Source organism: Falco punctatus, assembly GCF_963210335.1.
Source record: "Falco punctatus genome assembly, chromosome: 3".
In the NCBI taxonomy this organism is placed as follows: domain Eukaryota; kingdom Metazoa; phylum Chordata; class Aves; order Falconiformes; family Falconidae; genus Falco; species Falco punctatus.
Window position 1 is genome coordinate 3,547,882 of NC_137582.1, and position 144,179 is coordinate 3,692,060.

A 144,179-nucleotide genomic window follows, 5' to 3' on the forward strand; every position below is an offset into this window, starting at 1 on the left:
TACTTTCCAGAATAAGTGTAACTCCTCTGCCCTTTTTTGAAATATGGTGCATTTATGGGAAAGTCACTGTCAATGTTTGTCACCTACTTGATTCTAGGAAAGAGCAGATTCAAAACCTGGAAGGGTCTGAATCAGTGTTTTTCTTCTTGAGAACTAGAATTTCTAATTGCATAAAATTCAGAGTGACAAAATCCTGGGAATAAAAATGTAAAAAATAATAATTAAAAAAATATCTTAATATTTTGACTAGATTTGTCTCTCTGAAAATTTAGTTACTCGGACGGTCCCATAAAACCTGATGGAAAAACATTCTCTTAGTAAAGAGCTACCAATGGCTGTTAGGAAATGTCAGTCCTTGCGGGTTTATAAAAAGCTACATTAGTTTTAAAGGATTTAGCACATTTTCCTGTTGTACTGGTTTTGGCTGGGCTAGCATTAATTTTCTTCACAGTAGCTAGTATGTGCTATTTTTTGGATTTGTGCTGGAAATAATGTTGATAACACAGGGATGTTTTTGTTATCGCTGAGCAGCACTGACAGAGAGCCCAGGGCTTTGCTGCTCCTCACCCCACCCGTGAGCAGGCGGGGGGGGGGGGGGGGGGGGGGCGCGTGGCACGAGGAGTTGGGAGGGGACACAGCTGGGACAGCTGACCTCAGCTGACCCCAGGGGTATCCCAGACTATATGACATCGTGCTCAGCATGGAAAGCTGGGAGGAGAAGAAGAATGTGGGGGACGTTTGGAGTGATGGTGTTTGTCTTCCCGAGTACCCGTTATGCGTGACGGAGCCCTGCTGTCCGGGGGATGGCTGAGCACCTGCCTGCCCATGGGGAGTGGTGATGAATTCCTTGCATTGCTTCGCTTTGCTTTGACTGTTAAACTGTCTTTATCTCAGCCCACGTGTTTTCTCACTTTTACCCTTCTGATTCTCTCCCCCATCCCGCTGTGGGGTGAGTGAGTGAGTGGCTGCGTGGGGCTTGGTTGCTGGCTGGCTTAAACCATGACACCTGTTCATCCTGTTTATTTTATTCTGAAATATTTTCTGATTTTACTTTCCTTTGCCATTTTGTTTACCTCTAAGCTGTACCATGTTGGAAGCTGACATGTGGAAGCTGCTGATTAGCACCAATTTTCTATAAATACCTTCATCATCTTCTGAAATAAATGTGCTTTGGTAATAAATAGCACTTTGGTATGTACACTGGAATTCCATTCCTTTTTCTTTTCCTTTTAATATCTCCTGCTAAATTTGGGGCAGTATGATAGTCCATGCCCCACCCCCACAAAAATAAATAATAAAAAAAAAACAAAACAAAACACCCCCAAGCCTTTACTTTCAAGATCTTTTACAAATCTTTATAAACCTTTACTTCATAAAGCTTACTGTTGTCTTCAAGAACCTGCTTCATAGTCACAGAAAATTCACTGATGTGTTAACAGCACTGCTTTCTTTTCTTTCAGACCTTTCCAAACATCACTCCAGCTGCAGTGCCAAGAAGCTGTTACCTACCTACAAAGTACTGACCCCCCCAAGCCTTAGACTTGACTCTTAGATTGCGTCTTACTATTTGTCATGCCGATTATTATTGTATTGCTGCTTCTATCACAGTAGGATAAATTGTCATTTTCTGGGCTTGATTACTACAGGAAAATATTTTGCTTTGTAACAATGCTGAAAAATAGCTTGATGGGCCTTTCAGAGGCCAATGCTTATTAACATAAGAACTGGTATCAAGTTACTATTTGTGACTGATCACAACCATTTAATCAGCCTGCTTAGAGGCTAAAATAAAGACAGATGACCAGCCATCTTCTTGAGGACCTAGAGCCCTCGCAGTCCGTTACGGTATCCAGTTTCACGTCCTTAGTCTCTTAGATTACACCTGAACCTTTAAATTGGTGTATTTTCTAACATCCTACCACTATATTTTCCCATCTGAGCATCTGCCAGACTTTATGAAACACCATTTCTCCTACCTTTAACTAAGTGAGTGGTTTTTTTCCTGTAGAAACTAGGGAGCAGGAAGGGATGATGCACATTCAGCATTTGCATCTGCTGGCTGGGTAGAAGAACCTGGGAGCATCCTGGTGACCAGTCACACAGACGTATACCCACTGAGATCATTTATAGCCTTATACATCTCATCTCAACTCTTTTTTGATCTTGCTTTTGTTTCTTTCACCATTTGCATGATAATTTATAGGCACAAGGATTAAAACTATCACCAAGCGCAATATAACTTTAGTTTTAGTAGAAGCCAGTAGATCTTCAAAGTGAAAAATTCTGCAAGAACTCTGGCACACGCTGGAAGCTAACAAAACATATGCTAGATTCCAGTTTGTATTCATTAACCAACAATGTTTTATAGAATTAACACAAACTACTCCAGGTTTATTTAAAAATAATATGGTAATGGAGTATTTGGTGAAGGAAAAATGTGCAAGAATAGTGATGAGGCAATTAAAAAAAAAGATTTGTTAAAACATCTTGAACACTGCCACCCTGCATTTTTTTAACATACAAAATAACTTGTCCAAAAAACCACAAGACATTTATTATTTCTGACTGCATAAACTTTAGGGAAGGAGCAGGGCTAGAAATTAATTGCTTCATTTACAGAGTATGCAGCATGATAACAAAAATTTACCTGTCTCCTTGTAAGCTAAGATTGTTGGACCATTTATGTTTGACAAGTATTTAAAGTGTAGAAGAATAAATTAAAAAAAAAAAAAAAAAAAAAACAAAATTTCAGAAATAGAAAAATTCCTAATCCTATTAGTATGTTAATTTCTGTCAGGACACAAAATAATCAAAAAGCCAACATCAACTGCCAATCTGGAAGAAAATATAATAAATAGCCACTAATAAAATTCAGGGTCTTTTGCCTATGCAACAGGCTTATTATGTAATAAAGTAATTAAAATAATAAACAGAAAGGGCTAGCATAATCTGAAAACTGTCAGGAATCTGAGATTCTAAGATAGTCCTGATGGAAATATATCAGTGGTATTAAGGGAAGCTTTTAAATTGTTGACATATTCTTTAAATGTCAGGATGGTGAGTGCATGACAGTTTTATCTTAACAGCCTAGTCTCCACTCTTTTTATTATTCATATGTGGTTTACAATTCAGCAGAGTATTTTCTGAATTTCTAGAAACTCAGACACCGATTAATGACCCGATAGTATATTCCTAATGCACTCTTTCAAGCCAATTAGTTCTCATATTTATTACAATTCTATATTATAATGTGAAAAGTTGATTTTGTTGGAATTAGGAGATCCAGAGATTAAGTATGTCAACTGTAAAATATATACTAGCAGTAAGAAAGTTGATTGCTTCGGTAAATAAAAGTGAAGCCACAGAAAATAGATTTTATTGCAACTTTGCTCAGCCTCAAAACTTCAAGCTTCATTTTACTGTTTTTCCATGTCTGTGTGGCAAAACCAAAGGAGAATGAAATACCATATGACAATAATGGAAAGAAATTGAAAGTTCATAAAATTATCCTTATCTTCAGAAGTATTCCTAAACAATGGCACCTGACAATAACATTATTTGCAAAGACAAAATAAAACTGCTATTATTACAATTACACATTGCACATTGTTGCATAATAGACTCTAAATCTGCAAAGAACTCAGCATGAGGTTTAGTTTACAAACCAGGGAGCCTTTATCTTTCTCATAGTTATAGTAACACAAAAGGAGCCTGAAATTAGCAGGAGTAGCTCTGAGCATTGTTGCAAGTAGAAATGCAAATGTCAAGTTAATTTTGGGGTCAAAGAACAGGGTCCAGGGCTAACCAACCTCCCAGAAAGGGCTGCCATTGAGTTTTAAACACCCAGAATTTCCTAAAACCTATTGTAGAGTCTGCAATTATTTTTTCAGTTCCAATTTCTGGGCTCTGTTGGCACTTTTGAAAGCAAAAGTATTCCATGAGAAGATCTTTGATCAAAAGGCACTGTATTGCCATTGTACAGAAGAATTCCTCTGATTTCCCTAAGCCATTTTTTAAATTGAGGTATTGAAGTATACACAACTTTTGTTTGCAGATGAGGACTCCGACACCTCCTACCAGGCACTAGACGTTGACTCATGTGGAGTATACTCTTGTGTTAGTATCTCTTCACAATCAGCACAGAAGAACAGGCATCTCCAGAGACAGCTTTTCCACTACAAAGTGATTTTATCTCTGCAGTTTCTGGCTTTTTCCATTGATAAAATTGATCATAGTCCCAAAATAGGCATTCAGGTCAATCCTTACAGTAAGGTGTGATGAATTTGGTCCTTTATGTGTAAAACGAAACTTAAATCTTTATAGAATCTGAGGTCTTATAACTACGTACTGTTTAGAGCCTGAGTATCAACCATTTAATGTGACAGCACCAATACCATTTTTATGTTCCTACCAGGAGCAGAAGGCATGGAGTTTCAAAGAGTAGAAGACTAAATGATCAATCTACAAACAATTTTTTTTTCTCTGATTTAATATTTTTAAATTACTCTTCATCAAAATGGGTCCTTTCACCAGCTTGAAAGACTTCAATAAAAAGTAAGAGATCTAGGTTGCTTCATCTATGATCGGAATTTCTTAAGAATGGAGTTGAGGGAGAAGGATTTTAAAACAGATTTGTATCTGCAGACAGACATAATTACAAGACAAATCCTTCTCTTATCAATGCACTTACGGAAGAGATAGTACAACTGTTCTCCCTTGGTTTCAAAATAAGAGACTCTGAGCCTCCAGTTCGGAAAAACTTGGTTCAGTGATAGCATCAACAAACCCTTCCAGGCCTGCCCCAAACCACCACCTGAATCCGAAATCCTGACTCCTAAACCTACCCCCAGGTGGTTAGTTCAGGTATTACATCATTCTCATACAAGTTTCCTCACACACAAAAAAGAACAAAAGTCTTTTTATCTACATCTGCTTGGAAAGAAAAAAAAAAGTCCCTGTTTTCTACATCTGCTCGGAAGGAATTCTGTATTTTCCTTGAAAACTCATATCACAGTCTTTACTTGTTTTAATATTAAAAGGATTCTTAATTTGCCACATACCAAGATTTCCTTACCATAATTATTGTCAGTTTAGGAAGATATTCATGTGGACAAAGCTGATTACATGCTTTTATTTAGAAAAAGGATACAACAAGATGCTGAAATACTCATAAAGCCATGTTGTTTAGAAGCCAAATAAATATCTGTAGTTTCAGTGAAAGTGAAGAAATAAAATAAGAGAATTCAAGTAGCTGGAATATAATTACCTGAATTGGAATTTAGCCAGGACAGCAAGGCTAACACCCCTACTGATTCCATATTTCTGCAATCAGTTACTTTAACAACCTTGTATTTGCATATTTCTCAAATGAAATCTGAGGCAGAACAGTTAGAGGTGAGTGTTGATGCTGCCAGTATAATGCAGTGAACCAATATTATTTTTGCTGCTTGTGTACGCTCTTGATTGCTCTGCAGTCTTACAATGGAGTATGGAAATTAATTTCTCAGACATAGGAACAGTGGTTGGTATTTATCAAGATTAGATTTATATCTTCTAGTCAACCCAGGTAGAAAATTGGGTGAATTGCAAGACTTCATTGAGCAACCAGATGTTGCATCTCTGCTGAGCTGTCCTAGGTCAATAAATTACACAAAAAAAACCCCCTATTTTGTTAGCAACAGCAAATGGCATAATCTTTTAGCAAATCACAAAGCAAGCAATGACTATTTTTTTTTCTTTAATAAGAATAGGAATAATTTGGGGCCTGCATATTTTCACATTTTATTCTAGCCAGAAAAGAATAACAAACTTTGAAATACAGTCCATTGCTCTACTTCAATTGTAAAGCAGAAATAAGTTTTCTTCCTAAATTGTTGCCTTCCTAAGTCGTGTCTTCTGTTGGTCAGCATTAGCCAAGATGAAGGTTACATTGATCCTATGTAACCTGTAAACCATTCTGTCAGGTTGAAACAGGAGCTCAAAAAGAAATATGTATCTATGTGTCTATATATAGATCTATCTCCTGTGGATGTAAAGTTATTTCTCTACCTTACCCAATGCTTGTATTTTTTTAGTATTTATATTCAAACAATGCTAGAGGCCAGGACTAACCCTGCGTTTTATGGTGCTCCATGCATAGGCATTGTCAGAGGTTGTCACTTATCTGAAGAGATTGTAGTGTAAAAAAAGAGAACAGAGAGTGGGGTGGAACTACCATGTGTTCTGCTTGACACAACAGCTTGGTGGTCACAGCTGGATTGACCACTCCAACAGTTCACGGGAATTTATGTGAAGCTCCTAGCCCAATATTGATTTAACCATCTTCACATATAAGATCAACAGCCCATTCAAAGGGAAAAACTTAACTCTTTCAGTCGTCATTCCTTATACCTACTTTATTCAAGTAGTTTCTGTTTCCAGTTGTTTGTTTGAGGAGGTTTAGCATTACTCTGTTTATATGGCTACATTGCTAAAGTATTAATGCAACTAAAAGTGAAAGTTCAGCTCAGGTGCCAAAGAGGGATTGCTCTGCAGATTTGCACATGGAAATGTGAAATTTAGGTTTGCATTCTTCTAAATACCAAGCCCTCTCTGCTGGTTTGGTGTGATACATGCCAAACAAGAAGTACACCTAAGGGAAAGTTTTTGGTTTTAAACATTAATAAAAGAAAGCGATTTTTTTCGTCCCCGAGAAATTTTATGTAAAAGAAGGACATTCTGTGAGATTTGTGTGTAGATCCAGAGCCTCAGAACTGACCAGCCATTATCCAGGGTTCATTATAAATAGTGGGGCTTTTTGCAAAAATATCTCCCAGCAGGACTACTTCAAGAGATGGCAAAAAAGCAACTTGGCTCCCAGAGGAAGACATTTTCAGAGACCTCAATGGCCCGCAGCGTCCCTCAAAAAAAGGGAGAGCGGCATGAGTATGTGACACTACAAACTGATCCATCACATTCCCAACCATTCTCAACCAGCATCGTTACAGAGCTTGTAGGAGGCGTGAGGAAAGGGGTGGTGATGGCTTTCCCAGTTTTGAAAACTGAGCAGAGGCAATAGCAAGTTATGCTTTCTGGGAATTTGAAGTTCACCTTTTCTGCTTAATTTTTTTAAATTGCTATTATTATTATACTTTTTTTTTTAATGGCTAGTAGGGAAAGATGAAAGTATGGCAGCCACAAGCACACAGATGAGCCAATAAGTAAACTTTCAGAGAGAATATCTTGGGGTTTATTTTCTACACCAACCCCATGCTATTATAGTAAAATGCAATCTTCTCATAGACATGTAGAAAACATAAGATTTCAGGTTTCTTACAGAAGAAATAAAGAGTGAAACACTTTCAGTGGTTTGAAACAATCTGAGATAATTCTATTGGAAAGTTGGGTTTTTTCAGTTTGTAGTGGGATTATCCCCAAGCTTCTCTTCATTAAAGTGTGTATCTGCATACAAAATCAAGCATAAATTAAAAGAAAAGTTAAATTAAACTTTAAATGGTACGTTTTAAGTAGCACTGATTCTCCTGGGTGCAGGGGAATAGCCTATTCCCTTGCAACTGACTACATTAATAGTCAATATCTCTTTCAGACTTATTTTCCTTATTTTTTTTTTGTCACATCAAATTTCCTTTTATTGTTGTTTATTTTTCATCCCTTTCTGATCAAAAGCAAATGTCAAATATCATGACTTTTTGAATAAAATTATGTTTCAGATTTTTTACCACTTCCATGAACATCATCTCAGGTAATGAATTTCAGTTTGTTCCAAGTTAATTATCATTGTCACTAATAGCCTGTACTAAAATGAATAGTTCAGGAATATATTAGCAACTTGAAGCAAATAAGTAATATTTATTTAAAGAATATGACCATAATGTTGGATCTTTATCACAATGATAGTTACAGAAGTGATATCTAAAATATATTCTTGAAAATGTAAAATAAAAATATTTGGGGAATAAAAAGAAGGAAGTTTATTAGGTAAGAACTTACAGTTTTATTCTCCGTGATTTTGAAATAAAATGCAACTATCCAGAGATCAGAGGCTTCATTGCACAGCCTAGCTGCCTGATTTGTGCATCGTTAAAAATCAAACTGTATCTTTACAATTGCATAAATCTATTATTATTACTAATAAGGCTCATCAATTAAAATATAATTGCCTCACTAGAACCTGATTGCAGTAGTATAAAATAAGCCAAAATTATAGCTCAAGTGGCTCTTTAAATCCCAGGTCCAGAACAAAGCTGGATGCTTTTAAGCCTGAATAGTGATTACCAATAAGAATATATTGCTAGCAAGATCTCTGTCACAAGAGAACACTGTGATAGCTGTGTGAGCAGAAGGGCCGAGGACTGACCAGGCATGGATATTTTAAAATTTCTACCCTGTGAGGTTCAGACAGCTGTAATTTATGAAAATAGGGAGTTGATGGCACCGAAACGCAGTAACACAGAATAGTACTGTTATCTGAAAACAGCAAAATGCTGTTTACATTTCCAAAGGAGGGGGATTCCCTAACACAGATCTGTTATCCTTATTGAATAACAGTTTATCCTACAGGCATTTTAACTCACATGATTGTATATATAGCACAAAGTGAAAACAAAAGTGTGGAAGTGCATGAGCATCTCAACACAAGGAATCCTAGCAAATGATATTTATGGGGACCATTTCCTCCAGAACAATTCAAGTAAACGCATGGCTGCCAACCTGAGTAAGCACTGCATGATCTAACCCTCACATTGGGAAGAATTAATATTAAATCTTCCATAGTTAAGCCACTAAGTAACCCAATTAAATGTCCACTTCACTAAATCTGCTTTTAATCTTTGTCATTGCCCTAGTGATTAATTTTTCAATGGCTGGTATGTTTATATCTTCGTTCAATGTTTATCTTCTTGCATTTAAATTGAGGAAGGCATTACACAAGTGCACCATGCTGGTGTTTGAAAATTACATGGCTATCCATCAGGAATCGGTGGAGATTTCCTCATGCTGGAGGACCAGGGAATGCATGTTAAACCTGCAGCAAGTCTGCCTGGAGAGCAGAGCAGACATATACCTTTGCCATTCTCCATGCCTACATCTCAAGTGTGCAGATCAAGCCTCATGGTCGATTCATGGACACTTGGGCAACCTTCCCAACACACCCATGTATACACATGTGACAGAGAGCAAGTTAGTCCCTCTTAGCTCAGTTTTAGCCTCTATACCTCATGTACCACCAAACAAGGAAGATGGTGCAAAACAAGAATGTCACTGTGTAACTTCCCTTCCAGTCCCATCTCCTGCATGACAGAAGAGGTTTTGTAGGATGAGGGAGGCCTTGCATGGCTGAAGGAGTTGGCGTTGGTGATCCTGGCTGTAAAAATAGACTGGCAGTCTTACCAGTCAGCACATACTTGGGGCAGCTGTTAATCAGGTAAGTTCTAGTTATATGAAAGTTTAAATGCATTTAACTCTTTATGAGATAGACTCATCTGAGTGAGAAGACACTCACTGTCTCAACCGTGATGCCAAAAGACCTCTTCTGTGTATAAATCCATAATCTGATTTCTATTAAGATAATGTATCCAAGTGTTAACTGCTGTACGTAATGAGGAAGATTATATAATGTACATATTTTATTAAAGCGAAAATCCTTTCTTGTTGCCCACAATATGGTGACATTAACTATTCACCCTGTTCAGTTCATCCTTATTCAACCACTCACCTTCCTTCAAACGGTATCTAAGACCAGCTTTACCATGAGTGGCCACACTTTTACTTTTTAATTCACTATGAGTTATGGTGTATAACATTGCCATTAGGCAATATCTACAAAGTTATTAATTTAATACCAGCTAACTATCTTTTAAGGGCTCTCAACCACCATTCAATCATTTGTGGAAATTATGGAGAAAACCTGGGTATGAATGGATATCTTTGAAGTTCTCAATTCCAGTATGAATTTCCCAAAAAACGCACTTCCATTCCTCATCATGGTCAGGGATGATATACTCAACTGATTTCAACACCAATATTGTCATCAGTCATTTAAAACCAGGGAGCCAACAACAACTGAATGCTGAGAAAGTAATTTTAGAAGCCCTTTACAGAGACTGGTAAACTGGGGCTTGAGTAAATTGCTTAAATGATCTATTCTAGCTTTAGACCAGCATAAATCTATGCTGGTCTTCCAAGGATCTAATCCCAGATACCCACACCAGGCTTGTTAATGAGAGGCAGGAGCTACAGTAGGTGTATGTTTTCCTAGCCAACAAATGGGTACCATGTGTGATAAGCCAGGTTACCATGAGGGGTACAACGTAACAGTCAATTAACTGTGTCCCGGGTTAATGCAGCCAATGAAGGCTGGGGAACAATTCACAATATTCTGAAATACTTGCTAACAGGTGGTCAAAATAATTTCAGTCTAAACTCAATTTGCTTTAATGAGTGATTTGACAGTTCAGTAGTGGAAGTTATACTGCAAGTAGTTGAAATCAGATGACATGAAACCTGTTTTATGGGTAGTAATACAGAAATCTGCCCCCATGGTTGTCAGCTGGAACAAGGAAATCAGTTTAAACCAGAAAAGAACTCTTTTAAGTCTTTTCTCAATTAAGGATATTCAGTCAGGTTTTATTTTTTATTTTCAAGTAGAAAGTGATGTGTAAAACCAAAGCTCATACTTTCCTCAGAAGTAGGAAAGAAGACTGCAGAAATACAGTTTTAAGTTACTGGCCTTTCATAATACTTTGAGATTAAACCTGATTAAATCTTAAACTTGCAGTCTGGTAAAAGCCTGTATAATTTTAGGTTTGTGTATAAATATGTTTATCTGCATGGACATTTATACACACATCTTTTCTACCTATAAAAAAATATTTTTTATTTTCTTAAAATATTTCTATTTGTCTTATGTTTTTGTTCTTCCAGTCAAACCTTGTTCAGTAAGCCAAGCTGAAATTTGTTTCAAGCTACACGATTTTAGTAAAATTTGCATTTGTTGTCTATAAAACGTGTTCATTTTATCCAAAACCTGTCTAGTAGCAACACCTACAAAGTCTTTTTTGTCATATTTAGTACACTTGAATAAATGATTGTAAATCTGCATTCTTCTTCTACAGATAAACCTTTTTTTTTTCTTTCCTCTGAAAAGTTTTGATAATACACTCTTAGGTCTCCATTGTTGAAGCAATTTGTTGCAACCTAAATCATTTAGGTTCTTAGGAGCTATTTGGACCAGTGTTTTTTGTTTCACCGGTTTTTGTTTTTTCTTCTAAATCTCTGAACAGTGTAAGTAGCTATAAATTCTAAACCAATGGTAAGTATCTGAAATCTATTTGTTTTTCTCTCGAGTGATATCTGAGCAAGAATCAATAGATCCCAAGGAAAATTCACAACACAAAAAAGTGGTTTTCACTCTGATCAAATAAATTCATAACTGGCATATCTTTTTAAATATATATATCTCATTGAGAAAGGTGATTACGATTTCCTTGGAGTCAAGTTTTAGATTAAATTGGACTATATCGTATAAGAATCAAGGAGACTGCAATCAAAAAAGAAAATAGAAATGACATGATCTGTCCTTATAAGGCAGTCTAAAAGCTACTTAATTAAACATGGAGCATGATGTCCTGGCAGCAGACTTTCTACCTAATTTGCTACACTATTTGTACATTGAGTACAATGAGGGGAATACTATATATAACAGATTCCTGTAGTTTGACATCAGAAACATCTCAAACAGTTCTAGCCACCGACACGCATGGATCTAGATGACTGGCATGGGTGAGACCCAGAACGACAGTAGCCACATATTCATCAGGAAAAACAGTAGGTGCACTCAACTTTAGTGTAAGTTTCACTTTATCAAATGTTTCTACAAGTTAGTTATGTAGGCTGCCATAGGTGATGGAAGAAAATAAATCCTTCTAGGGCCTGATACGGCTCGGCCTAAACGGGCTGGCTGTACAGCCCCTGTCATTCCTCTCCACTGACTGTAAAGAACAGTGTACTGCTTCTGGCTGGAATATAGTTAATTTTCTTCATTGTAGCTCATATGATGCTGGGTTCTGGATGTGTTACCAAGGCACTGTTAATAACACAGGAATGTTTTAGTTACTGCTGAGCAGTGCTGACACAGAGCCAAGGCCTTCTCTGCTTCTCACCCCAACCCACCAGTGAGCAGGCTGGGGGTGCAAAAGTTGAGAGGGGACACAGCTGGGACAGCTGGCCTCCCAGACCATATGATGTGCTCAGCTTATAAAGCTGAGGAGAAGGAGGAAGTGAAGGGGAACAATTTGGAGTTATGGTGTTTTTCTTCCCAAGTCACCATTACACGCGATGGAGCCCTGCTCTCCCGGGGATGGCTGAGCACCTGCCTGCCCATGGGGAGTGGGGAATGAATTCCTTGTCTTGCTTTGCTGGTGTACACAACTTTTGCTCTACCTGTTAGAATGTCTTTACCTCAGCCCATGAGTTTTCTCACTTTTACCCTTCCGATTCTCTCCCCCATCGCACTGAGGGGAGTGAGCGAGCAGCTGTGTGGGGTTTGGTTGCCTGCTGGGGTCAGCCCACAACAGATGATCAGTTCACATACAAGTATCTATACACTAGGCCTTGGAAATTGATCCATTTGCCCACACGTAGGCATCTAGTGATGCACAGAACACATTAGCATATCAGAGATTAACTATTTTCAACATGGAGCCTGTTCATGACGTGCTGTAGCTTATCTCCAGAAGTGCCAGGGTCTGTCCTTAGGCAGCTAAGTCATTTCCCAGACTCCAGAACTGTACTGAACAACTATCCGTTGGTGTTTGCTTAGGTGTAGGTTATAATACTACTAACAGCTCTAGTTAGACGTGTCTCAGGACAGCTGACAAACATGAGGACAATCACAAGGAAACAAGAAATGTGACAGTTTTAAGCTGAGCAGCTACTCTCTGGTATATCACTGCTCATGAGGGGCTAAGCTCAATGTCAAATAAAGGCATCAAGAACCATCTGGCATGTCCTAGGACAGCTGAACTGGTACATATGAACTGGTATGTACAAAACACATAAATATCAAGTTCGACTTACAGAAGAATCATGTACTACCAGAGCAAAAGTGGTATGTATACCCTAGGACATGTCAAATGTCAGCAGACATAAGGTAGGGAAATGCAGTCGTTAATGCTAAAAGAAAACTTCTAAACAAATGAGGTCACAACATCTCAATTTTAGTAGCTTATTGATGCCCTCTTCCTACCCATCATTGGGCTGTCATTCTCAGATAAACAACATATTCCAGTTATGGGTATTTTTCTGTGTTTATCAGTTATGTTGAGTTTATTTCTTTACACTTTAGCAAAAGGGATACTGATGACACTATAACAGATGTCGTAGGTTGCCTCAGATAATTAATGTTGTTATTATTAGTTCAAGAAGTGTAAAAGTGAGGTGCTTTTTTTTTTTTTTTTTTTTTTAATAGAGCAACATACACTTTGGTTAATTCCTACCATTAAATTTGAAAGGGATAGAACTTCTCTGTTATGCACAAGGTATACGGTCACTACCACTGGATTGGTAGGAGAATGGCAATAATAACACACACACACACACACAAGCACCCTTTATAGTTATGTGTGGTTTTAAATTTTAAAACTGAATTAGAAGGTGCTACTTGTGTGTCTATGGCTGTAGCAGCTCCTTTTTTATGTTATCTTGTAGGATTCAAGGAAACATGAGTGATCCTAGAACTGAATCTTGAAATAAATTCCTTAAGAAACAATGCTACTGGACAGTGGAACAGCCAGAACTCTGTAACAGATATTTTTCTTATAGTGATAAAATCAACTAACACATAGCTGAAGAGTCACTGCCATGAAAAAACTCAAGATCCTAAGGGCAGAGAAGAGAGGACTACAGAGTGCCTTGCTCAGCTTGCACAATAGATAGCTGTTGGTGATGAGAACATGTTTGCCTCTTCACTCAGCCCACTCTGCAAGTTGGGATGGGATTCAACATCCAGCATAGATATCAAGCCTTAGCTACTCACAGAGACCTTCTGCAACTTGTGAAGAGAGACAGGCACTGGAAGAGGGCAATTTATCCAACCTGCCTATGACAAGTTCCCTGATGGAGTAGATCTGTCTTTGCAAATGTTTCTTTTCCCGCAGCTTACCTGAGGCACGCACAAGTCTAGTTTTAGAATGAAATCATTTCCATGCAAAATTATTATTGCAAAATGCATTGGTTATATATCTTTTTCTTTATATGAGTGGCATAGCAAATCTCCAAATATGCAAGAGGAGTACTAGAATACACCAGATCCATGTTAGCTAGGAATTTTGCCTTGTCTTGCAGTCTTTAAAGAAAATAACATGCTGAGATTTTCAGCACTCAGATGAAAAAGACATTCAAGGACCAAAGGGTGATTATGCCTAAGATAATGATGTGGAGGACGAGGGCATTAGCTAAATTCACATTCATGCTTTAATAATTGCTTAGATTATCCAGTTCACAAGTGACTTGGAGTTAATAACAGCCAGGTCAGCTGATTAATAGCAGTGCTTTTAATTTTACCAATGTTGTTCTTCACCAACCCATTTTTATTCAAAGCAGCATCACCCAAGTGACATTGCTTTTCTAGTCTTTACAGTAATTTCTGAAATTTTATACAGATTAGTAAATATTACAAAGGAAAGTAGTTACAAAGGCATTAACAAGAAAAACAGTTTCTTTCTCCAAGAAATTAAAAAGTGAAAAGTAAGGATTTCTATACAGAAAGGGGATAGGTCTTGAAAAATCTATGGCAGTTTTGTCGTTTGGGTTTGAGGTTTTTTGGGGGTGGGTATGTGTGGCTTTTTTCCTGAAGCTACATGTTTGCAATTTGCAATTTCCCCAATGCAGTATGTATTTTTATGCATTCTATTCCATCTCTTTTCCCTGCGGTGCACAAATTCCTGACAAGCTGAGTAGAAAGGCAATAGGTTTTTCAGCAGCATCTACCTTTCAACTGATCTCTTAAAGAAATGGAGTGTCCATGGCAAAAAAAAATAAAAAAATAAAAAAAAATAAAAGAGCCTATGATCCCACATGCATCACCAGTTGCATGTCCTGTAGCTCATGTGGGTGGAATTGAATACCAGATTATACAGGATAGGGTGTTACACCAGTTCCCCAGGCTCTACCAGTAGAGCTTTAGGACTGCCTGAACGACTGCAGTTTTCCATTCCAGGTGGAAAATGGGCCATTGGATCATGTCCTGCATAATAAAAACCAAAGAATATTAACACAAATGAACAAAAATAGACCTTTATTTAATGCTTGTTTTAGGGAAAAGTGGAAAAGGAAGAGAAGGGTAGGGACTTCTGTCTTGGAAACACCTGATGACACTGTTTAATTAACTTCTAGAAAAGACCCCAGTACTATAGTGATGATATGGTGTGAAGAACAGAATATAGTTAGAACAAGAATAAAGACTTTTGCTGGCCCTGGCAGCTGAAGTAAATTGTGTTTCCTCTGTCTATGGAGTAGACAGCATAATAACAAAAACATATTTTATACATTAGAAAGGTGGATAAAATAGAGTAAAATGTATGAAATAATTTATATAACTTTTTACTACTCCTGACATTCTGATTATAGAGGTTTTTTAATAGAATAATTTATTTTGAAACAGTTATTCAAACACTACAAATTGATGTATAAATTGACTTTTGTCAGGAGAGTATAATTACATGGCAGCAAATCTTGTGTAATTATATTATTCAATCTGGTTCAGCACATAGTTTTACAAGAGACGTAATGTGAGCACAATCAGAATTACATCTTCTATTCTCTTCTAAACTAATTATAACATTTTTTTAGTTCTTAATAACAGCATAATGTGGTAATGCTGCTAGACAACAATTCATACAAGCAAAAGACTAATACAGTAGGACAGTAAGAATTATGGGAAAAGACAAGTCTGTGAATGAATAAAACTTTACATGAAACTGAAAATAACAGAACAAATGGTAGCTGCTTCTGGATTCTTATAACTGCGTGCTGGATTTTTCATGAGGAATAACAAGGCTGTCACTGCCTCAAGTGACTGGACACAGTATGAGTGTGTGTGTGTGTGATAAACTTTACATCTGTGCCTTCTGTTGGCAGGGAGTGTGCTGTCCAGCACTGTTTCTTGACTGGAGCAAAGACTCGTTTCTGTGTTCCTCCTATGCAATGTGATTCCAAATTAAAAAACGTAACACTGATTTGCGGATATGTATAGCAATGGACCAAGTGAAGAGTGATGGGAGCAGGAGTAGGAGAAAAAAAGGAAAAAAAAAAAAAAAGTTGGAGAAAAGTAAAACCTTTTTATCCTCTCTGATGTGTCCCATGCTTTCCTCCCTTCCCCTTCCCTTTCCCCTCCCCCTCCCCCTCCTCTTCCCCTTCTCTTTCCCCCTCCTCTTCCCCTTCTCTCTCCCCCTCCTCTTCCCCTTCCTCCATGAGTACCACCTGCCGCTACATGCAACACGGCAAAGAATCTGGGCCCGTTACAGCTCTCTGCCACCACCGTCACAGTGCCCACATTCTGTACTTTCTCCATCTACTCGTGACTACTGAAGAAGTGGAGGTGTGACACTCCCCTAGTACAAGGCTTGTTGGACTCACCCTTAATCAGGAATGGAGACGTTTCCACATCTCTGGTAGGGATCTTACCTGGTGGGATGTGGAAGGTGGCTGGGTGGTGCAACTGGGTGTTTCCTGAGCAGTTAGGAACACACAAAATGCTATAAACAGTAAAATTAAAGATTTGTGTACTACAGTCAGAGCTTAATGGAAGGCATAACGAGGTATTTTGTATGCAATCCTTCAGACTTCTATTCAGAATTGAATATACTTACAATTCGACCTTCAAACTGTTATGGGTCATTTATTTAATATGCAAATAAATGCCTTTTTTTCTGTTGTTTTTTTTTTTTTTTTTTTTTTTTTTTTCAGGTGTCTAATTTTTCTGAGTATTTAATAATAAAATTTACCAAGCAAAAGGTATTTTCCTCAAAGTTATGGCCAATATTGAAAGTGGTAAAAGTCCAAGACACCAACAACTGAATTTCTTCATCATCCTTTCCTACTTCCTCAGTTCTTCTGAAGAGACAGTGCCTTTACTGTGCAAACCCTCATTTGAAATTAATTGCTTGTATGGGATCTGTTTTTTACCAATAACAGAAAAGTCACACAAAAGCATGGACACAAATACCTAATATTATATCTTTCTGTATAAGATGAAACTGTAGTATATTGTAAACAGAGAGTCTAAAGAGTGACCTCCCCCCATTCAGCTTTGCCCACAACTCCACTGCTTTTTCCTTCCTGGTAATCCTTTAAGATGGATATGACTGATTCACAGTCTTTAATTGGATGAGCAATTAGAAGTTTGGGCATTCATTGTTATTTATCTGAACTCTGCAAAACTGGCCTGGGATTTGCTGGAGAACTGGATATCTTGGGAAATTTCCTGCCATCACTTGGGCATGCATGTTACCAATGCATGGGTGTCTCCTGAGGGGTTTTATTTGAGAGTCTGGTGCTTGGATTTATTCATATTTGGAAAAGGAATCATTTTATAGTTAAACTAGAATTCTTGGGAATTAGAAATGAAATTAGAAAGGAGGATAATAGGGCAGCATGAGGCTTTAATTAATCTTTGTCTTACCCTGGGACTTGAAAAATGTCAATTTGCACTAGTTCCATGAAGGATTAAGACCAGTAATATGTACAGCCCATTTAGCTTTGCAATAAAGCATAAAGAAAATAAAAATGAGAACTTTTGATTCAATGTGACACTGAAGGGGAAGAGAATTAAACAGCTATTAAATGGAGCTGGCTCAATTACCACCATTGGAGGTGACCCTAACAAAATACAGCTGCTTTTACCAGACACCATTTATATTCCCAAGCCACATTCATAGCAATGTTTGCCAAAGCGAGATTTCAAACAAATGTTTGGAAATCTTCTGTGGACTGCTGTGCCATCCAGAACATCCCATTTGTTCCACTGAAACATCAAAAAGTATTGGGGATGAAGCCAAATGAGTTAACTGAGGAGATTCTGGCTTTGTGTCATCCATACGTCACACATTGTACCACTCGGTGTAGACCCAGCTGTAAACAGGATGAGGAGCAAATTGGGACTGGATGTGCAAGAACTATAGAGTATGAGGACCTAGCAGTAGTTTGGTTTCAGAGAGTGGACAGGCAGCTCCCACGGGAGGTGAGTCTCATGCCCCAGGCCCATAAAGATATTTATCTTAGCCAAATGTTCCCTATTCCCTCAGTTTATTCATTACAGAAATTTTATCATCTCTAAAGGATTAATAAAATTGTTGAAGGGATTAAGACGTTAGGCAGAAACTTTATTACTATTAATAATAAAACCCTCTAACATATAGGGAAAAGTGAGGCAGGATTTAAGTCATCAGCACATGTGGATTTGGTCTATCCATGTTCCTTCAGTCTTAAGACCAAGCCTTCTTTTTGAATCCTCTATGATTCTAAGTATTGCAACCATTCACTTTTTCAGTAAGTTACTTCAATTCCTGTCTTCAGGAATTTAAGTTTTAAATGTTTCCCTCCCTTCATGAAACAGGAAACTGAGGGAAAACTCTTTCTAAGAATAAGTGCCAGCTTTTTCCTCCACCTCTGAACTACTAACCTTCCAAACAAATGATGTAGACCTACTCTCAAGCACTTTGTACCCTCCCACCCAATTCAGATCTAAACTGCCAGCGGACTCATCCTTACACCCAAAAGACATTAGACTAAATGACAATGCAGAAAAAAACATTTTCAAATGAAATTGCAGAAGCTTTTAGAGGATGTTTGGTGGCATCATGAAATATCCTGCTTTGGAAGAATCAAATCTGAAAAGTTCCCTCCTCCCTCCCTCCCTTCTGTTTGAACAGTACTTTCTGCCCTGCCAAGATTACCCACAGGCATCTTCTTAATTTTAAAGCAAATTTCTAGCTACAGAAATGACAGTGACAAAAGATTTACAGGGCTCAATAGAATCAATCTCACAAATGTAGTTTTGCTATTAATTTCTTTAGATATGTTAGTATCCTTTTCTTCTGGGTTTTGTTTTTTTTTTTCCCCCTAGATGAAGAAAGTGAAATCCACTCTTTAGGGGTTATCCAAATGGTCAAAAAGTCTTGGGCCACTTTTGTATACATTTTCCCTTTAACATCTCCAGTAATGAAAATATTTTTTTTTCTAAATATCGTCTTCATTCACTAATTAAGTAATTAGAAGTGCCTAGTCACAAAGAGGGTAAAAGGAGAAACTGAAGGAATCAAAATGTGTTATACCATATAAATGATTAGAAATATGAAAAATATCAGAAGAAAATGGATTGGGGAGTGTGAAAAGAATTAATCTCTTGACAATTTTGTAAGTAGTAGAGAAACTGAGCAATGGAATGTGACGATGACTAGATAAGGATGACAAGGGCTGTTCACAGGGATGTGCAGAGGGCAGCAGATCATCTCACACCTGATAGGCCTGCTTTAGGGAAACTGGAATAATTGGAGCTAACAGGACTAAAAATGCGTTCTTACTGATTTCTTGCAGAACCTGAAAGAAGCTGTTTGACTGCAGACTACAAGCAAGAAATCCATTAGAACAACGAAGCAGCATGATATCAACTCTTACTGAGGAAGTTCCTCAGCAGCAAACCACTGCAGGCCAGGAGAGCGCTCAAAGAAAGGATCATATAGGATGGATTGTCTTTCTGTATTCAAGCTACTGCTACTATGTTATGTCTCTTTGGTACAACTTACCTACACACAGACTCACACATACACACCCCCAGAGATGGGCAATGAGGCTGGTGAAGGGTCTGGAGCACAAGTCTTGTGACGAGCAGCTGAGGGACCTGGGGTTGTTTAGCCTGGAGAAAAGGAGGCTCAGGGGGGACCTTATCATTCTCTACCACTACCTGAAAGGAGGCTGTAGACAGGTGAGGGTATGTCTCTTCTCCCAGATAAACAACAGGACAAGAGGAAGTAGCTTCAAGTTGCACCAGAGGAGGTTTAGACTGGATATTAAGAAAAATTTCTTCACCAAAAGGGTTGTCAAGCACTGGAACAGGCTGCCCAGGGAGGTGTTTTTTTCAAATACCGCCATCCCTGGAGGTATTTGAAAGATGTGTAGCTGTGGCACTGATGAACATGGGTTAGTGGTGGACTTGGCAGTGCTGGGTTAGTGGTTGGACTCAACGATCTAAAAGGTCTTTTCCAACCTAACAGACTCTGTGATTTATTTTGGCACTGGAATGATTACCATAGTGTCACACCTAGAGCAAAACAAGTGAACTTCTTACAGATTAGTAACAGGCCTGTTCTCTTTTATATAACTTGTTGTATATACTATAATTTTTTTTTATTATACATTTGATGAATTTTCATGGTATTTCAATAAAAAATTAATCTGATTTTTTTATGCTGTTCCTTCAGCTCTCATTTGCAAATTTCTGTGCATTCATGAATTATATAATCATGTATAATTTTCTTTTCTTCCCAGTCTACCCATCAATTCAAGAAATCTTGCCTCTGCATCCATTTAGCTCACTGGGCTGTGCATTTGAGCATCCACTTTAACAGAAACATTGCAAATTTGTAATAGACTCTTGTAAACCATGACGGCACTTGAGAAGATGGAACATTGAAGACATTTAAGGTGAAGAAAACCTCTGTCGGTTCTTCCTCTTTCTTAATAAATGTGTCCATACTAGAAATTATTTCTAAAAAAGCTTCTACTTTTTTGTCCTAAAAGGTCTTTGAATCATAATAATTTGAACACTATTTTAAAATGTGCATACTTAGGTTATAACATGATACCTGCAGGAAGTCAGGTGGTATTTTAACCTCAATGTAAGGCTGCTGACATCAGTAGAGACATTTAAATAGTTACTACTCAGCATGAGCAAGAACAATCTGGTACAAAGAAGTTATTTATATAATGGAAAACAAGGTGCCTTATTTGAAATTGGAGATGTACAGGTGGGCAGGAATTTGGGAAGCAGTTTTATTGTTCTTAGTGAGGCTTTAGGGCGGAAATTTCCATCTTGCTTCTGCTTCTGACTCCAATTTCAGTAAAACAAAAAGACATCCTCATTTATTTCAAGCTTGGGAGCCATTTAGATCGTGGCCCAACATATAATCTCTTCTCTAATGCATTAACATTAGTAGCTTGATCCTGTACTACAGTTTGACTCCACATGAAAGCTACTCCACAAACCCAGCACTGAATCTTCAAATCAAATTTTCACATTGCACTGGAAAGCTTAACTGAAGATTTTTAAACACTTGTCCTTGTCCTGCTGTTGTGTAAGGAGCCGACCAACTATACCTTCCCACTCTTGCAGCCATTTTTTTTTTTTAAAAGTGCTTTCATGCTTTCATTATATATCTCTATATAAATATATATTTTTATTTTTAAATCACATTGCCAAGTATTATAACAGATCTCTGCAGTTGAAACATGTTTCTATTCTATGTCATGTCAGGACAACTTCACTCTTTGTGAGTAAGGTTGATTGAGTTAATATATGCCAAACATCTAATTGACATCAGTGTTCCCTAAATGTTGATTACATGTAATGACTAAGGTAAAATAACTAGAAGTAAAGCAGCCTTTTTTGCTTAAGCTGCCCAAACTGAAGCAATCTACCATCCTGTATCTGTATGTTGAACTCTACATTTAGATTTTTTCTAAATCCAAGCTTTGAAAACTGCCCAGGATGTACACCTCTATTGCTCATACAAAAAAAAATCATTTCTTATTCAAAAATACAACTGTTATGACCCTTAAGAATTAATGTTAGACACTGTATTAAATAAAAAGCAAAAGATAATTTTAAATCTGAAATCAGTATCTGCTCCTTTATTCCATGTTCAAGGGCTACCTCAATTTGATGCACAATCTCTCTCTATAAAAATTTTATTTTAAAACTAGTTGCTAAAAAAGTGCATAATGACATCTAACCCACAAATAAAAATAATTCATGGCAAAATAGTCTCATCTTTACATGAAAAACTGCCAAGTACATATCTATTCTACCACAAGACCAACTTCTTGTATTTTAAAATTCTGTACAGATTATATTTGGTTTCTTAGCAGAAACAGGGTACAATTTCCTAATAATCAGTTGCTTTTTAATCTAGAAAATATTTACCCTGTTGTCTTCCTTGTTATCTCCTCATTTTGAAGGAATATCGATATGGCTGTTTTGGAAGGAACCTCTTCCATCATGGGAGGCAGTACTTGCCTTTGTTGGTCTGTCAGCTTCTCTGCTTCATTTCTCATTATTCAGTCTGCCTTCACCTTCTTTGCTTCCTTGTGAGTGGCTTACACAGTTCTCTGCTCTCATTTATGGGTTCAACATCACCTACTTTGCACTCCCTGAGGTCCACCCTTCCCAGAAGCTTGACCAAACCTTTGCTGAATTCAGAGGCAGTGTGTACCTTTCATTAGGAGGTAGTTAAGTGGAGCTGGGAAAGCATTAGCAGAATAGAGAGAGTTTCATAGATGCCTGAGGGATTCAGGCACTATCTTGTCTTGAATCATAACATATCCATGCCTCTAACACTATGTCTGTGCCTCAGTGGAGGGCAAAGCTTGGCATACCCGGGTCTATAAGGTATCCACGTCCTAACCGCATGTTCGCATATAATCGGGGTGGATAGACCCAGATGTGTTTCACAACATCTTCAGCAACCAGTTAAGTCACTAATCATTGCCTTCCGTGTTTATTGTAAAGTGATCCTGGATTGTGCCAGGCATCAGTCTTAGGGCCACATTTTTTACCTGGAATTGAGTCTTGCCTTCTGAGCAAACTTGCAGATGTAGGCATATCCTAAATATGAAATATGTTTAGTCAGCTGTAAGGAAAACCTGCGTGAAATACTTTTGTTATATGCTTTGTATTTACCTGAGAAAAGAGGTCATTAATGAGTACTGGATGCTAGTTATGAAAGGAAAAATTTGGATTCAAAAACACAAGTCAGAAATGTGATTCTAAAAATGACATTTGCATGCAGTAAAAGTAGGAAAAACAGTTTTGCTACATAAGTTATTTTTGTTATTTATCTGTGTTACCATATGAGAAGAGGCTGAAAGAGCTGCAACTGTTTATCCTGGAGAAGAGAAGGCTCAGGTGGATCTTATCCCTGTGTAAAAATACCTGATGAAAAAAGGAACCAGACCCTTCCCAGTAGTGTCCGCTGATAGAATAAGAGGTGAAGGGCACAAATTAAAACACATTGGGTTCTATTTGAACACAAAACCTCCACTTTTGGACTGTGAGATTGTTCAAATGCTGGAAGAGGTTGTGATGAGAATCTGTGCAGTTTCTCCTTGGAGATTTTAAAAATGTGAGTTGACGCAGTTCTGGACAGCCTGTTCTAGACGAACTAGACCAGAAGATCTCAAAATGTCCCTTCAAAACTGTTGTGGTTTAAGTCTGGACAGGTGCTAAGCACTACACAGCTGCCTGCTCACCACCACTCCCACCCACCCGGCAGTGGGAAGGGGGAGAGAATCAGAAGGGTAAAAGTATGAAAATTCACGGCTGGAAATAAAATAGTTGAGTAGGTAAAGCAAAAGCTGTGTGCACAAGCAAAGCAAAACAAGGAATTAATTCACTATTATTGGCAGGCAGGTGTTTAACCATTTCCAGGAAAGCAGGGCTCCATCATTTGTAACAATTACTGGAGAAGGCAAATACGGTAACTCCAGATGTCCCTCCCTTCTCTCAGTTTTTCTTGCTGAGCACAATGTCCCTTGATACGGAGTATCCCTGTGGTCAGCTGGGGTCAGCCATCCAGCTGTGCCCCTACTCAGCCTATTGCACCCCTCCAGTCTATTCACTGGGGAGGCCGGGTGAGAAACAGAGAATCTCCCGATGCTGTGCAAACACTGTTCAGCAAAAGCTGGGACATTACTGCGTTTTCTGTTTTGTTTTGGTCACAAAACCAAAATCGAGCACCGTATGAGCTGCTATAAAGAGTATTAACTCTATCCCAGCCAAAACCAGTACACGAGCTGAATGATTCTTTGAGAACCATATTGTATACCACCCCCCCTCTACTTATAACAAGGTTTTCTTTGTAGTAGACATTATAAAAACATCTAATAAGGTCTTTACTGGAAGGCTTCTTATGCTATAGATTGACACCAGCAAGAGGCTGAGGTCAGTTAAGCTAGGCAGTTAAACACGCGACTAACAACAAACCTCAGATCAATTTTTCAAAGCAAAATCACATTTTTAAAATCAAGATAAATTTCTAGGCTAAAAATAATCAATATGAATGAGAGTAAATGCATTCAATACTTCTAAACTTCTGTGACTGCAGAGCTTGGTTTTCACATAGGTATGTCTAAATTTGCACACATATTCAACCACCCTGCATAATCTGAAAGAGGAGATTTCACTGCAGAGGAGTCAGAATAGGAGATGGATAACCCAGTTACATATCTTTTTCTCCATAGTTTCTCTAATGATTTATATTCCCTTACTAAAGGAGATACACTCACCAAAAGCTACCACATTGAACAATGCATGGACTCTTTATAACAACTGAAGAGGGGGAACAGGTCAGTCATTAAAGTGAGTAAGACCCTCATTGATTTTAATTGAATCCTATTGATTTGTATAGAAGATAATTAGTTTAAATTGACTTTTATTGATTTGTGTCTAATTGGACTCAATTAAAACCTGGTGATTTGCATTGAACAAACCAAATTGCACTGACTAATTGGACTGAACTGAAAGTCATTGAAGTGAAGAGTGTTCAGTGAAATGAGCAAAAAGCTCGCTATTGCTTGTAATAAGACTTTTATGCTGCTGATGAGTGCCTGCTGAAATCTGAGAGAAACCAGAAAAATATCATTATTAAAGACCATCTCTGAAAAAGAGAGTGTTGCTTGCACATGACTTGTGATTATCTTCAGCTGTCGGTTTTTTGTTTGGTTTTTTTTTTCTCTCCTAAGGGTGTTGTCTTAGTGCCAAAAAGCAGAAATTCAATTTTATGACTTTGAAGAGTGTTGTAACAGAGCCAGAGGACAGTAAGACACAGCCTCTGATAAATCCATCTTGCAGGTGTAGCCCACTGCACAGGTGTCCTTAGGAATAAGTCTAACCAAAGAGGGGTATTATTAAATAATCCAGACAGGACATGTATATCCCTGTCTTGCTTCCTCCTTTTTGCAGATGGCTCGCTATAGTCATACAAATAGTGCCCTCAGTGCCCTGCAGCACAGAGCAGGGCAGCTTAATGGAGCTTTGGTACCCCGTCCAGATGATAGGTTATCAGATGCAGCTGAAGCATAATGAAACCTAAAAGCAATTTGATGGATTTGTTAAATTCATTGACTACATCTTCAATTAGGATCACCAACACAGAGGGACGGTAGCAGCCTCCACCAGAAATCAGTGATTTCTTTGCTTATTGATACTTTAGAATATATAATGTCAGTCAAGGCTATGGAGGCTGTGGTTGCAGTGCTGGATTCAGCTTGAAAAATGGTCCTCTTCAGCTTTTGCGTGATTCTGAACCCACCCTCTTTTGCTCAGTACAGGAACACAGGAGCCACTGCTGTACTAGACATCACCATGGTTGCTTCAGCAAGCTGCCTCAAAACAGAGTTATTCCAGCTGTGAAGAACCCTGTGGGCCTGTGTTTTAGGCTGGAAATAACAAGCTACAATAGTGGTGGTAGTCTTCATATACTCCTCAGTCTAGTAGGAGAACAGACAATCCAACAGGTAAAAGACTGTCTATCTCTTAACATTTTGGAAGAGAAACGGTGCCTATTTGAAAGGAAGAGACTTCCTGGGCTAAGTTCAGTGCTTTGCTGTTGAAGGCATACATCTTATGATCCCTCTCATAAATCTAATCACTTCAGCATAAAACTCTAGCTTTTTAACCCATATTGTTCTCACCCAAATATTTTTTTAAGTCTCATTTCTTCCATGGGAATCAGCTTCTAGATTTCAGTATCTGTCTATCCATAGCCACTTTACAGTAGCTATGTAAACGCATTGTCCTTTATCAGCACTTGTCTCTCACGAATGTTTACTCCCCTGTCATATTTATAGATCACAATTATATTTCTTGACAGTCTTTGTTTTATTATGCTAAATAAGCCAAGCTCTTTCAGTATCTCTCATGAGGTTTATTTTTTCAGTCCCTGTGTACAATCGTTTCTCTCAATACCTATTCTAGCTTGATTTGATTTATTATTTTTTTTACTTACACATGAATGATCAGAACTGTGTTACACAAATATACAGACTGAAGAAAGAAAGAAAGAAAGAAAGAAAGAAAGAAAGAAAGAAAGAAAGAAAGAAAGAAAGAAAGAAAGAAAGAAAGAAAGAAAGAGAGAGAGAAGGGAGGGAGGGAGAGAAGGGAGGGAGGGAGGAAGGGAGGGAGGGAGGGAGGGAGGAAGGAAGGAAGGAAGGATGTTGGGATTCTGGCAGTTGATAAAGCCCTGATAATTTAATTCTCCCAAATAGAATGGTCAGTTGCTGTCTGATGGTGCTGAGAATCTGTGTTGCAAGGGTGCTTGCATCAGTATCTTCACCTGAATTAAGAAAGATGTCCCAAACCACTGCTTCACTCAATTCGTACAATCCAGGTGGCCAGACTCTGAAATGACCACCTCAGTATATACATAACTCTTGACCTTAAATACATACAAACCATGTCTTGAATGTCTTAACTGCATACAAAAGTCCAAACAACCAGTTCTGCAATAAAACATTTTTATTGTCTACTTACAACTGTATTATCTCTGCATGACACTCCTGCAGCAGGAATGACATACATAAATGTTTGGGATAGTTCACCTGGGAGTTTACTCAGCCCACCTAGGCATCCAAATTGGACCTGATGCAGCAGGGATTGACTCAGGTGGAATTTATAGAACTGTTTGAAATTCCCCTCTGAACAGCTTCTGTAACAATTAGCTCAATACTTAATTGTGAAGGCTGGGTCAGTCACCTTGTTTTGACTTTTCACATTGTCTCAAGGCAGTCCATTATCTCATCTATGCAGGTGCCTGTCCAGGAATCTTTTGAACCCTGGCATTAAGACTGTAAGCGTACTGGGTGTGCACACAGGCACAGCTCTGACACACAGCTATGTCGCTGTTATAACTAAAGAATAAACTTGATTTTCATAATTCCAACTTGTAACTAGAGTCCCATAATTCCTGCCACAACTGCACAGATTATTTCAATAGAGGTTTTACTGGAAAATGGCATAAAGACTTTGGTATTTCTACAGGAATTTTATCCTCTGATAAAAAGAAGGTCATTTTTTTCCACAATTACTTCACATTGACCTGTCTGTATTCATCCTTTGATGAGCAGCATTTTTCTCAATCATATGCAGCTGATGAATTACATAGAAGGAATGTTGCTTTTGGAATTCATGTTCAAGACACATTTTGTTAGGAAATATAAATTTATGAAAGATACCTTTGTCTCCTGTAGTCATACATTTCTTGAAAAAAATTACTGAATTTTCATAAAAGATTATGTGCATTTTTTACAAATGAAAGTGTTAATTCCTTTGTTCCAAGTGACTTCTTGTTTGAAAATATATGGTAATTACCTATAGAGTCTATGACATTGGATCAAAGCAATAATTGTCTGTGCTGAACTTTTAAGACTGGTAACCTTTGAGACTAATTCAAGAATGGAAAAAAAAGTTGCTATTTTTGAAAAGAAGCCAATGATCTAAAGAGCTTTTTGATCTAAACATCATAGTGGTCTATTGAGGCCATAATACTGATGAGAAAAGAAGGGACTTGGTAAGTATTTTTTCTGTTTTCCAGAGTAGATGTGCTCATGTGACACAGGAAATATGAGTGGTGAATGGACTAGCTGGTATTAACTTTAGTATTCATCAGTGATAGTATTTAATCAACTGCAAAGTGTTTTTTTATCATAGTTCTCGAGTCCTATTAGTTCTATATTTTCGTCTATCACTGAATATATTTCTAAATGTATTTGGGCTTTCACTTTACCCTAATACACCTTACCCCATAAAGCAGACTTAAGTAGATAATACAGAGGATTCATAATAGTAATTTCTTTAGTACGTGTTAATAATGTATGCGCTGATCCAAAGGTCTATTAATTAGAAACTACACAGATGAGTGTACATAAGGGTTATCACAAACTTACAGACCTCTTGGACAGTCTCCTGGAATTGATTAACCACTTACTAAATCTTCACAAACTATTTATGAGCATTTCTTTAATAACACAAATATATTTCTAGCACTGCTTTTCTTCTTCATTTGGTTTAATGACTATTGCTTTGTCATCAATGAATCATTTCAAATATCATCTATTTCTGCTGTAATATGGCAGTGATTTTCGTTTTATCCAGCTTTTAGGATCATCTTGTGCATTGCTGCCATTTATCTTCACTATCAGAATCTATGCGGTTATCAGTGTCCTTTATTGCACTGATGTAATTGCATACATATTTGCTCATAACTAGAATAGTGCTTTTCTTGAGTCAATTTTGCGTTTAAATTGACCATTATGTATTTCATTCTAATTTCTTAATTTCATGGGTAGCTTTTGCCTATGATTTAAAATTACAGATTATTATTAGTAGTATTATTGTTGCTGTTGTTATTATTATTTATTTGGCATGCAGCTTCCTGTGCTTCACTGAATTTCTTTGATTTGCTTGGAAGGGGGTGCAAGTGGGGAGAGAAATCCTTACATTAAGCCAGTTTTAGTTCAGAAGTGCAACAGAGGAGTCATTTTCATCCAGAATTATTCCTGTATATAGGATTTATGTCTAATTTTCTGGAGTGCTGGTTCTCTGTATTGAAAGAAAGCAATTGCAGGCACCTGACCACACACATTAAAGACTGCTGTGCCTTAGAATGGGAGATGAAAGCTTGTGATTTCAAATGCATAAAAGCATTGGATGTGGGCACACTTGAGAAAGCCACAGAAGTTTTGCCAGCAGGGTATTATTTGTGCTGTTTAGGCTATAGATAAGAGCATAATTACAAAACAAAATAAAACTAGAAGAAACCAACCCATCTCCTGAAACTTTGCTGTCTGGCTATTGATGATTCAAGAGCACAGTCTTGCAAAACCATACAGAACAGATCTGGGAGAAAAGATCTGCCTTTTGCCGTCTGGAAGGTGATGTCTTGTTGCTCACCTTCCAGGAATACCAGGTCCTGCAAAATCATCTTTGTGCTTAGCAAGCACCATGGAAAACCATCAGAAGTTTGTCAGTGGTTACCCTCATTGGCACATCATCCAAGCCCGCTGCAGTGAGCCATTATGGGCAGAAGCAATACTACAGATCACCTGTGGACACTTTGCTGCTGGCAAACTGTGGTGAAAGTACCTTTTTTTTTTTTTTTTTTTTGTCTCAGGCATAAGAGGAATTTTATAAAATTAGGGTATGTTTCATTTGCTAAACCAACATGTTACTCAATAATAAATGCTCACCATCTTTTTAGAAAAAGTTATCATCAGGTATCTCAACAGACAGAGTCCACTGAAGCCCTGTTAAAAGCCCTTTGAAGCCAATGCTGCTCTAGATTTTGACGGGTTTCTCTGCAGACCTAATATTAATCTCTCTAAACACAGGTTCTTTTTGCTAAAATTATTGCTGCCTGTTTACAATTTCTTTTGCTCACTTACACCTTCTTCTGGAAATCTAGAAAAAATAAAGAAATAATTGCTGTATCCCACAGCCCTTCCCTTCTCCCATCCATTTTCTAGACCCTTTTTACCTCCCTGGCCCATGATTTTAATCTCTTTTCCTATAAATATATAAAGATTCTGACACATCTGTTGCCATGATTATACGAGCATTAAAAACACAGACTAAAAATCGTGCCTGCCCACAGTTCTCTGCTTCCTTTCTTTCTCTCTCTTGCCCACTTTCTCATCTATCGTATTTCACCATAAATTTATTTCTTTTCCTTCTGATGCACTCTGACCTCTCTGTTTCCTGGAAAATTCTCTCAATGACCAGATTTAACCTCACCTCCCTTGTTGTCTTTTCATAGATTCTGTTTTCTCCACATTTTTAGGATCTTACATCCTCCTAAGACATCCTTCATAAGCCCTGTGCCCTTTGCTCCTCTCAGTCCTTGAAAAATCCTTCCTCCAAATCAGGGTAGAAAATAGGAGAAACCTGAAGCAGTTGTTTCTGCCTCTTCTTCACTCCCCTGAAGTGCAGGAGATGGAAAGAGAATGGATAAAAGAGAGGTCTGCACATAAAACAGGCAGATCACCTTAGAAGGAGCAGCCTAGAAGGCCAGAGGTCTTTTTTTGAGCTTCCAGATGGGGAGAAAAGAAGGCTGAAGGTAGGCAACAGCTATTACTGCCTCCTTATGGGGAAGAGAATAGACATCACCTGTCATCATAGCTCATCAGCCCTGCTTTAGCTCTTAGAATGCCACTACAATCCAAATAAATAAATTCTAACTTACACTGATCAAGAGGAATGATCTTTCATAGCACGTACATGTTAGTCCCTGGAGCACTTAACACATTTAATTTCAGACTATGCTATACTCAGGCACAATTATCTTTTATGTGAAAGAAAAATTCACAAGCTATGTCTATATTATCAATTATTAAACTCAGACAATTAGAACACATTTAGCAGATCCTGCATGCATCCATTTCAGAGTCCCTGTATACCTGCTTCTACCCAGGGAGAATAAAAGATCTGAATTGGAACCTCCATTAAAAGGACAACATGCCTTTAGCATTTTCTTAACCTCTAATTGCAATGTCATCCAATATAACCCCTCAATATAAATTTTTAAAGTATATTTCCTTCCCTTTCTTATTCCATTTCAGGACACTTGGGAGAGGAAAGATTTCTGTATATCTGTTCAAAAGAAAAGTGTAATGGCTTGAAATTGAATAATGGAAAATTTGAACTAGATAAAAAAGTCCAAAAGATGAAATTGAGCTTATGTGTTGCCTTTTTGTTTGGGGAGGATCTTCCTCACCTCAGCTAATAGATGAAAAAGAAATTAAGAAAGTCTCTCCGGCTTTAATACTGTTGGCCTATGGAAAGATCTATGGCTTCTCAAAGGAAGGGACAAGATCCTGGGACACCTAAACTAGCAAAGAAAAGAAAAATTGAGAAAATATACTGCACGGAGAAACTTTTCAGGTTAGACAGCCTAATGTGATTCAAATAGTTACCTGTTGTTTTTGAATGGCGGTGAATGAGAGAAGGCCAAAAATTAATGAAGGCAAAGAAAATGAAATAATTACTAGAAGAAATTCTGCACAGCCTTATTGCTAGATCAGCTAGGATAACACTGCTTTCTAGATGTCTTTTGTCTTGATAGCTTTTCTTTTCCTAAGGTCATGCTTGCAATCAAAGGAAACCCAAAATCACCAAGGTCTTGGAATGATAAGAGTTTTTCATTAAAACTAGATTAATATAGTAAGTAAAAAAGATCTAGTTACCATGGGATAGACAAGGAGATGCTGATGCTGAGAGGAGATGGTGAGCCTTCTTTCTTCTAGAGAACTTTACAGGTTCTTTGAAGGGAAGTGCCAAAAAGCTGTAAGCAATGCCTCAGCTTTCAGCCCTTCTATTAGTTTTGCACGTTACTTCAAATGCTTTAATTCCTTTAAAGAGTTAATAGACAATACTTTCTTTGGAAGGTAATGCTTTGTTTCTGCATCACTGAAAGCATGCTGTCATAATTTCCTAAAAGAAAACTGCTGTTGGGTCCAATTACCCCTGCCGGGCTTGCTGAAGTGGCCGTCTCTTATGCAACTTTAAAGCAGCTAAAGGGTACCAGTCACAAAAAGTCCTGCCCTGAAGACAGGATACACATCATAGTACATCCACTAAGACCTTGAGGAAGGGTATAAGGACAACTACTTAGTAAATGAGATTATATGCATATATATATATATACACACACACACAATATATTATAAATGTTAAGGTGATTGCAAAAGAAGGAAAGGATCAGAAAATAAAGCAGCTAGTTTCTAGTGCCCCCTTCTGCTACTGGTGATACTCCTATTTTCTAAAGCATAATTAAGCCTATTGTGCACCTGAATTTGTTTTCATGGCAGATCTGAATGTAATTTGGCTGGATTGTAATACAGCACATTAAGTCTGTTTGAAGATGAACAAGACTTAAATTGCTGAAACCTACACCTCAGTTTTTCATCTGCTTTTTTTGTTATTTGTTTTCTTGTTTTGTTTGTCCAATTCCAATTTTGTTTTTAAGATGATATTCACATGCAGAATGCTACCAGATCTTAATGATGAGTGGCTTGTGCTCTAACCAGGTGGTTTACGATGTTTAAAGCAATAGCTTTAGTTTTGCAGCTTTGCAACAAACCTCATGTTTAACAGAAAAAAAAATGGATTCAAGTACTTTGGGAAAAGAGCAAATGTTTAACCAATAGGTTCATACTTCAGACAATCTTTTTTGGAAAGTATTGGCTCACAGCCAAACAACACTTATCCCTGAGCTAAGTCAAACATTTCAGTTTCTGTGTTCACTGCTGTGGGTATGTACAAAGAATATTTGGTGGGCATAGGCTCCAGATAGTCTAGATAAGCGAACACTTAGATAAAATGAATTGTCAGAGAACCCTTCAACTCAGCTGCTCCACCATAGCAGGCATGTGAAAATCCTTCCCAACTCTTGGGAAAAATCTGTGTATAGTTGTAAAGCACTTGCACATTACAACCTCAGGATTATGTACGAAAACTTGTTTTCTTTTCAAGGAAACACAGAAACTGTATCCACTTTAATTAAAGATGCAGCTTTTCTTTGTTGCTTTTACTATAGACTTAGGATGGAGTTTAGCTCCAGTTAAAGACCTTTAAGTGAAGATGTCTACCTGCAGGTGTCTGAACAGTACATAGAAATTCGCTCTGCCTGTATTAAATAGCAAGGCTTGATCAAGTTTCATGAAGATAGGGTATGACTCCTGGTTGCAAATCTCCCAGCACACCTGTTCGTATCTAACAGCTAGGTGGATGCCTTGGATGCACTGTGAGATCTTTAATGCCTATGGGTAGGGAAGGAAAAAAAATCAAGTCCAACCTGGTTAATCAACAAACTAGATCTTTGCACACTGTAATGGGAATTTAGACATCTCACTCATATGTAGACCCCTATATACAGGATCCTACATGGAAGGACCTTGATCTTGAGCTAAATCTCGTACTGACTGTTCTGAATGGGTAATGCCTGTAAGAGGGAGCTTCAGAAAGAACAATTATACAAAGGTTATCGATTACATGACAATAATTAAAACCTGAAAGAAACAAACAACAATACCACCACTACCACCAAACGTCAGATTTATCAGCTGGAAAATTCAGTATGTTACTCACAAGGAGTCTAAAGAAAATAAAATTAGCAACTACTGTCACTATTACATTGTTAGTATAAGTACAGGCATTTGAAGTTTGACTCATGCAGGTAAGAGGACTGTACTGTTTACACAGGCTGGGAGAGTTGAGTAAAGCAAGAGGGCTGGCATACACTGCTGTAGGTGTTTGTAATTCACAGTAACTGCACTACTGAGTCGCAGGCAACCTCTAAAGTGATGCACTATGGAAGATGCTTTTTGGTGAATCAGTAGGACTCTCAAGAACCAGTTCATGCATTAAATAGACAGTTCTAATTCTTTACAAAAAAACTTCTGGAAATATATTTTTTCTGAGCTGGAAGGACATGGGCCTGATGATCCAACACAGTAACTGCACCTTTCATTTAGAATGCCCATTTATCTGGACCACAGATGGAGAGCTTGAATACAAAAAGCCCTGTGCTCATCACTGAAGCCCGTTGACACTTCATTAACTCAGCAGAACCATTTGAGGATATACATTTAGGTAAATGCTCCAGACAGAAGTCTGGAGTTTGTAAATAAATGCTCAGACTTTTACTAAAGGTAATAGGAACAACGAAAGTCCTTTATTTCTCTCCTTAGTCTGATCTCTTGTAGCACAGGAAATCTGTATATAAATTAACTTGGTCATGATAGATTATAATGCATGGTACCCCCAGGCTGTGCCTTTGTTGCCAGTTCATGCTAAATATACTGCAGCAGAATTAATTTAGCTAGTTCATTTGCTTTTGTTTTTTGCTTTTTTTTTTTTTTTTTTCTCCTGAGAAAAGGCATTCTTACAAACTATTGTTGACCAGTTATAAATTATTACATGTCTCAAGACCCTCTGCTTTCAACAGCCAAGGAATATGGAGGAGCGATTTATACCCAGGGAACTTGAAGGAAACTGAAAACTACAATGTTAAATATGCTGACAGGGAGGGAACTGCTTCCATATTTTTATTAAGTAAGTTATCATGCAGGCCTCTAAATTTTCAACAGGATGTGCTTTCTGATTGAACAGGTTAGCAAAAGAAAGACTGACTCCAATGAATCAATCTCAGCGTTTCTTCCTTGCATGGCAACCAGTATAGATTTCTCTGTTGTGTTCACATAGCTGGCTGAGCTGATTGCATTTGTGGTTGATGAACTGGATCTTTCAAAACTTTTAAATTGGAGGGGTAATGAGGAAGTTAGAGTTAAGATATTCATGCAACTCATAACATGGTGAGAGTGTAGGTAGATGAAATAAAGGCTCCAGCAAATTTGCTAGCAAAATTCTCACTCTCTTTGTTTCTGGGAGCGTAGTTGATACTCTCCAAGACTGGTGGTATCTAGGGGGAAATTCATCCCTGGGAAACCTCACTGATTAAAACTGGAGCGCATTCCACATTAGTGGGGGTAGAAGGTCCTTTCCCATTACCACCAATAGTACTTGTATATTTGCAACCAGGAACGTCTTGGAAATGAGACTCCCAGATACGAAATCAGTGGCATAAATAATCACTCTGATAAAGAGAAAAGCAGTTTTAATATGCTCTTTGATGAAGTCTTCTTATCTACCAGTGCAATAATTTCCTTCCCATTTTCAAGGGCGTTTCCAGGACAAATGTAAGGATGAAAAGGGCATGTTAAATATTGCAGTCCCATAATTTTCACACATAGGGCTACTCTATCTGGTGTAAGTTAGAGGAACTTGGGAACCATTCAGACTCTACCAAGAGCATTTTGATCTACCTAGCAGTCCTTAGGTTTGAGAGCTATGGGGAGAGTAACTGCTTTTTGTCCCTCTTCTTGTGTGTCATTTTAAAATCATGCTATTCACAACCTGTATTCTGAGTAGCAGAATAAGACAGTTAATAACTGGCTGAACACAGAACTGCTGCATGGTATAGGGTCATTGGCAACCATGTGGTAGATGTTTGATAGAAACTCCTCACAAAAATTTTCATTCCACACATAGTAAGAGTAGCATCCTTATGCCATTAGGGCAAAAATCCAGAAGTCTATAAAAAGTATCCTATACTGTTGAAAGAGACAAAAACAAAATTCCAGGATACTATCACTCTTTCAAGTCCCTTAAAATTTTGAAGGAAAAATTCTTCCTTATCCCAAGTGTGTGTAAATCTTAAGTGTATGGGAAAGACATACAAGCTATGTGCCCAAGAACTTCCCATATGACTAGGAGCTACAGTTTATTTAGTCCAAATATATCTCTACCAGGGGCCAATACCTTTCAAAGAAAGAGACTGAAATTTAAGTGCCTTCCAAACCTCTCAGCTGTATTAAAAAAAGAGGGCAGGGGGAAGTTTAATGCTTTCATGACCCTTTTAAAGGTCAAAAGTGTAGGATAAATACTGTGTCAATACAGTGTCTTAGATATAATGATCCAGTAGTTCATTCACCTTTTCTTCAAGATGGTAACAAATCAAATACTCAAAAGCAGAAAGGAACAGTTTGAGGGCCACTAAAAATTAAAACTATTCCAATAAAATGTAAAAGGGACAGTCAAGGTCACCGTGAATTTATAGAAAGGTAACAATAGAAAAGAGAAACAGTAAGGTACAAAGATGGCTCAGTGGAGGAGAGGGCAGACATCTATAGTGTTAGTGACTGAAAGAAGGAAAGAGTTATATGCTGAATTAACACCCTAGAATAGGAAGATAAATACTTCTCAGACTGAAATATGACTACTACAATTTTTAGGATATTTAAAAAATAAACAAATTAGTTAAATTACTTCACCAACATTTATTGTTTCCTTTTTCATACTTTATTTCCAGTGAAGCATTTTGCACTTTTAGACTGCTCCCACTCATCACTGATTTGCACTGTAGGCTTTGACTTTTATTTGGATAAATAACCACAGGTGATTCTCCCAGAACATTTCAATGGGCAGAAGATGAAACAAACTCAACATTTTCAGACCAATATAGAAGTGAGTGGGGAGGCAGAGACCAGGCTAAGAAATTGACATTTTTTTTAGGCCCAGAGTGCCTTGTTTATTTCTTTTATAATAGAGAAAGATAAAAAGATATCACTGATAGTGATCGTATTTCCAGGTGCATTAGGATGGAATTTGCAGAGCAAAGAAACAGATAAAACATTTCTGAAGTTATTCCTGCTATGGTGAGATGTGCAAACCACAGGGGTTGCCATCAAGTTTGCGTTTAAAAAGGCTTTTGATAAGGTTACACATCTGAGATAATTGGTTATGGGAAACACAAATATTGCAGGAGTTAAAGAAGTTTTTAGAACTCAGATGGAGTCCACAGATGAAGCTTCAGGTTTTGACTGATATGGAAAAGGTGAACATCAGCTCAAAGGCGTAGAACCAGTTCCCACTTCATGTGACTAAATGCAGTTCCCTTTAAAGACAACAGGACTTCGGTGTGCTTCATGTCTTTGCAATCTCTGGCAGTAAAATTTGAAAAATATCAATTTAAAAGGCTTATATTTTCAAATAAGCAAGTCCTGCCTGCACTTGGGTCACAAACCCATGCAACACTACAGGCTTGGGGCAGAGTGGCTGGAAAGCTGCCTGGTGGGAAAGGACCTGGGGGTGCTGGCTGACAGCTGGCTGGACATGAGCCAGCAGTGTGCCCAGGTGGCCAAGAAGGCCAGTGACATCCTGGCTTGTACCAGAAACAGTGTGGCCAGCAGGACAGGGGCAGTGATTGTCCCCTTGTACTCGGCACTGGTGAGGCTGCACCTTGAAACCTGTGTTCAGTTTTGGGCCCCTCAAAGCAAGACAGACCTTGAGGTGCTGGAGCGTGTCCAGAGAAGGGCAACAGAGCTGGTGAAGGGTCTGGAGCACAAGTCTTGTGAGGAGCAGCTCAGGGAACAGGGGTTGCTTAGCCTGGAGGAGGCTCAGGGGAGACCATATTACTCTCTCCAGCTGTAGGCAGGTGGGGGTCAGTCTCTTCTCTTAGGTAACAAGTGACAGGCCTCAAGCTGCACCAGGGGAGGTTTAGACTGGATAGGGAAACATTTCTTCATCAAAAGGGTTGTTAAGCACTGGCACAGCCTGCCCAGGGATGTGGTTGAGTCACCACCATCCATGGAGGTATTCAAAAGATGTGCAGTTGTGGCACTGGTGAGCACAGGTTAGTGTTGGGCTATGCAGCACCAGGTTAGCAGCTGGACTCAATGATCCTAAGGGTCTTTTCCAACCTTAATGATTCTATGATTTTTTTATTAATAAATTTCAGCTCTGGTTAGTTTCTTGCTTCACTGGAAGTGAAAGTATTTCATTTCCAGAGTGCATTGCAGGTAACAACATGGGAAGGGGAGGGAAGAGTGTTATTGTAACATAATTAAAAATGGCTGTAATAGAAAAGTCACATCAATTTTCCAGAGAAAGGTGAGAAAAGAGGGAGGCATACAACCGAAGACTGCAAAATCCCTGCACCCTGTGACAGTCACAATCATGTTGTTTTCTGTTTTGGAAATATTTTTTATATTTTTTGTTGGTAAGGCCAACTTGTGTAAAGTGGGTTTTGTGCTTAAGGTTTTTGAATAACAAGTAGGAGATCGGGAATTAAATTTTAAGTTTGTGAAGGATTTAAAATATGACTGAATGACAGAGTTTTGTTGTGTACTGCATGACAAGGGCTAATTTGGATCCAGGAATCATTGAAATATCTTAGCATGATATTAATGTGCTAAATCTCAGCCAATAAACCTTAGTACACAAACAAATTCAAAGGATGTTTAGGGTGCAGGAAAAGACATGTGTCAGAGGTCATTTGCTTTCTGTGGCCATGACTGCTTGGCTACATGGCTTTTGGTTGGCTCAGACTATTGGCAAAGTGAGACTAAATATGCTTGGTGAAATGGGCATTAGAATGTGCATAACATAATATATATGTTATTAGAAACGGGCATTTACAAAAGAGGTAAAATGTTATTCAATTTCAGGAGCCATTTCACTAAGAAAAAAAACCCTCTTTTTTTTTTTAATGTTTTTCTTGAAAACATATTCCACCCCCTTATAAAAAGGAAACAGTGTAAGACCTAGATGCACAGAAGTGAATGGAAACTTGATATTCCCTGAAGGTTTTTTCATTTTGATTAAGAACAACACAAACATGACAAAGATATTAAGGAAGTCACTCTGACCAGCTGTAGTATTTTGCCTGATCTGAAACACCATGCATGTACATTTGTTAATCTATGGGTGACAGTTATAATTCCTCAAAAAAATCAAGGAAGAAAGGCAAGCCCTGTAGATTTATTTTAATGTACATTTTAATTGTTCAAAACCATGTAAAATTCTACTGTTTTATCAGTAAAGACCTGTGAAAAAATACTCTTCATCTGATCCTTAATACTAAATAAAGTTCTACCATGAATACTGAACAATTATTTGTTCAGAAGTGATCCATTTTCTTTACAAGAAGATTATTTCTTCTGTTCAGCAAGAGAAGACATACAACCATTGTTAGAGAAAAACGTGTCACACCCAAATTCTGCCTCTTCTCCTTGACCTTCCAAGCCAATGGAAAGAAATGCCTCATTCAGTCTGACTTATCTCCCAGGTGCAAGTGCTGCCACTCTGCTGTAGTCAGCTACATTTTTATCACAGGCTTATCAAATAGGTCATTCTAATTTTGCATGTGAAATGATTTCACCTTCATGAATAGTGATGAGTCAAACGCCTAAAAAGACTCTGAACAGTTTGATTAAGAATGCTTCAACTGATGGATCACAGATAAATTTGACCAGCAGATGAAACTGCCATTCTCAAGTCTGCTTGATCTGGGAACTTGTCCAGTTGCAACTCTTGCTATTGTCATAGTGGGGTTTATTTTTAAAAAAGAAGGAAACATAATTACAACAAATTAATTTCAATTTACCTTTTTTTTACTGCTAAGATCTTGTTTTGCTAACCTCCCTAGTGACTATAGAGGGGAAATCTATGGCTCGTACAGCATCTTGCTCTATGGAATAATTCCCTTGATTGAAATCTTAGAGTTCAACCATAGTATGAAAATTCCTAAGTTACTAAATGTATAATTCAACCACTCTACTGATAACAGTATATTATTTGATAATAAGAACTGCAGCAGCAAAAAAGTGGATTGCCTCAGTAATGCACAAATTACTTTAGAAAAGGTAGCATGTATTAAAAAATATTTAAAAGACATTGAAAGATGGAAAATCAGAGATCTGGAGAAATGACACAACACTTCCAAAGTTAGCGTAAGACTACTGTTTATTCCAAAAAGCAAGCAGGGGTTATGGAGTGCTACCATATCTACACTGCTTCTTGGTTGCAACACTGCACTGCTCTGTCAAAAGCATCTCTGTAGCAGCACACCCCAAACCAAGCTGTAGTCATGACACCCATAAGGGGTTACAAGCCCAGAAACACACTGTCATTGAGTGCACAGTGGAGATGAATCCGCTGCTTCCCAAGTTTCGGACTTACACAGTGAATTAGTGAGCTTTCTTTAAGAAACGGTTAATTGTGGGGGTTAGAGAGGACTGAATTTAATTCCCCTGAACCCTTGTATATCCCTTCTGAGCTCTTCTTGAAAAGTAGATTTTAGGAAGAATTGATTAAGGTCTTTTTACTCCTTGCTGTGATATTTTGATACAAAACAACTAAACAGAAGGCAAGGTGGCTTATTTCCATTTTTCATGTAGGGCCTGATTTGTAAAGATACATATAAATAGTTTTTAACTTTAGTCCGTTTCAACTTTAACTGGGCAATTAAAAGTACCTTAGACAATATTCCCCACCCCAAACTCATGAAAGTGAATTTAATTTGAGGCTCAAACATAATTAGTACTTACGCTTCATTTTTTAACCTGTGAATATCACTGGGTGAATAACAACTTTTTCTGCTTTCTGCCACTGGACTCCAGCTCAGTTTTTAAGCCATATATTTCCTGATGAAATAAATAATGCCAAAGGATTTCTTTAAGAACAGTGCTGCTCCCTGGCATAGCCTGTGCACGAGCCATCTGGTATATTCCTGCATAATTCCCATGCATGGTGCAAGATGTAGCACAGCCTTGGGCCCATTCCTAACTTATTTTTTGTGTGGTCACCTTTCCACAGGGGAAAGAAAAATAATGCGATGGATGTAGGACGTTCTCTACTATTAGGTCTTATCACTGTGAAACAGTCCTAGGCACACATACTTTCCCAAAGCCACTGTATACGTCAGCCTGGAGAAATACTAGTCCTGTATGATGCAGAATGAGCCCTACGCTCTTATGTGTAAACCAGGTCAGCGTTAATACAAAAGAAATATTTGAAGATGCAGTCCCTGTCTACTTTGCATCTGAAATAACCGTCTCTTTGTGTGGTGCTTGTTTGCTATGAAGTGTGCCCATCAGTTTTCAGACTAATCAACTAAGGCAAGGAAACCCTACAGAAACTAGACCCAGCAGTGCCTGCACTTCTCTGTGTGTGCTCCTTTGTTAGCGCAAAATCTCTGTCCTGGCAGCGTCATTCGTAGGATAATCCCAGCAGCGCAGGGAGCCATCTGCTTGTTGCTTTTTACAGAGACCATGATTCAGTTGTGCCTTACTGCTGGGAGGCCCTTCTGTCCTACTAGCGTGATGCTCTCTTTACAACCAACCTCACCTGTCAGTAATACCTTCTGTCATGGCTAATATGAACACAAACTACCTTCATTTCAGACCCCACTGCAAGGAACCAGCAATCTGCTGAAGACCTCAAATTTCTCTTTTGCTGGCAGCTGTTTCTTAGATAACACACAGGGTGGTTTAATAAGCAACTGGTGATTTATGAGGGTAGCCAGAATATCCAGAATTGTCACGGTGACAGTAAAGAAGAAATAATTAATAGATATCTCAGCTAAGGCTCGCTGAATATTGAGTGAATATTCATATCTTGCCCAGCAATTGAAAGAATTATTTTGCTTTTTCTCCATCAAGAATGTTTGTACCCATATGCCCTGTCTTCTGGGAAAAGCCCTAACCATCTTGGTGTAGGTCATTGCACACAAGGTTGGAGGCATCACTCCCACCCATCCCTTGGCAGATCTGCCACTGTACACAAAACCATCCAAGATTTTTACCATGGTCTAGTTCCCTGGGCATCAAAGTCTGCTCCTGGCTGCCAAGGCTGCTCATGTACTGTAGACAACTATTTTCCCATCATAAAATAAGAGAGAATAAGCAAAAGCATCAACCAGGACCAACAAAAACATCAACCCAATCCCTGGCCTACAAAGCTCTATATTGTCTAACTTCTCTCTCCCCGACCTTTGCCCAGGAATAAGTCATCATTTCCCACTTGCAACATTTCAGTAGAGAAACTACAGAGAAACCTCTTCTTTCCCTGCAACCCTGTCCTAAAGAAGTTGTAGGGTATCCACAACTTCTCTGGGCAACATGTTCCAGTGCCTCACCACCCTCATAGGGAATAATTTCTACCACCAATTCAGATGCCTTAAGTCCAAGTAAAAGAATTTTCTGTATTAGTCTTTCTGGACTCAGGTGTCTTCGTTCTACTCAGGTCCCACCTTAAAAGCCCATATCCTTTCTCAGAGCTGGCTTCAAACAATTACCTGGAACGAGCAGGATGAAGCAAAGTCTTTGAATTCTGGTTGGTCTGAATGCTCATTTCTCACTCCCTGGGCAGAAAAACATTTTATTTAAGCATTTTGTCTTTGTGAATCAAGTGACACATGCTTTGTGGCAACATATCCTCTCCAGACTGTGAAATACTAATTAACACTGATTCCACATCCCCCCCTCCCCCCCCAATATTTTATCTCCTCTTATTTAACTAATAATTCAGATATAATATTGAGAGGGAAATGAAAGGTGGTTTATTTCTTCTCTTCTTCTATAGCAACATTTTAATTTATACAAATGAAGGCACAATTAAGCAGCCTAAAATTTAATTACAATCTGCATTTCATGTAAGCAAACATATTAAAACCGAGAATGCTAATCCTGAATGCAAAAATTGCCATAAAGCAACAGAAAAAAACCCAAAAAACAAATGCAAGCAGCACAAAGTATGCTTTTCCGACTGTTTTTTTTGCACATGGTGTTGCTCACACGGCTCTGCAGAACTGTGACATGGACAGACACTGTTTCTCATGACGCTTGTTAGCATAGGATGTGAATGGAACAGTATGGGCCTTATTCTCAGCTGGTTTAAATCATCACAACTCTGTTAATTCATTAAGATTATTCAGTTTACACCAACAACATGTGTTTCCTGAGGGCTAACCAGCATGCTTCAATGAAGCTATGCTTACTTACACTGACTGGGAATCAGATTTTATACAATCAGAATCCAACGGCGTTTCTTTGCCAAGTTAAAAAAACAGGCAGTAGTTTTTTTAAAATTCTAGATTTCTTAGTAAAGTTTACTACAAGAGCTCCAAATTCCTCTTTGCAATTAAGATCTGCACTGCAAATAGTCTTCACACTGATCTACTACTGATCAAGCAAATGAGATGGATAAGGGAGGTATTAGTTCTAATAATTTGTATTACTATGCTCATTATAAGTTATTATTCCACCATCATCACTCTATTATTTGGATGTCTGCCAGCAGTACATCAAATAAGGTGACTAACATTGGTCATATGCAATTTATTCTCTCTCATCTTCTCTCCAGAGAGAAAACTGGTTTTGTTTGCCTGTGTTTCATGTGCATGCAGCTTTGTGTTACTATTAAAAACAAAGGTTTTAAAAATAATTGAAAAGCCCCAATTGAAGTTGAGGAATCAGCCATAAAGGCTTGCAATGATCCCTTGCTCTATGATAATTCTAGAGAGATTTGTTCAGATCTGAGAGAGAAGAAAACCTGAAGGATTTTATTTTTTTTTAAACTCTTGAGTTAAAGAATTTCACATTTCTGAGGGCAAAAATTGTCAGCTAGCATACTCAGGCCAGTGATTTTGGTGACCTTCTTAATGTCCAGGCAGCACTAGTGCTATGTGTCTTGGGAATGCAGGACAGTTCTCACTTTAATTACCTTATTGATATAAGTTAAGAGTGCAAGGACAAAGAGAGGTCACATACACAAGGCAAACCTTGAGGTCCATAACAAAACTGAGAGGAGGCTCCCTGGCTACCTCTTCACTGCAAGTATCTTCCAGGCCAAAATGCACGCTCGATGTGTACCTTGGTTCTGGGAGATCTTTGAAAAGACCCCTGTAAGCATTTCCAGAACAGGAACCCTTGGCTAAACCCTTGGCTTAGAAGTGCCTTCAGAGCACATTCAGCTGCCAGACAGGTCATGGCACTGTATGACAGCTCCAGTTATGCCGTTTAGGTGATGACATCATCCAAAAATAACTGAAGGACTCAAAAAGGCTGGAATCAGGATTTGTCCAGGCTAGCCTTAGCCTGAGCTGATTTTAGCCTATTTTACCTGTAATAACAGTTGCCTAGCTGTCAGGTGACTATTGCCCAAATTGTTTTAGCTCAAATCATTTTAGCTTAGCTCTGTGAATGCCCTGTATGGAAAAGTATAGCAAACCTGTGTAGTTGTCGTGTAAAAAAAAATCATGTCTTTATGCTAATTGAAGAGGTGATGGTGTCATTGCAAACTTGAGCTGTGAACCAATGTAAAAAGCAGAAAGTGTTAAGAAAACATGAACATATACCATCATGTGAAGATGGGTGAGGGACCTGAGTCATTGATAACTCATCATAATCCCTTCCTCCTTGGGAAAAACAGGCAACATTGACCTCAGCAGCCAGAGAGACACTGCAAGGCTGAGTGGAACAGCACGAAAGGGGACAAATACTAGAGTTTGTCTAAATCCATCTTAAGCACATTATTAATGGTAAATGTACTGTAGTATGCCTGTCCTAATAACAACGGTAGTATTTCTGCTTAGAAAGTTAATATGTTAATTATACTAAAATGAAATTCTTAGCTTTGCCAATTGGATGCCTGTAAACAAGATTTTTGTTGTAAAAACAGATGGGATTTGTAAACTGCTTGATCTCAGGCAGAATAAAGACCGTGTACTATGGACTTGTAGAGATCAAGGGAAGGATTCAGTTACCTAAACACAGGCATTTGATGCCCTTTGAGACATCCTGCCTCGCTTCCAGCTGCTGTGGTTTATGGATTTCCCATAAATTCTGTGTCATATCTGCCAGCTCATATCCAAATGATCCCCTGACTGCACAGACCACAGGTTTGATTGCAGAAAGACCTAAGCATCCAAAGCAAAGCTATTTTACACATCTTAGGATGGAGCCTTGCACTGTTACATATGCTGACTTCTTAGGCAGAGAAGGAAACCACCTTTTGGCCAAATAATATTGCTTTGGTTGACTTGACTGGAAATCATGTTTTTATTTGTACATCTACTTTGTGTCTGACAGAATTAAAAGCGTTCTGGGGACTTGAAGCGCAGAAGGTGTCAGTTTATTGAAAGGCTTTTATCTTCATATTTTGGAGTTGGTAATTACCTCTCATGAGTGAAACAAAAGGCTAGTGTCTGCTCTGGCTGCCTTTCATTTCCCTTAAACTAAACATAACTCCAGCCTGCTATGTTTTCTTGGCAATGATTTTACTAATATAGCAGGTTGTTACAAACCAATGTTATTTGTATGATACAAAATTAATTAGAAAAGTCTGCTGTAATTTATAAATATGCAATTACGGTTAAACAAATAAAAAGTTGAGACTTTGCAGGTTTCCCAGTGGGTTGTTATTTGCATGATTCTAGTGCATCCAGAAGAAAGAGTCACTGATTTGCCCTCTCATGTAAAAAAGCAATTTGCCATATTCAATTGAGAATTGAAAATGTATTAAAACATATTTTTGGAATTTGTTCAAACTAATTATTATTTAAAAAAAAAAAAAAAAAAAAAAAAAAAAGAATGTGTGGAATAGCAGTTGCAAAAACCCACAGCCACCAAAATACCCCGATTACTTGCAAAGACCAAAGAAGGCTTTTTCCAAATAAGCAAAAGGAGGGTGTAAGCTTCATAGTGCTTTATATGATACCCCAGATATTAAATTCAAAAAGATCAAAGCTCAGACAAAGTAAATAAGGCCTCTTGCTCTATGTTCCAATCTGTTCCTCACTGAAAGTTTTTATTTCCCCTCCTTATTTCACAGGCTTTTCTGTGATTCTCTGATCTATCATTCTGACTTTCTGAGTACTAAGGGTCACAGAACTTCCCTCCATGTCTCTGATATTGAACTTAATTCAGCTTGCCTACTTTCTCCAAGCTGCCTGTCCTTGACCCTTTATGTGTGTGTGATATCTATATTTTTTATAAAAGAAAGCCCATTATTCCAAACTTATCTCTGCTCTTGTCCAGGTCCTTTTTTTCCCTCTGTGAAATGACAAGCTGTCATAGGACTCAAAAGGAAGAGGTTGTCTCCAGTATAACAGCAATGCAGGTTATTATTTGGCCATTGCCCCTAACTGCTGGCTTGCATCTACACACAATGTTCCTCCACGCTACAATATTGCTGTAATCAAGTTTGTTAGATTAGTTCAAAAGGGACAGAAACCTAAGCAACACAATTTAGCAACTCCTATCATGCATATCCTATAGGCTAAATACAGCAATGACTAAATACAGTCCTCAACCGTCTTTAGTTTCTTCGAGATGCACAGACAAGACTTCATAAAACAGCTTGTACTGAAAACTGATGCAGAGTTAAGAATGCACTTAAGTAAATGAACCAATAGCAAGGGTAAAAGTACATTATTGTGGCCTTCCTCACTCATATTAGACTAACTTGATAGTCTTCTCCCCTTCCCACAAGACTGTCTAGGGAGAAAGAAAATCAATATTCAGTTGATTCCACATTGAAGACATACCTATTAAATCTATGAATGACAACTGCTCTAGTCAATGGGATGGCAATTTCCCATTGACTTCAATGGGATTAAAATTTCATTCTGCATGTCTGTAGGTTTAATTAGCCCTAGTCATCTCAGTTCCCTACTGTAAGTCTGGAGTAGTTCCAGAGACCTGAACAGAGTTGAAGAAGCCTCAAACTACCAAATAATATTTGTTTGATTTGGAAAATGGAAGAAATGAATAGAAAGAAAAACAGATTTGCAACTGGAGGACTGATTGTAAGCTGTTGTAAGCTTGCACTGTTCTGTTCTTTCAACTGCTTTCATGGAAATAGTTCCTAAGAATTTCAGATGCACAGTAAGACACATAATAAAAAAGCACAGTCATTCTAGCAGCCCTGAATGAACATACCTGGACTGTGCCTGGAGAAGACAAAACAGCCCAACAAAGGTCTGAATTACTCTGGGTATTTGTCAGCTCAGTGGGAATGTACAGTGATTCCACTCTGATGGTCACTTCTCATTTAAGCATTTGAAATTATGTGAAATTAACCTGGGTCTTAAAAATCGTTTAATCATGTAAGTTGCTTATTTGGTCTATTTTACCTAGCCCATTTCTTAGCTTAGCCTTAAGAGAAAGAAGAGAACATAAGAGACCTGCGGGCGAGTGAATGCCAACAGTAGTAACAACAAGCTCTGATTCTGAACACGTCAACAAAAGTTTGCTTCTCACTCAGGAGGTGGTGGTTTCCATTCCAAGCAGCAGCCAATTCGGAGCACTAACAGAGTCCAAATCAGGTGTGTGAGGTACGCAACCACCTCTGGCAACTGGGAGTGATCAGGTTCAGTGGCTTGATTCACATTCCTGCCTCCTCTTTGCACAAGACTGTCTAAGGAGAAAAAAAAAAAAAAAAAAAGAACAAACAAACAAATGAAAAACAAGAAAGAATTGAGTCTTAAGAAGAAGGGGAAGTTCTGAATTCTTTCAAGCCATGTTGCCAAGGAAACCCTTCCTTGCTATCCCTTTCATCCTGCTTGCCTGACTCTCTCTTTGGAAAGAAGTGACCTTGAGGATGTGCTATTGTATAGTGGAAGATTTGAGCCAGTTATTTTTACACACATACATACACATATATATATATCTCAATTCCAAGTGTCTTTTTTTTTTTTTTTTTTGAGAAGAGTTTGAAAAGGGAATTAATACAACTACTGACAAGTCCTATGTCAGTGGAGAGGATGAATGTGAATTTGTTGCTTATAAACATTTAGAGCTTCAGTTCTTGAAACAAATGAGAGGTTTCCTTGATATTGTGACTTTTGTTAATTCTGTGCCTTTGTACCAATCCCACACAGTGCACATCTAATGTGAGAAAAAATTGGAAAATGTATTATTTGTTGCTAGTCTGTTTTAAACATACTGTGAAGTGCATTATTCCTTCCTACTGGTCAGTAACCATGCAGCAAAGGTTGGTGAATTAAAAGCACCATAAGGTAAAGTGTATTGTTTCCCTATTTTAAGGTACAGAGAAATGACAAACAGAGGTGAAGGCTCAATAATTTGTTTACTTGCATAAAATCAATAGTCTTGATTTCCATGTATGTGACTAATGGATGCTCATAGGTCCCAGTGAAACCTGTCTAGGATCACTGTATAGAGTGGGACAAGTCAGTCTCCCCCAAGGGCCCCAAGACAGTGGGAGCTGGTGAACACCATAATGATGACAAAGACAAGAAAGTTTATTTAGATCCTTTCTACTGCTGGTATTGGGACATTTTCCCCAAGACTAGCCTAAAATCATCTTTGTCCATTCTGCTCGTTGCCCCAGGCCCATTTCTAAAGGGAGCTACATAATTCCTGTATTTCGAAAATTGTACAATAGTAAGGACTTGAAAATATGCATAATTAACCCCCAATCTTTTTTACATTGCTTGCCTGCATTTAATGCTACACTAACATAGCAAGAATATTCACTAAGAGTATGAAAATCACCTTGTGACAGAGCATTGAAGTCCCTTGCTTTGACCTCTGGGTGTGCCCAGAATAGCAGGTGCAACTAGTACTTGTCAGAATATTATACTTTTTTTTTCTTTCTTTCTTCTTGCCTTCCCCTCTTCTGTTACTCTGCACCCAAAGTATCTGATGAAACTTGGCCCCCAGTTTCCTTACTGTGCCATCCTGCATTTGGCAATTACCCATTTATATCCAAGGGCATACCCCATAGCCTTTACAATTATTAATTTTTAAAGGACACAGCTGTCATCCATACAGTGAAGAAGCTAATTGAAGAGACATTAGCACTAGAATATTTTTGGGGGTTCTGTATACATATTTCCAACTCAGATCCCCAGTCTTCAAGTCTCTCAAATCTTCAAGTCACAGATTTTCATAAAAGAATGGCTGTCAAGGGATAAAGTTCCAGATCAGTCACTAAAGGGAAAATATAGCATTGATGAACAACATAAAGTTAAAAATAAAGGCAAAAGAGTGAGAGAAGGATGCACCAGTACAGTCTGGGGGCTGACCTGCTGGAAGGCACCTCTGCAGAGAAGGACTTTGCAGTTCTGATGGACAGCAAGTTGCCCATGGGCCAGCAGTGTGTCCTCGTGGCCAAGAAGGTCAGTGGGACCCTGGGGGGCATCAGGAGGAGCGTGGCCAGCGGGTGGAGGGAGGTGATCCTGCCCCTCTGCTCTGCCCTGGGGAGGCTGCGCCTGGAGTGCTGTGTCCAGTGCTGGGCTCCCCAGTTCCAGAGACAGGGAACTTCTGGGGAGGGTCCAGCAGAGGCTACAGAGATGATGAGGGGGCTGGAGTATCTCTCTTCTGAGGAAAGGCTGAGAGAGCTGGGCCTGTTTATGCTGGAAAAGAGAAGACTGAGATGGGGCCTTATCGGTGTCTACAAGTATCTTGAGGGCGAGTGTGAAGAGGATGGGGCCAGGCTCTTTTCAGTGGTGCCCAGTGACAGGACAATGGGCAACGGGCACAACCTGAAACACAGGTAGTTCTGTATGAGTATGAGGAATAACCTCTTTACCTTGAGGGTGATGGAGCCCTGGCACAGGCTGCCCAGAGAGGCTGTGGAGTCTCCTTCTCTGGAGACATTGAAAACTCACCTGGACATGACTGTCTGCAGCCTGCTCTAGGAGAACCTGCTTTAGCAGGGGGTTGTACTAGATGATCTCCAGAGGGCCCTTCCAACCCTGACCATTCTGAGAAAGAAAGAGATATCACAAAATGAAGTGATAGGGTCATTATCTGTCTGTAGAAGCCAAAAGTAATTCTAGGCAAGCTAAAAGCAACATGAAGACAGCCAAATGCAATTTGGGCAGAAGTAGTGTAATGTAAGAAAGAAGAGACATGTGCATTCCTACATTTCACACCAGACCTACACTTAATAAATCAACACAGGGGTTTAATTGCTGTGACAAATGGATATAGTGAGGGGAGTCAAATTCTGCTGGGTAATGCAGTCATCCAGCAAAACCCTGGTCAGCAGAGATATGTAGGTCAGTCATTATGGACCAGTGAGCAGAGGGAGTCCCTAGTGTGATAGCCTGGATGGAAATCTCACAGTGTAATCTCTGTCTAATAAAATACCAGCCTGAAAGTGTGTCTGGCTTCAACATCCTTCTTAATAACCTTTTAGCAGAAGAGGAAGGTATTAAATAAAGTGGCAATTAATAAGACTGACAGAGCAAGAGAGTGGGATTTATTGCTGGATTTTTCAGTTTGCTTGATTATTTGGTTGGGTTTTAGCTGTAATTCTACTTCTTTTTTTAAAGCAAGCTTCAAAAAGTAAAGTATTGAGCAACTGAGATTTTAAAGTTAGGAAAAAGGAGGTAATAGCTTGATAAAACTAATATACCAAATAAAGGAGCTATGGTGCAGCTGCAGCCTACATTCCCCATTAACTCTGTCATAGTCTATCATGTGTAGAGGTGAGCACTCAAAAGGAGTGATAAGGCAAACATGATCTGGGGGATGCAGTACTGAGGAATGGTGCCCACTCCTATGCAGAGCTCTCAGCAGTGCTGAAATCCTCCTTCAGCTCAGTACTTCATGGTAGAAGTGATACTTATACATGAGACTGAATTTCTGTAAATTGCAGCTAGAAAAAGCAAACTCTGATCCTCCTAACATTTACTTGCCTGAGCAAAACTGACGGCAATTCCTGCTCCGAGGCAGGAAGGACAGCAGGTATCATGTTACCCACTCCCTGCTCTACCATGTGTCTGATAGCAGTGCAAGTGATGGGGATGGCATGATGCAAACTTTCTACATCCCACTGATTAAATTTGTGACTGGACACTTTCTCCAAGCCTCAAGTAAGTCCTCCTCCATCAGAATGTCCTGGTGGAAGGACTCAACTAGGAATGAAGCTAAGGTGTCTCTTCTACTGCTGAGCCAGCTAAGCACATTGTAATTGATAAACTTTGTAAATAAATACAGTAATATCAGTTATAACACTGAATCTGATAGGAATGCCACTGCCTCTAGGAGATCTTGGACTTATTTTCTGGTTTTGTCATAGCTGGAGGAATGGCACCACCAAAAAAAAAATAAATACAGCACATAATAAACTCATATGAAATATGTTTAAATAACACAAATAACTAGAAAGACTGCTCAGCATCTTCCTAGCTGCATTGTCAGGAGTTTCTACTGCTCACATCCTGCAATCACATCACAACATTTCCCCAAGAAAACCCAAAACTCTTTATAGGAAATTCTATAAGTTCAAATATGACTATGGAATGCTCACTGGTTGAAATTAAGGTATCTTGCTTTATAATTCTGTAATATCTTTTCTCTGATTCCACAATCACTAAAGCATGGATGATCATCAGAGCTGACAGGATTACAAAACAGCAGTGTAGTCAGCTCCATTCTCTGCACATTCATCTATATGTGCCTCTGTGGGTAATTTAATGGATCCTTTATATTAGTCTTCAGGGATCAGAATATTGAGTGAACATATTTTTCTTCGTGAAATATATCTAGGTCAAATTCACCTTTTCAAGCAAGTTATTAGTTTTATGGATTTGCCCATGGTGTTATCATCTGTGTGGGTTTTTTTTTTCTTTAACCTTGTGACTTACTTACCCACAAAGTGCTTTTGCATTTCCCTCCTTTCCCACTTATTTTCTTCTCTCCTCCAATAGCATGTTTTCAGTTACACAGTAAAACCCACCCAGCAAAAACAGATATTTATTTTGTGCTCTTATTTTAAATTCTTTTTCAGTCAGGGATCCTGTTGTCAGTCCTTTGGCAGTTATTAGCAATGCAAGTTGTTACAAAGACAAAAGGGCTATAATAATCAGAAGGGACTCAAGCTAACTGTAAAGTGCAAAAATCCAAAACCTACTTCTCCAGAATGTAAGAGGTGCAATCTTAAGTATGTATTACAGCCACAGAAAAAGGGCATTTTGTTGGTTTTCTTCAATGGAGGCACCTAAATTACTTATAGTGGCAACGTCTGAGCTTTCTAGATCCATGTGGCTTATATCTGAGCTTGGTTTCTTTTGGCTTAAATATTCCAAACCATTATCAAAACAGATTGTGTGATGTGTTACTAACAGGAGGATGTCCTCTTGCCACTTAAACTCTCTCAACCATATTTTATGACTATGTAAGCACAGATTATGCTAGAAGACAGGCTACTCCCTGCTGAATTTAGGGCAAACTCCAAGCAGAGGGAAAATAATCTCTTTAAAAAGGAGAACTTTCTTTACCAAATGGACCCAGTAGGTAGACTGCTGTTATTTACTACCTTCCAGCAAGTGCTTCATTGCCAGAAACAGTCTTCTTCCCTTTAGTTAGTTAGTTAGTTAGTTACATTACAAAACTTATATCTGATGATTCATTCAGGCCTCGTGAGGTTTAAATTAAGTTGATTCAGTTAGCACAGGAAGGGAAGACAAGAAGAGATAAAAATAAACCTGAGTCTGGGACACAAGAGGCAGGTAAGTATTCTGTCTCAAAATTTGTCAGATACAGACGCATCATCATTTGCAAATGAGAACACTAATCAGTAGTCTTGAGTCTGAGCTGAATCTCAAAGTTCTATTAGGTAAACTATAATTTATATTCTAAGGTTGTTATATGTTTGAAGTTGGATTGAAAGTGGTATTGGGAAATGTTGTATGAGACAAGTTTATTAAAATAAAATCTGCACTGAAAATATACTCTCTGGAGGAAATAAATTATGTTGCATTGTCTGGTAAATTTATTTATTGTTCTTTTCTTGTAATATAGTCCCCTTGGGGCTAACATCTGCATCTTCCGGTTACACTCATCTGGAAAGACCCAGGTCATATTGCCAGTGTTATGTAGAACAAAGCATGGTACAGTGACTTGACCAATCTATAAGAACAGAATTAATGTTTTTATGGTGCATTTTGATATCATGTTCAGGCAAGAAAAGAAGTTCCTTTCACAGTATTTTTTTCAGAGAAACTGAACTCATCAAATTTAGAAAGAAAAAGTATGATGTGAAAAAAAGACTCATGTTTGTAAAAGAGGTATTAGACATATGTGTCCAAAGTCATTGGGTCACCTTGAATGAACATTAAGATTAATCGCTTACTTTTCCATCTATGTAAATCAGAGCTTACTTAAGGAAAACAGAGCATAATCAGACCCATTTTTCAATGTAGCACCGTACAAAGGCACTTATAATAATCCGTATTAGTCTGATCAAATCACAGATATATGTATGTCTACACTTTCTAGATGGGTCGCTGGGGTTTTGTTTTTTTTGTTTGGGTTTTTTCCCTCAAAAGTGGCCAACCATAAGGGCTACTGGTCATCTCACAGTCCCTGGTGTGTTTCCCCTTGTGACTTTATCGACAATTACTATAGCTTGTTTTTACAGACAGAGTTCTGAGAAGCAGAATTTATTTAAGTGACTACAACTAAGCAACTACTGCTGTTTTCATTTGGAAGCAGGGGTTAACTCCAAGATGCTTCAAGGCTGTAGTGGAGCTCCCCATACAGGTATACGAAGCCACATTTCTCTCAGCTAGCCCTATCCCCTTCATTCTTCAACTTTAACTTCTACTCAGGTTGCCTCTAGTCTACAGCATATTTGTGTCAAGCAAAGCAGAACTGCTGTAGCAGTAGGGATTGAGGGAGCCTTACACAAAGTATGCTAGCTTGGTGACTAGAGGATCCATATAGGAGAAATGTTTTCAAATCCACTCAGGAAAATAAGGAAAGATAGAAGAAAAGAAGGAAAAAAGGAAAGAAGAACAACAAACTGGTAAAGCAGTGAAAAATGGTGAGGAACTACCCTGTATTTCCTTAGATATAGGAAGTACAGAACCTAAACCAACAGGTGCATCCCATGATGCCTGACTATGGGCCCTGCTGATAAGTTGCTTAGCATGATATCTAAGTCCTCAACTCTACTCGTTCCTGCAAAATACCGGGACCATAGGCAATTCTGACCCTGTCTGGTAGTGATATACTTTTAGGCTGTATTGGAGAAATCTGAAATGCCAGCAGTCTTTCAGAAGTAACTAAGTAGGGGCCTTTAAAAATCTAAATGATGGATTTAGGAGCATCCAGATGGATTTAATAGCCTAATCTGGTCTGTTAAAAATCAAGTCTTAGTTATTTTTGAGGAACAGGATATTAGATATTAAAGGAAAATTTGCTGAAATTCCAGCCCAGCCTCCTAACCAGGAAAATTAGCATATGCTAGCTATGGAGTTAGTCAAGAATAATTAGCTGCTCAGTTAGCTACTCTCTCTTTTTGTCTTCCTGATTGCTATTTTATGTAAGGTTTGATTTACAGAGGTGACACACTGTTATTGTGTGGGCTACATTATTTGCAAGTTATATCAGATGTTAGTAGAAACACAGAAAGGGGAAATCACCTATCTCTGATACAAATATCAATGGTCTTTATCAGGTTTACAGTGACAGCGAGTTCCAATTAAATCTATGATAGAAGCCTTCCTATCATATAGATTGCAGCAAGTTCCCTTTTTCTGTTCCCCAGTTCAGGCTTTTCTACAAATTACTTTATCTGCATAGTCCCCTGGGAAACCTGTGCACAGACATCACTTATTTACCTAATAGATAAATGCTGTTTACTTCATGCTGTGGGTACAGGAGTGAAGTGTTCAAGATTTGGGGAGGAGGGGAAATAGACTGTTGAGACTTAATTCCTGCAGGTGTGGAAACTGAGATGGCTATAAAATTCCATTGAATTTGGTACCTAATGGGGTGGTAGTTTCTCAATAATTCTTGTGCACTTGTCACAGAAATTTGTCAAAATGGTCCATATATTGTATTGCATGTCATAAATACAGTAATTTACGGTGCATTGCTGTCTTGCAATCTAGTGCATGGTACTAAATTTGGGAACAGAACTTTTTTGTCAGGTTGGAAGCATAATCAGTGGTAACATATCTTCAAGATCCCTTTCCCTTCTTCTCCCACTCTGCAAAATGACTAATACTTCTATTAATGGAGAAAAAGGGCAAAATAATGTCAGACCATGAAAAGCAAAAGACAAAGATGGATTTGTGCCAGGAGGTACCAGTTATATGAAGGAGACTTGGGTGACTTGGATCATTGGATAGTCACATGCAGAGGGTAGTGGTCAGTGGCTTAATGTCCAGATGGAGATCAGTGACGAACGGGGTCCCTCAGCAGTCCATATTGGGACCAGGACTGGTTAATATCTTCATCAATGACATAGACAATGGGATTGAGTGCACCCTCAGCAAGTTTGCAGATGACACCAAGCTGAGTGGTGAGGTTGACATGCATGAGAGTGGGGATGCCATCCAGAGGGATCTGGACAAGGTTAAGAAGTAGGCCTGCGTGAACCTCATAAGGTTCAACAAAGCCAAGTGCAAGGTCCTGCACCTGGGTTGGGGCAACCCCCAGTATCAGGACAGGCTGAGGGATAAAGGGATTGAGAGCAGCCCAGGACTTGAGAGTATTGGTGGATGAAAAGCTGGACATGAACTAGCAATGTGCACTCGCAGCCCAGAAAGCCAGCCATATCCTGGGCTGCATCACAATGTGACCAGCAGGTTGAGGGAGAAGGTTCTGCCTCTTTACTCTCATGAGACCTCACCTGGTGTATGGTCTCCAGCTCTGGAGTCCCCAGCATAAGAAAGACATGGGCCTTTTGGAGCAAGTCCAGGGGAGGGCCGTGAAGGTACTCAGGGGAACAGAACACCTCTGCTATGAGGAAAGCCTGAGAGAGTTGGAGTTGTTAAGCCTGGAGAGGAGAAGGCTCCAGGAAACCTTGTTGCAGCCTTTCAATACTTAAAGGAGGCTTATAAGAAAGGTGGGGAAGGACATTTTAGCAGGGCTTGTTACAACAGGACAAGGGATAATGGTTTTAAACTAAAAAAGGGTAGATATAGACTACATATAAGGAAGATATTTTTTACAATGAGGGTGGTGAAACACTGGAACAGGTTTCCCAGAGAGGTGGTAGATGCCCCATCCCTGAAAACATTCAAGGTCAGGTTGGATGGGACTCTGAGCAACCTGATCTAGTTGAAGATGTCCCTGTTCGTTGCAGAGGGATTGGACTAGATGACCTTTGAAGATCCCCCCCGACCCAAAGTATTCTATGATTCTATGATCCTATGATCCTATGACTTAAGGGAGTGGCAATTCAGTCTAGAGTTTCACTTTCAGAGGATGTGCCTAGTTGGAAGCTAACTCATATTGCTGATATTGTCACCACTTAATCAACAGGTTAAATTGTTTTGAACAGTGCTTTCCTTTTTAAGAATAGATATATCTGCATCACAGAAACCATCCAAATAATCTCCTGGGAAAATTTAGGAGTAAAAGCTCAAGCAGCAAGAACTTCAGATATTTCCATCCTCCTTTTTAACTTAGTATTTGTAAGGGTCTTGGCAGATGTTCTATACCCAGCCTGGGAATTCAAGAATGGCATAGCCAACAATGAAAGATAAACAATAGTAATGACACTCCATGAACAGCTGGGCAGGGTCTGTCACACAGCCTGACGGCCCAGCCTCTTCCCTAAATAAAAAAGAATCTTCATTAATTACATGGATAAAGAGAAACAGCTCAACAATGCATCCAATTTCAATATTTTCATTTTAACCGACAAATTTGTTCTCTGTGCAGGAAATAATTCCTGCGTGAAATAGTGTTCGGTTGTGGTGGTGGGGGATTCATTTTAAAAAAAGAGATGAGGGAGGAAATTATTCTCCTGACTATTAATAATGGAAGTAGGCCAAGTCTCTGTTTCAATTTCAAACTCTTCAAAATAATTAATAATTTCCTTTAATTTTATTTTCCTTTTTCCCTTACCATAGTTTCTTATTTATAATGTTTTGGGGGCTTTTTTTCGTTGTTTTTTAATAAGGAAGTGAAATCTGTCCCAAAAGTTGTAAAAAGTCAGTGGTGATATATCTACGGACATTCAGCAAAGATTCATATAACTGAACAAAGGGCCAAACAAGTGAGAATCAGACTTTCTGTTGTTGGTGACAATTTGCCTTTATTAGGGACCAGGGGTGGGATTCATCTCATCTACTTTTAGAGATCTTCAGTGTAGGTGCCTCCAGCTGTGCTAGTCACCCTAGGTCTCTTTGTAGTCAGCTGAGAGAACAGGCATGAATGAATAAGCACAATTCCCATGACCTACTTTAGAAGTCTAAATTCAGACCCTACAAGGATTTATATCTCTTCATAGACTAGAAGGAGGTCTTAGATGAAAATGTCAAAATTTATTCAGATGAACTACACTGTAGGTGACATGAGGAAGTGATATAGTGGGACATGAAAACAGGAATTGTGAGATGCAATGTGGTACAATTTGCAAGGCCGTACTCGGGAAATAAATTTCTACTAAACTTACTTAGAGTCTGGTCCGAAGGGACATTTTCAAATCAGGGTAGGAGAAAGACATTGTACAGGAAACTAAAAGGAAAATTTAAAAAACAGGGGAAAAAAAGACGACCAAAATATTTCTAATTATAGTGCAGAGAATCCAATTGCCCCGAAAGAATAAAGTGATGAATGAATTTTAGCTAATGCATCTTTTAATTTCCTAGTCTTCAGTAATCTTTACATAGGAAAGAAAAATCTGTAAATTCAAGGTGAATCTTTTCCAAACTTAAAATGTTTTATTTCTACTTTCAGTAAGGCCTCATACAAACAGCTCAGTTTTCAAATGTTTGCATAGGAAATTAAAAAATACTAATTTTGGTGCTTCTGATTATGCTTTTTGGGTACAGTGACAATGCTTTTTGAAATTCTGGAGTCACCTTTTTTGCTTATTTTAATGAAATTTTGAAGTCACCTTTCAAGAACCAGCTTCAGGTTAGTGGCTGAAGACACGCACCAGATTCAGTTGTGGGTTCAGTATCACCAATCTCAATGGGGCACGGGGTTCTTCCGTCAGTAGTGTTACCTGCAAGGCTTAGGCCAAAACCTGTAATGAAAACTGGGCTAAAAATGACAGCGAGCCGCTATACTATGTGTGGCCATGAATTATTCCCTCTTGTTATTGATAATGTTGAATAAAATACTACTGTGGCTCAAATCCACAGGCTTCGCCTTCCAGACGATGACCCTGCCTACGCACTGAGTGGTGCTCAGGGACTCCAAGCCCTCCGGTTTTGACACCTCTTTGGTTTCAAATCAGCCTGTTGCACTTGCTGACAGTGCTTGCTGGCATTGCTCTGTTCACATCTCAGTGTCTCCCCGGCCCCACAGACTGCATTAGGGGAAAGCATTGTGTTCAATGAATGTTGCTATATCTCTGTCCGCTATAAAATGCCATGAAGCATTTCTTATTCAAAAAATGGGGTCGAATTATGGTCTCATGATGGAAGAGTGCTCTCTTTTCATGTGAGTGTGTCTTGCACTCATCCAATCAATTGCACAGAGCCACAGACATGTAGAGTTAATAGGGGCGATACTCTGAAAACTGTGGGGTTTCTTACAGTATAGCTGCAAGAAAGTTGAAGACTGAAAATCCATTTCAGTAGGTATCTATGACGGGGATAATCTTGGATGAGAGTTAAATTAATGAGTTTTGTTGTCCACATAATTATTAATGATCTGTAATTTTTTCCATTTTCATTATTTACCAATGTGCTGCATGGATCTTTGGTGCCACAAACAAATTGACTACGGACTACAAATGGTGTTTAGATTCTGGTCATGTCTAAAAGTATATAATGATGACTTTTGAAATTGTCAGTGATCCATAACACCATGCATATGTTATTTCCAGAATGAAATTAAAAAGTATACTAATGTTTTATTAATCTGAAAAATCAGCAAGATAATTATTCTGATTGCTACTGGAACAGGGGAAAGAGACAAGTGGGACCTGAGTAGAGAAGTTGAAAAAGCTTTACTGATAGCAGTTTGACTCTCCCACCACAGCCCAGAAGAACATCAAAAGAACATGAACAGTTTGCTAGAGCCACTTTTCACAGAAGTAGCTACTGATTTCTCATATGTGCCCACCTGCAACAAGAGCAGCAAAGACATGACAAACAGGAGATGACAAACAACTCTAACAATATTCATTGTTCCAGTAGCTGATCTCCAGCTTTCAAGGGGCAAAGTTGTGGGTTTTTTCTGTCCTTACTAGTTCATTGTACTATGTAACAGATTACTTGTCCAGTGTCCAAGCCAATCCTATCTTGACACCCGGCACAAAACGTGAAACAAGCCACACGTTCTAATTTTCATACCTACATTCAAGTATAAGATAGAATCAATAGAACAATTAAAAATCTAAGTTTGATCCTTTCGGATGTACTTGGGAAAGAGTAGTCTGAAAACCTCCTAGGCTCGGTTTAACAGCTTTGTCTTAACATAAGACCACCAAAGAAAGCTGAGCTGCAGCTGTGACAGTCCAGGTATGGGAAATAAATGAATACGCTGTGTGTGTGTAAACTGCCACTGACTGCAGAAGCTGGGTGCCCATGAGCATAAAGAAATGCAGAAGCTGGGTGCCCATGAGCATACAGAAATCCAGCTTTTGTTCAGACCAACATATAGCCAACATAAAATAGGCAAAAAATCTCACAGAAAACTCTTTCACTCAGATTTATGACTGTCTTGTGCTTCTGAGGAACCCTCACAGTTTTTTGCAGCAATGTCTCTGGTAGTGTTCAACCCTCCTGCTAAAGCAGGTTCTCCTAGAGCAGGCTGCACAGTCATGTCCAGGTGGGTTTTCAATGTCTCCAGAGAAAGAGACTCCACAGCTTCCAGGGCCCGTGGAACTGTGGGTGTCAGATTTGCTTAAGTGATCTCTAATGCGTTCCTCCTCAACCAAGGGAAAGTCTTCCTTTCTTCAAACTTCCTCTCTTGCCTCCAGGGTCTGAGCTTCCTGAGGGCTGGCCTTGGCAGTGAAGACTGAAGCAAAGAAGGCATTCAGTAACTGCCTTCTCTGTGTCCTTCTCCACCAGGGTACCCCCATCATTCAGGAGCAGGCCCACATTTTCCCTAGTCCTTTTCCTGCTGATGTACTTGAAGAAGCCCTTCTTGTTGTCATTGACCTCACTCACCAGATTTAATTCCAAAGGGACCTTAGCCTTAGACCTTAGTCACCTCCCTACATGTTCTGACAACATCCCTATATCCCTCCCAAGCAGCCTGTCCCTTTTTCCACATCCCGTAAACTTCCTTCTTCTGTTTGAGTTTTGCCAGAAGCTCCTTGCTCATCCATGCAGGCCTCCTGCCTCTTTTGCTTGATTTCTTACTCATGGAGATGCACCTATCTTGAGCTTTGAGGAAGTGAAGGGTGAATATTAGACAGGTCTCTTGGACCTCCCTGCCTTCCAGAGCCCTAACCCAATGGGTTCCTCCAAGCAGGTCCTTGAAGAGGCCAAAGTTAGCTCTCTTGAACTCCCAGGTTGCAATCCCACTTATTGCACTGCTTTATCCACGCAGGATCCTGGTCACTGCAGTCAAGGCTGCCTCCAACCTTCACAACCCCACCCAGTCCTTTCTTTGTGAGTACAAGGTCCAGGAGCACACCTCACCTTGTTGGCTTCTCCACCAAGTGCATCAAAAAGTTACTATCAATGCTTTGCAGGAACCTCCTGGACAGTGTGCCTCATTTTTTTTTTTTTTTTTTTTGCTTCATTATCAGGGATAATCTGAATACAAGAACTACCCAGTCTCATCTAATAGTCAGTTCTATGAAATAAGAAGAAAGTTAGCCTTGGTTTCCACCTAAAGTGAGGGAAAGATTCAACTTACGCAAAATCTCTAAAAGAAATCTCTTACATTTGCTCACTCGATGACTGTATTCACATAACAACAGTCCCTTACCTCTGTAACTCTGGGCAGTAACCGATGCATTATCATCGTTGAAGAAAAAATGTACCAAACAGCTGTAATTATTTTAAAGAATAAAATCTCAGAGGAGTTATTATACAAGCACATTTGATACAGACATACAAGCTGGCACACACTGTCTCCTAGAATAAATCATTGTAGGGTCTTTATGAATCTGGAGCAGGTTTTAGACCCACAGAAGAGCCAACCTTTTGCTCTTGCAGTGGTCAGCTAGGAAAGCCAGTTACAGTAATTGCATCCTCAACCGTGTGTGTTGGGCTAAAGCCCGCTTTCCTGATCAGCTTCTGGGAGCTGAGACACACAGTTCATATAAAGGTGGAAAGACAGCATAAGTTATATACCCTGTGAAGGAGCTGCCAAGGTCACTGAACCAGTGGGTTTTGTGTCATTACAGAAAATGAAATTTTGTGGGAGAGACAAATTTCCACGAGGAAGGCAAAAGAGCGAGCGAGTGTTTTGCAAACGACTCTGGGAAAAAGCAGTACAGAAATATTGTTCCCATTATGAGTACTAGCACATGAGATAATTGTGTTTGAGGTTGGTAATTACCATATTTGCATGTTTAGGTTGTATCTCTTCCTTCCATGTTATTAAGTGACTGCAGCATTATTTCATCGGAATGGCACACTGTCATCACAGGGGCTGAAATATCTTCTGTGTGTCAAAGCACACAGCTGTAAAAAAACATTGTATAGCCTCTCATTGTTATTCTTCATCAAACTTTCAAAAAGCAAACTCATTCCAGGAAAAGAGCAGCAAAGCTAATGGAGCTACAGCAAGGGGAGGTGGCTTTGCAAGTTTAGAGCTCTGTAATTTATAGTACCAGTGCTAAGCATCTCTACCAATACACCCACACACAATGAGATACAGGATTAAAAATGACTGTATTTTGTTCTGTGCACCTTTAGTTTGAGTAGTGCAGAATGCTTTATGGATATTAATTAATCAAACTTTAAAAGCCACACTCAGGGCATTTAATTCACTGCTACTTATGGCAGGCTTCAATTTATCTGTAAATCTCATAAAAGTCTTGAAAGGTAGGTAGCTCCGATCAAACCTGAAATTTTACCCTGATCATTTGCTTAAGCCATTTATAAGTTGCCTACTGAGACATTTCTGAAATTTTCTGGGCAATCACCATCAAATATATAAGAATATAACATCCTGAAAGACAGATCTAAGAAGAAATAAAGGAAACAACCGAAGACTACTGGAAAACATTGAGACAAAAGGGATAATCCATACATAGAGAAACTGCCCATCTCTCTTCTCATGTCTTTTTCTAACATCTTCATTCCATTCAGCATCGGAGGGTCATTGCCAAATCTGACTAATTAACCACTGAAAGTAAGAAAAAATAAAAAAAAGGTGCGTTGTTTCGAACCAGATTTTCAATACTAGCCTTCAGTTCTTGGGTACTATAGTTGGTTAAAAATGAGCAAAATAAGCAGAATTACATGCTTATAGTTAGACATGAATACCCAAGTGAGAAATATAATGTCAAATTAGATCAGATCATTTTCTGAGATCCTGACATTTTCAGTCCTCTCCTCCAATCCAGTCAACTACTGAGTATTGCAATGAAACAAATGACCAACTGGTCATCTTAAAAAAAAAAATTACCTGATTTCAGACATTATTCCTTCCCTTTCAAATGCATTTACAGAGGTCTAAAACTGAGAACTTAATGCAGAGGTAATGAAAATTATAAACCATTTTGGGAAATCAGAATTATCATTCTATTTGTCTTGGGAGCAGTGAAACATCCAAATGATTTATTTTGCTGAAAGTTAAGATCCTATGCATATCTGCTATGATTCTTTGACAAAGTGACCTTGTATTTTTTTTTTCTTTTTTTCACCGAGAAATGATAAGTTAAACACATGATGGAAAATTAAAAGACCATTGTTCTGTAACAATGACGACAAGACAAGGTTCAAAGGAAAGTGAAATCAAATGGAGAGCTGAAAGTGAAAGGTACAGAAAGACTCAGTAGAACAATAAAGATTAAAGTTCAGGTTAGAAGGATAAAAATGGTCCAAAGTGACTAGGAAGTGGACACACCACTTTCTCCTTGTTATAGCCTAATCATCTGTTGATTTCATATTCAGTATAAAATTTAGAAATGGCAAGTGGAAAAACTAAAACTAGGAGATGCCTCTGGAGGCAGAACAAATCACTTCTCATGTATCAATTTGTATAATGTCAGATGATGTATTTTAAATAAAAGGGAAGGCATTATAGGAGAGTACATTTAACAATAGAGTGGGAAGAGACAGTTACTGATTTATTGATGTTCTCTTCCTGTTGTCACACAGAACTTAAGACTCTGCACAGACCACCCGCTTTAACTATTTTCTGTGAACTTTTAAATATAACTTGTAGCTGTTCCTGCTTATTCCCTGGGCCTGCAGAGCCCCTCACCACACATTCAAGGCTATTTTAGCAGAGATCTAGTCACTGCGTTTCAGATGAACTAAAAACTAATCTACTCTGAAGACATCTTTGGTCCACAGATATTTCCTCTCATGTGAAAGTAGCTCACTTTGCTGTAGATGATAAAAATCTAAATCAAAATAAAAGTTGTATTATCAACTGGTATAACAATGGTTCCTCTTTGTAATTTTTTTTCAGAGTTTGAGCAAACATGAAAACATTTTCTGAGTTGTTGTTAGTTTGTTTTTACAAGGTTGTCTGTCTTATCCTCCGATCGACACAATTATTGAATTGCATAATGCAACCTAGACAATTAATTAAGGTTTGTTAAAAACCCTTTTCCTAGCTGAATTCTTTGAGTCAAGAAAGTTCATATTTAATATTGCTTATGCCATGATCCCTGAAAGGCTTGTCTGTAAGGCTGTGAATGCCAGTAGCTGCTGTATGAGGAACAACACTTGCATGAGAGGGATGTTAACTTCAAGAGATTGTATAACAGTAACAGAACTTCGGAATTACTCTGGGAATGATAAATTTGGGGGTTTATTTTGATCCAAATATTGAAACCCCGAATGTTATAGCAGAGTCTTCGGGTGTAAAAATCAAGAGAGTTTGCTGAGCCCCAGGGTTTCCCAGGGCATATCTGCTTTCCTGGACCACATACGTTATCGTATGCTTTTCAGACCATTAACAGTTATGTTACTCCTTCCTTAAACTTCTGTTCAGCCTCCCGATTTACATGAGCAAGAGGAAAGGCTGAAGCTCTCAATATAGTGAAAAGTGTAAGAATACCACTTTTTCCTACTGAGTCAAAAGAGAAGATGGCTTGTTTCATCTTAATATTGCTCAGTAATGTAGAAGGAGGTGGAGCCCTCCCTGGATGTTGGGTTTAGCATGTCACCTATCATCCTGTCCTGGTTTCAGCTGGGACACAGTTCATTTTCTTTTTGGGTTTTGGATTTGGTGTGGGAACAGTGTGGTTGGGGACTTCTTGGCTTCTTAGGCCTTGCCAGCAAGGTGGCTGGAGGGGCACAGAAAACTGGGACGGGACACAGCCAGGTGAGCTGACCTGAACCAGCTGAAGGGATGTTCCATACCATGGGACATCAAGCTTGGTATATAAACCGGGGATGCTCGGCCAGGGCTGCTGATCCTTGCTTGAGGACTGGCTGGGCATGGGTCAGTGGGTGGTGAGCAGTTGCGTTGTGTGTTACTAATTTTCTTTTCTCCCTTCCCTTTGGAATTCATTCCTTCCCCCCTCTCCCTCCTTTTCATTGTAACTGTTACTGGTATTATTATTGGGTTTTTAAAATTTTATTTCAATTATTAAGTTGTTCTTATCTCAACCCTCAAGTTTTACATTCCTTTCCAATTCTTCTCCCCATCCGCAGGTGTGTGACACCATTACTGGTTGGGGTTAAACCACGGCATGTCCCTAAGAGCTTTTATCTGACAGCCCACTTTTGCCTTGGGGCTGCCAGATTTTCACCTCTGCAGCTTATCTTCATCCATTTGCTTCTGCCCTGGAGGCACAATGTCATCCATCATAGCTGTCAAGGCAGTTCAAGGCAGATGTTTACAAGGATCATGATTTTGGGTGTCAGGACCAGCCTGGTGACAGTGATTCCCGAGGCATCTTACAACCTCCCTGAGAGATCATCTGTCTTCCTTAAAGGAGAGAAGAGACGTTTGTCAGACCTTACATTTGGACATAAAATGGAGATGGCAACAGTTACCTTTATGACTTCTTGTGGTCAATGGGACAGGAAAATCAATGCTGTTTGAATTCACCTCTCTGTCCTCCCTACATTTTGGAGTTGTGACAGACATATCTTGGCCTGACTGATTTAGAGGCTAACTGGCCCAACAAACAGTGTATGTAGAAATGTTTAGTCGTTTATTCACAGTTCTGAGCAGGTTATCCAGCAGTTTCAACCTCCACACTATGTTTGCCTTGTCTTTTGATTATTAATGAGTCTGAACTGTTTGATGAAGGCATTTCTTTTGTAGCTAATGCTGTAGTTTTCACACTAGATTTTTATTTTCTGAATATTCTTTACTGAGTATTGTCAGTAAAGAATATTCCTTTGAGAACCATCTTGGTGATTTCCTCTGCTGGTAGGACAGTAGGCTGCTTGTCTCTAAAGGAGACCTAAAGACTTCAGTTAGTAATAGGCCACTTTTTCTTTGCTCGTTTTTGCCTTCTGTGAGACAAAGAAATCTGACTTGCACACGTTGCTCTTTACATCATGCTTGACCTGCAAGGTTTTGTGAGAGGACAGACTTCTGTGCAGTGAAGAAGGCTTCCACATATTTGCCAAATAGGGTCCAGATATTCTTGCAGTCAAGATGGTGTGACATCTCCTCAGTAAGTGATTCTTTAAAGCATTTAGAAAGTTATAGCACTGGTGTGTCTTATGACATTGATAAGGAAAAATGCCTTTATATTTAATCACTCAGAGCTTACATTGGGTCAGGGATTTTTGAACAAATGCATTTCTAATTTACTTTAAGACTTGCTGACTTTTCAACTTGTTGGTTTTCAAAAATGTTTACAGTAAACTTATCTCTTATTAAAGGAAAAGAAAGGACAATATGTTAGTTTCTTGAAAATGCTTAATCAAATTATTTTTGAAATTCAAGGCATTTCCTTAATCTTTAATCATACACTTTCTACTTCAAATATATGAAATACTTTTGAAAAGACCTGTGCAGGCATTTCCAGAAATTGCAGAGATATATGTGTTTTATTCTAGCATGCAGTATTTGCCTGGTTCAGTAACCTTCCAACACTTTAATTGTATTCTCCAGGCTCTGTTGGTGCGACTTACAGTTTAAAATTGGTAGCATACTGTAACTAATCTGCAGCAGTGCAAGTCAACATGATTCATACCTCCATTAAATTTTCTCAGTCTGGTAAGCTTTCCTATTTTCAAATTTCTATGGAAAGAAAGCATGTCTACCTGTCTAGGAGACTCTGAATGAGGCTATTCAGGGCCACCTTCAGCACAACACATCAAGATTTTTCATAATTGCTAATTATACTAGAAGACTCATTTTGGTGCCTAACCCAACACACTTTTCTGAATCCATCCTGCTAGGACACCCTGGGTGTGAACAGGATGAAAAAGCAGGTCTGAAGCAAGGAAAATTGTTGACTGCCTTGGGAGGGGTTTTCAGAGGGGTCAGTTCACGCTCTGTTGCTGTAGAGCAATGTCATGAACTACAAACCCCCTGTTAGGGGATGTACACCTGCGAGCCCCCGGTGCTAGGTCATCGGACAGACAGACAGGGGAATACACTGCTGCTCATGTGTGCTCAGTACCAGCTAACAAGACTGCATTAAAACTGTAGACATGTGTGACTCGTATTCACACAGGCATTCCTCTGTGTCCTGTCTTGTTTTCCTGTCATTTTGTGCTATCTAATTAACATGTCAGCTCCTGTTTTTCCTTTGCTTTAAGAGTCTTGCTTTTATTCCCTTTATTTCACCTTGTTTTCCTTTTTGTAATACCTTTTTTCATAATTTATCATTCATTTACATTTCAATTAATGCTAGCTGTTTGTAAAAGCTACCCTGATGGGAAGTATGAAATAAATTATTGAAGTTAGTATAATCTGCACTTCCCATTACCACCTCATTTACCTTAATGGCTCTAAAAAGACTGTCGCCCTCAATACAGTTCATGCTTCTAATAGGAATTCCCTCAGGAGCCAATCTCATGTGAATTACATATTTGCATATAGTATAGGTTGTGTTAGGTGATTATAGGCTAAGTTTCAGAGTATTGTTCTTTAAGGATGACGGCTACACAGAAAGCTACCTTGCCAGAGACAAAAGATGACACTGCTTCATTCAAACAGCTAATATCTCTAAAAAGGAGTCCTCACAAATATTGTCTATTGGACACTGACACACTGTTTGCCAAATTAAAACAAACAAACAAACAAACAAAACACAACAAAACAAACAAACAAACAAAACCCCCTACATCATTTATTATTAAAACTGGGCAGAGGACAGATTTTTCATTTTGCACAGAAGACTTATTTTTTTTTCATAAACAAGTGAGAAAAACAATCTTTCAGTTTAAATTCCTTGTGAACAAAGGAGTCCTTATGTTTGGGTAAACTGACACTTGATTTTTTTTTAATTATTATTATTTCTGTAGCTTCCTCTTGTTTCAATCTGAAATGTTCCAAAAATTTTAAGAATTATATTTCAAAATATTTTTAGTTTAAATCAGTACCTTCCAGCTAAAGCTGCTATCCTTGAATCAGTGTTTTGTCCCCTCTGTCAGAAGACTGTCAACAAGCACTCTTTATTTCTACTTTCAGGAAGACAACACCCAGGCACTAACTAGGACTCAGAAGCAGATGCAACGGAACTATGTTGCAACAAACTGTCCAATTCCCAAAGGTTTTTTTACAATATAAACAGGTAAGATGGTAAAAAATTATAATATGGGAGGGAAGGAAAAGAGACATATATGGTGATTTATTCACTAGATAAGCAAATTTATCAGGATAATCTGATTACTAAATTATGCAGCTTTTCTTGCTTTGAGCTTCAAGAAAATGTATGTAGTTACATTGTACCCTGCAATGTGCAACATCATTTTCAAGAAACTCAAACATCAGGATCTCTTCGCTAACATTATTCAAAATATCTCGGTATAAAATTCAGCAAACTGAGTCCTGTAGAACAGATTTTGCTTGTTCACTGCTCAGATATCAGGAGAGATGTGGTCTGACATTCTTAATGGCTGCCAGGAGCCCATCTGTACGGCTACATTGATAGTTTGGAACAGTGTCCTATTTCATGAACTGGGCGTTGGTACCACTTAAAAGCTGGTGCTGGGCTACCCCTCATTTCTGTGAGGCATATTTTTGCCTTTAGACATTCTTATTGCTTTTTGTGCCTGTGACTTCCCCTCTCTTCCCTGCAGGTCAAATTGTGTTGAAGCCCAGCACAGTGCTGTTCTTGTAACAAAAAGCTGATGTGGCACACTCCAGCACACAATGTCACTACATACTAAACTGAGGATGAAAGCCAGCTGAGCTAGTTTGGAGGACTGCATAGGATGGAAGGAGATCTTCCATCAACATGATCTTAAGTTCTCCATACTGCCTGATGGGAACTGCCGTAACCTTTAAACCCTGCCCAGGTATTACCAGGAGAGTGTTTGGTTGCGTAGACCACAACCAAATGCAAGAGTACAGTGGTAAGAACCAGTTTAGGAAATCATGGTTGAAAGATTGAGCTTAATCCTTGGCTTTGTGTTATTTAACATTATGGATGTACTACATGCAATGACACTTAAGGAGGGCAGCAAACACTCCAACAGGGTATAGAAGCGGCAAGACAGTGCTGCTGTCTTTTCTTGCCCAAGACTTTTCATACTAAAATGTTTCTTACATCTTTTAACTGTGACTGCATCAAGTTTAAACTTCATTTTGTGGCATTGTTTCAGGGAAGAGACCTTCAGCTGATGCAACAACAGAACTCATTCCTTGAGCAGTCTGCTGTCTTTCGAAGTTTCTTCAACCACTCCTCAGCCACATCTAACACATGGGATCCCATTCCCAGGTTCTTTGAAAGCATTGTTCCCGTTTCCTCAGTTTAATCTCAGTCATTTCAGCTGCAGTGTAAGGATGTTGCTTTTCTAAATCCAAGGTGTGATGTATATAATGAGTGGCATAAGGAAGATAAAAAAAGGTGAAAATTATTCACTGTCACAACTGAAAAACTTAAAGGCTACTGAGGGAATTTATTAGACAACAGGATTAAAACAGAGAAGATAATATTTCATATCATGTATAATTGCATTGGGCAGCTCACTGCTGCAAAACATTACTGAGGCCACACATAGGAACAAGTTATAAAAGAATTAGCAAAACCACAGAGGACAGTCCACTTGCAACTTTTAAATAAGATTATCTAGATGTAACCATCTTCTCAGGGATTCCTGATCTGATTATGACTCAGAGGGTATATTAGGGATCACACTACCTATGCTCAGTTTTTGATTCCGTAAGCATTCAATAGTGACCAGGTGATGCCAGGATATTGGACTGTAAAGACTTTTTTCTCTAGAGCAGTTACATTAAGAGAAAAACTGCAGTTACTACTGCATCTGCCCAATTTCACATCCATTACCTTATTTTTATTCAAGTTTCTTCCTCTTCAGGTTTTATGGTATTCTATTTCTTTCACACTGGGTTTCTTCTGACCTAGTAAAGCCCATGGTCTCCTTTGTTTGTATAACTATAAAGGAAAGGAACATGGAAGAAATCTTTACGTATTTTCTCCCCCTAGGAATGAAAAAAATATTCCTTCATAAATAACTCGGTCCTTATGGGGCAGGTACCTGCTCCACACCAATCAAGTCCATCACGTAAAGTCAAAACAGTTCTAGGCTTAGTTCAAGGTGAAAACTTTACAGTTAGAATTTTGTCATTTACTGTAATACAAATATCCAAAAAAGCTGTTTCAATTCCTGGAGTCACTCCAGGTAAACAAGGTTGTAAGTGAGGAAAGAAGTCCTAACCCTGTGTGTAGGAAGTGGAGAAGGAAAAGGGGTGGGTGGGTGTGTGCATGTGCGCGTGTGCGTGTGTGTGTTTGTGTGTGTGTGTGTAGAAAGAAAAAGAGAAATAAATTACAAACTAAGGCACCCAAGTCTTTACAAAGTAGAGGAAGCCAAAAGTTAATGATCTAGCAGAGCTGACAAGTGATGTGCTTAGTCAGCCTGATCTCCCTTTTTCAAATGAAAGATGTGGCAGCACAGTCAGTGGTGATTTCCCCTTCAGCCAAATGCTTTCAACTCAAGCCAGCTCTGTACTGCAAGCTTTCCTTGATGGTGGCTCATGCCATCCCACACAGTGACAAGCCATACTGTGAGGGTGCTGAGGCACTGGAACAGGTTGCTCAGAGCAGCTGTGGATGGTCCATCCCTGGAGGTGTTCAAGCCAGGCTGGATGGGGCTTGGAGCAACCTGGTCTGGTGGCAGGTGTCCCTGCCCGTGGCAGGGGCGTAGAACTGGATGATCTTTGAGATCCTTTCCAACCCAAACCATTCTATGATTCTATAATTACCCTCCCTGATTCTTTACATCCCGAGTCAGATGGAAGACGGAAACGACTCACTGTTCAGTCTCTTACGGCTTCTGAAACAAAGTGTTTCTGTGCAAATCAGTGCCAAGAACTTTCTGGAACAGGGAGTTTGTTTCTACTTTTCTGAGACTCTTCCTTCTGCAGTACACATGTACTATCTCCCATCGAAGCTGGGACCAACACACCAGTCAAAACAATTCAGTGACTAATTTTAAACAAAAAGCCTGTTTACATGAATAATCATTACTGAATATGCCTAAATATGAAAAGACTTCTCACAATAGCCTCCTATTGTTAGAAGGCAATGCATTATGCATTGTTTGAATTAAATCAGGATCTATAATGCAGTGTATTAATCTAGCTGGTGTCTTGTAGATTTTTTTCCCTTCATTTTTTTGCAACCCATCTGCCAACTACAATAGGTTGTAATTTTGTTGAGCTTTTTATGCTGAAAAGTTATTAATACCAGATGTTCATTTCTTGGAGTACTCTAAGCACAAAACATTCCATAATGAAAAACAAAATGTTAACAATTACATGTCCAAATGTGGTGGATTAAAGATCCTATTAAAATTCTGGGGTATGTCCTATGTTTAATGCATTAACTCTTTTTTTTCATCAAGGGAGGCCTGAGGCAGGCTAGGTTTTGTTCTGCTTGAGGGAAAAAGGAAATGTATTCACATCTCTAGTGTTGTTCTTACACAGTTTGGTCAAAAATATCATGAATACAATAGACTTCTGGGGAGGACAATGAAAATACACAGGTCAGGTGTTTTTAACTGGGATTTTGGAGATAAGGATTGATTTGCAGGGACATTCAATGAATTTTCAGCTGAGGTCAGCTCTGCGTTCCAATGAACAAATAGCTCATTGATGGAAAAATAGAAATGATAATAAAAAAGAAGAAAACTTTCTGTTCCTAAAAAGAGAGACAGCTTTATCAGGGAAGAAGGTAGAAAAACCCTGGATCTTCAGCTGCTATAAATTAGTGCAGCTGCATTATTAATTTGAGAGAGATGTCTCTTTTCATAGCTTATCTCTGTCCATTAGTTTTGCTGAAAGCCATTGTTAATTTTCTGTGGCCTGGCTTTGGGGGAGTATAACCTGGCTTGTTAACCTCCAGTGAGCTGCTCCTGTCCACACCATTTAATATGATGTAGATATTCCCAATGGATTTATAAGACCAAGAACAGGAAGGGAAGCAATCGTTGCAGATTGGGCAAGACAGAAATGCTCCCAAATTTGCAACTCATGCCAATAAACTGTTTGGGTTTTTGTTTGCTTGGGGGTTTTTGGGTTGTTTTTTTTTTTTTTTTTTATATTCCCTTTTCTATGTTATACAAGTCCCTGCATTACAGCTCTCTACCTTGAAGTGCTCTCAGTGTCCAGCTCTGCTCCACAAGTCAAGAAGTGAGAGGACAGAGCAAGAAGTAATGGAGCTTTGAGAGAGCCAAGAGAGGGGGCTGTGTTTGCTCTTCTTACCTGGAGCTTCTCAGGGTTGCAAGGCCCAGGAGTGGCAGAGCATCCAGTCAATTTTCCTGGCAGGGGTATTTCAAACATACAAGTTTTCATGTTGTTTTCTAAACATGTGCTGGTGGGAAATCCATTTTGGTATTGTATAAACAAGAAATGGACCGATTACATGCTAGAATACACTGCTTGAATATATAGTCTTATTCTGGCTTGCTAAGAGTGAAATGAAATCAAGAGCGAAAAGTATTTTTTAACTTCTGCACTTCAAGGAAGTGTAAATCATGCAAAATATTTTTGGTGATTAAAAATTCTTTCTGTCTTTTAGATCTTGCAAGCATATGTCCATGGAATCGTCTTGGAAACTGAACTCTATGCTGAAAGCAAAAGGTTATTTTCAGTTTGTAATTTAACCAATTTATATTTATGTGGTAATGTTGCTATTTTAAAAAGCAAACTACCTGACATATCACAAGAACAAATCTTCCGGCACTGTTGTGTCTTCCAGTTCATATGCTGTTAACTTTTCTTTTGTGTGGATGTCTGTTGGATAATCTCCTCTCATGCAGTGCAGAGAGCTCCCATTAACATCAGTGAAAATTTCCTGCTTGGAACAAGTGCAGAATTAGTGATAGGTGCACTTCAATAGCTTCCCTTCACTTTGGATAAATCCTGTAAAGGTCAGATGTTTATCTCAAGCTTATCTGACTCACCCAAGCCTCTGGAGGTTACTAAACATAAGAAACTAAATGTTTCTTTAAAAACTGATGGAGCTTCCTAATCTGAACCTGACCAGAAATACAACAGGTAAAGGTTTTCCAGCAGGATTTTTTCTTTTTTCCCCAGGTTCAAAAGCACATGATAATTAAGCTTGCAGTTACTTCATACCCACAGAAAATTATTTATGAATTTTGGTTGCAAAGCATGAGTAAAGAAATTGAAGGGGCAAAGGGAAATATAAGAGTTTTCTCTACCTAAACTAATTTAGCTGTCTTTATACCAGGCATGAACAGAAATACCTAATAAGACTGGAGAGCTTTTCCCAGTGTGATATCAGTTAGTTCTCTGTCTGATTAATACAAGTTCTCTTCCTTAAATGATGTATTCCTGCTCTTTACCCTCTGTTTCCTTTGGTCTATGCATGTGTATCTATACACATACACACGTATATGTATAATCATTGTTCTGAATAAACTGTTTTTTTCCACTGTCAGATAGGCAGCAGTTCGCTAGGTCTTGCAAATTTGCAGGCAGGTTGTGGGAAAATATTTGCCTCAAGCAAGATTATGTCTTACAGTTCATAATTCTGTCTCCTACTGAAACAGCATTCTTTCTTTTCCAACAAATGAAAAAGAATAAAATAAAGATTAAGATTGGAATGATGCGACTTGCAAAATTAAATAAACAGGAGTGGTAATTCGGTGTGTATTTGCAGAGCTGCTTTTCCAAGGTGGAAGGAAAAAATCAGAAAACTCCTCTCTTTGCATTTTTTTTTTCATCCACAATTCTATCAAGCTGCTGTTTTCTCTGTATCTAATCAATTTATGTGTCTCACACACCTACTTATGCATCCTTTCCCTCCCATGTTCTTTTTCCATCTTAAATTCTTCACTCTTGTATCAGAGTACCATGCAATGCAGAAGGCTAATCAAATTCCTTTCAATAGAGGGTTTTTTTTGTCGGTTTTTGTTTTGTTCAATTTTTTTACAGTTGTTTGACTTCTTATTATGTATCAATTTTGGGTAAACAAAATGACTGTCATACTGCACCCATATGGCAAGAGGAGTAAAGGCCACCTGGCTTAACAGGTCCAGCCGTTGCCAGCCCTTTTCTTTGCCCTTTAAGCCTGATGGTGATTCTCCACCCGGTGTCACAAATTTCAGAGAACACTCAACACCCACATTAACTTTCCTAGACTGAAGGCTAGGATCTTCATGTCATCCAGGAACTGGTTTGGCTAAAATTTGGAGATACCTTAGAAGCACCATCACAAAGGATGGATGGAAAGGAAACCAAAGCTAGGTAACACTTGAACGTTCATATATACGTATGTTCCTGCAGCCTTTTGGAAGCTGAAGGAAGTGGTGGCCCATCCTGCAGCTGTGAATGGCTGTCTTGCTTCTGCCTAATTCACACAACGCGGATGCTTGGTCCCCATGACGCTGGATTTGCAGTTCTGGCTGTAAGGCTTCTTCATTCCGAAATATTTCAGTTTGGTCTTTTCTCTGAGGTGAGCTGACAGCCCTCAGGGTCTGCAGATGGTTTGGCAGAGCTGTCTCAGACCCATGTGTGAATATTTTGGACTTTATTTTAGCATGACAAAGTACCTATGCTACACAGTTTGCTGTGAATATATGTAGCCTACTGGCCTAATGAGTACTTCATGGCAGACAAAGGTGATCTTTCATAACTTTGCAGAGAAAGTATAAAAGCAATTGCTTAGATTTTTTTGTTTGTTTGTTTGTCCTGGTTTGTAGAGACCTTAAATGCCCAGTTGTAATTTGCAACCATCTAAAATGTATTAATGCATACCATTTTCTCTCGAGATTTTGATGTCTATTTTTAAAGTATTGTAACCAAGAAATCTTGTAAAACAGGCACAGAAGTCAGATTTGATAGTGATAATGCATAGCTGGAATTTTGCTTTAGGAAGAGATTATTTGAAAAACATATTTGTTACCAATACGATTTAACAATTTATTGACCAGCTTATCCAAACTGAGGTGGAAGAACAATTTTGTAGTTTATTTTTACAGGACTGTAGCTAATACGTCAGAGATATTAAGATGTAGCCATGTAAATAAATGTTCTGGCTTCCTCCTGCTCTCCCCCCTCCTCCCCCCCCCCCCCCCCCCCCCCAATAAAATATTATAAAATGTATCTGAGAAGCTGATACTGGGAAAGTGTTCGGAGAACCCAGATTTCTTGGAGTGTTGTTTTGCCATGATACCTATTTATGAAATGTTATGGCAAATCTCTGGTATTTTTCAGAAGGTTCTTTTTTTGTTCTTTTTTTGCTACTACAATGATGTTCCTGCGGCATACTTTGGTCATCTACAGTCCTTTTAATGGAAAATCTTTAGTCATATTTCTTGCCTGTAATACTGCTATGCAAAAGTCAGAAGGAAAATTTTTAAAGACATCAGTATTTCTTATATTAAGACTGTCCATTACTTTCCAGGCCAAGATCCTTACCCTACATGGCTGTGACAAATGTATGTTTACCATGTAGGACTGGCAATTCAGGATTAGCTAAATAAGTTTTGCTTCAGAGTTTTTTAACTAAACAATCTTTGCAGGATTAGCATTGTAGAAGGCATGTGGTCATGATGCACTCAGTAGTGAGGCAGACACTGCAAACTGAATTATTACCTCATATTAGACCAAACTGCATTTAGTTGAGTAAACTCAAACATAAAAAGGCAGTACCCAACAGGCAGAAGTCAGGCCAAGTGACCCAGAATGAATACAGAAAGACTATACAAATCTCCCTGCAAACATAAACCACACACACACACACCATCCTTACTGAGAGGGTTCAAATAAGTTGCCTACCTAGACTGTAGAGTCTCTGTTCTTGGAGATATTAAAAATCCAACTGGACACACACCTGAACAACCTGCCACAGCTAACCCTGACGTGAGCAGGGTGTTGGACAAGACAATCTACAGAGGTCCTGCTCAACTCACTGATTTTTTGATTCTATATCATTAACAAAACAAATGTATGGGCTTAGACATTTGAAAGGACTAAAAAAGATCTCCAGTGCCTGAAAAACTGGCTTTTTTCCAAGTAGGTGATCTAATAAAAAGATGTTCTTTGTCCAGAGTTGAAGCTCAGATCTGAATAATTCTACTTCAGCAGGTCTTTCACTTATTACTGATGACTGTGGTCTTTCTTGTTCAGACTAATACAGTGAAAGCACCAGTTCCTAGTAGCTTTCTTTGAGTGTGCCACCAAAAAGGCTTAATAGGAGCTACTTGAGTGTGATGTGAAGAATTGTCTCCAGCATTTCCTTCTTTAGCATAGCTACCAACGAAGTAGAAAGCACGGTTTAGTCCCTGCAGTATACAAAGGACATCGATAAGCTATTGAAAAAACTCTGAAGCACAACTGAAATGATAAAGGGATTACAGAATAGCATGTGTGAGGAGCTATTACAGAATCTGAAAATAAAGACTTTTAAGAAGAGAGAAAAAATGAGGAGAGAGCACTTTCTGGTCTCTGTGTTAACGCATGATAAATAGAAAGTGTGTGTACAATGATATCACATCATAAGAATTTTTCATTCTCTCTGCACAAGATGTCAGGCACTGAAAAATCTAACTTGTGCTAATTGTTTCTACTCTGGTGGGCAAGTGCTTTAGGATTTAATTGTGACTTAATCAATGAGGTTCCTAGAAATTACTCTAAAAATCTAAGAATAGAGAAAAAGTTTGTTCTCTGTAGAAGGTCTGAGTCATCCTATGGAATTTCATAGCAGGGGTCTAAATCTGTATTAAACGCCAGATGATTGTTTCAGGTAAATGACAAACTACTGAATACTTGAAATTTTCTGTTAAGTTCTACACAGTTTTCCCTCAAGCAAATGTTTTAAAGCATGAAGCAGGAAGGCAGAATGATTTTAAATTAGTTTAAAATATGTTATCAATAAATTTTAACTAACATTTTCTAAAATTATAATGTAGACAAGACAGTGTTGTTTTGCAAAAAGTTAAATTGGTTAAATTAAAGTTTTTAGTTACCTCAGTAAAATTGTGCTAATCTAAAATTTATTGTTATTTGTTTTCATAATCTAGAGAAAAATGAAGGACTGGAAGGTTAATTTTGTCTATTCTATTTTTTATTTTTGGTGCTTTTGAGGAGGGTTTGATTTTGCTTTTCTGCTTTTGGGGTTTTTTTACACAATATCAAGTACTGAGTTCTCCTCTTCTTCTATAATCCTAATCCTATAATTGTTTTTTAAAAGTAGTTCTATACTTTTTTTTTTTTTTTTAACTTCTTTTAATTCTTTCTGCTGCTTCATTTCCATCTTTATTTGCAAATTGGCTAGCCACAGGAATGGTAACCAGTCCAAGCATAAGAACAGCATGTGGATGTGATTATTTAACACAAATCTTTCTCTGAAATGGTCTGCTACTTAAACAAAACTGGATTCTACCCTTCTACAAGCAAAAATACTTAGAGCTGTGATTTCAGGCTCCCTTACTGCAGATGTGTTGTTCGGAGATGCATCCAGATATTGTCTGTTTGGATGAGGGACAAGGCACTATCCCCACAATTAACAGTATCAATAAATTAATTTTTAACATGTTCCCAGCAGTTTTGTCCTGTGTTCCACAGCATTCTCCCAAATCGTTCCTAAACATTTCCAGGCATTAGGGATTGGACAGGACAAGGATTGTTCACAAAATCAGTTTGGATGAAACCAACCTGTTCTGGAAGGCAAGAGATAATAACATATAGATGCAAACTAAGCTCTAGGGGTTGCACGTGGGATCAGTTAACAATACCTGGCACTGGTTTTTTCTGTTTCCCTTTTTCTCTTTCTTCCTTTTTTTTTTTTTTTTTTTTTTTTTTTTTTTTAATGTAACCTGATTGTAAAGGTGTTTATTTGTATGCCAAAGCCACCAACACTAACTAGAAAAAAAGAAGATGGTTGCCTAGAGGTGTATCTACAGCTGTGCTCTTCCTACAACCACAGAGCGCGTGTGCTCGAAAGGGAAAGGCAGCACCTTGGATCAAAGCAAATGAAGGAATGAAACAACTGAACAAGGCCGTCTCTTCCACACTGTCTTCTCCTTCTTGACTTCCAGAAAAGCTGCTGCTTGCATTTCCTAACCTACTGGCAAAGAGCCAAGACAAAATCTGGGGACACATTGTTCATACAGGATCAGTTTGAACCTTTGTGTAAGGACCAAATAAAGTACCTAGGTCCCAGCCTGGATTCTGGAATAAAGGACCCCATATTGCAGATGGGGAAAAGGGAAAGGGTCCTAGAGGGATAGGGGTCACATTATCACACTGCTGGGGGATATCCCACAGCCTATGTTCATGCTGCACGGCAAAGCCCCTGAGCCACTTCTTCCACACCATTGAGCCCAGCCTGTACAGCACATACCATGCCACCGAGTCATTTTACCAAGGAACTGATACCACCTCTGGCAAAAATTAGATCACCCTTTGAGGAGATTGCAGGGATCAGGAAAGAGGAAGGAAGAAAGAAAGCACAACTCAATTCTCTTCATAGTTCCCAAATTCCTCCCAGACCCCAATTTCCACCAAAAGAGTGGAACCAGGAGGAGGTTCTGCCGTACTACTGAGCTACTGTCACACCGAGGTGTATAAACCGATGGGAAGTGCAGGGTCAGGCCCAAACTTCAGTACAACTGTATTGAACCTATTCCGTGTGATTTGTGCCAAAATACAGTGCTTCATATTTGTTAGTGTCACACCTGTAGAAACAGATGCCTCCTCTCTGTGTCTTTCTCATGGCAGGCAGGATGAGTTGCTACTGAATTACACTAAGTGACAACAGTTTGCTTTGGGATCTTCTCTAGTGAACCTCTTTCTTCCTCATGCAGTGAGACGCTTTTGCAGCCAATGTTTGACTTCCAGAAGTATACTTAAGTCTGTAACAATGAAACACAACCATTCCCTGCCTGATTATTTTTTAATTTTTGAACAATTTAAATTCTTAGACCAAATCACATTACAGCCATTGTGAATGGCTTTTAGAGTATTTTCACTCCTCTTCTTGATCTCACACACTTCTCTCTCCTCAAGATATGTCCCGTTGAGTAGAGGTTTGCAACCATATAGTGAGGTGTACACTCTAACTTAATTTACTGTACTGAACACCTCAGAGCCATGGCTGCAGTAAAATAAACAACATCAATTAAATTCTTTCCTCTTATGTCACACTGCAAACTTCATAAACATGTGAATTCAAAAATCTCCATAAACACTTTAGTATTATGAATCACTGCAGGGTATCACAGCTGGTTACCTGCAGAAATTGTGTCTGGAACCCAGTTCATCATTTACAGGCAGGCAGCAGATGTTAAAGGGAAAGCGTTTCATATAATCATCCCAAATACAAAATAAAGCAAAAGAAACAGCAAGGTACATAGCCACACTAGACCTTTTTTGCATCTATTCGATACAATATCAGGTATGTGAATTTTGTTAGCAGATCTATACACATGGCTGGGGAGAGTTCATTCTGAAATGTTTTTGTTCAGAGCAGTATTGCTCTTAGGCTGGCTTCAGACTGTGACACAGAAATGAGACTTTCACATGTACCACAATGATGGAAAAGCTGCTACGTACACTCTTGCCTAGAACTAGCACTGAGTTAAATTAATATTCTATGGTCACGGCTACCATGGGTGTCCATGGGATTATCACAGGAGCCTAATGTCAGCTGGGTGCCTAAATCCTACCGTGAAGCAGTTGTATTTGCCAGTTTCCTAGGCTTTGTTTAGCATCCAGCTCTTGTGCTTAAAAGAACCCCTGTATAAGATGATTTATAGTGTTATTTGACAAACACCTGAATCTTTTGACCCAGCAATGGCGAGACTTGCGTCCTGCTATGATAGATTGCAATCCAGCTATTTGCTCGCTCAGCATTTTGTATAACAGTCCTGTTACCCAGGGCTCAGCCTGTGGAAACTGTGACCTGTCAAACAGTGCCTCACGTGCAATTTATATTTACTCAGACAGAGGTGGTGTAAGGGCTTCTTTAACTGTGTGGCTGAACTACAGTGCTCCCTCTAAAAGAAAAACCCTTGGAGACTGTCTCAAGACCTTCATGGTCTTCAGCAGTGAGGTACCATTGACTCTAGGGTAACAAGGGAATTCACTTACTTGGTTCAGGGACTTGCTTCTATTTGCTATTTCCGTCTCCATTTCCCTTGCTCCCACAAGTTCCTAGTAGGCAACAAATCCATTTCTTAATGAGATGCTTTTTAACAACTGAAGTGATGGTTTTTCTTCAGTAAGAAAAATCCTGAAAAATGAAGTTATTAATAAAGACGTTTCATGGAACATTTGTAAAAACATACATGAGACAATTGTAGAGTTCATGTACTAAAATCTTATTCTGGGGATTAATTTTATTGCACAGTGCTTAGGCACACACACACGCACGCACACACATGCACACACACACACACACACACATTGAATAACATGAAAATATAGTTGTCCAGTCATTTTAAAAGAGAGATTTTACCAAAAGACCATATGACCGTATCTAGCAGAAGCAAATGCATACCAATGGCAACAAAGGACTCATGAAAGCTTCATGTAACTGCTCTGTATCAGTAAAAATGTCAGATGGAGAATTGCATTTCAACCTGACCTACTTTTTACTACTATTAGCCAGAGGGGAATAATAATAATAATATTTTAAAAAAATAGGTCATGTATTTATTACATTAAACAATAAGCTATGTATAAGGAGGAAATATCCACTCATGCAAAAATAAAAACTTTTGATTATATTCTTCATTAAAAAAACATTATATATAATGATAAATAAACCATACTTAGAGACTCTGATGGATAGCAGGGCATTTATTGATTCTAATATTCGCTGATTTTGGCTGATGAAGTCCCAGGCCAAATGTTTACAGAGTGAAATTTTCCACTTATCAGCTAGCATTTTACCTTGGCATTTCTCCAATGTGCCAGCAGCGACATTTTCGTCCACTCTGTTGACATGTTAAGATTTGCCCACAAGAGAGACTCTTCTCGCTTGCTGATTCCCATGACTAGGAAATTTGCAATCCCGAGACCAAGTAACAGCAGCAGTACCATGCAAACAATGCTGAGGGCTGCAACTTCAGCTCTGGCACAATGGAAAATCTCCATTACGGATCACGGTGCACGATGCTCAAATGAATCTTTGGAGACTAATTTGCAGAACTGGAGGCTGAATGCCAACTCCTCCGTAGGTAGGGAAGGCTGAAAAAATCCGAGTGTAGCCCTGAAAACCACATTACCCACAGATTTATAGGCCAGGCCTTCGGGATCCGTAAATCCCAACTGTTCCACTGAAGGTGGACTATGTTGATTATGCCTGCCTGTAGCTTTTCTTCCTGATCTTATCTAACCCATACGTTTCTGATGTACCTGCCTCACACACCTGTGTGTGTATATATATGTAAAATAGGTATAGAATGAAGATGATTTTTTGCCATTTATATCTATTATGTTGTCCTAGGTGTCTCTTTTTTGTTGGGTTCTTTTTTCCTCCATTACTATTTACAGAATAAAAAGAGGAAAAGGAAAGAAGGGGAAAGGAAAGGAAAGGAGGGGAAAGGAAAGGAGGGGAAAGGAAAGGAGGGGAAAGGGAAGGGAAGGGAAGGGAAGGGAAGGGAAGGGAAGGGAAGGGAAGGGAAGGGAAGGGAAGGGAAGGGAAGGGAAGGAAGGGAAGGGAAGGGAAGGGAAGGGAAGGGAAGGGAAGGGAAGGGAAGGGAAGGGAAGGGAAGGGAAGGGAAGGGAAGGGAAGGGAAGGGAAGGAAGGGAAGGGAAGGGAAGGGAAGGGAAGGGAAGGGAAGGGAAGGGAAGGGAAAGGAAGGGAAAGGAGGGGAAAGGAAGGGAAAGGGAAGGGAAGGGAAGGGAAAGGGAAGGGAAGGGAAGGGAAGGGAAGGGAAGGGAAGGGAAGGGAAGGGAAGGGAAGGAAAGGAAAGGAAAGGAAAGGAAAGGAAAGGAAAGGAAAGGAAAGGAAAGGAAAGGAAAGGAAAGGAAAGGAAAGGAAAGGAAAGGAAAGGAAAGGAAAGGAAAGGAAAGGAAAGGAAAGGAAAGGAAAGGAAAGGAAAGGAAAGGAAAGGAAAGGAAAGGAAAGGAAAGGAAAGGAAAGGAAAGGAAAGGAAAGGAAAGGAAAGGAAAGGAAAGGAAAGGAAAGGAAAGGAAAGGAAAGGAAAGGAAAGGAAAGGAAAGGAAAGGAAGGGAAAAAGGAAAGGAAAGGAAAGGAAAGGAAAGGAAGGGAAAAAGGAAAGGAAAAAAAGGTATCTCATAGACTAATCACGTGAAGCCTGCTCTGATACCTTTTGACCTCTTCTTTTTTATTAGAGAGATTAGATGTCTTTGTTTTTTAATCACCTAACAATTTCTGCCTTCAGAAAATGAAACCCATGATTTCTACTGAATATATCCACCATGATTACACCAAGGGACAAACAAGGCCTTCCTCTTTCACAAATGACAGAGGAAAACTCATTGAGATCATGAATATTACAGAAATTGCTCTTTGAATTTCTTTGAATCATGAAGAAAAGAGGTTGAGAGAAGCATTATTTTCTTCCAAATTAAACACAAGTATAATTCCCTATCCAGCATCTTCACAGCCCTGACCAGTGTTGTCTTTTGATATCACGAAGTCAAGTTTCCCTTAATCACCAAATGTCCTATGTTTTGTTTTAAAACAAAAAAAAATCATCCTTTCTGTGATGTATAGGAGGAACTCCCCACCAGGGTCTGCAGAACTTGCTTTCCTTCAGACCTCTTCTTAAAATCATTATTTCTCACAATGCCTGTAAAATAATTGGTATTCCTTAGTCTTTTTACATTTTTTCCCAACATATGTAAGTTGACGTAATAGAATATATTAATTTTCCTTTGCTAGCCATGCCATATTTACAAAATTACAGTGCTTGACTTGCTGCTATGTGTCGCTACATTCTATCATGTTGCTTTGATCTAAGGAATTTTATATCATTTGTTGTACTTGCCCACTTTTGGATGTGCTACCTTCCTCTGTCTCTTGGCATGTCATTGCACAAATCTCTTTCTAAAGGGATCACCTTTTTGCTTTATGTATAAAGCCTTACTGGGGTCATAATTCATAAATGGGTATTATGTGTTACAAGGGGAAAAAAAAGATACTGCACTCATTTCCTCTATCTTTTCTATCAATTATTTTGTGAAATTCTAAGTTTCATGAACTAGGACCTGTTCCTCTCCCCCCAGTCATGATTATGTATCCTCCTTATGACCTTCATTGTTATCAAGAAGGAATGAAAACACTTAAACCTTTATATCTACATTAATTGAGAGAGCTTTCTCCCACTGAATTAAATACCTGCAAGGCACCTGAAACTATGGGCCACAGGATTTTGTCCCCAGAAAGGCAGGAACCTCACAGCTGCCTGTGGCTTTTATTCTAATTCTGATCTTTGGTTTGTCATGTTCTGTTCCCATTCTTCACCCTTCATTCTCTTCCCCTTCCATTAGGATTTCCTTTTTCTTGCTGACATTTTTTCTGGGAGCCCATTACACTTAGCAGCCCACTCCACTTTGCCACAGAGCTCCCTTACATATGACTATTTCACATGTGAAGTTGGCATCTCAATAAATAAATAAAACGGCTTTACATTTGTGATTTCCCCTTTTTCTTGAATATTTTCTTGCCTTCTTTTCTGTAGAAAGAGCACCTTTCTGTTGACTTTTTTTTGTAACCTTTTTTTCTTTTTCCACATCATTACCTTACTGGCTCGCTACACTGTCTAGAGCAATCCATACAATGGCAAAGCATCAAGCCTCTTCCCACTGTAACTGCCTTTGACATCTGGTGTGTTCACTGTGCATCATCTTTCCTTTCTGGCCACAGGTATTAGACAGCAGAATGATCCTAGCCTAAAAAACCTTTCCAAAATTTTTTGTTGTGAATCATTAGCCAGCTCCAATGTAATGACTGAGATATAAGTTCTGTACTTTGCCTTTAAAAACAGAATTTCATTTGATGGAAAAAAAAAACCAAAAACCAACAACCAAACCAAACAGATTTTGATGCAAATTTCTATTTTTGGGTGTACAATATAGACATATAAATTGTACATACATGTATAGATAAAATATATACATACATATAAATATATACTCAATCTCCAAGGTGAGCAGCTCTGGTGCTGGCACGATCAGCAGCAGAGCACTCCTGCTCTGTGGCAACCTCAGGGTTGCTGAGACACCCACCAGGAGCCTGCAGCTCGTGCCATGGTGGCCAAAGAGATCTGTATGAGGACAGGAGCAACGGCAGCCAAACCCCAATGTGTGTAAAAGAAGCAATCTGGTGTGCTAGCGACCAGAATTGTCGTGGTCTCTCTAAGCTTTGCATCCACCACAACTGACACAGGCGCCCAAACAGCCCCAGTGGGAACATACTGCTGCCCTAGTGCCAGGCTGCAGGCTGTGCCCTGCATTTACGGACTACTGGACAGCAGCGGTGAGCAATCCTGTGGGAGGTGCACCCAGCTGGAGGAACTCCTATGCTCAGTGGCAGAGCTCTGGGAGGAGATTAGTAGGTTAATGAGTATCATAGAGGGAGGGAGATTGCTCAGATCATACCCCGCCTTCCCTGGGACAAGCCTGGCATGCAAACAGGACACATGATATGGAGGATTCCCTATCCTCTCTCCACCCAGCAGAAGGTGGTGACTTAAGGGATAGGGGGCAATGGTGACAAGTGCCTGCCCAGTGCAGCAGGTGCATCACCTCTGTGACTATCCCACCCTCCCAGATGCCCTGGTGTAATAGCTACGAGGCTCTGCAAGTGGATCCAATGATGAGGATGATGGTTCATCTAGGTTAGAGTTGTTGCTAAGGTTAAGTTTGCCCATGCCCTCTGTCAAAACTGCTTCAATAAAGAAAAAAAAAAAAACAAAAAAAAAAACAAAAAACAAAAAAACAAAAAACAAAAACCAACCAGGTCATTGTCATAGGAGACTGTCTTCTGAAGGGAACAGAAGGCCCAGTATGCTGACCAGAGCCACTTCTTAGGGAAGTCTGCTGTGTCCCTGGGGCCTGGGAAGACATGAATAGAAAGCTTTGTACCCTGGTATGGCCCTCAGATTATTATCCGTTACTGTTTTTTCAGGTAGGAAGTAAGAAAGTTGCAACAAGAAATCCGAAGGCAATTAAGAGACTTGATGGCTTTGGGACAATTGATTAAGGGACCAGGAACACAGGCAGTGTTCTCTGTCCTTCCAGTTACAGGGAAAGATGAGGGAAGAAAGAGGAAGACCTAGCAGATCAACACCTGGCTCTGTGAATGGTGTCACTGGCAGAATTTTGGGGGGTTTTGATCATGAGTTGGTTTATATAACACCGACCCTACTGGCAAAAACCAGCATATACCTATCTTAAAGTGGGGAAAGGATCTTTGCACAGGAGTTAACAAGGCTCATTGAAAGAGTTTTTCATTTGAAGGGGGAAAGGGATAATCCTGGGGGCCAGCATGCCAGTATTTGAGGGATGATGTGCTAATGAAGTCCTTCAGTCTGCTGTCTCAGTAGAAGGAATAGAAATCCGTGCAGCAGCAAGGACACAAGGGTTATTGATGTGTTAGAAACCACTGAGATGCTTGAGTATGGTCACAGAGGAATTAGGGCTTCTCCACACAAAAAAAGGTGGCAGAATCAATAGCCCAACTGAAGTGCATCTACACCAATGCATGCAGCACATGCAACAAACAGGAGCTTGAAGCAATTGTGCAACAGGAAAACTCCGATATAGTTGCCATCATGGAAAGACGGTGGGATGACTTGCACAACTGGAGCGCTGCAATCAATGGCTACAAACTCTTCAGAAAGGGTAATCAAGGAAGGAGGGGCAGTAGGTATGTTTGTATATTAGGGAGGGGGTTGATTGTCTAGAGCTTAATGATGGTGATGATGAGGTTGAGTGTTTAGCAATAAGAGTCAGGCAGAAGGTCAACAAGGCAGATACCATGGCGGAATTTTTTTATACACCACCTAACCAGGATGAAGAGGCAGAGAAAATTAAGCAGCTGGGAGAAATCTCACAATCGTTAACTTTGTTCTCATAAGGGACTTCAACGACCAACTGTCTGCTGGAAATAAAACACAGCAGAGAGGAATCAGGCTAGGAGGCTCCTGGAGTGTGTGGAAGGGACCTTCCTGACACAGCTGGGGAGGGAGCCAACTAGGGAAGGCTCCCCACTGGACCTGTTGTTCCTGAACAGAGAAGGACTTGTGGGTGATGTGATGGTCAGAGTTCATCTTCAGCATAACAGTGATGAAATGATAGTTTTCGATTCTCAGGGAAGTCAGGAGAAGAGTCAGCAAAATTGCTACCTTGGACTTCCAGAGAGCAGACTTTGGCCTGTATAGGGGCCTGGTTGACAGAATCCCTTGGGAGGCAGTCCTGAAGGGAAAAGGAGTCCAGGAAGGGTGGACATTCTTCAAGAAGAACATCTTAAAGGCGTGGGAGCGTGCTGTCCCCGTGTGCCAGAAGGAGAGCTGGCAGGGAAGGAGATCAGCTCCTGGCTGAACCGAGAGTTTTGGCTAGAACTCAGGGAAAAAAGGAGTTTATTACCTTTGGAAGAAGGAGCAGGCAACTCAGGAGGACTAAAATGCCTCGTTTGCTTTGGTCTTTAATATTAAGATGAGTTGTTCTCAGGGTATTGAGCCCCCTGAGCTGGAAGACAGGGGTGTGGAACAGAATGAAACTCCTGTAATCCAAGGGGAAATGGTCAGCCATCTGCTACATCACTTAAACAAGATTATGGGGCAGGATGGGATCCACCCAAGGGTACTGCGGAGCTGGCTTCAGTGCTCACCGAGCAACTTTCCATCATTTATGGAAAGTCCTGGCTAACCAGGGAGGTTCCAGTTGACTGGAAGTTAGCAAATGTGACACCCATCTTGAAGAAGGGCTGGAAGGAGGAGCCAGGGAACTACAAGCCTGTCAGTCTGACCTCAGTGCCAGAAAAGGTTATGGAGCAGGTCATCCTGAGTCCCATCATTTGGCACATACAGGACAACCAGGTGATCAGGCCTAGTCAGCATGTGTTTATGAAAGCCACATCCTGCTTGACTAACTTGATCTCCTTCTAGGACAAGGTGACCCACTTAGTAGATGAGGCAAAGCCTGTGGATGTTGTCTACCTTGACTTTAGTAAAGCCTTTGACACTGCAGCCCACAGCATTCTCCTGGAGAAACTGGCTGTTTATGGTTTTGACATGTGTACTCTTTGCTGGGTTAAAAACTGTCTGTAAGGACAAGCCCAAAGACGGGTGGTGAACTGAGTTACATCCAGCTGGCTAGTCACAAGTGGTGTGCCCCAGGGCTCAGTATTGGGAACCACCCTGTTTAGTATCTTTATCAACGGTTTGGATGAGGGGATTGAGTGCACCCTCAATAAGTTTGCAGATGACACCAGGTTGGGGGGGAATGATGATCTGCTTGAGGGTAGGAAGTCTTTACAGCATGATCTGGGCAGGCTAGATCGATGGACCAGGGCCAATTGTATGAAGTTCAACAAGAAGTTCCAGGTCCTGTACTTGGGCCGCAACAACCCCCCACAAAGCTACAGGCTTGGGGAAGAGTGACTGGAACGTTGTCTGGTGGAAAAGGATCTGGTGGTGCTAGTTGACATAAGCTGAACATAAGCCAGCAGTGTGCCCAGGTAGCCAAGGTGACCAATAGCGTCCTGGCTTCTACCATAAACAGTGTGGCCAGCAGGACTAGGGAAGTGATTGTTCCCCTGTTCTTGGCACTGGTGAGGCTGTATCTCAAATCCTGTGTTCAATTTTAGGCCCCTCACTACAAAAAAGACATTGAGGTGCTGGATCGTGTCCAGAGGAGGGCAACAGAGCTGGTGAAGGGTCTGGAGCACAAGTCTTATGAGGAGCGGCTGAAGGAACAGGGGTTGTGCAGCCTGGCAAAAAGAAGACTCAGGGGAAACCTTATCGCTCTCTACAACTACCTGAAAGGAGGCGTAGTGAGGTGGGTGTTGCTCTTATAGAAACATAAAATGATTTGGGTTGGCAGGGACCTTCAAAGTCATCTAGTTTCACCCCTGCTGCCATGAGCAGGGACACCTTCCACCAGACCAGGTTGCTCAAAGCCCCACCCAACCTGGCCTTGAACACTTCCATGGATGGAACATCCACAACTTCTCTGGGCAACTTGATCCGGTGTCTCACCACCCTCATAGTGAAGAATTTCTTCCTAATATCTAGTCTAAGTCTACCTTCTTCCAGTTTAAAGCCATTCACCCCTTGTTCTATCACTACAGGCCCTTGTAGAAAGTGTCTCCCCAGCTTTCTTTTAGGCCACCTTTAAGTACTGGAAGGCTGCTATAAGGTCTCCCTGGACCCTTCCTCCAGGCTGAACAACACCAACTCTCTCAACCTGTTGTCACAGGAGAGGTGCTCCAGCCTTCTGAACATCTTTGTAGCCCTCCTCTGGACTCACTCCAACAGGCCCATGTCCTTCTTATACTGGGGGCTCCAGAGATGAACGCAGTACTCCAGGTGGGGTCTCACAAGAGCAGTGTAGAGGGGGTAGAATCCCCTCCCTTGACCTGCTGGCCACACTTGTTTTGATGCAGCCCAGGGTATGGCTGGCTTTCTGGGCTGTAAGTGCACATTGCTGGGCCATGTTGAGCTTCTCATCCACCAGCACCCCCAATCCTTCTCCTTGAGGCTGCTCCCCATCCTTTCTGCCCAGCCTGTATTTTTGCTTGGGATTGCCCTGACTTATGTGCAGGACCTTCCACTTGGCCCTGTTGAACTTCATGAGATTAATAGGGTGATCTCTCAAACCTGTCAAGGCATCCCTTCCCTCCAGGGTCTCAACCACACTACACACCTTTGTGTTGTTGGCAAACCTGCTGAGGGTGCACTCAATCCCACTGCCCATGTTGCTGACAAAGATGTTGAACAGCATCGAACCTAATACAGACCCCTGAGGAATGCCTCTCATCATCAGTCCCCACTTGGACATTGAGCCATTGACCACAACTACTTGAGAGTGGTCATCTAGCCAATTCCTTATCTACTGAGTAGTCAAACCATCAAATCTATGTCTTTCCAGTTTAGAGACAAGGATGTCATTCACGACAGCGTCAAAGGCTTTGCAGAAGTCCAAGTAGATGACATCAGTTGCTCTTCCCTCATCCATCAATGCTGTAACCCCATCATAGGAGGCCACCAGATTGGTCAAGCATGATTTGCCCTTTAGTGAACCCATGCTGTCTGTCATAAATCACCTCCTTATTCTCCATTTGCCATAGCATAGTTTCCAGGAGGATCTGCTCTGTGATCTTGCCAGGCACAGAGGTAAGACTGACCAGCCTGTAGTTTCCTGTGTCTTCCTTATTTCCTGTTTTAAAAGTGGGGTTACATTTCCCTTTTTCCAGTCTGTAGGAACTTCACTAGACTGCCATTATGATGGATAGTGGTTTAGCCACTTCATCAGCCACTTCCCTCAGGAGCTGCAAATGCATCTCATCAGGTCCCATGGTCCTGTGTACCTTCCAGTTCCTTAGACGGTCTTGAACTTGGGTGTTTTTTTCCTATAATGAGTGGTTTCTCTTGTAGGACAAGGCCTCAAGAACAAGAGTCCAAGTACTGTTAGCCTGATAAATAGAGACATGTTAGAACTTGTAGGGCACAAGCCCTGGGAACAAAGGAGCAAGCTAACTGCAGACTCTTGAGCCGTTGCAGTTGAGATAGCAACCAGATGGACAAAGAGGAACAAGTAGCCAGATAAGGGAACGGATAGTGCCGATAAGGAACTTTATTAATTAAGAAAGTCACGTAGGAGGAAACCCCCTAATCTTAGCATAGAAATTGTTGCTATGACAAGGTAAACTAATCAGTTCCTATTGTTTTAAAGGTGTGCCTTAAATGTCAACCAATCAGTGTTTTTTATGCTTAAGATTTAACCAATCAGCGTGTAATATGTAGAAGATAGAAATGTATATAATTGTAAGAAAATCACTAATAAATGGACAACTTGCTTGCATCAAGCTGCACCCCGTCTCTTCATTCGCCGCATTCTCTCCCAAGTAACAAGTGATAGAACAAAAGGAAATAGCCTCAGGTTGCACCAGCAGAGGTTTAGATTGCCTAGTAGGATTTTTTTTTTTTTTTCTCTGAATGGGTTGTCTATCACTGGGACAGGCTGCCCAGGGAAGTGGTGGATCACAGCCTCTGGAGATATTTAAAAGATGTGTAGTTATGGCACTTAGGGACATGGTTGAGTGGTGGACTTGGCAGTGCTAGCTTAACCATTGGCCTTGATAGTCTTAAAGGTCTTCACCAACCTAAATGATTCTATGATTCTATATATGCATGCAAATATGTATGTAAGGACAATATGTCTGTGTATGTGGTTTTGTGTTTGTATTTGTGTGTGCTCCTGTGGTTGTAGTAAGGACATGTAAACTGGTGACCACTGATCTTCATAGAGCACGAAAATATTTTAAATAGCAGTAGAAATTTAAAAGACTTGAAAAACAGTAAAACCTGAGATAATATCAGATTTTTGTATTGCATGCATACAAATGATGGAAAGGCATGTGGCATAGATTCTACTATTCTCTTCAGAAGGTAGCATCCCTGGTTTGTAATACTGCTAGTTTTCTGAAATGTTTCTTCAAGAAGACAGCAGTAAGTCAAGGGCTGACAAGCCATTACTCATGAGACGTTAGAGAATGGTACAAAACACAGTGAGTTTATACCACTTTCTGAATAGCTTCCTCTTCTATTCTTAGTTTTTAATGGGGAGAGGTTGTATTTGGTTTCTTGATCATGCTTGCAGTTGGTGCCCTCCCTCTCACTCCATTGCATTGTAAATGGTACTTTGAAAAAATTAATTCCTAAATTCCTGAGCCACTACCTAGAGTTAATGGAGATTACATAATTTTATATGTACTACACATGTATATGTGTATATATTTATACATACATGTATATATATCTAAATTTAGATATATAAATATATGAAGTTATCCTGAAATCAGTAACCATCTAAGTGAAAATTTGAAGTCCATCCCAGTTACCACAGAAAAGCTGTACAGTACAAGCAGCAAATCCACATGTCTGTCTGTCATGAGTTGTTTGTCCAAGTAAGGTAAATGCAAACCATGTTTTTGTAGAAACAAGAAATTGTTTGCTTGGACTACCACTGGTTGCTGTGTTTTATGTGGTTGAGTTGCAATCTTTTGTCATCCATCAAAGGCTTGGGCCCAACATACAGAAGAATTTTATAAAGGGTAGGCAAGTCAGTCGGGATTTCTTTTTTTGCCATGTTTGCAGCCTCTGTCCTTTCCTGAGCTTCCCATCCCTGATCACCTTTGCTGGTGGCAGAGTGTGTAGCTACACTGGGAACCAGCAGGCTGCAGTGGCTGGACAGAAATGCAGCTTAGTCCGAAACAAGCATTTGTGTGTGGCTGGTTGAACTGAGGTCCTGCTGTCTGAGTTGGCTAGATTCGCATGGGCTCTAATGGTAGTTTAGACACTGACTGAAATTTTGAACATCTATATACTCTGAAATTGAGGTTTGTTGCTTATGGAACTCATTTTGTCTTCCAGTATAAACCAAGGATTCAGTCACCTGCTTTCAGACACATAGCTAGGATGTATATTTTTATTATTATTTATATAAGCGTTATTTTAATCTTAAGAAATTGCAGAGAACAATTTTCTCCAATATTGTCTTATTATAGAAAGTCAGGGACAGATAAACACCTTTCACATTTGCAAGCACATGACAAGTGCTACCCATCATTATTAAAAATGGTATAGTAATTAAAAGAAGAATGATAGCATTACCCACAAGATGAAAGTGCTAAATATTTATTTATTTTACACAGTGCAGGTAATCTTATAGAAGCAAGAAGATTTAGCATAATTACATGGACCCAATCAGCATCAAAATGAATGAGAGACTCCTTCTGCCTTCGTGTCTGGGCTCTTAAAGGCCTTTTTCATCCTGCCATAACCTTCCAGTTATTGACTTTATATTCACTTTGGTGACAGTGACTGATTCTAAACACACAGCATTCAGGAGTCTGAGCCACCTGCAAAGGGAAACTTTGCTTAACAAATGCAGGCACATAAATGATGATACCGAGTGCCTTTATCTTGGCAAGATACTGGTTTAGCACTTATCTTTTACTTCAGACTGCTTAGAAACAGGAAAGTAGGAGACACACAGATCTTCATCCCCAAAGATGTTCCATTTGCTAGATTATTTATTACTATGCCTAATCTTCTTATCCTGTTCTAAAGGAAAGGAGAGATATATCTCCCCTTTACATGATACGGTAAAGACCCACATAAAATTTCATCTGTAGGTCCTTCCTGATCTCACCACCACCTTTTCCTGGTACCTAGCCAGTTGGTTTGAAGTACTTTCCTCCTGTCTTGGTAAAGCTGTTCTCTAGATATTCAAAAGGACAAAATCTGGGGGTTAAGAAAGAAGGCAAACAGAATGAATAATGAGTTTACCACATGTTGGTGAGGCCATTCACCTAAGAAGGAAAAGAACTAGATGTTGCTTAATTAGATAATAACTGGATAAACAGTACAGAAGTAATTTGGAGAAAAACAACAACATTTCTAGTGGACTCCTAACTATGACACAAAGGTCTGCACTCTGAAAGGCAAATCTGGATGTGATTTCCTAGAGGTATATGAGCTCACAGTGAGGACAGATGTCTTTGGAATTTTTTCTGTTGGAGAACTGATGGGTTTTTGGGCTCGCATGAATGACAAAGCAGGAGCCGTAACTATTCCCTCCACATGGGGTTAACACATTCGCTTAACCCATCATTATGAATTCCTGTCCACCTTGGCACTTCCATCTCACATTATGCATCACTAAGTACCACAATGCCTAAGTCCTTTTGGTGAAGGCTTGCCATCAGTCATTTTCATCTCCTGATGATGATGATGATGATAAAGAGAATCTGGCAGACAAAACAGCTGTGTGCCTAAATTGCTTTGTGTATCTCCATCCTTGTCCTATGTCCCTACATTCTTATTTGAGTGAGAACCTAACTTGGAATTTCAGATTTTTTAACTATAATATCTTGATGGCCTAGACTAATTTTCCCTAATTTTAGAAATCTAACTCAAAAGCTAGAAGTTAGTTAGAATTTAGAAAATCAATTTTATAGGTTTGTGGCAAAACCATGGAGACAGACTGTAGAGACAGACATTAGTACTTAGGTTGGTTGACAGCTAATTGTCAGCCATTCCAATGAGAAATAGGCTAGGTTTTAAAGAAAATACCATTGGAATGGATAGATTTTTCACTGCCAGAAAAGTACACTCTCTTAAGTTCTAGTATTAGGAAAGAATCCCAGCTACCAATGATTTTTTTTCTGTAAGACAAGTTTGGTTCTGTTAGTATATTATCTTACATTCACATAATCTGTTACTTTAATTGTGCAGCACCCCCTGAGTCTCACCAAGAGTAGGCACTTTATCAATAAAATGATAATTATAGAAACTTAATGAGGCCAGCCAGAAAACACAAAGAAGCCTGATCCACTCATCAGAAAAGCACAGATAATTTAGTGCAGCTCGGTCTGTTTCTAGACTGAAATCTGATAACCCCACATTCCATAAATCACCTTATGGCAGCTCCGACACTTCACTTCTAACCACCGACATCCTGACTTCCACTTCAGAGTCTTCTTCACTGCACACTTTATCTGCAGGGTGAAAAAGAATTCCATCACTCCTTACATCATTCCTTGTCTTTCCCTTCTCTTCCCTTGAAAGTAAAAATCTAAGTTTCTGCCACTAGAGCATTCCCACTCATATCTGAATCCTGTCAGATGTTAAGAACCTTTTTCGTTTGAAATGCAAAGCCACAGTGATAAAGGTACATGCTTCCATCTCTGTATAGGCGGCTCAGTGAACAATCTGAGCTCTTAGAGTGTCTCATGTATTACCCTCACTGCAGCATTGCATGACAGTAATGCACCTAAATCCCAATATTATAAGGTATGCTTGTGACTAGGGACTCACCTCTGGAGCCAGATGTGGAATCTGTGAGAAATGAAGGTCCTCTATGGTTCACACTAATACTGCAGTCTCGAATCTTAGTATGACTCTGACAAAGCACATGGATAAAGCACTGAGGACAGCAGATGCTGCATTGCTCTGTGGCCACCTTCAATTCCTACCTAACAGCCAGAGAAAGCTGTGGCTCAGAATTCAGTCCATCTTCTCAGACATATCACTTCCGCAGCCAGACATGGCCTCTTTTTTTAGTACACACTCAACAGCAATGACACAGGCCTGATCCCTCTCACTGGTACAAAGGACAATGCTTGGAGGTTCACCTGACAGAGGTTTTTTTGAACATACGTGCTCCCTTCACCTCACTGCGTGGTAACAGAAACCTCAAGCTCTTTGTTGTATCATACATGATGCTTCAGGAGTGAAAGTGAGCATCAGAAAGGAGCAGGGCTGATGAAGGGGTTCAGAGCACAAGAAGGAGTATAAAGGGCACTGCAAAACACCCTTGATGAAGGACTCTGTCAAATTCATTGCAAAGATATCAGCTTCAGCAGCTCTTCATCACAGAGAGGCAACTTGTGAGAAAAGCACACAAGATGTTCTGTTCTCTTGCTTCTGCCCTTCCTAGGTATCACACCACTGCTATTAAAGGGAGAGAAAAAAAACAAAACAAAACAAAACAAACAAACAACAATTTAGGCAGCCTTAACACATTTTTTCAGACACCTCTTAATGGCATCTTCAGCAATTACATTTTACTGAAAGCAATAGATAAGCTGACACAGTTTCCAATATGCCCCTTCATTTTCTTTTTCCCTTGTGCTGGCAAGTTTTGACAAGTCACAGCTGTTGGTCGAGGATACTGAAAAGGGAGAAGGAGATAATATGCAAATTTACACAGTGAAATGAAGCACATTTCATTTACATTTTAAAACAAAGTATGTTTTTAGGAGCCGGTTACGTTTATGTAGGTTTGTTTGTTTCCCTTCTCTGGTCTTGAGCTTTTCTAATACAAGGTATTTTGCCGTGGTTACTGTTTAGTATTTTCATCCCATACCTCTTAAGGTATAAAACAATTAAATCTTGACTTCTGGATCTCTCCCCCTAAATACAAAGTATATTTTAGCATGTAAAACTTGCCATTTGGAAATTTACAATTATAATTGTGAGCTCACTGCAGACCTCCAGGGAAGGATTTATACTGAATATGAAATAGCTGTGATGGTTTTTTTTTTTTTCTAAATAGTTTGAATATGGAAGCACATTTCTGAAATAACTCAGACTTAAAGAGACATTGTTCCACCAAGTCTGGTACCCCTAGGCCAGAAGAACTGCCTCCAAAATCAATATTTTTTTTCCTTATATAATTTTAACATTTTTACTTCATAAATTAAAGACATACTTATTAATACTCCAGCTCCCACTTAAAGGAAGGCAAGAAGGTCACTGTCCTGATTACATATTCATTACATAATTTTGTTGACTTCTGTAAAATAAGCCAGCAAAGTTCACGTCTCTGATCCCAGCTCTGAGAATCAACTTATCAATGACTTAACACTAAAAATATCCATAAAAATTACTGCTTTTAAAATACTATTAAGGTCGTCATTCATTCTGCATGGTTTCTTCAGGAGACCCATGTGGAAACAGAAATAGTGATAGTCAACCAGTGACTGATGATTTTCTGAAATGCAAGTGTGCCAAATTTCATGGAATGTATATCACTTATTCTAAAGTTTACCTGAATAACATTTGAGGAAGATAATCAACTTTGTCTTCCCTTATCATGGTTACAGCAGATATTTGTTGTTTGACTATCTGCAATATTTTTAAAGTGTTAAATTAAAGTCTATTGTTTAATACATAATAAGTTCATAACTTTTGAAGTGTGTAACTATTTTAAATAAATGGACAGAAAACTAGAAACAGTGGCCAATAAGTTCAAAGGCATTTGAACTTGCACTATTGAGTGATCTCAGTTACCTGCTGATATTTCTCACTAAAAAAAAAGATTTTATACCATGGCATAGAAAAGCACACAAAGAAGCAGACCATATTTTGAATCTCTCACATTTTTGGCTTTTATTTTGTTTTTTTTTTTTGTTTGTTTGTTTGTTTTATTATATTATTTATGCTTTGTTTCAAAGGTAACAAGTATAAGCTTTGAAAAATAGTTTAATGCAGCCCATGGTTTCAAGAGTGACAGCACTCAAGAAACAGAAAAAGAAAAAAGTATGTGAGTCATAGAGCTGAGAACTCCAACATCCATTTAACTTTGGAAAAAATAACTATTTCTTAATAACAAATGGTATCTTGTGGGAAATGGATTTCTAACTTATAGGACAAAAGGCTGAAATTGTGAAGCAAAATCCAAAACACTTAGAAAAATACTTTTTTCTTCCAATATCTCTCTATGTACTTATTTAGTTATAGTTATATATATATAAATATATAATTTCTGTTTCTACCCTTGTAGTCCAGGCTAGTATGTGACTAAATTGAATATAACTGATCTTCTGAACTTCTTAATTCCTTTTCACATATAAGTTTGTGTATCTTTTCTTTTTCTTTGTTTAATATTTTACTTCTCTATTTTTTAAATAATCCCTTCTGTTTCTGATAATATAAAATATAATATATTTTCCTTTACCAGTAAGCAGATTGTTTGTATTACAATTAAGCTGTAACAGAATCTAGGAACTGGATACTAATGAATAGACATACTCTTCATTAGTGGGAGACAAAAATCCTTTCTGTGTTATAGAGTATTAAAATCAGAGCACATTTCTCAAGAGACAACAACCAAGGTCCTTCCCATCCTTTTTTATATGCATCAAAATATTATTGTTGCAAATCACCACCTTACCTCCACGCATGTCCTTTATAGCACTTCTCATAGCAGGAAAAGGTAAGCAACAAGTTCTTAGCCTGAAAAAAAAAACATATTTTGAAAATACTTTCCTGAAGCTGTTCTGTTATTTCTAAAAATATTTTAGGTCTAAAAAAAAGAGTAAAGACAATTCACAGAGCTGCACAGAAGAGGTATTTGAAAAACAAACAAAAAACCAAAAAACAACCAAACCCCACAGAATTGAGAGATGCATGTTTAAACCTTATTTCTGAAAGACTTTGAACCCATATTAACCAATTCCCCTGAGTGTGCTATAATCTTATGAGATATTCTCAGTATCTCGTTCTGATTTTATTCCATATTCAACTCTATTAAATGTTCACTAGATCAAGTACTGCAACACAGATATGCCCTTTGGGTGTACTGTTGGCCAGGGTACAGGGTCATTCTGTCTGTTACTGACTTTTGACTACCTGTCTCATATGTTGGCTACACACTAACCACTACACATCAATGAAGATATTTTGGCATCCACCATTTCGGGATTAGAGTTGGAATTTTTTGGCATGTATCTATTTCAGGACTGTCAATATCCCTCAAAAATTACTAACAATTGTTTTCAATATTTCCAAAATATTGTCTTTTCTACATACCAGAATTATTCAGTGAGTTTAAATTCGAGAATCTGTCAAATTCCATTCTTTACTATGTACTAAATTAATCCAAGCCACTGATTTTCCCTTCACTGTTTTCACTTCATGTATGAGTTAGCTATTAGTGCGTTTTGGTTACACATTTTTTAAAAAGTTAGAAATCAAACCGGATAGCTTTAACTGCTAAAAAAGGTTAAAAAAAAGTAAAGTAAAGTTGAAGTAGTTTACAGTTAGTAGTAACCAAACTGGTTAACAGAGAAAATGATGTAATAAAATCCAAAAAGGAGATTAAGCTTTTATAGACCAAATCCTTAGATAATTTTCCTCATTCCATCACAAGCAACAAATAAATTCAGCTCTTTTTTAGCATACTGCTTACTGTCAACCTGTAGCAGAATAAATGTCATTCTATAAACAAGAAATAGCTCAGTGAGTGATAATTTATTTCTTTTTTAAAAAAAAAAAAAAAAAAGATATTATTTTATCTTATATACATGACCATGCAGAGTAGAACAGATGAGAAATCCTAATTTTTGCAATTGGTAACTCTAAGTGAGAAAAATAAAGCATTAAAATGGTTTAATCAGAGTCAAACAATTTATAAGTAAACAGCTGACAAGTTCCTCATTTGTCTGTGACTCATTTGCTATGTTTCCCTCTGTCAGGTTCTATCAATGGACTTTAGCCTCTCCTTCTTCTGCATCAGTTTCTGACCATAGTTCATGACGGGACATGTGCTCTGCTTGGAAACCAGCCAGCCAGCCTCACAGATCCATTAGATGCTTAAAGTATAACACTTGGTGATGCTACCTGCACAGTAGAGGCCAAGTAGCAGCAATTTGAACTTTTTGATTATATATACATTATTTTAAAAGAGAAAAATCTAGAGAAAGCAGATTCTACCTGAACTTGTTTTAATCAAAAGTCAGACACTGTTCTAATGGTTTATCTGTGACAAACCTCCAGTAACAGTTTAAGAGATTTTCAGTGTCCTGTGATAAAGGAAGATGCTGGGCCACACCCTTATTAGTACAAACCTAACACAGCACCACACAGGGCTACCCCAGGTGGTTAATTAACCTGACAAAACCTATCTCACCAGCTTTACAGCGATATCCCAACCAACTTTTGTAACACAACTCTCCTATGCTGCTCTGGGGGAAGAAGTTTCTGGAGCAAGGGGGAGAAAAGTGTTGCTTTAATGTTTGTCTTCGTTTCTCACTACCCAAATCCACTTTAACTGGCAATAAATTAAGTTACTTTTCCGCAAGTCGAGCCTGGTTTGCCAGTGACAGTAACTGGTAAGTGATCCTCCTCTCTTTGTCCCAACCCTCAAACTTTTCCTACCTGTCCGCTGAGTAAGAGGAATGAGAGAGCAGCTGGGTGGGCATTTGGCCTTTAGCCAAGGTTAACCCACCACAACCCTTCTTCATGACCTATTAACACTGCTCCATCTGTATACCTAATCTCACTGCTGATGTCAATAACTATTCAGGCATCAGACCATATGTCAAACCACATACAAAAAGTTTTCTTGCTCCTGTGTAGGTGAAAACAAAAAAAGAAATGAAACTTCCTGTCTTCTGCATGATGGATTTTTTATGTGCCTAATTGCTATAGTAGGAAGTACCTAAAACCAATAAGTTTATTGGTTTACACCATAAAGCCATTTTAAGACCTCCTGCTGAAAGATACTTTGGAAACCAACAATTTAAATTGTTTCTAACCTGGGGATCTTACTGTCATGGTACACAAAGGTTCTGCTGAGATTTAGATCCTTTTAAAATCCTAACGCCTCTTGCATTTGGAGTGGCTCATTCAGTACTTCAGAGAACTGTAGCACTGTACAAATGAGAACTTAGATCTCTATTTTTCAGTTGCAGAGCTAACCAGATTTGCCACAGCCCAAAAGTTACTTTCATTAGCTGTCTCCTGTTGGCATATATACTTAGTCTGAGAGTGCCAGCCCCGTAGAAAGACACACAAAAATTTTCACCCTACTTGGTAGTATTAAAACTCATCCTGAGCACCGTTGAACAAAGCTAAAACATTAACATGACCAATGAATTTATCTCTCTTAGCAAAGATGATACCCTGTTGAGATGAAGACACAAGTAGTATATCTTTGAGGATGCATCCAGATCTGTAAACTGGATAAACCATGTCTCTCAGAGGCACTGATGTAACATCAAATTGCATAAAAATAAAGAATATTAACTTTGAAAGGCTCCTATTTACTGCATGCAACACCAACAGAATGGCTAATGTCAACACAAAGAGAGCCTGAATGGCTGTTGTAAAGCTGCCTTTAGGCTGTAGAAATTGTATTAGTCAGGCAGCAGTCCAGGGGGGATCCATGCAAGTCAGACCACAGACCCTAAAATATGGTATGGAATGTGTCATAGCTCTGAAAAGGACTTTCTGAATTGCATGAAAGCTGTGGAAGTAGGAGACAAAGCGTGCTGACTACAGAACTAGGGTTATGGTGAGGAGCAGCTGTCAGTCTCAGTGGAAGACATAAAACTGCCTGAAGCTGTACAAAACAATGTGATGAGCAATAAGCCATGGCTGCATGCAGGTATGCACAGCACAGATGTCAGGAGTATTGTTTGGTGAGGGTAACTCACTTGAACAGCAGCTCTATTTTTCATCAAATATTACACAGATCCCTTATGAGCAGTACTTGCACTTCAGAGTGCCCCGGTATGGCCTCAGCAAAACATGATGGGTGGTTACTACCATCAGGTCTTGAAAAGAAAACCAAAGACCTGCCACAGAGGCAATCTGAGGGTTTCTATGTTCATAGAGGGATGTATCTGTGCAAAGCTGACTGCTGAGACAGCCAACTCTTCAGTGGCGAGAGGAGAAGGTGAAGTGATTTAGAGAATCACATCATTCTGGAAAGCACAATGAACTGGGAAGGACAGGTACACCTTGCTATAGAAGTACCAATTTACAAAACTTCTCAAAATTAAATGCTTGGGGAGTTTCACCCTTCATTTAGACTCAGCTTGTTGGAAAAAAATATCAGCTGAAAGTGTACCTTTTGAACACTTGTTTCCTATCCCAGATTCAAGGTTTTGGAACAATCACAGAGGCTGCATGTGATTCTATGTAAGAAAAAATATCTTACTGGTGGTGTTTTGATTTTGAGACCAGAGTACAATACAGTTCTGCCTTATATTTTCCTTCATTTCTAACTTCTTTCTCCTTCGTTTTCAGGGTAAACACAGTCACAGTAGCTTAGCTCTGGCACAAGCTGTTGCAGTAGCCGTTTTCAACATACAGTTCCTAATTTATTCCATCTCTGGGATAAAGAAAACCTCCAAGGGACCATTAGGTCAGCCCAGCAGTTTAGCTGAATTGTTAGTAGGGAGACAGTCTGACACCACAGGCCTTGATCACAGAGTGCTTGGCCTGGCAGGGTGGCCTGCTTTGCTTCTGAGCTGTGCACAGGGAGAGAAATACTGTCTTCATTAAAAGGTCCCTTTCCGCTCAGATTATGGAAGCACTGATCCAGTGCCACACAATCATATCCTGTGTGACTGAAGCTAGCTGAAGGAGCTAGCACCAGTTAATCTCCTCTCAAGAAAAGGAGGAAAAATACAAAAAGGTGGTAAACAGGTATTAGCTAATTAGCATGTATGAGTTGGAAAAAATAGGTTCGCTGGAAAAAATCTCCAGTGATAAACCTAATATTTGTGTAATTATTTGCATACCCAGCCTAAGAAATTTGCATGACAGACAGGTTATAGGTGATTCACATGTAAGAGGAAAATGGTCCAGCTATTATGTGGTGAGTTTGCAGAAGCTACATCCGTAACAAAACTAAGTCTACAAGGAAAGGTAGATTGGATTAACTCAGGATGTCCTGACTTCTTGGACTGGTTTAATTACTCCCTGGCTGCTTCTGAGGTATGGACAAGGAATAACGGGGCAGATAACAGTGTGCCTAATGAAGCATAACACAGTAGGAAACCTGTAAAGTTCAGCCTAGGTCAATGAAATATACTTGGCCTTCATTTCTAGGAAAATATAGCTCATACGTCCACGGTTTAATATCCCCAAATGTCCTGTACACTGTACAACCACACTCAAGGTCAAACAAACTGACTACATTGTTCACCCTCAGAGTTCTGCTCATAACCAATCCCACAGCCTTGGAGGAGGCACATTCAGGCTAGGAAGAATGTCTAGTAGTACCCAGTGCTCTAGGGCATGCAAGTGTGCACCTTTCTGCAGCATCAGTGAGCTACAGAATTTTTCCTCTGACACGCCTACTGTCAGGTAACACACCCAGATTATTTGCTAATGGCATTCCAGTTGGCTCAGATATATTTCTGGTATAACTAGAAATGCTTCCCTTAGACCTTTAAAATATGTATTTATATAATGTTGAATTTTAAGATTTATTCTACCTTAAGTGGAATTTTCCTGGTTTTTTTTTTTCTTTGTGTTTTGTTGTTGCTGCTGATGTTGTTGTTGCTTGCAACTTTTGTTTGTCTGGGATTTTTTTGTGGGTTTGTATGTTGTTTTTTTTCCCCAAAGCATTTTATTATTCTTGCCCTGCTTTCCTGAAAACATAGTTTATGAGATGAATTATCCATCTCTCTGCTTGTCAGTTCTATTTGACCTAACAACTTTGGGATTCACTCGCTACTTTCAAGAACATTGGTGAGATGAGCATAAACCACAAAAATGCTAAGATATAGTTTTTGAAAATTAGTGGTTTAGTAAGGCAGAGATCTTATTGTAGACTCTACTGAGAAAACTGGAGAGACAATTCAGCCCTTACTCAGTTCCTTATTCTGCCCAAGAGATAAGAGAGCTGCCAGGTAGTCACGTATAGTCACTAAATATATGGATAGCTCTGAATTGCTCACAGTCTTGCTACCAGTTAGACAGCTGGCAGATCAAAAAGACATATATAATGAATGTGCAAGCAATTGACAGGCTTCCTCCAGACATCAAAATCTTTGGCTTTCAGCAAGCGATTTCCAGCAACCAGTTGGGATAATGAATTTGTGACACACTTGAGGAACTCCATTAATTTCATATGTGACTTTAGCAGAAATATTTCAGTCCTTAATAGTCTGGACCAGCTTTGAACTTGCAGAGAATGGCTTCATAAAGGCCCCATCCACCAGGCATTTAAACTCCCATGATTCACTGTTTTGAAATTTTTCACAATTATCTGGAAGAATATAGGCACCAAAACAATAACAAAGCAAGCATCAAAAAGTCTCAGGAGGCTGGAGAACATTAGATAACCCTTACACTATTTTCTTTGGTTTATTAAGATTTGCATGAACTGTGGATTTAATCAGCAGCCAGCATTAATGAGTCATTTGCACAGGTTCTGCCTCACTAGTGGTTTTGCATGCAATCACACATATAATGAGGCAACACAACCAAAAGTGTTCTGAATGTTTCATGTGTTATCATTAAACCGATGTCACATCAAATTTAGTTCTACACATCTGTGGAGTAGCTGTATTCATAACATTTTATGAACAATAGACTCCCTTAAAATAAGGCGTGCAGGCTGATGCCAGGCTGCCAACTGATCTTACATCTGTTTCCTAGGAAATGAAAGTGCAGGAGGAAAAAGTCATGTCTTGCACAGTGCTTTTTATTATTCCCCAGCTTTTCAAAAGCTCTGTTGCTTGAGCCATCATTAGGTCTCACAGACAAGCTCAGGAGTAAAGCAACTTAGCCTTCCTACATAAAGTTTGTTATTTCACCACAAACACAACTGTGCACCAAGGAAAGCTCATCAAAGTGACATAAGACTTTGACACCTTCTTATTTTCTTCAGTTAATTGAAGGGAAATTGGTATTCTTTTTTTTTTTTTTTTTTAATTATTTATTATTCTTTTTAATGAGTAGTAGTGTTAAACATCATTTTAATGACACAACCAACCAAGGTCAGAGTCCTGTTGTGGTAGCCCAGGCCCACCTTGTGCAAGGTGATGAAACAAGAAATGAGAAGGAATAGTCTTCATCACAAAACACTTGCATCAACTTGACAAGACCGAAAGGAAACATCAGGAAAAATACATCCCCCAGTCTCTCTCCCAGTTGTTTGCTGGCAGAATGCAGGCTTAAATGCTAAGGCAAGAATGTCACCAAGAACTGGGTATTGATCATTGATACCAGATTTTTCAGAAATCTCACCTGTTGCAACAGAGGGCATATTTGAATTATCATAGCTGACTTTGTTAGAGAATTGTTACGGGGACATCTTTTGAAAAATGAGTCTGACACATAGGTCATTTATGCATGGTCCAATAGCTCTTTCCTTAGTACCATAAGTACATAAGTGCTAAGCTGGTGTTCTGCCTAAGGTAAGTCAATGTGCTTCCCAAACACGCAGCATCGCCCAGACACAGACCTGCATTAATTTATCTACATTTGGCTCAGGGCATGAAAATCTGATTCCCTAAATTAAAGTAGCATTTTGTGAGGGATTCATCTCCCACAAGTCTGCAGGGTCACAATGTCAAAATCTAGTCTGAGAAAGCACCCCAAGCTCCTACTGTACCTAATGGGGAGCTAATAAACAGAGTGAATGCAGCTCCATCTGATCTCTGGGTGCTTACATCAAACTTCATTGACTATATTGACCAGGTTTCCATGGACATTAAGGTGGAAAAAAGCCTATGACCATCCTAAATGTAGAGATCTACACTACAGACCCATACATTCAGCCAGGAAGTTCTTAGCCGCATTTGATTCCTGAAGTTGTATTCACAGATGATGATTTGTGCATTCAGTTATGGGTTACATACATATAATAAAGCCATTTTCATTACTGCAAATCATCTACAAATACCTGCAGCATCCACTTAGCATACTGTTGTGAAGTAACGGCTGTTTTCTAACCTCTGCTATCACCTCACCAATGAAAGAACTTAATGCTCTTCTGTGAGATGTAGAGTTACTATCTTGTTATATTCTGCCTGGTATTTAGGCAAAATACAACAGAATAATGTGTTCTCAACATCTTGTTCACCACATTCAGCACCTGTTAAGAAGGGTAGGAACATCTCATGAATTGCTGGGAAAAACTCCCCATGTCTTTGAACCTGGGAGCCAGTTCACTGTGTCCCCCCAAGGTCCCCCAGAGGCACAACTTGCTCTGGAGAAGAGCTAAATGCGTTAACAGCATTGCTTTCTTTTAGGCAGAATGCCTTGAAAGCAGAATTGTCATTAATGTGAAATTGCTTCGGCCAGCACTTAAGCTCAACAGGGCAATATTTAAAACATTAACTACAGACTTCCAGCTGAGCTCTTCAGCTCTTCCTTTCTGTCACATTACACAATACAACTGCTTTATGCTGACTGTCTGCCCTTTCTTCTTCTTTCATAGGCTTATCTCAATAAGGCCTGTCTCAGAGTCACTGAAAGGAAGAAAGAGAATCTGAATATATCTGACAGCTATTTCTATCAGATAAACTAAAGTTCAAATGAGTGGAACTCTTTTGCCTTTCAAAGGCCTTCAGTCCCCTGATGTTTTCTCATGCAATGTAGCCCTTTCTGAAAACCAGGGATTGCTGTCACATTCTTTGTGCAGTGAGGTGGGACTGATCCACCTTTGATTTGCCAACTTTGCTGAAGCATAAACATTTCTGCTGTGGGCAAGGGGAGTATGGCATTACTCAGAGGAAAGTATAATGTTATTGACTTATTTTCTAACCACCCATCAAAAGAAGTTTTAAGGTTATTTAGAGATATCACCCTCCATTCCTTTCTAGGCCAGGTTATTCTCTGTTCTCACAGTGCCAAATAAATGACCGCACTGAAGGTTTTCTATTTGACAGGTTTCTCCTCAATGAACTTTCAGATCAAGGTGAGTATATTGATTGGAGCTGGTTTGGAAAAAAAATTCCCTTCTCTAATAGAAATCTTTTCTAGGCTATTCAGCCAACAAGAAAGCATATGGAACAAGGTGATGCGGTATTTTCATCAACAATTGGCTCGGCTTTTGCAAACAGGGAAGGTCTTGGAACTGACCTCCAGGAGGTCCATGATGTCTCAGACCAAAAGATACATCCTGGATATGTTCAAACTTCTCCCTTTCCCTGGAGATGAAGTTTTTCTGTGCATATTGACCAGCAAGATCTTTTAGCCCTAGCTTCACTGCTTCTGTTGTTTAAGAAGGGATGGTCCTGAGTCTCTTGCTGTTAAACTCCATTAAAACAGAGCTCTGCCCCGTTAAAGATTAATTGTACTTTGAGTACAATTTGATGCAACCCCAAGAACAAAAGTTATAGTTTTGTTAAATGACTCTGGCTACTAAAGTGAATAGTTCTAAACTTTATTAGTGTGATTATGACCTATTAAAGTCACATTAACTTTTTAATGTGCCAGGGGTTGCCACTATAATGTCTGATAGATCAAGTTGAAGGCTCATTCACTGCTCTTTATGCTTCACCAATAGATTTTTACAGAACAATTTATATCTGCTCTGTAATTAGTGAACTCCATAATGGAGGCATTATCAATATTGCCAACAGGCAAGGCTATGCTTCTGTTTTACAGCTTCTCTACCTGTCCTAAAAGATCCTGTCTTCCTTTTGTCTTTCGATTTGTAGCTCATGATCTGGTGTGTCATTTTGGGGTATGATGAAGGCTGCTTAGCAAGCTGACTTACTAGGTGAAGAGGCAAACCTTTCAAGAGATCAAAGCTTAAGTGCTAGTAGGCTCAGAATCAGAAAACTCCACACCGTAGTCACACCTTTACTTCATGGTCCAGTGATAACATTGTTTTCAGCAGCAAACTTGCACACCATTGGTGAGAACTCTTTGAAAACCCTATGTTTTTTAGAAAAAGGCATTTAGCTGTAGTTACAGTGGAGTCTCACCCACTGTGAAGAGGTACCTCAGGAGGTCCCTTACACAACCTGCAAATTACCACAAAGATCCTCTCTTCCATGGACACAATCACAACACATCATTGATTTTTTTCTTTAGATAAAGGACTGGCCATCTTCTAGCCAGGTATTTACCAGCTCTTACTAAGCGACACCTGATCATTTTACATGTATTAGTGTTACTCTAAATTTTAAAAGTAAACAGTAACATGTTTTTGAACACGTGCAAATTATCTGAACAGATCTGTTCAGAAACAAAGTGTTTAAACATCATACCTAGTTGAATCGCAGCCATCAATAGAAGCATTCATCTTTTTTTAATCAGATATTTTTAATTATATATTGCCAGTGTGATAAGTAACACAGTTCACATGAAATGGTCATTTTAAATGCTACCCCTACTAAAGACAATTTTAGAATGGTTGAACTGTAATTTTTAAAACAAAAAGTTCTGGTTTTCAGTGTGACTTTTTTGAAAAAAATAACTTTTATTTTGCTAGTAGGAAAAAATTAAACATGAAATAAAACTGCGAAATTATAAGTATCGAATTATAAATTACCTCAATAGAAAGCCTCTGATTTTCATGTTTCAGACAGCAATATGGTTTGGGTTATTTTAGCTTTGGTATGCATTGGATTCTTTTATTTGTACTTTAGCCAAGCATTTTTCATAGGTCACAAAGCTATTTCTACAGTCCTTTTCATACACGTTCAAGAGGTAGAAAATGCCGCCATCTCCTAGCATGGATTTGACAAATTCTGTCAGTAGAAACAAAGTTGATTTCCTCTGAAAGTAAATAAGAAATGCTGGCCAGCTTGAAATCTGGCTTGTTCTTCATCAGAAAACTGTATTTTTATTTGTAGGCTTCTGCAATTTCATGAAATAGCAGTCATATTTTGAAGTCTGTCTACTACCTATTAACACTTTCTTTTTTTTCTTTTTCTCTGAAAGATGTTTAGCAGGGAATGGATTAATTTTTAACTAGGTCAGGTTTATCAGTGAATGGTAGCCTTACTCTGAGAAATGGATTTTTTTGAAAGCTTTTGGTCAAGAACAAAAAGATACAAGTTTAAAGCCTGCACTACCCCAGTTGTTTAAAAACAAAACAGAAAATGTTATTTGTTTTTCTCTAAAATCTAATATGATTTTTGGTAAAAGCTATATTCCATAATTCAATGATCAAATATGTTTTATTATGACTGCATTCATTATTCTGAATCTTCTTATTTTTAAACTCAAGTAGAATAAGGTGGTTGAAAGCAAAATAAAATCTCTAATTTATGGTCCCTGTCAGATTCAGCCATGGCATCTGAAGAGGTCATTTTCCAAGGTGTATGCCAAGCCATTCCTACTGTGTTTGCCGCTCCAGAACAGTAAATGTGTAGATACCAGGTGTAGGGATTAAAATTTGCAAACTGGGAAAGAACAGTTCCGACTTTTGTTTACATTATTTTTTGGTGGAAAGGACAATCAGAAGTGCAAGAGATTTCATTTTATTTCCTTTCATTTCATTCTTCTTCATCTTCCTCATCTTCATTTTATTTCTCTTGTTCTCAAAGGAAATCGCAGATCCCATTAAAAAACAGATTTAGCTATGTAGATAGCTATGTATGTTTATTCTGGCAAATTGCACCATTTCTCTGCTGTTCAGCTACTTTAGCTGCTGTTAGATTTCATTGTCCCACATCAGATCTTGCTACAGAATTACAAAAATATGTTAAATATATTGAAAGAACTAATTAGCATTTCAATTTTTGTGTGGTTTCTTTTATGGATCTTTCTTGGTTTAAATATTATAGGATCAAAAATCAACTATTTTCTGATTCAGCTGAATGTGTTTTGGGATTGCCAGGCAATCAGATAAGGAGTTTATGGGGAAAAGGACCAATTCTGCATCTGCATATATATCAGAATCAGGAAGCCAGTTACAAAGCTATTAGCCTAGTGCAGGGTACCCAGTAGATCTTCTTCTGAGTAACAGTTTCAAACAAATTTAGGAAAAAAGGAGAGGATGAAAATAAACATAAGTGCTAACATGTAACTGGTTCATTAAAATCAAAGGATTAATTATTTTAAAACAATGAATGAAAGAAATCTGGAGGACTATCAATTTGAGGTAAAGTTATTTTTTAATAAAATGTTTTTCAATGAAAAAAATATCTTTATCATTGTGTAGGTTTACTTTTTACATTTTACAGGGGAAACTAGATGCCCCTAGTATCTACTTCCTTCTTTTTCTTCTAGTACCCAAAGTACCAACAGACAAACATTTCTTGGAAAAATGACATAACTTTAAAAAAAACAAAACCAAGACCAAACGGAACCAAATGAACAATCAAAAAATAAAAGCTCTGAAGCACCCCGAACATTAACATGCTTATGTCTACCTGCAGTTCTTACACTTTGACAATACCTATGCTGTTTTAATTCCCATCATGTTTTCTCCCACTGTTATGATATTGGGTCAGGCATGGAGGATGCTCTGAAGAATGTCATATTGTGCAGCAGGAAAGAGGAGCCTTGCAATGCACACATCTAGGTGGAAGCCTTGTGCCATCACATTGCCTAGAACATCTCAGGAATTCAGTTGAGGGTATCCACCCTGACTCTGCTGTGCTCCACCCCACTCACCTGATACAGCAGAAAGCCATTATGGTGCCCAGAGCTTTTTTCTAAACCATGCATAGGTGGACTCAACAGGCCAACAAATACATCATACCCTTTTGCACAGAAACTTCCTCCAGGGCAAGAAGGCACCCTGTTTTCTTAAAGAGAAGGATTAAAGGAAGAAAAGGAGATTTATACTGATGAGAACAACAGAAAGTCCTAATCACAGACCTCAAACAACCCCCTTTTTACTTAGTATATCTTGAATCTTAGTATTATGTGGTGAGCAGAAACAGCAGACAAATACGCTGTAACCAGGTCAACTACATCAACTGAGCCAGCAACAGCTTTTAATGCAAAATCTGAGTATACAATCTGGGTTTGAACTGCAACTTCTCTTAGGTGAGCAGATCTTCCTCCCACTCCCCCCCCTTCCCCCCCCCCCCATCTTATATTGAAGATAATGTAGTTTACTTCTATTAGGATTCAGATCTCAGTAAAAGGTTTCATTTCAATCTATGTTTTTTATCATAATTATTATAATAATTATTTTTTATTATTTAAAAATAAATTAATAAATAAGGCTTGTGTTTTTTTAAATAACCTTATTTATCTTTTTTCCCATTTATTAGTTCTTACAGATCGGCATAGAGAATTTTTAAACCTTAATTGCTTAGATATAGTTAAGTAAAACCCTATTTGTTATTCTGAGATTTCTGAAAAATAATTTTAGTTGGTTTCTTCTTTGTTTCAGTTCCTCTTCAGCATTCTGTAGGTGTGAGGTAGGCACTGCTGTTTGGCTGTTTTTTTTCTTTCTAACTCCTGCATCTCTCCTTCTCCAAAATTAATTTCTTTTTGCTTCCTTGAATATTTAAGAGGAGGCTGGTATTTTCCATTCCTAAAGCGTACCTCTGGCTTGGTTCAGAGACAAATCCCAGATGGGTTGCATAATGTACGTGGCCATTTTGAGCAGACTGGGCTGTTGCTGAACCTAGCACCAGAGAGCAAGCAGATCAAGGCAGGAAACGGGAGCTGTTTAGCAAAGACATGCTGAAATTAGTCTGGGAAAAGACAGCCTAATGCAATAGCATGGGCCTTGCTGATGACACATGAGAGGGTTGTTACACTAATCTTGCTCTCATTAGTTCATTCTCTGTGGTTTGACACTTTACAACTTAAGGCCTCACGAGTTAAACAGGCTAAAGAAATGGTGGAGTCCTGCCATGTACAGTTATTTCCCTCTGCATGGAACAATTAGAACACACTAATGAGCATCCCATGAGGATCCCCTGAAGAGCTTCACTGCTGAGTATCATATGAAGACCAGCAAAGAACAGTGGGAAATAATGCTTGGAAATATTTATAAACTTGGTCATGCCTTGCTGCCAGTTTAACCTATAACTGCAGTGCAGTAAGCACTGCCGGCTTCTGATTTCCCTGAAGAAGCAAGACCCAGCATAAATCTGGATAAAAAAAGAAAGCTCGAACAAACTATTAAGCCTCATCCTACTTGTGGTAGTAACAATAAAGCAAAAGGAATTGCGATCAGGGATTTAGACTGTAATCTATTCAATTTTGTACACATTAGTAAAATCAAGGCTGAGATCCAAGCCTTGTAACCTGAGAGATACGAAAAAGTGAAGTTGATGGACAGATAGTTGAGGGTAGGGCCGCATGGGATTGGTGGGCAGTGGAAGAAAAGACACAGTGGAGGTTAATTACGCTGCCTGACTTTAGACTTTTAGTTTGCGTCCTAAGTAAAGAACCTCTCAGGGGTGATTCAGAGCTTGGTTTTCTACACTGGCTGTATTAAAAGCTTAGCATCCAAACTTAGATACAAAAACTATCTGCATAAAATAAGAATACCCGCTTCCTTCATGCTGTTCTGTCTTCATGATTAGAATAACTAGCAATTGAAATAACCATAAAGCTTTTTCTTCTATCATATATATGTCTAAGGTGCAATTATCCCCCCCTTTATTTTTTCAACTGATGGACTCTATGACTAAAAGATATTTTCATTTCTGCAAAGCGGATTTCTTTGAGATACTATGTATGCATAGATAAAAAAATATGCTTTGCATCTCTATGCATAAATCTAGGTATTTACATTGAATAACACTCTCTCACCACAAAATACTGAACCACCATTAGCATGAAGATAATGTGTATTGTAACATAATTTTAGGACAAATTTTACTCACCTGACAATTTTTTAAATGTTAACATTGCTTTGGTTGAAGAATATATGAAATGATAAGCAACAGCTTGTGACTGTGATTTGTGCAGTGTGGTGAAAAAGAGCTACAAAATCTAACAATTCTTTGTAAGCACCTAGAAAATAACAAGGATTAACAGCTAGTCAAGATTTATCACAAAGAATGCATGACAAACCAATGCTTTTCTTCTCCTTCTTCCTCTATAAAATGATTTTTGGATTGAGCAGAAGATGGTAACATTGTATTTTGACTTTGGCAAGACTTCTGACACAGACTGAGAGGTTATTTTCCCAAATAAGCCTGAGAAATCCGGCCTGAATGAAATTATCACGGAGTAGTTGCAAAGACAACTAGAAAGCTGTACTTGGATTATTTGTCAGTGGTTCATAGTCAAAACAGACGGAAGTGCTGGGCAGGATCCAACAGACGTCTGCCTTCATTTTAGAGCTATTCAATACTTTTGTTAATGATCCAGATGATGGAATGGGAAGTGTACTTATTAAATCTGCAGGTGACAACAAGCTTCAAGAAGCTCAACAACAAGTCTGGAATTCAAAATTATGCTAAGACACAGGAGATACATTTGGAAAAATATGATGAAATTCATTAGGGACTCATGCAAAGTATAACACTTCACAAGCATAATCAGCTGTAAAAATTCAGAATGGGGACCAGCTGCTTGAACAGCCGTTATACAGAAAAGTATTCAGAACTTATAGTGGGTCACAAGTGAACACTATTATCCTCCTCCAACCCCCTCCCTCCATCATGACTGTAAAACCAGTAGTATAACCTTCAAAACCATATGCCATTTTCCTTACAATTTATTCAGCACTGAAGAAGCCGCTCCTAGAACAACATATCCAAGAGCCATGGACAAAAGCCAGAGGACAGGAGTGAGATGGATCGCATATCTGAAAAGTAGGATATTTTAGGAAAGATTGAAAAAAATTAAGCCATTCAGCCAAAAAAGGAAAAGACTGGTAGCATGTCTGGTAATATTCTTCAAGTAGATAATGTGCTGCTTAAAACAGGAAAGAGGTATCCATGAAAGAAGGGATAAGAAATACCAACATATTTTTTTAAAAAAAATATGTGGTTATATTTCAGGCCAGAACTTCTGGAAGCAGTGGAATGGATTCCATAGTCATAGGAATATTGACTTGAAAGGATCTCTGGACAGTCATTTAGTATAACCTCCAGCTCACTAAGTGTTGCCACCATTAACTTCTCTGGAGTAGGTTTGGAGTCTTTTTAACGTAAGGAGCTTCAGAGGAGGAAGAAACCACAGAGATGTACTTAGCCAAGGAACAGACATCTTAGTATTTCAGTTAGCTAAAACTGTATAATGAACTGAAGGTTATCAGTGAAATATATGAGATCAGCAGGAAGTTCTGGATAGAATTGATGTGATAATGTCTTATGAAAGAGAACATTTAGATGGTTAATCATTCATGCAAAAGATAGGGGCCTCCGTGGGCACAAGGTCCATGAAAAACATCACTGATGAACTCTACACACTGAGGTAAAAATGAATATACTTGGGAATTACTGGTTCCAAGGTCCTAATGAAGGCCACAGGTATAACTGGGCTGGAAATACTTTTATTCTTACTACAAAAAGAAGAGACATTTAGATATAATTTCAGTAGCAAGTTCCATAAGTGGAGGCAATGGAAATATCCTTCTTCTCCCAAGATTTATCTGGAAGTGTTCTTTATACTTCCTGAATCAGAAGAGTTGAAGTTGGAAGGTACTGCTGGAAATTGTATCGTCCAGACCCCTGCTCAAAGTAGAGTCAGCTGGAACAGGTTGTCCAGAGCCACATACCATTGGGTTTTGAATATAGAGACACCATAAGCTGTCTCGGCAACTTGTAGCAGTGTTTGACCATCCTTTCAGAAATTTGTATCCTCCCTTGGGATTTCAGTCAAGGTCTCTGATATACCAGTATAGCTGTTCCAGTGGATGTCAGAGACCATGCCCCATTGCATACCACCATCATTGCTGAGTGCACAGAGTGACCAAAACAGATGTTTTGTTTTTTTCTGTGCCCCCTTCTGTATCAGCTGCTGCATCTGAAAGCTTTACTTTAAGGCCAGAAGCTATACAGATCTTTTCTAGTACTTGTTGAAAAGGTGTTTGACACACCCTAACCAAACATCAGCTGTGGAAAAAATGTTCAAAGCACCCTCAGATCAAGAATAATTGGCAGAGATCATTAGAAGTTACTAGCGCTTATTGGAAATCTGGTCCTCCTGTACCTATCCTTTTCCAGCTTCAGCTGGCACCCTGGATTTCAAAGAGCTCCCAGGACTCTCAGACAACCCCAGAAGTTCTTAGGAGATCTCAGAGCAAAGCACAGAATTTTTTGTGCAAACTGTTGTGTCTGCCAGCTGCCTTTGTTAACTGCTTGGAAAGGAAAATGCTAAATTTCACAGTAAATGTTAATTTCAAGAACATACTTTTAAAGGAGTCTTCTTTACAATTTAAAATTCACAACTTGCTTTTTTTTATTATTATTATTTTGTAGCTGCTTATGTTTTTTATTTGGAACTCTTGGTAATCTAGCTCCTTCAGTAGGTTTGGGAATCTGGTTACTACTTGGTCACTTTCAGGTGTGTGGTAGATCAGACATAGCTTTGTGGTTTGAGTAAAGTAGAGAACCAGCTCCTTCACTAGTGGAAACCAAAAAAAGTTGTGTGAGCAAAAGCGGTTTTAACAACTACCAGAATCTATTGCTACGAACCATTATGTTAGAGCCTATTCCTGTTAAATCATCTGTATACATGGCCATTGTCTGCTCAGAATACCATTTCTGTGAAAGGAGATCACACTTGGATATTTTGCATCAGAGTGAAAAAGAAGTGAATATTCTGTGCTTTATCTTGTAACAGTTTTTACATGCAATAGTATTGTTGGAGGAGTAAATTAGGTCTCCAGGGGGTCCTAATCACTAGGCTACAGACTTATGCTCCCACTTGTGCTCTGCTGAGTTTCATGAATCTCAAATTATTTTGCTATCTAGTAGATTACTTTCCTCAGGAGGGAGTATAGAATGACAAATATGCACAAATACCCTCATTCTCCCACCCTGCTCCACATCTAGACAGTTAATGGTGCTTACTCAGAAAATGAGAAAAGTAGGACTGAATCTCTACAGGTAGAGGCGGATATCAACCTGCACTCTCCCACCTCATGGAAGAGTCATTATGGAAGAAAAACTTATGGCAAAGAGAAGAAATTCGTGATGTCCTAAAATTTTGTGTTGTGTGAGGTTTTCTGTGGGAATCTTTAATGAACCACACTCTTCCAGGAAGAATCCTGATGAAGCAGAATGAGCTGAGAATCAAATATCACAAGGCATACCAGGACAGAAATACTTTGTGGTGTTGAAGAGGAACTCAAAGGAGCTAGAGAAATTTTGGGTAAATGGGTAAATAAAGTTCCTGTGGCATTTAGATGCCTCTGGATTTAGACTAAAACCTCTTGGGGTAAAATTCAACTTTACATTGTGTGAAGAATCACCATCTCTTGTTAACTCTGAATGTGAAATTGTTACCCTTGGTGATGTGTAGGTTTTTTGTTGAGGAGAAAGGGAGGATTAGCATTCCCTATTCATCTTCCCCAGTCTACCCATGACTTTGCAGACCTATGTTACTCGCACAGTACTTATCCACATCACCAAAGCCAGGCACAGCTTTGTGTGTGAGCACTGCAGGTGTTAGACACTGGCGCCAACATTCATTTCACTGAAATCTTATTACTTGACAAGACGAAATTAGTGGTATGATTACTGCCCACTTTCTCCGTAATCAATGCAGTGAATAAGGCTTTACAGAGGTCAGTTTAGATCGTCTGTGTTCTGAATGCCTTTCTGAGATTTCATCATCCTCCTTTCTTGATGACTGGATGAATCATGGCCAGAGAAGCAGAGAAACTTGGCCTTGTGTGTCTTGGATGTATGTGTCGAGCGCCAGTACTCCACCTACCACACTCAATCACACAGCATCCAAAGGCTCACAAAGCTTTAAAGATTGTTACAGTGTTTGTTTTGTCATTCAGTGCTGAGAGTGATTATTTCTAAACTCAAACAGATGTGAAACTCTATCTGATTAACATGAAGAGGCAATTAATTTGTCTACTAATGGAACCAAATATCCTGCTATTTTTGTGTACGTAGTTTAACTTTGCTCAAAAGAAAGCAAACCATTTCTATTGATGTTGTCCACTTCTTCATGTCTAGAAACTTTAACTTGTTTTTAGATCACGACTCATAATGTAGTTTTATCAACCTGTCCTCCAACTAGGAAAATTTATTCTACTAACTTATTCTCCTTTTTTTTTTTTCATGCCAGTGGGTGATTTTATAGTTATTGGCACTTGTAAAAAAGAAAAAAGCAAACCCCAAAACATTTTACCTGGTAAAACTAACCATTCCTATGATTGCTATTAATTAAGGACAATAATTACAATTGTTGATCAGCTTAGCTTTGCAAGATATTTCATTACAGCCAGTATAAATGCTTCAATAAAATAGGATACTGGAGCACTGCACAGAAAGTCCAGGAAATCCAAACCATCCCTATCCCACAGCAGAAAGTTTGTCCCTTCTTACATCCTTAGTATTTCCAAGGTACACTTCAGGGACTGTAAGCCGAACATAAAGCCCTAAGTTATATGTCATAGTACAGGGGACTCTAGCCAAATAAATAACATTTTAACTTCAAGTGTTAGCATCATGAACTGGCGACCTTATTATTTTAGAGACCAAACTCACAAGCCTTCATCATGCCAGTCTTCCTTATGAGATGTTAGTTCTACTCCATTCATATCATCTAACGAGCATATCAGCTTAGGCTTTCTAAGAATTATTGAAAGAAGAAAAGTGGGCAATTTCTGTATTTTCTTTGGAGGATCAGAAAGAAACATGCAAGTAAGACTGTGTACTGCTTTGGGAAATTGATCCCCATTGCAAATCAAACGCAGGGAAAAAATGGCATCACAAACTGAACATCAGTAATTTGAACCGGTACCACTAATAAATCTAAGCTAAAATTTTCACAGCAATAATAGTTATGCTACGTTGCCCATTGTGACAACACAAAAATGGAAGTAGTTATAATAAAATAATTTTAATAAATTAAAGTAGGTTTAATAAATTAAAATCACTATGCCCATATTGTGTCAATCTTGTCACTATATTTTTTGTTGCTTTTGTGGATTTTAAAAAAAACAAATATGGAATTAAAGCTTTACAATTTTCTTACATGGATTAATTTGATTGAGGAATCCCAATTAGCATTAAAAATGAACTCTTCAGGAAGGGAAGACTCCCCTGTTGTTCTGTGCAGACACAGCAGCTACAGTAGTGGGGACATAGTCTGTAATCCAGACTCTGAACCACTAATGAAGCATATAAAGTAAAAGATAAATGCCAATTCATTCCTTCTGGATTTACCAACTGAACTGTTCTTTGAACACATACTAATCAATTTCCATGTAATGTGCATTCACTCACCATTCCAATATTCAATTCTCATACAATTAGGAGCAAGTATTTTTTAAAGGATTTGAAGCAGCGTATTTCTCAGTGAATATAGATAACTTGGTACAACTGATCCCTTTAGGAGATGTGAGTCTACAGCTGAAACTGAAGTCTAGACAACAGCTACATCACTGACATTTTAGAAATTCTGTATTACAGCCTCAGCTGGCATAAAATGGTATGCACAGTAGAGCTGGAGTGATTTACACCTGCAGAAAATCTGGCTAGCTTTAAAGATTTGTTTATGAAGGTAAAAAACGAGTAAAAACAAAAATCACTTTTCCGTCTGTTTTCCTTTTTCTTTTCTTTTTTTTTTTTTTTTTCTTTACTTGTTTTTATGACCTGTCAAAAGCCAAGGAAGAAAAGTGAGAGCAAACTGCTGTGACTGAAACAAAGCCTGGGATAGCAAACAATTACTAGAAAACAGCATAAGCAGATTAAAATGGAAAGGAAATGCCACAGAATACTATCATGCTGCATTCTTTGGAGAATCAACTTGCAACGGATTAGTGCAAATGTGCCTTGATCCATCATCATGTTCTCCAGTTCAGCAAGTGCAAACTGATACTTTGGAATGGAGGTAGCGTGAAGTAAATGCTGTAATTTGTGACTGTGTGACAGCAAATGAAACTCAGCAAGTGGGCCAAGCTATCTGAAGCAAAACAGGAAGAGCCTGGTGAGCATATTAGGCAACCCCAGAAGAGAGGAGGTGAAAGATTCAGGCAATATGGAGAATGTATGTATTTTAGATGTTAGGCAACCCTATTCTCAAGACATTACAAGCAATAAGAACATCTGAAAAGTGCATCTGGGTTGGGCAGAAACATATTCACTCCTGGTAAACACATTTTCCAATAATACCTTAGTGAGAAGAAATTAAAAATATTTTTAAAAAAGAAAACCCCCAGGATTATGACCCTGGATCACCCTGGCTAGTAGATTCTTTTCAGATGGCATCTGGCTAGAGGTAAATTTCATTATGAGACCTTTGTCTAGTTTTTATGATTCATGGGTTCAGTTTCATCAGATCTAGGCTATGGTGTTTATTGGGTACTACACTCTCTGAGAATTTATGCTGCATAGCTAAACATTCATGTCTGTATATCTTTTCTCAGTAATCTCTGATAATACCCAAATGGGCTTTTTATTTTAAACATCTGGACAGCCGTATGGTTCGTGAGAATTAAGGTGCTAAGTGAAGAAAACAGCACAACCATAAAACCTTCCAAATAAACAAAGCTTTCTTTGGAACATTAACTTCTTTACGGAGAAATCTTCTCTGTTCCTAAAAACGCACTTAGTACTTTATGTCTTAATCTCAAGGTAATACTTTTCTCTTACAAATAATCTCAAGGCATTTAATGGTACCATTACTGTAGAAAACTATGAGATATTTGCATAAAAGGCACATCACCAAATGAGAAATACAAAAAAGCTCTATTTTTTTTCTGCTAGCTTTTCCCTTTGTTTCATACTAAAAGCAGAAAAATACTGTTCAGCAGGGTGTTCTCTTCTATTCAGTAATAACACTGTCAGCATTGTCATAAAAATGGCTAAAGGTGTAATTTAGGGAAATTTGTCTGCATAGTAATAATTGAGTTTCTATTTGTTGACATTGAAATCCAAAAGAGAGGGAGAGATAATAAACTTTATTCAGTTCTTTGGTGGAGTCTGTCTTTATGTGTGTGCATGTCTATGGCAGTGCATGTCTGCATGTGTATAGCTCAAAATCATATGTAAAACTATTCTCCCATGTGTAAATAATAAAAACCCACTGAGAATCACTACTCACAAGTCATAAAAGAAATAAAAATCTTTGCACATTACTTTCCTTCCAAAGTATTTTAAAGAGTTACCAAGATACTTCCATTTTATATTTTATAAATATAATAGATATATATATACACACACACATATATGAGACAAACTCTTTCAGCAACATGAGAAACCAAAATACCAAAACCCGAACATTCTGGTAGCCTTTCTTTTTCTTTTTTCTTTTTTTTTCAAGGCACTTGTCTTCATGATTGATTCTATTTCTATATAGAAAATAATGTTTGACTTTACCGAGGAATTATTTCCAATCTTAACTGAAGCTTGAGTATCACAACCTGTAGTCCAGTTCATTCTCATGCATTTGAGTCTATTAAATGCGGTGGAACAGGATAGATAAGTAAAGCTTGTTTGGATAACTAAGATTTTCAGGACTAGACCCTGGGTGGAAAAGTTAGCTAGGTCACACTTGACCTGTCTCGCATCATCTCTTGTGAGGGGGTTCCTTTGCATTTCTATAGAGGCAATTAGAAAATTCTTGTGCAGATGTTGAGATTTTTCCTAATTATTCATCCTTTACATTCTGAATACTGACTGTTTGGTTGTACAGCTATACATATGGTAAAAATTAGATTAGATATGCATAGGAGATTTATGCAAGTCAGTGCTTAGCATTAGCTCAGTTGCATTTTCAAGACCTTGTTAAAGCAGGTTCTCTAGTTTTTGGTTGGATTTGATTTTGTTTTTAGCAAGAATCATTTGGGAAATTTTAAGACATCACTTTGCTGGAGGATAAATGAGATGGTCTTGGCAAAGTTGACCTAGCGTGAGTCTGTAAAGCAGTGATTTTTACAGAATTTGATCAGTTCTGAGCCATGGCTTAGAAATGGAAGAATTTGTGCAGTGGCAAATCCTAGCTTCCCTGTGTACCACTGGGAATATGTATATGGGAGTTGCTGAATAGTGCCGATAGCTTTGGAGCAATCTCATGCTACTGATTATCATTACTTTTGTGAACAAGCCAGTGACTGTCCAGTGGAGGGCCACTAAGATGATCAGGGTCTACAGGTCATAATGTATAAAGACTGAAGGAAATTGAATTATTCAATCTAGATAATTGAGTTATTCAACCATTACAGTTGTAAAAGTGGCTATAAGGGCTCCCATCATTACATAAAAGAAGCTTTTAAAAGAAGACAGATCCAAGTTCTCAGAAGTATTAGGGAGGATTAGAGTCAGGGGTCACAAACTTCAAGAAAGGAAATTCTTATTGGAAATTAGGAAAACATTTGCCCCCAGGAGAACGATGAAGTACGGAAAGGGTTGCCCTGAGAGGCTGTGGTATCTCTATCTTTGGAGATTTTTGGAACCAGACTGGACAAATTGTTTGCAACCGAACTTAACTTCAAAGTTAGCCTTGCTTTGATGGAGAAGTTGGGCTAGAGACCTTCAGAGGCTCCTTCCAATCTATCTTTTATTAATTTTTACTTAACTGAAGAACATAAGTGGAAAGTCTAGTCACTCCGGGCTCCTTTCACAGTCAAAGGAAAATACCTTTCTGGTGGAATCAGTCCTTCACTGGTTACAGAAGGAGCTAAGGTCAGCTCATCTTCTAACTCAGGTCCTATTAGACATTCAAAGCTTTGTTGAAACAAGACGCCAGTTTGCTGGTGTGGACAAATATTCATTATAAGGTTTAGAGGAAACCATGTGTAATGACTCAATCTTAATTTGGTACAGCATGTTTTGCCACCCTGCTCATCTTCTGTGCAGCTCTTTTGCTTTGTTGCCCAGCTACTGAGAGAAGAGGGAAAGGTGTGACTAGAAGAAGTAGAAAACAAAGCAGCCAGGCACACAACACCAGCAGTGCACTGTACTGACATGCAGTCTGTGACCCAATTTGAGCCCTGATAGTAATGAAGTAAATGCAAAGTAGCATCAGCAAGCAGCCCAAATCCAGTCTTTAAGGCAAAGGCTCTTTTTTTTCTCAAACTCACACTCCATGTTTGCTTCTACAAATGCAAGAGCTGTATTTGTCCAGAGATTAAAAACTGTTGCAATATATATTGACAGACAATAAGTTTCTTTGTGTTTGAGGTTTTGAGACTCTCATTCCACGTATCTATTAATGAAAAGCTAATGAAAACTAAATGTCTGGATCACTGAATTTTCTATGCATATTATATATTTTTATGAGAAAGAGAAAGAGGGGTTTCAAACTTTGATTTTACTCAGCTTCTCACAGCAATCTAAATCCCCAGTCTGAAGAAGTGGTGCCAAGGAAAGCAACAGACTACATGTCTATATACACATTTTCAGCCCTGACCTTTAACGACTGAGTACAGCCTCCCACATTTTCCCCAAGGACGTGGTTAAGGCCATAACAAGCAAAAGAAATCTGGAAGCATTTTCCTGTGTTTTCTGCCACCCATTACAGGTTTGTGCTGTCCTCCATACGTGCTCATAAGACATGGCCTGTCTGAGCACAGCACCTCTTTCACTCCAAATAGCTCCACAATTAACTAAACTGATTGATGTTGCTAAGGTTTACCTCATCAGCTGATCCACAGCCTGAGGTGAAGTACGGGGGAAAGCACTGGATTGCTTGTCTGGAAAGCTAAGTGGAAAATAAACCAGGCTATACAGTATGAACTGCAAAAGTCCTTACAGTACCAGGTGAATGATGTCATATAGATACAGACGCACTCTGAAGAGCTTTGAAGGATAAAGGTAGATGACTTAATGTGTGGTGACAGCAAAAGTGGCAGCCGGTGGAAGGGGTACACGGATGTTAGACCTGTTCGAAGCAAGGGGCACAGGTTTTCAGCACCAGTTTTCAAAACTGTGTGGGGTGTCCGTGCCCAGTGCCCGCGCCCAGGCACTGGCAGCAGGAGCTGCAGTGCAGCCTCTGTGAGGCGAGGCCGGGGCTGCCCCGGTCCGGCCCCAGCCGGTCCCAGCCGGCCCCAGCGCCCCCCCGCAGGGCACAGCTGAGCCCCTCAGCCAAGCCGGGGGCGCCGGGGAGGGGGGCAACAGGTTTGGGCAAGGGCCAGAGGCGGCCCAGGCAGAGGAGGAGGCAGCCGAGGGGGGAGCAGCAGCAGAGGCAGCCCCAGGCCGCAGCAGGAGGAGGGAACTGGGACTGTTTCTGTAACTTCTAGCACAAATGAGAGACCTTTCTTACAATGACCGCTGGCTGTTGCCCGTCAGACCTTGGCTTTTTCAGAAAGACTAGGAAAACGTGGTCCCAAACACCCAGGTTTTGCACCCAGAAAATAGACACATACTGTTAATGGGGATGACTAACATTGGCCATGGCAGAATTTCTCTCTTTTGCTTTTCTATTTTCTATTGCAAATGACAAACATAAAATCTGGAATGGGGTGAAAATCCCCTGTTTATTTTGGGGGGAGATTGTTTTGTTTAGTTTGGGGGGTTTTGTGTGTGTTTTTGAGGGTGTTTTTTTCTCCTCAGGGGTAATTTTGATAAGGGTTCAGTATGAAAGCTGTAATGTTTGTTAAGTGTAGCACAGAACTGCCTCTATTTATCAAAGTTGTGGCTTTCATGGCATGAATGTAATATGACAGGAAGGATGCACCCTTTCCCTTTTGGGGCTTGGATTTTATTTATAATAGCATGGTATCAGCAGTGTTATACCAAGAACCTCTTGTCTCAGAAACAAAAAAGTGTTGTCGAGTCAAGATTTGGAGAGAAGAAACCAGTGCAGGGTTATCTCTGCTCCACCTCAAGTGTCTTCATAGCAGATGAGGCAGCTACAACCTTATTGTCAACTTTATAAAAGGAGGAAAGCAGAGAAGAATTATCCCCCTACTTCCTCTTCTATAGGTCTTGTATCCTAATAAATTAGCTGCTTCTCATTTTGAATGGCTCCAGGTCTCGTTGTTGTTTACACCCGGTATGTTGATAGCTAAAGGGAGTATTACAGTAATTAGATTGGCATGTTGTAGCTTTTCACTTTCTTTTTGGTTTGGATCTTTTGGGTCACGTACACTCTGGAGATTCCTGTCAGTGTCTGAAGAATATTCTCTGGCTGCTTTTTAATGGTTTTAGAACAACATTTTTTAATAAGAAATGTTATGAAATTGGTAACATTATATGTAGTCGCTATTTACACGCAAAGCAGACACTTAATCTAATAGGAGGAGGAAATGGGTATATACAGATAAGGGATGTGAGGAGAGAAGGAGTTTATCAAACTTAAAGTCTTCCTTGATCTGTGAAGTTAATTTTCACAGAATCACAGAACCACAGAATGGTTGAGGTTGGAAGGAACGTTTGGAGGTCACCTGGTCCAACTCCCTTGCTCAAGCACAGCCACCTAGAGTCAGATGCCCAGGACTGTTTCCAGATGACTTTTGAATATTTCCAAAGAAGTCTACTCCACAACCTCTCTGAGAAACTCTGCCAGCACTCAGTCCCCCTCACAGTAAAAAAAAACCAGTGTTTCCTGATGTTCAGAGGGAACCTCCTGTGTTTCAATTTGCATTCATTGCCTCTGGTCTGTCACTGGGTACCAGTGAAAAAAGCCTGGCTCTGTCCTCTTTAAACCCTTCCTTCAAGTATTTATGCACATTTACAAGATCCCCCCTGAGCCTTCTCTTCTCCAGGCTGAACAGTCCCAGCTCTCTCAGCCTTTCCTCATGTGTCAGGTGCTCCAGACTCTGAATCATCACTGGATGGTCCTTTGCCGGAATTTCCCCACTATGCCCATATGTCTCTTGTACTAAAGAGCCCAGAACTGGACACAGTACTTCTCAGCAGCTAAAGGAAAAGGGTCATCTCTCTTGTCATGCTGGCCACACTCCTCCTAATACAGCCCTGGGTACTATTCACATTTTTTGCAGCAAGGGCACATTACTGGTTCATGTTCAACCTGGTGTCCACCACAACCTCCAGGTCCTTCTCTGTCAAGCTGCTTTCCAGCTGGGTGGAACGCAGCACTATAGTGGTGCATGGAGCTGACCTTCCCCAGGTACAGGACTTTGCACTTGTTAAACTGTGTAAGGTTCCTGTCAGACCATTTCTCAAACCTGTCAAAGTTCCTCTGGATTACATTTCAACCCTCTGGCCTATCAGTCACTCCTCCCAGTTTGGTGACATCTGCAAACTTGCTGAGGGTACATTCGGCCCCATCATCCATATCATTAATTAAGAGGTACTCAAACACAGTATAACCAGCTGGTTAAAAGAGATGATTATCCTGCTGTATTCAGCCTTGGTACAGCCTCCTTGAATACTACGTGCAGTTCTGGGTCCCACAATTTAAGAGAGAAGTGAATGTCCTTGAATGCATCCAGAGGAAGGGAACAAAGCTGGTGAAAGGGGTGGAAGGTACGTCTTATGAGGAGCAGCTAAGAACTTTGTGTAGAGGGATGAAGGCGGTGGGTTGATCAGCATTGATAACATGCAGCTGTGGCCTTGCCCCAGGGCAGTGGGTTGGTGTGCAGGTGTAGCTCGTTCCTGCTAAGTGGTTAAATAGCCCTGAGGATTGGGGGTGTGTGTGTTAGATGGAGGAGCAGCACTGTGGTTTGACCTCTGGAGGAAGGTGATACAGCGCAGACAGTAGAATCTGACCAATGGTAAAGCCTTGCTGCAGCCTGATAGCTTGCTTGTGCTGCAACACTTTGGACTTGTCTGTTTTGGAGAAAAGGAGGCTGAGGGGTGCCTTAATCACTCTTTGAGGCTTCCTGAGGAGGTGAAGTGGAAAAGGAGTTGTTGATCTCCCCAAAATCCAGTGACAGGACATGGGAATGGTTCAAAGCTATGCCAGAAGAAGTTTAAGTTAGATATTAGGAGGTATTTCTTTACTGAGAGGGTGGACAAGCATTGGAACAGGCTTTCTAGAGAAGTGGTCAATGCCCCAAGCCTGTCAGTGTTTAAGAGCCATTTGGAAAATGCTCTTAATAACATGCTTTAACTTGGCCAGCTATGAGGTAGTCAGGCAGTTAGACTAGATGATTGTTGTAGGTTCTTTCCAACTGAAATAGTCTTTTCTGTTCTATACTATAAAAATGCTTGCTGATTCCACTTTATTTTTGAATGGTGAAAGAATTCACACTCAATAAATAGATAAATAAATATGTAGTGAAATAAATAAATAATCCTCTGTGCAATGTGATGTGTACACACAGGAGGAAGTGGTTTTCTGTGGAAGAAATTACCAGATGAAAGACATTGCTGTCCCACTACTCATATTTGTGTGGAAGGCAGGACTCACCTGACCAAATGAAGATCTCTGCAATGCAGGTTTCTACATCTGAGTTGATTGCTTACATTTCTTCAAAGTTTTGTTAGCAAAAACAGAGAATAAAACTGAACTAACATTAACTCCTGAATGAATCTCTAAATAAGGCCTCCTTTCTTCCTGCTGTTGATAAAGGCAACTGGGATGACATTTAAGATGTGATGGTGCTCACAAAAACAGTTTGAGTTATTCCACAGTAAACTTAAGAGGGCATATATGCACCTAGGACAAGGATGAGCTTCTGAAAAAACTACAGTGTCATTTTGTGATGGATTGCATGATAGACGAAATATCCAGTTAAATTTCTCCATAACTCCACTTTCTGTGACAAAATGAAATGACTAAGCCTGTGATGTCTAAAGTTACACAATGAAAACCACACTTAGACACCTAAACACATTATCTGAAATTCAGTAAATGCTGATTTCTTTCTGGACCTCTGGTGGTATATACAGTGGCTCAATTCAATAACTTAAACACAGATATTCAGTGTTTTTTAAGATAGTGTCATTTGTGAGTCTTCAATACCCCATGGCATCTCCAATGGCACTAATATATTTAGACAACTAAACTTATTTCAAGTGCTTGGGGATTAAAAATGTTCTCCACAGGTACTCTAATCTTAATGTGTTTGGGTTGGTGGTTTTTTTTTTAATTATTATTATTAATTATCCAAAATATATTATGTTAAAACCTAGATGTTACAAGCTTAAGGTTTAAAATATTTCGGCTGTATATATAACCGATTGGCTCTTCCCATTTCAATATGCTGTAGAAAGTGGATTACTCCCTGTGGATAGGGATTAGAAAAGGAAAAACCCCTGTTTATACCAGGGTATTTTGAAGTGCTCTGTAGGAAGCGCTTTGCAGGGAGCTGCCCCAGTGTCCTTGTCCCAGAGTTCCCTCTCCAATCTCATGCTGTGGCTGCCTGTTGCCTGTCAATCTCCATCCCAGAGGTGGCTGCATTAAATGGATGAGTGAAGCGATTCCTTCACAGGCAGAGTTGACAATTGCCACGGGAATCCTCAGGAAAAAAAATGCTACACATGGAGAATATATTTTGGTTTGAGGTATTTAAAGAAAAGAAAAAATCACCACTGTTTTCAGGGAACATTTTCTTTTAGCTCCTTTGCATGACACAAAACATCATGCTTTGTCTGTCCTGCCGCAATACAGTGAGTGACATTGCTAATACAAAGTGACTGGACTAAAGCAAACCAATGGGATGCAGCCAGTGCAGTTGTGTTGATGGCTCCAAAGTTGCTCCTGGGACTGTCAAGCAGTTAAGCTGCAAATGGGCTATTTGCTATGCTGTGCTCCTTGACATATAATGTTCTTTGCATTACTAGACAAAGAAGGGGGGCAGGGGTAACACTATTTGCCTTTTTACTGACATGTCTTCCCTGCACAAAGGCATATGATTTAGGCTCTGTTTTTGTTTTCGTTCAAATTATTTTCCAAATAACACCATGACTCAAGAAACACAATAAATGGTGAGAATAATGTAAACCTCCAGAATGCTGTGCATGAGAACACATTATTTTGCATCCAACACATTAGCTTTACACTGGCCTTTGTTTTCCACTACATCATTCATGGTACAAGTTAATTACATACTTTCAGTGCGCTGCTTTCTTTCTTACCACACAAGATAATACAATTCTGAACTCATTTAAGCAAACTAAGTGCTTTTCTCCTTATTATGTATTGTGCCAAACGGTAAATAATTGTAATTAATAAGAAAGCAGAGCAGGGTTCGGCAAAGTCACTTCTTTTTATTAATAAAGAAAACCAAGATTCTGTTGAGCACAGTGCAGGATGTTCCTTTGCTGCTCCCAAAATACCACATTGGTCATAGCCAATTGCTTCTTGAGACAGGCAGACGATGACAATGAAGACTTTAATTTGTTTTCCTCAGCATACCCCAGAATTAGCTTTTCTATGGCATAACAAGTAAACTGCAAACACCTTCCTGGTACTTACTGAAACAAAACAGGTGCAATCAAAGTTTCATCCTGTGTATGAATATGCCAACAAAGTTGTTTTTATGTTCATCCTCTTCTGTCAATTTAGTCTGATTAACCAAATTGTAGTAGTCTTCAGGGCTTCCCTTTTTTACCACAGTACTTATTCAAACATTTCTCCATCGGTTCCAGGCTCCATTCACCAAGGTCCCTTTGCCTACATACTTATCTCCATTTATCTACACCCCAGAAGATGATGTATATCTTAGCACCTGGGCATTCCCAGACTGGGGTTTTGCTGCCTTCTGGAACACATCGTTGCCAAGGGGGTTGTTAACATTCAAAGGAACATAACAACCAAGAAATTTTTGCATTTTACTTCATTGCTTGGTCAGCAATGTCTGCTTCTTCTCAGTAGACTGTGCCATCAGATAGGATGGGTTTATTTTGTTTGCTGTTGTAAGGAAGGTTGTAGGTAGTACCTAGGTACTTGAAAAAGGTGGTAACTGTCAAATAACATGTCATTTAGAAAAGAGAGCAGGCTGCAATTCCAAAATCTTATTAGCAAATAGATGCTCCTAAGGCTTATGACCTGAGAGGAATCAAGAAGGGAGGGTAGGGAGAGGGAACTGTGAGTGGAGAAACTTGTCACACAGGTGTGCTAGAGAAGAATAGGGTTTACTACCTCTAGTTTGCTATAAAGTTACCCCTACATTAGATGTACATATTACAGACAAGTGGAGCACTGTTGTAATGAAGTTCACCACCACCAATGCCAAAAAAACACATTTCACTAACTCGTACTATACAGAAGACAGCGGGTCATACAATAATTCTAAAATCAGGAAAAAAGCTAAAATAAAGATCTCTCCCAACACTTTGTGATGGTAGCAATTAATTACTTAGTCATTAGTGCTAATGTACTATACTTTGGGTTCTGTTTGTAAATAAGTGGTTTGTAGTCTAGGAAAGTAATTGTTTCATCATTCATTTTCAGTCACAAAAGCCAAAGGTGCCTTTTATACAAACAAATTGACTCTAGTCTGCTAGCATTTAAATGGTCAAGCTAGGCTTTAAAATTAGAAACATTTAGATGAATGACCAGGAATTTTCTCTTTGACTAGCACTAATTCTTTTTTTCTTTAGCCTGATTTCCACTAAGGAAATTAAGCAGGTTAATGAGCAGCTGTGTTTTGATTCTTAATGGAAGTTCTGGTTTGGCAGAGGGTAGGGAGGGGGGTGGGGGGGAGATAAAAAGAAGAAAGACAGAAAAAAAAACCCAACACTAAATCTGTAAAAGTCTGCAAAATCCTTAGGTTTTACATGCTCAGAGATTTCTATTACTTATTAGAAACAAAAGACTGATGTCTAGGGCTGATTTTTTAAAGTATTTTGTGTACATGTTCCATGTGATATTAATTATCTATCAGATCAACACCTCACTAGGACCTAAGATCGCTAGACTTACATCAATATCACTTTTATTGTTGTACAGGTATAGATACTAACAGAGGTCACTGAGTTGAAAAGCCTAAGAAAAAAGTATAGATTCAATGGTAGTCAGGATTCATTAATGATTTCAATATGGTGGGTGGAGGGGTGGAGGAGGAGAGGGAGTGGCGAGGGATGTATTTTATGGATTCACATTCTTTTAGTTCTGTAACCTCCATATTTAACCTACCCCCCCCCCCCCCCCCCAATATTCAGAGACATTATCACACCTAACAGTAGCTTTAAAACTAATAAATGCTGTATTACACATTGATATGCACCCTTTCAAATGCAAGTACATCTTGAATTAAATGCTAGCATTGATCTAGGCAAGGTAGTTTAAATCTGGATTATATAAATGAATTGCAGGACATGAATTCAGCCTGGGTAGGGAGGCTGTATATTATGCACTAGAAACCTGTAAGAAGAATAGTTCTGCTCATTTCAGAGAGAAGCACCAGAAGTAAATTGTGGAACTGAAACAGAAAAGAATTATCTTGAACTTCCTTCTAACCAAATCTCAGTGAAAATGCTGAGAAAAATTGCATATACACAACTTTCATTTTGCATGGATTAGTTTACCTCTTTATGATACCTAGAGTACAGTGTATCAACTTTAAGTTGGTATAAAGAATTTATCTCAAATTTTTTTATCTCTTTATGACAAATGTTGTGTCTCCTTGAAACCATGATTATAAAGCCGAGTACCCTCTTGGGAAGAAAAGAGCAGTTCAGGAAATCCTAGATATAGAGATGTAAGACAACACCTTTATGTGTGAGTGATTTGAATACCACCTCTGTTTTCTGAGAAGGTATACCAGAAATATTTTTTGCTCTAAGAAATAAGGTCAGAGAACAAGGAGTAGTGGTATTACTACTAGTAGTCTTAATAAGGAGTAGTAGTTAGCACATTTCAATTGAGACAAAATTTAAAACAATAAAGCTCCATTGCTGGCATTCAAATTTAGCATCTTCATAGCAAAAGCAGGCTTCTTCTCTCCACTTGGTGTGTGATATTGTGTACTCTCATGGAAAGCGTACTGGATCCCTGCTCCATGGGTGTTTTTTGTTTTAAGCCACATGTTCTAGTTATATTGTTTATTGCTCATGTTATGCTGAAGTGGAAACATGTTATGTTTGAGAAAGAAGTCTCTCATGGAAGCAGTTCAAAGACCCACACAGTGGCTTCAGTGATTTCTGAGAGAAATTTGTTCATGTTGGAAGAACTACAGCTTGTGCTTTTCTCTGGTTTCTCTTTCTATCACCTTGTGCCATTCATGTGACAGAGGCAAACTGCTTTAATACAACACTAGTTTGGTTTCCCCACACAGATATACAACACCCTACCCAATTCTGCATTCAGCACTTCATGCATTCATATTTGTATTATTGTAATTCAGGTCTTTCTTTTTTTCTCTCTCTCCTTTCATGAACTTAGTAGACTTAACCATGATTGCAGCAGTAATATTTTCATACTGGTTTCCAGTTTGCAATATAAAAAAAAGAAACAACCAACAAACACAGAAAGTGGATATGGAGTTGTATGAAGAAGCATTAATACCTGCTGCATAATTTCCCTAAGTAGAACATTGATTTCTGCAGGACAACTGCCAGACAAACATGAACAAAAATATTAAAGTTCATATTTCAGTAAACAGGGAAGAGTGAGTTGAAAAGAAGAAAAGAGAGGGGGAAAAAACAACAAAAACCCCTGTATTCATCTCATGTTTTTAAGACACTCAACACTCAACTGAATTTTATACAATTTTTCCTACAGAAACAAAGCTTTAAGTTTTGACTCAATTTTCCAAATGTAGATGTTAGTGCCATTTGAGATGCCCCCAAGTTTCCATTCCAGGAGGTCCTGTGCTTCCTGTAGGTTTCTTTGTCACATCTTCAGGAGCCCTGTGGTCTTCTGAAATAGCAACTGAGGCACAGCCTGTTTATTTGAGGGCATTTCAAGTGGTAGTAAGAGCTCACCTGTAGCATGCTTTATATTTGCCTCTGGTAGCACTGTACAAGTGTGATTTCAGGCACATCATCGGAAAGTGCAGCAGAATTACAGCAAGGATGACATGAAAAGGAATTTAAATGTTGAATTGGTATATACAAAATGATAGGTGATTTCTGATGATACACAAAGAAAAACTGGCTCTAGGGGAACAACAGAAAGCTTTTAGAGACATTTAATCTGTTTTAGCTGATTACTGTCTTTCTGCACTGTGAATTACCATCCTAACTGTGCACAGCAGAATAGTATTCAGGTTTCCATCTCGTTGTATTTTTCTGTGTATGAAAGAGTGAAGGGAGAGTGTAGAACTTACTCTCCAATGTTATCTGTGTACTCACTAATGGAAGCAATACATGCCATTTCAAATAATGTAATAACCTGTTTCCCAGCTGGTTCTAAACAAAATGGAATGAATGACTTGTGGTTCAGAGAGCGTACTAATTAGTAGCAACATCCTGCTCAAAATCAAAGAGTTAGGACTAGTCCAATTCCAAATATTCCTCAGGAAAGGCAGAGAGACAGGAACCACAACTTACCAGAAATATAGACATTTCTTCAACAGAGAAAGCAGCAACACAGAAAGAGCGCTCAGTTATAGAAATATCCAACCTGTGTTGGGTAGGCAAAGAAGTAGGTGGACTCAAGAAGTAGAGTCAATTAAAAATGTGTAGCAGGTTCTGAGAAACAAATCAGAGGTGGAGTTAGGTGTTGATAATTAAGTGCTGTAGTACAATAATCAGTTTTGGGGGGTCTTTTTGATTTTTGGATTTTGGTTCTTTGTTTGTTGGGGTTTTTTTTAATCATCATTTAGAATACATACGATTTTGCAAATAATATCTCTGCAGTTCAATATTCTAGACTGTGGCTCAGCAAGAGCTATCATTGAAGCACCTTTGAAAATCAAGCCATTTTCCTGAAAGGCTAGAAATATATATCAAACTGAATCTGCTAAAATTAATGAGATTGCTTGCATATTTCTTTCCTTTAACCTATATATCTCCCAGCATCTCAGATCACTTGCTGACTTGCTTTTCTTCCTTCTTTTTTTCTTCCCAAGAACTTGGGTTCACCAATCTGAATACACAAATGTTCTCTTGTTGTTGCTGTAAACACAGCCCTTCACTTGTTAATAGATTCAAATGCTTGTGCTCCTGATGGTTTTTGTTTGCTTGTGATTCAGTCACAGAAATCCCTGTGTAGTAAGGAGTCTGAAACAAGCATGCAGCTGCTTGCCAGGCAGATAGATAAACTGACACAGCATAATTTTGTGCTTTTGGCATCCTCCTTTGATTCAACAGTCATGTGGATACCATGGCTTTATAAACAAGTACTTTAAGGGCTCTAAGTCCATTTCACTATTAACTTTCCTCCCCCACCCAGCCCCACCCCCACCCCCTTTTCTTTTTGTCTCTAGACATATTTGTGAACTTTGGAACAACCTAGTGCTGTAGCAATCATATCACTTTCAATTTGCACAGGGTTTTTTTACTGTAAGACTTGGTAGTGGTTCTTCTTTGTACCATGGCTGAAATGTGCTAGAAGCTTTATGAGCAAATAAACAAAATCTAGCCATGGCTGTTAAACTGGAATCAGTCCCATACATAATGACTCTAACTGAGCACATAATAATAGCCCATAATTTCACTGTCTTGTTGGTAGGGGTTTACATGACAGCAGACTGAATCCTGATTTGGTTATTCTGAGCCATGGTAGTATAACTAAGAGTAGCATTCGGCTTTTGAGCCTAAGAGTTTAGAAATATGCCAATCCCCTGGGTTTTTTTCAGTAATTCCTATGGATTTATTTATCTTAACAGAAAATACAGTTTACAAATTGATTTTGTTGCAGCTGTGTGGCAAATATTTATATATATAAGAAAATAGTCTAAATGCTAGCAGACAACAAAGAGAAGTCAGAAAGCTGTATTCGGCTGTATCAAAATTGTTCCCAAAAGAAGCCCACTTACACTTAGAACTTGGATGAAAGAGGGCTCCGTACAAAACAGTCTTCACATTGTACATCAGTACTAAGCAAAGAAACAAACTTTATATGAAATTGTAAGTGCATCAGCATCACTTGGTCTTTGTGACCACAACTATATTCCTCTATTTGGTGATCCAAGGCTTATCAGTAAGGATTGGGTCATGGCATCTCTCCTTTTTGCAATGCCCCTTTCACTTCATAGGTAATATCTCCCATGCATATGATTCTGTGAGATTCTCAAGATATGACCAAATTCCAGCATATAGGAGATCTGAATTTAACAGACCAAAGATCTGTTGATTTCTTGAGTGAGATAACCTTGTACTATGCTGGCATACCATCACTGAACTCAAGAGGATGCAAATTTGAGTAAAAATCTAAAGACATGCACACTTCCATGGTTAAACTCATAACATGTAAGAGTTAATTCCAATGCCACGTTATTTCTAGAAGTGCTGGCAAGGGATACAATTAAAAAACATAAGAAGCAACACGTGCTGGCTTTTGTTGAGCTTTCCTTTGTGTCTTTTAGATTTATCCAAAGACGAAACCAGCATGAAGTCATGTTTCCTACCCAAATCAACAAAAGGGTTTTTCTTGAAGGAGTCTGTCTGTTGATCCATCTCTGACTGTAACCACATCCTCAAATGGTAAGCTCAAGAGGTAGCAATTTGTTCTCTCAGCTTCCTTTCATGCAAATTTTCAGCATCAATAGGGGAGTAAATATTGTCTGTTAGTGTATAGTGTATCAGCCCCTCTATCTCCACTCAAGCACAATCAGAATAAATAATTACTGAGGCAGTATGGTAACAGAGCTGTGCTGTGCCTCACACCGAGTAATTGTTTAAATATCTCCAAACAGTAAGAACTCTCTCCAGAAAGCATCAGCAAATTGTAGTCTCACTGTGAAAACTGAGCACACAATTTTCTGTAATTTTATCAGCTTGTCAGTCTCAACAGTAAATGAACATGGGCACCAAGTCTTCCCCAGTCCTTTAGGGTCATATTCTATCTCTAGATATTTCAGGTCCCCATTCCTTCTCACTTAGAGTTGTATGCCTGAATACTACAGAAATCACAGTGACTAAAAGTAAGGCATCTGTGCTACATGGCTAGAGAGGAAAAATGAAGACAGAGCTTTAAGGGTAATGTATCTTTGCTCATTTGGAAGTATATGGTTGCTATTAGTTTGAAGGCACAGGCATGGTGTCATTGCTTTGTCTGAAATGGCTGCCCAGCTTTTCAAGGAAATACATGATTTCAAAGAAATGCAGAAATACAAGTTCAGTCTGATGTAGATTAAATTAATGCCTTAGAAATGTTGGAGCTTAAACTCCTTATATAATTGATGGAAAGAGTTGGACACCTCTACTGTATGACTCAGAGCACTCAGTTTAGGAAAAGCCACACATACATTCAGGGCTCTCATGGCTCAGACAACTTTAAGGCTAAGACAACCTTGTTAAGTCCCCGAAGCTAAGCAAAGTGAATATCTCATCTATCTCCTAAGCTCAAAACCTTCTTACATCAGCTAAGCAATCACAGAAAGTTACTCCTGCAAGTAAGGATTTACCTGACCTCTTCCAAAGCAAGGAGATCTACCTATTCTGATCATGGTCATCCAACAATTTGTCACATGACTGAGAAGATATAAGTGCAATTCCAAAAGCTGGACTTCCTTGAAATACTAGTAAGCACCAAAAAGATGATGATTTATTCAGGACTGGATCTGCCTCAGTCATGCAAACAATTTAAACACACATTTAATGTCAGTAAGATACTGTTGCAGAGAAAGGAACTGTACAGCCTCGAGTTAAAATGTTATAACTGCTGGGTCTAGCTTAGAGCTCAACGTGACTCTAGATTCATCTAGTAACTGACTTTCTAGAGTAAAACCTGCATCAATTCATGCCACTGAAATACCATTTGGGCTTGGGTGGAGTCTTGTATAAATGACCTCCTACACAGCAACACAGGGCCATGAGGAGTGCTCTAGCCACTGGCTTGGTTCCTTCAGGAATGCACATTGATACATTTGGGAAAAAGGGAGATATCAAGTGATTATAGGATCAAATTCAGTTGATGAGCAAAATTTAAACTTTAAAAGTCCATTTCAGTCTTCATGCAAGTGGGAGAAAAGCACCTAAATATCAGACATATGTCTGAGGAGTTGTGCACCAGGGCTGGGGATGACCATGCCGTGATTAAAAAGACTTGTGGGAATTATTTCGAGAATTAGTTGTTCCCATTGGGCACAGGAGAAAGGCCAAACTAAAGGGAAAGCTCCCCAGTCACTGAGCTGTAACTGTCTGATTTTCCCAGGGAGTATACAGGGCGTGGGACATGACATTGCCCTGGCTCTGCACATTGCATGCAATGGCACCACACAGTAACAGCCTTGAGCCTATGCTGCTCATTTGCTTTGTACAACTTTGTAACATTAGTTCATTTTTCTGTGTTTCTCTCAAGTACCTATACTGGTTCATGAATGCCTATACTTCAAGCAATAGCCATGAATAACTAAATTTGCACAACAATGAACAGTTTATGGAGTGAATTCACTCCCTGGGAATTATTCACATATACCATGAAAGGAGACAATGAGCTAGTTGGTTTTAAGCCCATTATATTAAGGATAGCAGCAAATGTTTAGCTTTAAACATGCAGTTTCCAAAATTAAAGTTCACTCTGTCTGTTATCAAGATGACATTAAAAGTGGCCATGTGTATTTGAAAGCTTTACCTTCAGATCAGTTTAGATTACTTACTGTTGTTGAAGAAGTGTAAGAATTTCTGAGATGGCTATACATTTTGTGTATCTGTCTTTGCATACCATATACACATCTGCCTGCATGAAATAAAGTTTGAATCAGCAGCTACACAACTTCCTCCAAACCTGCATTTTCAGCACCAGAGTAAGGAACACTGAAGTATCCTGCTTCTTGCTGATAATGGCTATTTTCTTTGTCTTTAAAGACAATATAGCTTTTTTTTTTTTTTTTTCCTGGAGCAGTTTCATGTATCTACTAAACATAGATCCTATGTACTTATTCCACAGAATATTAAAAATGAACCATAGGATTGTTCTGATAGTTTTTACTGTATTTGTCATATTCAGTAAATAAATAAATAAATACACAAAAGACAGTAAGTGTCATGATGAGACAGCTACTTGTATTACAAAATTAGCTCTTTTACTCCCAGTGAATAGCCTCTTTAGAAGAGTAGCTTATTTCAATCTCCTCGTCTTCCTGAAATGAATCTGTAGTGAAAAGCAATTATAGTGAATATTTCCCTGTTCCCAGTGCCTCTAAAGGTACCTATATTAATTTGATTAATTTATATTAGTTCATATATTGGGTTTGTTCATATATTTTGTTGTATATACATTTGTGCGTCTGCGAGTGTGTGTTTGTCTGTGAAAATTCCCCAAGCACGGCCAGATTTGACTGCCAGGGTGGTTGCCATTGACAGCAATTGGGAAAGCAGCTGCAAAGACATCTAGTCCTGTCTCTGGGGCTGCAGTGGCTGCTTTCCCTGGAATTAGACTGGGAATACTGACATTTCCACTCTGGCCATCACAGAGCTATTCAGGAGATCAAGATAATATCCTTTAAATCAACCTCATGGATCTGAGGATGCTGTTGTCTCAAGGTGTCCCTGAAGAGGGTCTGTTACTACAGCAGCTGCTGAAGAAAGATATTTTACACGATGGATGCAGATTGAGTTAAATTTAAGAATCCTCTAAGGATTTACCGAAAGCAGTTTGATTGAAACTGCATGGAGGGAGAATTATGCATAAGTGCTTAAATTCTAACTCTCATCAGGAAGACCACAGAGTAAGATGTGGCATTAGAAAAGGAAAGACTTCACTCACAGGTGCTAAATGAGTATCAAGGTAGTGAAAATTTCCCCAACTTTCCTGAACATTTCATTTCAAATCTATGTGTGGTTTAAATGGAGGTTTTTAGGTGTACTACCAAAGCACCCAGGCTCATAGGGCCCACTGTAAAAGGTATGTTTTCTGAAGGGGTAGAGGATTCATGTACGACTGTAGTCCTACAGATCTTATAGGCAGCTGTGTATAAAATGCAAAGATTTCTAAATGTCCCTATGGAAAGAAAAGGCTTGGTCAGAGCTCATACTTCCTTGGTCAACAGAAAATGCAGGTGTGTAGGGGAAGCAATGTGTTAGATGATGTTGTATGAGGAAGCATTACTTTTGCATGAGCAAGGCTTATGTTGAGTGAAAAGGATGATGAAAAATACAAGGGATGTGACCTCTCCTATCATTTACCTCATCAGCATTTACAAAATATACTAGAATGGGGTTTCCTAAGCCCTATTAGAGTTCTAGAGTTCAAAAAGCAGTGTTACCCCAGAAATAGCACTTTAGAAGGATTTGCTTAGATTAGGAAATGCTGCCAGGGCTCAGTCACTTGAGCAGCATACGTCCCTGCTCTCACCTTCAGAGCTTTTTTTGCTCAATAGTGTAAGAGTATCTCACTCCTCTTCTTCACTTTCTCACCGGATTTGGGAAGTCCCTTCTCTGGAGGTGGGTTGGCTCGTTCTCAGGGCATCCTCACCTCACTGTGTTCTGCAGATCAAGAGCAAAACTTTTCTTGTCTGCAGTCAGGCAAATCGAACAAAGAAGCAGAGATCACAAACATAATTTCTTTCCTACAAGTTTCACAAAACCAGCAATCTGAGTAGAGAAGGCAGTTCAAATCTTCATTACTTGGTTTTTAAAAACTTTCATGTGCTAACTTATGTTATCAAACATGGCAGCCTGTATTTCATCATCAAACTCTACATTAAGAGATTGAGATATATGAGAAGAAACACTATAGTTAAAGGGATGATCAGTTGAGAAACACAAGTCCATAGAAACCAGGCTTCATTAACTCTGCATCTCACAAACTACTGGAGTTCAGTTTGACTGATTTTTCTTTGAAAGTGGAATTACTAGAGCATGATGTTTCTTCATTTTCTTCTTCCTTTTTTTTTTTTTTTCTGGTGAATGTGGTTAAAAAAAAAAAAAGGAAAAGGAAAGAAAAAAGATGCTAAAAAATATAAGGGAAAGACATTTCTTTTGTCCTATGAGAAAAGCTGAGAACTGATGGCCATTTATTTCTGATCATTTTGATTTTTGTTGTTAAATATAGTGCTTTTTAAATCAGCTGTCATGAAGTGCACTCTATCTCCATACAGCTGCCAAAAATATTCCTGTTTTATCTGCTTTTGTGTATTTTGGATGTTTGCTCTAATCCACCAATTTTCCATCACGGAGCTATGCATTGGCAGTATTCTGCAAAAACTCCTGAGGAAAAGGGAGGCATTTGAGGCTGGATTTTTGTTGTTTATTTGTTTGAGGGTGGGTGTTGGGTGTTCGGGGCTAGAGTGGGGATTTCTTCTTAAGTACACTCTCTGTAATGACTGTCCTTTTTATATAAGGCAGCCACACATAGTGGGAAGTGATAGAAAGTGCAGAATTAATCCCACTGGAGTCCAGCCAAGAACTGGCTGTATAGTAGGTTCTGTACCTGTGAAATGCCAGATGTCTATACATTTAGGAGTGCAGAAATTACCATTGAAATTACATGTTTTTTCCAGCTAAACAGTTCAGAGGCAGAAGTGACAATCACAGGAGGTTATTATTAAATGCATGGAGTGGTCCCAGCTCCAGCCAGGGGAACCCAAAGCATCTGTGCAAATCGGCTGTGTACAGACTGGTCCCTTTGTCCCTGACTCCAAAGGACTTGCACACAGCCCAAATCTGTTGCAATTTAGCTATTTAGCTCTCCCTTTTTTTTTTTTTTTTTTTTTTTTTTTTTGTCCCACTTCTTTCTAAAAACTCAGCAGGTGTGATGGAGGGAACAGCTGAAACTAACAGCACCATCTACTGGGTATAAGACATTTTCACCTAATAGAGCTAATTTTGAGCACTGATGAATAGAGAAAACAAGCAAGAGAAATGGATCCTCAGGGGTATAGAATATTCAAAGTCTCTTTCCCACAGGCTGGGATTTTTTTCAAGGGAATCTGAAATATGAAAGGAAATTAATTTATCTCTGTTATTTCTCTGTGAATAAACTGGACTGCTCACTATTGCTGCATTCCAGACAATTATTCTCATTGGCAATAGTAAAACAGCTCAAAATGACTTTTGAAAATGGTGAACGAACAGCTGGGTCAGGTTCCTTCAAAGCTTTGCTTTCAAACTGTATTGGGTCTGGCAGAGCCCCGTAGCAGCCCTCCTAGTGCTGTGCTGATGTTGGGAGCTAGAAAGGTGGTGATAACACACCAGGGGTTTGGCTACTGCTGAGCAGTGCTCACACAGCATCCAGGCTGGCTTTCCAACATCCTCACCACCAGGTTCAAGGTGGGCAAGATCTTGGGCAGGGACACAGCCAGGACAACTGGCCCAAAGTGCCCAATGGGATGTCCTATACCATATGATGTCTGCTCAGGTATGAAAGCGAGAAAGATGGAGAAAGGAGGGGCATTCATTATTTACAATGTTTGTCCTCCAGAGCAACCACTACGCATACTGAAGCCCGGCTTCCTGGGAAATGGCCGAATATCACCTGCTGATGGGAAGTAAAGAATAACATCTTTTGTTTACCTTGGCTTCTGTGCATGTGACTTTTGCTATTGCTTCATTAAACTGCCTTTATATTGACCCACAAATGTTTTTTTCATCTTATTTTCTTCCCCCTGCCCTGTTCTGCTGAGGAGAAGAGTGATAGAGAAGAGTGATAGATCAGCTTGTTGTGAACCTGGTGTTCAGCCAAGGTCAACCTACCACACAAACCTAGGTTGCTTCCGAAATAAAGTGAACAAAATAACTAAAAAATAGCAAAACCAGTCAGAAGTTGCTTCTATCATATGGTCTTGATCTATTTCCATTAGAAAGATAAGGAAGCTGAGGAAAAAAGTAAGTTATTATAATGGAAAAAAACTTGGAAGCACTTGGACTTCATGCTCCTCTTACCTGGATTTGCAACATGAGCTTGGGAGGTTTCTTGACTGGGAAGCACAGACAGCTGTTTTCAAGAGACCTTTTTGTCTGCACTTTTTAGTCTTAAATGATAAGTATCTCTTATCTGGAAGACCATGAGTCGGCATAAATGGAAGTAGTGGAGAAGAAGTGTTGATGGATTTTAAATACTCGTTATCAGTTAGTTGACTGTCTCAAAAATGCGGTTTTGTGAACCTCTGTACAAGAGGCTTTGCAGATATCAGAATATTTTTCTCAGTGCAGATTCATACATGTAAGAGTTGCTGCTCCACTAAGCTTTGTTTTCAGCAGTCTGCTTGTGTGGTAAAAGCCTGTCAACATCAAAGCATTTTATTCCCCATTGGTGCCATCTGAGATGCAGACCTGGTAACGCAGATTGACTTCTGCCATCTCAAACCATTTCACTGAAAGGCGTGATTCTTCCCATCACAGCCACCAAACTTAGCATACCAGCAATTTGCTATATTTGTACCCCTACCACAATGAGATGAAACCAAATCTATTTTATAAGCCATTTCTAAATGTTAATGGTACTATGATACTTGAGATATAGTGGTGTAGCTGCAGAAAACAGCAAAAACCTGTAATGTGCATAACATGAAATTGCACAATCCAAATTAAACTCACATCTGCCTTTGGCTAGAGGCAAAACACTAGAGCAGAAAAATGAGATCTGAGGAAGCTATGATGCTCCACCAGCAGAGAAGAGCTTCCTCTGGAGGAGATGAGGCATCTTCTGAACATACAGAAAAGCACTGCTTTTCTGACAGAGTGAATGAGGATGAAGATCAGTTTGGTCTTGCTCAGGCTTCTGGAAAAATATATTTTATACTGGCTCATTTAGCTCTCCTTACCGCTGAAATGAAAACAATCATCTGTTACCTCTTTAGTACCAAAAAATCTCTCACTGTGGCTTCCTTTAGCAAGTTCTCTATAAGAACACCCAGCCCTCTCTTGTTTGTGCTCCACTGCACTTGCTATTTAAAGAACAATCAAGTTGCCTTCCTCATTCCTAATTCAAAACCAGATAGCTGTCTCAATTACAACAAAGCGTATTGTAGTTTAGGGAGGTTGCACTTTACCATTGCCCACCTGCCTGGGGATGCAGCCCTCCACGGTATGGATAGCTGCAGGATTATAATTTTTTTTTCCCTTCAGGGCTTTCTGATGACCCTTCTGAAGAGTCTCCCACCTGCACAGGGCCAGAGCCTGAGGCGAGTATAGAGGACACTGGACACCAGCTATAGGACTCTTGAAATGGGACCCTAAGGTCAGTCAATCATATCCTAATAACAACACTGACTTCCAAATTAAAAGCAGGGTGGAGAACCAGGCTCACAGAAAAAGCGATCATTCATGCAGCATCATGCTTGGTTTTTCTGTTTTGTTTTTGTTTTGCTGTTTCCATGGAAGTTACTGTCATTTGTGGTAATCTGTTTAACTTTCCTCTTTCCTAGATTTCAAGGCAAGAAATTATACTAATGTCCCTTGGAGAGGGTGATGTGATTTTCACTCCACAGTCCTCACTCTTTCTCCTAGATTCAGCTTCTTTCATGAGGGAAATTGATACTGAAGTGATGTTTTAGTGAGTTAAACAGTATCAGATGGGTTTTTGCTGGAGAAAAAGAAACACAAGGAGCAATTTACCCTCTACAAGAACAAATCTGTTCTGTGTAAACAACAGCTTATTTCAGGATTTTATATAAACTGATGCCTGGTTAAAAGGATTTCCCAGGTGGTCATAGTGAATGTAGCTCCTTCCGTTAGCACTCCTGGTGTGGTGGGAGAGCTTTTTCTAACGTGAGAGCAACATGTATTTTGTTGGATCATCTCTTTTCCATCCAGACCTCCCCTGACTTAGCTAACAAGTGTTAAAAGGAATTCATGTTTTTGAATGTTGGTTGGAGTAGGTGTCTATAGCAAAATCTGTTACTGCGCAAAAGCATGGAGCTTTCCCGAACACCGAAACCTCAGTGACAAGATAAAATCAAGCTTCTACTTTGGAAAAGCTTTAAAAATCCTTTTGAGAAATGTTCTCCTTCACAAAGCTCTAACTGAAAGCTTCCCGTTCTGCAGAGACTGTAAGGGCAACACGAAGCAGCCATGCAGGTTGCTGACACATGTTGGTTTGCAGCTCCTGAAGGAATGACCCTGCACTTCTCCCAGTCCTCCCGCAATACCTGCCGATTTTGTATTTTCCAAGGAGCTGCTTGCTGTCAATCCATTCATGAATCCAACACAGAATGTTTGGGCCAGAATTATAAAGCCAGAGTGACATTTCAGATCTTTGTTGATGGGCTTGATCCCACCTAAAACTATTTCTATCCATTGGAAAGGATGAAACAACTTTAATGGCCAAAGTCTGTGGTCCTGGAAAGCCCAACAGGTGTACTGAGCAGAGCACTCATGAAGAAATCATTTAATAGGAATTATCACACTATAAAAACGCCTGAGTTATATCTTTAACTGTTGGATGTTGAGGGGGATTAACTGGTCTCTGAACTGGATCTGTAGTTATGGCAGATGAGTCCTAACACTCAGCCACACCTGATTGTCCTTACGACCGTGAAGTCACAATAAGACCCTGAAATTTAGACATAGTTAACATCTCTGTTACAGCAATGGAGAGGGGAGTGACTGTATTGTAGTGTGTGAGAAAACTGTGCTTGTCTAGGTCTGCCAGCAGCACATACCATGCCTGAGGCCAGAAATTAAAACCAAGAAGAGTGGGATTCTCCTTATCCTTCTTCCTTTTCCAGCTTCAGAATCAATCCTCATTCAGAAACGATCCCAGAACAAGGAAAGGGGGAGAAGGATGAGGAGAAAGACTTCAGACAAGCCAGGGTCTTGTGCCTGCCTCCAAAAACTCCTCAGCAATGCTGGGTGGGAAGAGTAGGCAACTTCACTGGGACCTCAAGGATTCAGACCTGACCTTAAAATCCTCTGTGAGCAGTACAGTTAGAGCAATGCTTCACTGAGCACCTCACAGCTTCTTTTGGTGCTTATGTGACTCTGTAGGTCAGGTTCTTTGTTAATGCCATTGCCTTAATTCATCTATCAAACATGTTGGACTTCCAGCCATCTGCTGGCCATGTGAATGTTTTCTGTGCCTCTGACATGGGCACCATCCTTTAAAATGGTGCCTTTAAAAAAGGTATTCCGTTTTTAATTCTACTGTTAACCCGATTGGATTGATCATTTACTTGATCTAGTCCTCTTCTGGCCTTTGAAGTCTCTTTGCCTTTCATAGTGCTATTGGTGTCGCTGATTTGAATGTATGATTTAGAAGCATTGCTCGAAGGGCTGCTGGCACCTGCCCTCAATGATCCTACCACACTGTCTCATTAAATCTGCCATCACTTTCATTCTGCTGTTTTCAGGTGTTCATTTTCTTTCAGCTTTGTCCAAGTATTAGATTCCCCTTGACAGGGAGTTAGGCCATAGGATACACATCAGCATCTTTCAGTCCTGATCTAGATCACGGCTCAGAGATGCCTCCAAATCAAGGGAGTTCTGTACATATTCAGTGATGTGCTGCAGCTCCATTCCCATATTCCTGTACGTTGTATTCATTATTCTGATGGGTGAGTGAAAAATAATCATCAATGACAGGTTTGGTGGCAAAGGATGAGCAGTGTTATCTGAGAGCCATTGCAGGACATCTGAATCACAGCTACACTCTTTTGTGAGTCTCTGTTTGTCTGGTGTACGTAAACCCAGGAGCTCACTGTTTTTCCCAGTATGCATCAAAGGCAAAGTATCTGGAAACCTGCTCCCTTTTCCAACACTGTTATAGTCTTAATAAGGTCTTGAAGCAGGAAATCAGAAAAGAAGGGTTAAGAATCAAGTTGCACAGGGCTTACAAGCATGTTGGGGAAGTAGGGACAACATAAAGAAATCTGCAATTTCAGTTAGGAAAATCTGGAATGTATGGGTTGTCCAGTAAACCAAGTGCTGCAAGTACATTTTGGATTGGTCCCAGTGGACTGGTGGAATTCAGGACATTTCTGGCAAGCGCAGAGAAGGGATTGCACTCTTTTCCCAGATGAAACATGGCAATACAGGATTGAGGTGATTGACAAGACAATCTGGGACATTCCTGGTTGGTGAATAAAACCACTACATCTGTTTCCTGCAATAATAATCCCCTAATCTCGCATTAGATATTTTATGTTGTATAAAACAAACAAACAAACAAACAAAAAACCACCAAACCCAAACCTTGCCCCCACAACTCTCAAAATATAAGCAGTCATTTCATTTAGAAATAGAAAGAAATCTGTTTTGTAATTTCTGTTCATAAATACGCAGTAGCCAACTAAAAAAACCAAACCCATCTGATACAATTTAAATCGTTTACATGCAAAGGTTTTTCAAGGTAATTCTGGATGTTGCCTATCCTGAAGGTAAAAACTACACTTTGCATTGTAGCTTCATTCCACCTTCCTTCTCCTTCCTTATCCTTACCTTTCCCCGTCCTCATCCTCTGTCCACCATACTGTGGAAGTGGACTCTGATTTATCCTGCCAAAAGAGCCACTGGAATATAAGCATAATGCTGGGCCTTTTCCTGTTAATCAATAATAACATCAGATAATGTGAAAATATGACTAAAGGCAGGTTAGCTTGGCTTTGGGTCTTCTCTCTTTCACACCGACCAGGATTTAACTAGGAGGTTTCCAAAACCTGGTCTGAAGTACAGTCTGTACCATGGTTCCCCCTGAGGAAATGCAGGAGCAATGGCGCCTTGCAGTGGCAGAGTTTTATGTGTGTATGACTTGAATATCGTAGAACCATGGAATGGGTTGGCTTGGAAGGGACCTTAAAGATCATCTAGTTTCCACCCCCCTGCCATGGGCAGGGACACCTTCCACTAGACCAGGTTGCTCCCAGCCCCGTCCAGCCTGGCCTTGAGCACTGCCAGGGATGGGGCACCCACAGCTGCTCTGGGCAGCCTGGGCCAGTGCCTCACCACCTTCACATCGCTAATCTGCACTAACAGGTCTAACAAACAGCCGTAACACCTCCAGAAGACTTCACATCATACCTGTAGTATGCCTGCTCCAAAGGAGTGTTAGATACCAGATGTCCACCTGGAGTGGGAGTCCAGGCCAGCGCTCAAGACTCATCCCATCCCAACCACTTTTTGCCTGGCCCCGCTTTGTCATGCCTGTCCCAGAACTGCCAGCGTTTTGTCTGAGCTGAGCAACCCTGAGCTGTTCTCAGCCCTGGAACTTGGATTAGTAATCTGGGTATACCTGGCCAGATCCCCCCCCAAGGAATTTCTAGTTAATTTTAGGTCAAGGGTACCTTATATACCAAGGGATGGCTTTCATGCATGCCCTCATCAGTACTTCCTATGTGCTGATTTAGTTCTTCCCTCACTGTAGAGCAATTTTAGGCCTCTGATGCCTAGTTTATGGATTCCCCTATATGGCGAGAAAGGTAAAAGTTGAGCATTTACATGGCTCAGTGAACCTCACTCCTAGAACATTAAGCTTAGTGACTCTGAAAAGGTGGCTCTGATGCCTTTTTTTAATATAAAAACCAGAGCACATTAAACTCTTCCTTATTGCCTCAGCGGATTTTAGTGTTGT

At 39.2% G+C, this 144,179-nt stretch overlaps 1 long non-coding RNA gene across 1 annotated transcript; it reads right to left on the reverse strand.

The window, feature by feature from the left end:
• Window positions 1-37,608: 37,608 nt before the first annotated feature.
• Window positions 37,609-80,873, reverse strand: LOC308061350. Its single transcript, XR_013927182.1, has 2 exons — window positions 53,635-80,873; window positions 37,609-53,601 (listed from the first exon to the last, which is right to left on the reverse strand). It is a non-coding gene; the product is annotated as an uncharacterized lncRNA (long non-coding RNA).
• Window positions 80,874-144,179: the final 63,306 nt, after the last annotated feature.